The sequence below is a fragment of the Quercus robur genome, chromosome 2 (genome assembly GCF_932294415.1).
Source record: "Quercus robur chromosome 2, dhQueRobu3.1, whole genome shotgun sequence".
Taxonomy (NCBI): Eukaryota; Viridiplantae; Streptophyta; class Magnoliopsida; order Fagales; family Fagaceae; genus Quercus; species Quercus robur.
The window spans coordinates 68,151,138-68,285,386 of NC_065535.1; the positions used below are offsets into that span (position 1 = coordinate 68,151,138).

Consider the following 134,249-nt stretch of genomic DNA (forward strand, 5'->3'; position numbering starts at 1 on the left):
CAGAACCAAGGTCTTGCATGGTCTTCGGACTCAAACCTATGGGAAAACTAGTTACTTCAAAGAAGAACCTAAGTGCTAGACAGAACCAAGGTCTTGCATGGTCCTCGGACTCAAACCTATGGGGAAACTAGTTACTTCAAAAAAGAACCTAAGTGCTAGACATAACCGAGGTCTTGCATGGTCATTGGACCTCTTACTTTATGGAAACTAACACGCACCGGCAATTTTCTAAGCGTTTAAGCTAAATACAATCATGCCTTGGTCCTCGGACCAGACGCCTAAAGCAAGTCAAAGCTATAAACATGATTGTAAACGTTGAAAAGAACCTAAGTACCTGGTGATCCCCTCGGATTGTTTACTTTGAATTACATGTCCTTGGGCGGTTGCACTGTTCGCAATGAGGAGCATGCGGTTGTTTTCCAGATTAGTCCTATATGGTTAACTTATCTAACGTTAGCAATCGTGTGCCCGTCCGTTTTGACGAATTCGGGGTGACAACTCTTTACCATCAGCGACAACAATTCTAAATGCTATTCGAAGGAAAAGATACCAACACACCCATTCATAAGACAATTATTGAAGAAAAGGAAGGGTTCGCAAAATAAAATAAAGTCATCTTTTTATTAGATAAAGAAGAAGTACATTATACACAAAAGGGCTTAAACAAGCCTATTTCAAAAGCTAACTATAAGAAAGCAGTCCTCGGGAACGATAGGTCCTCAATCTTGTTCTAGCAGCAATCGAGCAAGTATGGATGGTATCGACGGTGGAAGAGAAGAAGAAGTCGAGATGCCAGATCCCCAATCTTGCTCCAGCAACAATCGAGCAAGTATGGATGGTACCGGCGATGGAAGAGAGGAAGAATCAGAAACGCCAAATCCACATACTTGCTCTAGCAACAATCGAGCAAGTATCGCTCTAGCAGCAATCAAGCAAGTATGGATGGCACCGGCGATGAGAAACCCAAATCCGCACACGCGTGACACACGGCACCGGATAGAATCCAAACTTTGTCGCACCAAAATCTGATGCAACCTACACCTGCTTCGGATTTTGGCTGAAGGAAGAGAAACCACTTTCTTGTCCAATCGAAGGGGAGAAAAATCTTTGGCCCCTGCCTCCCTTGCCTTAGCTGTGTCATTCTTAGACATGGCAAAACGGGTGGGTCGGGTCGGGTTCGGGTCGGGTCAATCGGGTCACGGGTCAAAAACGGGTCATTTTAAGCGGGATGAAATCGGGTTCGGGTCAATCGGGTTTCGGGTCAGGTCGGGTTGGGTCGGGTTGACCCGTATTTTTCACATGAAATTTTTTATTTTTTATTTTTTTTTATAAAGAAAACAATATGTATTTGCCATTTGGATAGTTATGCAATATATTACTTGATGTAAAATGCATTATTTTGAATTCACTACTTATATCAAGAATAAACTCAGTTAAACTTATTAATATTTATTCAATAATTTTAAAATTATACAAATCCTAACATTGCTATCTAAAACAAAACAACACAAAGATAAGTAAAACAAATATACAAGTTTTATTTTTACACAATATCAACATTCCAAAAAAAAAAAACAATTACAAATGACTTATTAGATAACTCATTTGATAAAGAATAAAAACATATAAGAAAGTTACAATTTTAAAAATTAATTTTATAATCTATTATCAATTGTGGTTGACACTCTATTTCAATTTGATTGCTTACTTATTTATACCTATTCTCTTTTATGAAGATCATATCATTGTTAAGCAGTACACACTCTAGGAAATATCATAATTTATTTTGAAAAGCCGTTTATTTTGAACATAAATTGTTAAAAAATAGATCTAAGCATTCATAATTTATGCTAATTTGATACTTTGGCTTTACTATTTTCACACTTGTGAATGTGTCTCACACATATCTACAATTTTAAATCTGTTTTTAACTTTACTGTAACCAGATTATCTTAGCATGTACTTTGCTATTTGATATCTAAAAATCTTTACTCATTACAGAATGCTCAACCATTTATTTTTCAATTAATTTGCATGCAGTTATGTAAATGTATCAATTGTTTCCTTAAAGCTCACAATAAACAATTAAACCAATATTGTCTTAATTTCACTATTTTTTTTACCAAAAAAAAAAAAGTTTTAAAAAAATAGTTCGGGTTCGGGTCGGGTCGGGTTGACCCGCACAAAACACGGGTCGGGTCACGGGTCAACCCGTTTTTACTTCGGGTCAAAAAAATCGGGTTCGGGTTGGGTATTTTTCGAGTCGGGTCGGGTCAGAAAATTCTGATATCCGGGTCAGAGATGTCCGTGGCTTTTGTAGAGGGCTTGACTCCTTCACCCTCGCCCTTATCCTTGACCATCTCACTCCCTAAATCTCAAACATTATCTTGGTGGGGCCCTTGGGAACGTTTGGAGAGTTAAGAGCCTGAAACTCCCGCAGAACTTAAGGGTCTACGAATAAAGAAGAACGACCTCCCCCCATGTGTCTTATATGGGAGGCAAAACTGGTGGCAATCAATTTGTCCAAATCTCCAGGAAAGAATTATAAGCGAGATAAATCTCGCTCAACTTCCAAAGCAGTCTTCAGCCGTTGGATTCACGTCACCACGTGAAGGGACTTTAATGAAAGCGCACCTCATGTACCGAAACGGCAGGAACGCGACTTGGATAAACTAAAAGAATGTCTCCCAACCAGGCATAGTGCAAAATGGGCGAGAAAGGACAATCATCACGTCAAGATCCTCCTTTCCTCCCATGGGGAAGAAAAGAAGAATCTCGAGGGGCTATTGTGAGGGGTAAAAGACCGGGAAGCCCATGTCAATATCTACATTGGGCCCAGGGGCCCAGTCCTAGGAAGAATCCCTCCTCGGCCATAGGAAGAACCCTCCTTGGCCATGGATATAGTCGAGGACAAAGGGAGCAACCCAATACTAGTAATGACACCTCGGGTCACTCCATGGAACGGGAAGAATACGAAAACAGAAAAGGACAACGGAGAAAATGGAAATGTCTACGGGAAGAGCTGTCATTATTGCATTCAGTGCCTTACACCTGACGCAGCCATGCTTCTTTGCCCTTACAACCACTCCATTGCTATCATTGCATTCAGTGTTTTGTACCTCACATGGCCATGCTTCTTTTTACCTTTACAACCACCCCCAATAACTTAGGGGAAAGGGCTGATGGGACAAGTATCAGCACTAGGAACCCAATTCATGGGGAAGGAAACTACTATAAAAGAGAGGGAAGGGAAGCAGAAAAGGGGGGTTGGAACCCCTACCACAGAGGAGGCACCAGAGAAAGCTTCTCGGACCGTGCTGAGGACCGACCCCCTTTGATAAACCCGGTTTATCTCAGCTTAGTCATGAAAAGCACCGTGTTAACTGTTGTCCATACACTAAAACTTAGCTCTTTGACCCACTCTATACAAATTCATTGTACTGAGCTCACTAGTCTAAGGTCCTATACATCTTGGGCTTGGGCAGAAAAACGTGACCCTACATAAATCTATCCCAAGAAACAGTATATATCTCCAATAATTTGATAATCTCTATCTATCTCAAAAAACAGTATATATCTCCATTAATTTGATAATTTCTACGTTGATAACATTTAATATATATATATATATATATCAAGATTCCTTATAGTTATCAACCACATTCTCTTTCTCTCTTTTAAAATTTTTTTTTAATTTTTTATATGTTATGTTATGTTGAATCAACTCTTTCTTCTTCTTCTTCTTTTTCATACTATTCATATGACCTTTTTTTAATTCCAATTTTTAAGGGTTAAAAACAAACACAATGATTAGATATCTTTAATTTCAATAAGATTTAAATGAATTATATTTCAAATGGAACTCTACCAATATATATAACCCTATATATCATTTTTGGAGTGAAGCTTATTTCAATATGTGAATGCCTAAATCCCATGACAATATAGGTATGCATTCTTTCTTCTTTTATTATTATTATTATTATTATTATTTTCATTTTGTTTATTTTCTTTAGTGTTATTATTGGTTTTTTTTTTTTTTTGTCTTCATGTGATTTTAATTAATGAATTCAAAACATTATCAAGTTTCTAAAGGCTCCTTCTTTGTTTTTGTATTTTGTTTTTATTAAATTGATTAGGTTTTGTGTATTGGTTTCCTTTTCTTTAAACTAATTTTCTTAGCTTTGATCTAATTTATATGCTTAGGGTTAGGGTCTTAGAATTAATGATTAAATATGGTTAGAATTAATAGATTAATTTTCACAAATTTTCTTATTTGATTTTTATGTTACATCAAATTATCAAGATATTCTACACGTGTATTCTTGAATTATCAACTTTAATTTTAATTTATAATATTATCAAAATTATATTAATTTTAGATTTATCAATTGTTTAGTACGTTTAAAAAAAAAAAAATTATCAATTTAAAATTCAATTTGGAATTATCAATTTAATTTAGTTTTAGGAAGAAATCTTACCCCTTATTTTAGTGAGATAATTATTTACACTTGATAATTTTTTTTTTTTTTTATCTTTATTGAATCTATTAAAATATATAATTATTTATATATTTATTTTATAAGTTTTTTCATAAAACCATGCAATGCACGGGTCTATAACTAGTTATTCCATGTTACATTACCTTTTTTTTTTTCTTCTTTTTTTTTTTAAAAAAATTAACAGTTATTTATATCACTTTTAAACATTACTAGCATCTGAGCACGCACATACTCACCTACAAATGCATAGTACTCATCACACTCCTAAGAAAAAAAAAAATCATTAAAGAAGGGTATACGTGTGTGGCTGGGAGTGAGATGGTGGGAAAGTGGATTGGTCCTAATAAATGGTAAGTCAGTGAGTTGTCTAGTCGCCTGACTTTGGGGTTTTTTAAATAATTTTTTTAATATTTTTGGAATAGATAAATAGTTAAAGTTAGACTATTATTTATAAAAATAAATATATGAAACCTTATTAGTAGATTATTCTTTTTTTTTTTTTTTTTGTAAATAATTACTGACTAGAAAAAAAAAGGTAGTATGCAAAAAAAGAAAAAAAATTATATTTTATATTTTCTTAAAATAAGTTATTAAAATTCAAAATTCATATAAAAATTATTTAAATATTTAAATTATATTAATTATGACATCATCAGTTAGACCATCGATCCGACCCCGGTCGAACTATAAAACCGGTAATCAATCAACTTTTCGGTTCTTTATCAATTCCAGTTTTTAAAACCATGATTATGATACTTAATTATAGCAATCATAAACAAATTCTCCCCAAAAAAAAAAAAAAACAATACCTTGAAGAAAAGTTACATACCTTTTAATGAAATAAAGCAAGATTTGTAGAACAATTTTTTTCACTTCAACTGTAGCACACTTCAACAGATGTATCACTCAAAGAATGTGTTTTTCTCTTTTAGTTTCCAGTGTGTTTCTCTCTTCTACTCAATTAAACCACACGCTCGCTGCTTTTATATAAAGAAACCTCATTTTGATTGGTTTAAATTAATTAAATTAGGGGTATTTTTGATAGTAAAAAAAAGTAATAACTAATTTTCTAAATCCTCTTAATATATACAAATAATACTAAACCAAAAAAACAAATAAATAAAAAATAACATTATTACACGCACAAATCACGTGTAATGAGTACAGTAGAACTATATTGGTATAGTTGGCACTTCTTCATTGTGAATAGATCATTTTCTTGGTGTGGGTGTATTGGTTATTTATTGCTCTATTTATGTTTATCCACACAAATCTTGTGGTTTGAATCTTGACTAAATAACTACCAGATCAAATCTTGATAATTCATTAAAACTGGGGTTTGGCTTACCTCTAATACTTTTTTAACTGGACATGTCATTTTGTTTTAAATATACAATAGCAAGTGGTTTGGGTTTTAATCTTCACATTTTATTTAGTTAGTAGGTGACGTGGCAGTCTCTCATTAAATTAAAATGAGATTCCAGTTAAAAAAGTATTGGAGGTAAGCCAAACCCTTAAAACCGTTAGTGAGCTGTAAGCATTTTTTGAAGTCACCTTTTGAAAATAAAGAAAGCGAATTTAGGAAAGACCCTAGAGCAAAAGTAGAGAAATTGCGTCAATGTTTATTAAATTTTTTTTTTCTAATTTAATATAAAACTTACTTTTTCTATTTTATTTACTTACTTTACAAAAAACACTACATTAGATTATTTATTTTAGTTCCTAAAAAAAAAAAGATTATCCATTTTACGTCACATCTGATTAAAAAATCATTTTTCTTAATTGTTTAATTTTCTTAACAGATAATCATTATTCATTGTCTTCCTTCATCAACAGAATCATAAAGAAGGAATAAAATAAATAAAGGCAAAATGAATAATGTCAGTGTAAATTTACACTATTACTATAGCAAATATATAAATTTATATAATTATACATTAACTGATGTGAGTCATTTTTAGATAAAACTATATAAATTTTACACATTTTTCTATTATAGACTCACTTATATGGGTGCTCTTAGAATTGTTACACCGCTCCTAGTATTCAGGTTGTGTTTGGTTCAACAGAAAATATTTTCTGGAAAATAAACTGTTTTCAAGTGTTTGGTTGCATTCCTAAAAATACCCTGGAAAATATTTTCTAGTGTTTGGTTGCATTCCTGAAAATACTATAGAAAATATATTTTATACAACTTTCTCACATTTTCTCATCTCCTAAACACATATATAATAAAAAACTGAGAAAATTTTTGATGAAAAAATCGAGATTAGAGGACCGGCGATGGCGAAGCCTAGCAGCCACTGGCCATTAGTGGCAATGGTTGGCCACCGAAGACCGAATATGTTAGTAGAAGGTGGTGGTTGAGTGGAAAATAGTGGGGGGTGGAGATTTGGTTGATAAGTTTTGGATGAGGCAAAAAATGGTTTTACAGGAAATGAAAGCGTAAACCATTTTCCACCATAATTTCCTTTATGGTCAACCAGAAAACAATTCTCAGTTAGCTAACATTTTTTGTCGCCCCAAACATCTGTAAATGTACAAAATATTTTCCAAAAATCAATTTCCTTCGAACCAAACATAGAGTTAGACAAGGGATACAACAATGCAAGTATCAAGTAAAGATCAAAATTGTCTCTTTAACCAACTAACTAATTGTACAACAGCCTGTGACTAATTAACACAGCATTCTTGGGTTTGTCAATTTGTCTTGCTCTTTGTTCCTGATTTATTTATAAATTCACATGCTTTGGATCTTCACTCATGTCCATCTTAATTGGGTTGAGCTGGACTTGTTGCAGACAGTTTGGGTTCATTACAAAATAACAAATTAATAAATGAACTTGACCAAAAATATAAGTCTACAAAATGTAATTAACCAAAAACTAATAGAGGAAAATATAAAATAACCTCCAAACCCTACATCCTAGAGTTTTGGACATTTTTTGCATTGCAAATTAGCGGTGGGAGTGGGAATAGACCTCACAAACTGCTCTAATGGGTGAGGGAAAAGAATTCTATCTTCACAAAGGTTTTTGCTCAAACCTAGCAATATCTCATCGCAATGGTAGACTTTACCTTGAAACTTTAATTAATTCCAACAAACTAATTAGTACATATTTATCATCATCACCATCAGAAATGATTGGCGAGTTTCATATGTTTACTATACATTGCACAACAAAAAATCACAACCTAGAAGAACAGCTCAAAGTAACAATCTTCCTCAAATCCTTTCTCAATAATTTTCAGCCGCACTCTTTGGTAAGGAGTTGACAAATGTTACACGCCTTATTTTCTTGTATGGTGCAACCTGCAATCAAGAGAAAAGTCCTAATTAACAAACCAAAAATTGACTATTTTATCAATTGGAGTTTTGTTTTAGTGATCATGAAGACACCTGTTTTGCAACAAAATCCATTATTTCTGCTTCATCAAGGTTGCTTTGAGGTTGTCTCACCACAAAAGCGATTGGCACCTGACAACTTCTTCATCTGGGTATCTACCAATTTATATGAAATTTTAATAATCGAATATAATACATGATGAGGATAAAAGGAGAGCCTCAGACTGACGGTGTTATGCTGTCTTCCATAAGTGAACAGACGGAGAGATAGCTGACGGTCATAGCGGACGGCCTCCGAGATTGACGGTTTCACTAGGTGACGCCTAAAAAGCTGAAGGAGATAAATTGAGGCTGACGGACCAAGCATAAAGTTGACTTGCTTCCCACGTTATAAGTTAAGAGTTGACTTGTTTCCCACGCTAGAGAATATTCAAAAGGACTCCTATAAGGAAAGGATCCCGGAAAATACGCCCAAAGGGACTCCTATAAGGAAAAGACTTCTACTCCAAGGAAAAGAGGGATGATCCTTGCTACTATAAAAACCTTAGCACCCTCGTGACCCAAGGTACGCATAATTTTACCCTCTCTAGCACTCTAGAACAGTGAGAATAGTTCTAACTTGACCTTCGGAGGGTATTTGCCCGGTACCATACCGGTACTCTCTGCTAGGTTATTCCTTTTCGTTGTGCAGGTGCCATTTGCGATCGTACGAGGAGCGTGTGACTCACTGGTGGTATTGTTTTCGGTATCATCAGTTGGCGCCGTCTGTGGGAACGCTTTAACACGTTCTCGCTTCCAAGACAAAAAGAGTTACATGGTACTCACCGCTCAATGGCGACCACCAACGACGTTCAACAAGAAGAAACCCCTACAACTGCGCTTGAAAGACAGGTGAGGACGCTCGCCGCCGCCGTGGAGCGCCTCACAAAACAAAACCACGACCTAGAGGAGCAACTGAGACAGAAAGATGCAGCTCCCAACAACCAAGGAGCAGATCAAGAAGGAACCAGCGCCGACAGGAGAAACCAGGAAGGACCTCAGGCCAGCAACGCCCCGAGCAAACCAGAATGACAGAACACGAGCATTCCCTCCCTCGCAGAAACCACTCCGCCACTTGTTCTCGCGGAGATGCAAGCCATGAAGGAACAAATGGAGGTTATGATGAATGCTCTCAAGGGACGAGTATCAAGCGACCTTGACGACCTTATCAACCGAACTGACTCGCCATTCACCGCCACCGTCAACTCCTACCCGTTACCAAGTAAATTCCGCATGCCACAGATAGACAGTTATGACGGGGTCAAGGACCCACTGGACCACCTGGAGACCTTCAAAACCCTAATGCACTTGCAAGGAGTAGCGGACGCCATCATGTGTAGGGCCTTCCCTACAACGCTGAAGGGCGCAGCAAGAATTTGGTTCAGTCGACTGGCACCAAACTCCATCAGCACCTTCAAAGAACTCAGCGCCCAGTTTACCGCACACTTTATTGGGGGCCATCGCTACAAGAGGTCTACGGCTTGCTTGATGAGTATGAAGCAGCGAGAAGACGAAACTTTAAGAGCCTACATCTCCCGCTTCAACAAAGAGGCACTCTCGATCGACGAAGCTGACAACAAGATACTTGTCGCGGCATTTACAAATGGCTTGAAGAAGGGCAAGTTTTTGTTCTCCCTATACAAAAACGACCCAAAAACCATGTCAGAAGTACTTTATCGCGCCACAAAGTATATGAACGCTGAAGATGCACTGTTAGCTCGGGAAGAGAGGCCTAGGAAAAGAGAACGGCAGGAAGACAATCGGCAGGACCAAAGCTGAAAGAAGGCAAGAACCGCAGACCGAAGAGACGAAAGTCGCCCTAAGCCCCTGGGAGGAAGGTTCACAACCTTCACCCCACTAACAGCCCCGATAGATCAAGTCCTTATGCAGATCAAGGACGAGGAGTCGCTGACATTCCCAGGAAAGCTAAAAAGTGACCCCAACAAACGCTCCCGAGATAAATACTGCCGGTTCCACCGCGACCACGGCCACGATACAGCTGATTGCTATGACCTCAAGCAGCAGATTGAAGCCCTTATCAGACAAGGAAAGCTGCAGAGATTCGTCAGCAAGGAGAGAGCGGATCCCCCCGCGCAAGACCAACACCCCCGACGGGATAATGAGCGACCGAGGCCCCCAATTGGGGATATAAGGATGATCGTAGGAGGAATGACCGCCGCAGGGTCGTCCAAGAAGGCCCGCAAGACCTATCTTCGGATGATACAAAATGTTCAACTGACGGGAGCCGTACCGAAGATAACAAGAAGAGAAGGTCCCGTAATCGGATTCTCGGAAGAAGACGCACGACGCCTTCACCATCCACATGACGACGCACTCGTCGTCAGCTTGCGTGTAGGGGATTACAATATGCACCGGGTGCTCGTCGATAATGGCAGTTCAGCAGATATCTTATACTACACCGCGTTCCAGCAGATGAGGATCGACAAGGGGCGACTGATCCCAACAAATGCCCCTCTTGTCGGCTTCGGCGGGAGCCGAGTATTCCCACTGGGCGCGGTCACCTTATCCGTAATTGTGGGTAATTACCCCCAACAGATAGCCAGGGACGTGACATTCTTGGTTGTTGATTGTTCATCGGCCTACAACGCTATCCTCGGGCGACCCACGCTCAACTCATGGAAGGCAGTAACCTCCACCTACCACCTGATGATTAAGTTCCCAACTGACTACGGGGTAGGGGAGCTGCGTGGGAGTCAGATGGCCGCGCGCGAATGTTACATAGCCATGATGGAAATGGAGGATCAGGTTCAGACTTTAAGTATAGAAGAACACCGGACGGTAACGGAGCCGGTTGAGAAGTTAGAAGAAATACCCCTTGACAGTTCCGATCCTGGCCGAACGACCAAAATTGGAACGCTCGCTAACCCCACAATCCGTCAGGAGCTCATAACCTTCCTTAGGCGCAATCGAGACGTATTCACATGGGGTCATGAAGATATGCCAGGAATAGATCCTTCAATCATGGTGCACAAGTTGAATGTGTCGCCCGCCTTTTCGCCCGTCAGACAAAAGAAGAGGGTGTTTGCCCCGGAGCGAGACCGAGCCATAGCAGAGGAAGTCAGAAAGCTACGGGAAGCAAGCTTCATCAGGGAAGTATACTATCCCGACTGGTTAGCAAATGTAGTAATGGTGAAGAAAGCGAGCGGGAAATGGCGGATGTGTGTAGACTTCACCGACCTTAACAAAGCCTGCCCCAAGGATAGCTACCCCCTCCCGAGGGTCGATGTCCTAGTAGACTCCACGGCCCGACACCAGTTGCTAAGCTTCATGGACGCTTTCTCGGGATACAACCAAATCCGAATGCACGAAGCCGACCAGGAGAAAACGTCGTTCGTAACCAGCCAAGGCCTATTCTGTTACAAGGTCATGCCCTTCGGCCTGAAGAACGCAGGCGCAACGTACCAAAGGCTCATGAACAAAATGTTCGCGCAACAGATTGGGAGGAATGTCCAGGTCTACGTGGACGACATGCTAGTTAAGAGCCGGAGGGAGGAAGATCATCTAGGAGATCTCAAAGAAACATTTGATACACTCCGCTCCTACAATATGAAGCTCAACCCAGGGAAATGCGCCTTTGGAGTGACGGCAGGAAAATTCTTAGGATTCATGGTGTCTCAAAGGGGAATCGAGGCGAACCCGGATAAGATCCGAGCCATTATGGAAATGGCACCGCCAAGAAATGTAAAAGAGGTACAGAGCCTAAATGGAAAAATAGCGGCACTAAACAGGTTTGTGTCGAGAGCAACGGACAAGTGTTTGCCCTTCTTCCAAACATTGAAAAAATCCTTCGAATGGACCAACGAATGCTAGCAAGCGTTCGAAGAGTTGAAGATTTACCTCTCCTCTCCACCGTTGTTGAGCCCGTCGCAGCCGGGAGAAGAGCTTTTTCTCTATCTGGCAGTCTCCCCCGCAGCCGTTAGCACAGCCCTGATCAGAGAAGAAGAAAGAGTGCAAAAACCCGTATACTACGCAAGCCGAGCGCTTCGCGGTGCCGAGGAAAGATACCCACCGATGGAAAAACTTGCCTTCGCATTAGTTACGGCAGCCCGAAAGCTCAAACCGTACTTCCAAGCTCATACGGTAAACGTCCTGACTGACAAGCCTTTACGGCGAGCAATGAGCAGCCCCGAGGCCGCGGGACGACTGGCATTATGGGCAATCGAGCTGAGCGAATTTGACATTCAGTATCGTCCGCGGACCGCCATCAAGGGACAGGTTGTCGCCGACTTTATAGCTGAGTTCACCCATGACGAGGACCAGGGGGCAGCAGAGTCCCCTCAATGGAGCATACATACGGACGGATCATCCAACAGGCAAGCCGCGGGGGCCGGCATTGTGTTGCTATCGCCTGAAGGAGACACCATTGAATGTATGGTCCGTCTAAACTTTCCCGCCACTAACAATGAATCAGAATATGAGGCTCTGATAGCAGGACTCGACCTCGCCAAAGCAGCAGGAGCCACAAGGGTAGTCATCTACTGCGATTCACAGGTCATCACCAACCAGATAAATGGAGACTACGAGTGCAAGAGCGAAAAGATGAAGAAGTACCTTGATGAAGTAAGGGCAAGAGTGGGCGACCTAGAAGCCAAAATCATCCAGATTCCCAGAGAAGAAAACGAGCGAGTAGACCGTCTCGCGAAGGCCGCCTCAGCGGAACGAATGATCGTCCCTGGTAATGTACTCTCCTTCGTACAGCTTTCCCCGCTGATAGATCTCAATGACATGCAGGAAATATGCTCCGACAGCAGCTGGACAGCGCCGTTAGTCTCGTACCTAAAAAACGGGATCTTACTAGACGAGAAGGAAGCCGCAAGAAAACTTAAAGTCCAGGCGGCGAGGTTCGTCTTGATAAAAGACGTCCTGTACAAAAGAGGTTTCTCCTGACCATATCTAAGATGCTTGGGTACGGAAGAGGCAGATTACGTTATGAGAGAAGTGCATGAAGGAATCTGCGGAAACTACTCAGGATCCAGATCATTGGTACACAAGCTTGTGCGAGTAGGTTACTATTGGCCCACCATGCAGAAGGACGCCGAAACCTACGTCAGGGCCTGTGACAAATGCCAAAGGTTCGGCAACATTATTAGACAACCGACCGAAGAGCTGACCCCGATGACGGCCCCGTGGCCGTTCGCACAATGGGGATTAGACATTATGGGACCATTCCCTACAACCGTACGACAGCTGAAATTCCTGGTAGTAGGCATCGACTATTTCACGAAATGGGTGGAAGCTGAAGCTTTGGCCACGATTACAGAGAAGAACATACGGAGCTTCGTCTGGAGGTGCATCATATGCAGGTTTGGCATTCCTAGGGTCTTTGTCTCGGACAACGGGAGGCAGTTCGACAACGACCATTTCCGGGATTTTTGCTCCCAGTTAGGAATAAAGAACCACTACTCCTCCCCCGCCCACCCTCAAGCTAATGGGCAGGTCGAAGTCACAAACCGATCCTTGCTCAAGATCATCAAGACTCGGCTCGAGGGGGCGAAGGGTATATGGCCTGAAGAATTGCCGAGTATACTATGGGCATACAGGACGACGGCAAGAACACCCACAGGAGAGACACCGTTCCGCCTGGCGTACAGAGGCGAAGCAGTCATCCCGGCCGAAGTCGGACTCGCAAGCTATAGGGTACACAACCATGATGAGAACAGAAACGATGAGGCTATGCGACTACAGCTCGACCTAGTGGATGAGATCAGGGCAGCAGCAGAACAAAGGCTCGCTAGGTACCAGAACCGCATGGCCAAATACTACAACTCTCGGGTTCGACACAGAGACTTCCAAGTTGGAGACCTTGTTCTTAGAAAGGTCATGGGCGCCGCTAGGGACCCCACCCAAGGGAAACTTGGCCCCAATTGGGAAGGTCCTTACCGAGTTTCGTCGTGGCAGAGAAAAGGTACCTACCACCTAGAAACGTTGGAGGGACAGAAACTACCACACCCATGGAACACCGAGCACCTACGAAAATACTACCAATAGGAACGGCAGCATGAAGACCAACCTCTTTTCTATTTCCAGCAAATTATAGTTTTACTCCTCAGATTTATCATTTACTTTAGTTTTTCTTTTTTTTTGCAACAATACTTTTTAGCCCAAGGGGCAGGATTTGGTTTAAATTACTTTTATTTAAATGCATGGCAATAAGAGGAGTTTTATTCAGAAATTGCTGAAGTGTACTTTTTCGACGGTCCACTAAATCCATAACACACGGACTAAAGAAGAAGCCAACGGACAAAAGAAGATGTCAAAAGACATCAAGGTTAAAAGAAAACAACGGTTCGAAAAGGCTAAAACTAAAAAGCCGACGGTCCAACAGATGAAACTATCATCTTGTGAACCAAGACTTAAAAACTGACGGACAAAAGAAGATGTCAGAAGACATCAAGGCTAATGGCCAAGAAAATAACGGTCCGAAAAGGCTAAAACTAAAAAGCCGACGGTCCAAAAGATGAAGCTATCATCTTGTGGACCAAGACTTAAAAACTGACGGACTAATGAATATGTCAAAAGACATCAAGGCTAATGACCAAAGAAAATAATGGTCCAGAAAAGCTAAAGCTAAAAAACCGACGATCATCAAATGGACCATGCCTAAGAAGCTAACGGACCAGCAGAGCAAGGCCAAGGCCAAGTGCATGACGGGCCGAAAAAAGCCAACGCTGTAGATCTGACGGTCCAATAAATGAAAATATTAAGGGACTTATAAAGTTGACGGTCAGATTGTTGACGGTTTGACCAAAGAATGAGGCTGCTTACAAGCGAGCTTCTCTAACCAACAAGCCTGTAAAGATGACGAACTAATCGAAAAAGGCTAAAAAGCAAAAAAGATAACGGTCTCGTTGAAAATTAAGCCAACCAAGTAATAAAAATATCAATATAAGTGTTCAAAATGACGGATAACAAGCACCATATAAAAAAAAAAAAAAATAAAAAGCCCAACAAACATAAGGGCACTTAAAAACATTGTTCAAAAATTACAATTAATAGCAAAGGTTAAAGGGCAGGAGCATCTTTGGAGACCCCGTCGGTTTTATCCTTGGCAACTTGATCTGAAGACTCGGCAGGGGTAGGGACGGCAGGCTGGGCTAAAACAACCCCAGCATCATTAAGCAAAAAATCCAAACTAAGGGGTTCGTCATCTTTGTCAGCAGCAGGAGTTATCGGCACGGAGGTATCCATGGTGATTCTAGACAAATCCAGCTCCGGATAAGCTGACGCTACCTGCTTCAGAAAATCATCAAAACCTGTGCCATAGTAGTCAGCACAGGAATCAATGAAGGACTGAGTTGTCTTAAATTTTTCGACTGCGTCAGTCCCAGCCGTCACCACTTGCGCACGCAAAGACGAAACCTCCTCCTCAAGTTTCTTCTGCTCGCCCTCTGCTTCTCCTAACTTCTCCTTCACGTCCTTCAGATCTGTGTTTAAGAGACGGACGGCCTCCTTGTATTGCGCCTGCTGATCCATCAGGGTGGAATTGTGCCTCCTCACCCGAGAGACGACGCCTTCTTTGGCCACGCATCGATCTTGAAGTGCTTTAACACGAACCAAGGCCTGAAGGAAACACAACCGTCAGCTATTAAGCAAGGTAAAGATCAGATTAATCAAAGTAGGAAGCATACCCGTGCAATATCAAAGAAGGCTGACGCCCCCAGGTCATCCGTCCCAAGCTGAGCACAGGGATCCAGATCCGTCTGTTTGATAAGAGACTCCAGCCCCTCGACAGCGTAATCCTTGTGAGTCAGCAAGCAACGGGGCCCCTCAATGACGGGACCAGAGGAAGTCATCACTCCTTTCCCAGCACCGTGACTAGACTTGGCGGGCGACTTCTGGGAAGGCACGTCCGTAGGAGTGACGGCCACCTTCTTAGAAGGAGGATCATCCTTTCCGTCAGACTTCCTCTTGATTGAGCCCTTCAAAGAGGAATGAGGAGTTGACGCTCCTTCTTTTCCCTTGGCTTTGTCTTCTTCCTTCTTACGGGCAGCAGCGGCCCTCACCCTTTGCTTCGCAGCCTCCATCTCTGCACAAGCAAGCTGACGGATAAGTAATAGCAGACGGAATAAAAAAGCCGACGGATTAAATAATGCATTTACTTACGTTTTCTTGAAAATTCTTCCAACTTCCGAGCTTCGACCGTCGGCTCAGGACCACCACAATACAAATGTAGAGTGTCTAGGGTTATCAAATCCCTACACCTACGTTGCTCAAGTGGTATGGTGAGTATCCGACGGATGAATTCCCTTTGTTCGTCAGACACCTCCGGACGAGCGATGGCTGAAACAAAAGGAAACAGACGGTGTTAAAAGAGACGGTGAAAGCTCCCTGGAAAATGGAAAGCAACGGTAAAAAGAAAGAGACGGGGGCAACCTGACTCCCTAATATAAGCCCATGTGTTATCAAAATAACCCCCGGGCAACGTGTCCCATTCATCCGGGCGGCACACCCAGTCCGTCCCCTTAACAAAGAAAAATCTGTTCTTCCAATTCCTATTCGAATCCGGCATATCAAACACTAATCTTAAGCTCTTTTCACGAGGTGCAAAGTGATATGTCCCCTTGGCGGATACTTTATGCTGAGGTCTGTAGCAGTAAAAGAACTCGTCAAGCGAAAGTTGACGGTTCCCCCCACTTAAGCGACCCCAAAGAACCTCAGCACCAATAAAGATCCTCCAGGCATTCGGAGAAATCTGGCTGACGGACAATCCTAAGAAATCCGCCAGCCGACGATGTAAAGCCGTCAGTGGAAGTCTAAGGCCAGCTGCGAACATGGCATCGTACATCCCCACATCAGCCGTCCTCCCTGTATAACACTTCTCATTCTTTTTAGGGAGACGGAGAGGAATGTGATCTGGGATTTGGAAAAGAATACGCAACTCAGAAAAAACTCTGTTGCTCATCTTTGGGAGAAATTTATTGACGGCCCACTCCTCTGGAAGGATGAAGGGACGATTACCTCCAGAACTCCCTGAAGTTCCTTCACTGGATTCTTCGTCACCCTCATCCTCACTACCGTCACTACCACCTCTATCTCCGTCGCTATCGATCTCCTCGTCACCTTTCTCCCAGTTACCGTCATCAACAACTTCCTCATCGATCCCCTCGACCTCAACCTCACTTAACACTTTTTCCCTAACTCCCTCGACACGGTCTTCTACGTCAACACTAAGGGATTGGGCTGACGTTTCCTTTCCTGACGACTCAGAAAAGCCGTCGGACTCTTGACCTGAGCCAAAAACTTCGTCGTAGCCCGCTCCGTCGCGGACTGACGACTGATCACTCGACACGTCACTTGACATCTGACTACCTACAAGTGACGGATACACCCTAAGTCCCTAGACTGACGTTCTTAAAAAAAAAAAAAAATTCTTTGGGCAAAAGTAAAAATAAAAAGAGAAGCAGAAAAGAAGGGAAGAGGAACTTACAAGTAAAATAGATCTTGAATAAGTGAAACAACCTTAAGAATGACGGTATTGATGAAAGTTGACGGGACGAATCGTTAGTAAGAGCGACGGTTTCTCTCCTGAAAGATCTGCGAGGTTGAAATGGCGAAATGAAACAATAAGGCGTGATATTTATATAGGGGGAAAGCGCACGAAATGCGAGGTGACGCCCGTGCCCAGAAACAAGGCCAACGACTGCGCGCCACGTGACCTTGCATTAAATAGCTCGCGGCTCAAGGAGTCATTCATAATTCTTTTTCAGAAGTAACTCCACATGCTGACGGTTTTAAGCGTCGAACATGTTGAGTAGGGGGCAACTGATGAGGATAAAAGGAGAGCCTCAGACTGACGGTGTTATGCTGTCTTCCATAAGTGAACAGACGGAGAGATAGCTGACGGTCATAGCGGACGGCCTCCGAGATTGACGGTTTCACTAGGTGACGCCCAAAAAGCTGAAGGAGATAAATTGAGGCTGACGGACCAAGCATAAAGTTGACTTGCTTCCCACGTTATAAGTTAAGAGTTGACTTGTTTCCCACGCTAGAGAATATTCAAAAGGACTCCTATAAGGAAAGGATCCCGGAAAATACGCCCAAAGGGACTCCTATAAGGAAAAGACTTCTACTCCAAGGAAAAGAGGGATGATCCTTGCTACTATAAAAACCTTAGCACCCTCGTGACCCAAGGTACGCATAATTTTACCCTCTCTAGCACTCTAGAGCAGTGAGAATAGTTCTAACTTGACCTTCGGAGGGTATTTGGCCGGTACCACACCGGTACTCTCTGCTAGGTTATTCCTTTTCGTTGTGCAGGTGCCATTTGCGATCGTACGAGGAGCGTGTGACTCACTGGTGGTATTGTTTTCGGCAAATTTGAAATTTCCACCATTTCGAGGATAAGAAATAATAATAATTCAAAAACTAAATTAAGTAATATATGAAAATTCGAACTAGCATATATTTAGTGTTATTAACTTATTATAATATAAACATAAGAAATAGATACAAAATAATTGTTTCTTAATGTACTTAAACTCAATAATCTACTAAAATAAAAACTCAACGTTGTTTTAAATTATAAAATCTCGTGTCGCTGAACAAGAGATTTAGGGTTTGAATCACATTTACACCAAAAACAAATTGGTGTCTTGACTTGATAATAAAGATTAATTATCAAACCCAACTTGTTAAAATTTTAGCGTATCTATCCCCCAAAAAATGCAACCAAAAAAAAACCAAAAAATTGAACCCCTTGTATTATTTTCTTTGTTTCTAGCATTTCATGAATTCAAATCCCATGTACGTTGTGTTCCACTTTATACTCCACTAATCACATTTTGTTATATAAATTTTTTTACTTTATATAAATACACAAAGTTTAAAATTGAAAAAAAGAAAATTTTAACATGATGTACCAAATTGATGGATTATAAAGTAAAATACAAAAGGTTGGACAAATAATTTGTATTAATACTTCATACAGTATCATAGCAATATCAATTAATGTTAACCTCTTCGCCATCCAAAAGCTTTTCTTAAAACAAAGCAAGAAGATTGAATCCATTTGAAAACTTTGGGGTGAGTTTTCGGAGGATTTTGTTTCACTTACCTCTAATCATGATTCATGACGTCCTTGCAATTGTTGCTAACGATGAAATCAGGTAAACAAACTATTTTTAATCAATAAAGAATTTAGTGTATTATAAAATTCAATCTTAACAAATATTGGGGCTCTTGTAAACCCATGAAAGTTCAAAGAATATTCCTCCTAGTCACTATCGCTATCTTTAAGTTTGCTAATGAGAAAAATGTTATTAACAAAGACTGCCAGAGAATTTAAGGTTTAACTCTAGATTGGGATTGATACCGCCCCGCCTCCCCCCCTCCCAAAAAAAAAAAAAAAACACAATCTCTAGATGTAGGTTATGAGGGCTTAACCATGTTAGAAACTTTGTCTTTTTTGTTTGTTTGTGGGTTTTCAAAATCCTAGGAAGTTAAAAAACTTACGGTATAACAGCAGCATCAACTATCTCCGGATGAGATTGAAGCACATGTTCCAGCTCTGCAGGAGCTACCTGCATAATGTATATGTACAAAGCAATTCATGAGCGCTGGTGAGGTTCTTTAAAGACATAACATATAGTATGAAGAAATGAAAAGAGAAATACCTGGTATCCCTTACATTTGATCAATTCATTAAGCCTATCTACAACATAAAGGAAACCTTCCTCATCAATATAGCAAAGATCACCTGTTCTCAACCACCCATCAGCTACTAAGGTGGCAGAAGTTGCTTCGGGATCACCAACATAACCTGCAATAATTCACAAAACGCCCATGACGCATTTACAGTCATTTTAGAAAGGATAAAGGCTACGGTTGATCAGAACAGCAATCAACTCTCATTTTAGGTTTTGGTATTCTCCAACCATTGCCACATTGAGCTATCAGCTATGGGAGGTGTAGCAATACTCACCTCGGAATTCTCCTATAACAGTTCACACAACTTAAATACAAATAAACAATAAAGAATAAACACTCCACAATGGAAAACACAAGCAGTGGATTTCTTTGACCATTCATGTTACAATTAAAGTTACAGATGCTACTATATAAAACTCTCTTGTTCCCGTGGTGACGCCCTTGGTGTTTCTCTCTCTTTCTACTTCTATTACTCTCCCTAGATAAATTTTTCTTCTTCTCCTCTAAAGCCCATCCCCCCACTCCACTGAACTTTCCTCTTCTTTATAAGCCTCACTCCTACTCCAACTTTTACAGCTGTTACACTACCAGCCTAGTCTTCAAAGATATTTTTCTTACTTTATTGGATTCTTCCCCTTCCTTATCCTTGAACTCTGCCTTTAGTGAGATATTTTTACTGTTCAGGCTATCTTACATGCATTTAATGCAGCATAGGTTAGGTGAGGGCTCCCAAATTGAGGTAGAGATAAAAATCTTCGATCTTCTTGCGTGTTCTGGAAGTTTCCCACAGTTCCTAGTGCCATTTGGTGGCAGCATGTGGATCATTTGTGCAACTGACTGAGCACATGGTTATCCTTCCATTCTCTTCACAGGAGTCACTATACCGTGGCATTCTCCTTCTCAGGCATAAGATTTAACTTCCTTTTTCTTACAGCCTATTCCCTTCTTGGACTTCCCCCTTACAGCCAAACCTAGCCCAAACTCATTCCTGTGGCCCATTTCATTTGTGGGCTTTAATTTGGACGGGGATCTTTCCACTCCCCACAGGAGGCAAACTAGTATAAATATTTATAAATTATTAAACAACAGGTTGTGCATTAAGTAACAATAAGTAACATTACATATATATATATATATATATATATATATTAGCCTCATCACACGCGCTTTGCGCGTGCGTTGAGGCTTTTTTTTTTGTTTAGTATCATAATTTTTCATTCATCTCAATTTAAAACATTTATTTCTTCGATCCAATTAAACCACACACATAGTGATTTTTATTTTGAACATAGAAAAGATATTCATTAAAATGAAGAAAAAAAAAATGTAGTACAAACAAATGTGAATAGAAAACAATTCAAACACCAACATAAATAAATCATTAAAAAAAAGGAGTACATTAAAAATCACCTTTTTTTTAATAATTCAAAAATAAAACTTGAGATGTTTTTCTCTTCCATTCAATTAAATTACACGCATAGTGATTTTTTTTTTTTTTTTTTTTAATATAGAAAAGACATTTGTAGGATTAAGGGCCCAAATTATATATTGGGCCTTAGGCTTGTCCGAGAGCAAGGATGGTTCGAGGAGGAACGAATGGTAAAGAACTGTTCAAGCTCAGGATTCAATGAGCAAGATACAAATGGGAAGGTTGCCCGAGGAGGATTATCTCTTCGGATACGATAAGTACAGCTCAAATATGTATTCCAATGATCAGAGTGACCTTCCATGAAACTCCAATGATAAGGACGTGCATCATGAACATACGAGAAGGAGGAGAACCCAAAAATATTTAAGGGAAAGTTGCTACCACCACATTAAATGCATTGCAGCTACTTTTTTGGTCGCATTTATGTGGAGAAGATCTCTGAACAATGTTGCCTTGGCTACCACAACTCACAGAAAGCCAAAAAGGGTGTCTGATGAAACAAGTACTCAAATAAAGGCTTATATGACCAACAAGTGTAGGATCAAGATAGTCCAAAGAGAACTATATAATGTAAGAGACCCTCCATGAGGAAGGGATCGGAAAAATAGAAAGAGAACATTGTAGCTATCAAAATTATACTTGTATTCAATCTAGTTGATTTATATAAAGACTTACCTCCTCGGACAGTGAATTGATTCAGATCAGTGCTTCTTGTTGTTGTTTGATCATCATTTAAATTCATACTAGCGTTGTCCATTTCATTAGGGCCTAGTTCTTTAACCCACTCTCTACAAATTTATTGTACTGGACTCACTGGGCCAAGATCCTATACATCTTAGGCTTGGGCTGCAAAACATGTCCTTACAATTGTCATCGTTTGTGGAAAGAACTTTTGCAACAGCGAGTGCAACGGTCATCTATGGTAGGATCAGGTCCCCATCAACAAGAATCCATGGGTTCCTAGGGACAAGATGACTTCCTTAACCTTGAACGTAAGTGAGATAAAAAAGGTAGCATACACACCACACATACTGGTAAAAGTCATTCTTGAGCTGGGAGTCATGTCTCTCAAGAGTAGAACAACTGAGCCATGCAAAGGGAAATTGACCATCTAAAGAAGGAATTATGTCATGCACGACGAAGATGAACTCCCTCTCGGTTTGACTCCTCCTCTGATGATGAGAAGGATGGTAGTTATCGACGTAGATCAAGGACTCCTCCTAGTGAGTCTTTTTCATATAAAGAGGAACACCATCGTGAGCATAGATACAAGAGCCCAACTCACAGAGGACTAGGAAATGATGCTATGAGCAAAGCGTTAAACCAAATTTCCAAGTCACCCTTCACGCGCAGGATTGAAGGAGCAACTCTTCCTCGGAGTTTCCATCAGCTAACATTCACCATCTACAATGGACGAACAGACCCGGTGGAGCATGTGAGCTATTTCAGTCAGAGAATGGCTGTTCATTCTAAGGAAGAAACCTTGATGTGCAAGGTGTTCTTATCCAGTCTGAGACCCGTTACGATGAGATGGTTCGACGGCCTAAGGACAGATTCCATAGATTCCTTCAAGGAGCTCACCTGGGCATTTGGCTCTTGTTTTATTACGTGTATCAGGGTCCCTCGGCTCATTGATTCCCTATTATCCTTATCCATACGAAAAGGGGAGACTTTGAAGACGTACTCAGACCGATACTAGGAAATGTTCAACAAGATTGATGGTGACTTTGATGACGTGGCCATCAACACCTTCAAAGCCGGCATCCCAGCCGAGCATGGTTTAAGGAAGTTTTTGATTAGCAAACCTGTCACCAGTGTGTGCCAACTCATAGGCCGGATTGTTAAGTACAAGAGGGTTAAGGAAGACCAGCAGCTGGGGGAAGGAAAAACTAAGGTAATCCCTCAAGAGAGGAGGGATTTCAAGTTGGACCAGTACAACAATAACAACCGGCCTTCGAGAGACTTTGCTGAGTAGTCAAGATTTGCTAATACTCAGGGGGTTAATGTGATGTTCCGAGAATCGGTGCATCAGGTTTTGGAGAAGATTAAAAATGAGCCATTCTTCAAATGACCAAACAAGATGGTTGGAAACCCCATGAGGTGCAACCAGAGCCTTTATTGCTAGTACTATCAGGACCAGGGACACACTACGAAGGACTGTAGAAATTTGTGGGACCATTTAGATCAACTGGTCCGAGTAGGAAAGTTGAAGTAGCTTTTGCACCATTCTAGTGGCCAAGCGGACCAAACAGGTTTGGATCCCCAGAGAGATGCTTCTTCAAGACTTCCTCTAAGAACGATCAATGTCATCTTTGCTGCTCTCGGGTGGACCGGTTCTTGTCCCTTAGTGGCTCGGCCGTTTGCCGAGAAGGATAATCTGGAGTCGAAGAGGGTTAGAAGGGATATTCAAACGGCAATAAGTTTTTCGAATGAGGATAAGATTGGGACCATACAGTCCCGTGACGATGCTCTGGTGGTCACGCTCAGGATTGGTAGGTATGATGTGAAGAGGATGATGGTAGACCAAGGTAGTGGTGCCGAAATTATGTACCCCGACTTATACAGGGGGCTGAATTTGAGACCCGAGGACTTGACGACCTACAATTCTCCTTTGGTAAGTTTTGATGGGAAGGTAGTCATTCTGAGGGGTATGATAAGACTACCTGTGCAAGCTGGTTTAGAAGTGGTGGAGGTAAATTTCATCATGGTGGATGCCTATTCCCCCTACACGGCCATTGTAGCCAGACCCTGGCTTCATGCTCTAGGAGGCCGTCTCTTCCATTTTACACCAGAAGGTGAAATATCCGTTGGGGGGTTGCATTGAAGAAATCGTGGGGAGTCAATCCACACCTAGGCAATGCCTAGTGGCTACCGTCTTAAATCAACTTGAAGCTGAGTCCTCGGCCTCTGCTGGAGGGGGCTCGTAGCAATCAAAGGCTTCGGCATTGCCTATAAATGGACCAGTCGAAGAGACAAAATGTGAAGTTTAGAAACGGTTATGGTTTGTGATGACCCGGAGAAGTTCTTTCTGATCGGAACTCAGCTGCCCCCCAGGAGAAGGAAAAGCTAGTAGAATTTCTCAGGAAAAATATTGACGTGTTTGCATGGAATGCTTACAAAGCACCGGGGGTGGACCCAAGCTTCATCTGCCATCATTTAAATGTTAACCCATCCATCACTCCCAAAAGGCAGTCACCTCGACGCCCCTCCAAGGAACATGCAGGTGCTGTCAGAGATGAGGTGATAAAGCTCAAGTAGGCAGGGGCTATCAAGGAAGTTTTCTACCCGAAATGGGTGGCCAATACAATGGTGGTGAAAAAGAAGAACGGGAAGTGGTGAGTATGTATGGACTTCACAGGTCTAAATAAGGCTTGCCCAAAAGATCGCTTCCCTATGCCTCGAATAGATCAGTTAGTGGATGCAACGGTGGGACACCCTCAGATGAGCTTCTTAGACGCCTTTCAAGGATACCATCAAATACCACTAGCCCTGGATGATCAGGAAAGGACAGCTTTTGTCACTCCCATTAGAAACTACCACTACAAAGTGATGCCTTTCGGTTTGAAGAACGTGGGGTCTACCTATTAAAGGATGATGACAAGAATATTTGAACCATAGTTGGGCAAGAGTATTGAGATATATATAGACGACATGGTGGTGAAGAGCAAGATGGTGTTTGAGCATGTGGGAGACCTCGGAAACACCTTTGAAATTCTGAGGAAACACAAGTTGTGCCTAAACGCTTCCAAGTGCTCATTTGGTGTGAAATAAGGCAAGTTCTTGGGTTACATGGTAACTCATAGAGAAATTGAGGTCAATCTTAATCAAATCAAAGCCATTAATAGTTTACAACCCCCTCAAAATCTCAAAGAGGTCCAAAAGCTTACCGGAATGACTGCTACCTTGAACCGGTTTATTTCTCAGTTAGCAGATAAGTGCAGACCTTTGTTTCTCTTGATGAATAAGTGAAAGGGATTTGAGTGGACCGAAGAGTGTACTTTGGCTTTCTAGCAACTTAAAGAATATCTATCTCGGCCACCAATCATGTCCAATCCAGAGATGGATGAGGTCCTATTTGCCTATATCGCTATAACCCCTCATGCTCTAAGTTTGGTGTTAATACGAGTTGACAGTGGCATATAACGACCAGTTTACCATGTGAGCAAGTCATTACACGAGGCCGAGGTTCGTTATCTACCATTGGAGAAAGCCATCTTGGTGGTGGTGCATGCTACACGAAAGCTTCCCCATTACTTCCAGGCACACACAATTGTTGTCTTAACTTAGCTTCCATTCAGGGCTATACTTTGAAGTGTTGATTACACGGGGAGGATTGCTAAATGGGGCACAGTTCTAAAGGTTTTTAACATCAAGTACATGCCTCGTACCTCTGTCAAGGGCCAAGTCCTCGTGGACCTGGTGGCCGAGTTCGCTGAACCCCCATTAGAAGAAGTAGCAGCGACACAGAACATGGATGGAAAATCAGTTGGCACAATCTCCCTGCAAGAACCTTTATTTTGGAAGGTATATGTTGATGGTACAACAAATTAAAGGGCTCCGGAGTGGGCCTAGTTCTGATTTCTCCTAAACAAATCACCATTGAAAAGTCACTAAGTCTGAACTTCTCGACTACAAACAATGAGGCTGAATATGAAGCTCTGCTGGAAGGAATGTCCATGGTTCAAAGAATGGGGGGAAAGGCATTAAAGATGTTCTCAGACTCAAAACTGGTTGTTGGCCAAGTGAAGAGCTAGTTAGAAGTAAGAGATGAGAGAATGCAAGGGTACTTAAGTCAAGTTAGGCATTTGCAATCAAATTTTGAATCATTCAGCCTGCTGCACATCCATAGAAGTGGAAACACGCATGCTAATTCCCTAGCCACGCTTGCAACCTCCTTGACGCAGAGCTTACCTCGGGTTATCCTTATAGAAGACTTGTGCAAACCCACAGAGGTAAAGGAAAATGTGGTCCATGTTCAACAAGTCAGAGTAGGGCCTAATTGGATGGATCTCATAGTACTATTCTTGAGAGAGAACATCTTGCTGGAGGATAAATTAGAAGCTGATAAAGTACGGAGAAAGGCACCTCGTTTCTGGCTTTCCGAGGACCAAAAATTGTACAAGCGCTCTTTTTCTGGGCCATATCTACTCTGCATTCATCCTGAAGCATCAGAGCTACTCTTTGAGGAATTACATGAAGGGATCTATGGAAGCCATACAGGAGGTAGATCTTTGTCTCACAAAGCCATCACTCAAGGCTATTGGTGGCCAAATATGCAGAAAAAAGTGCAAAAATATGTGAGGAAATGTGATCAATGCCAAAAATTTGCACCAAATATACATCAACTAGGAGTATTCCTTAACCCCTTATCCAACCCTTGGCCATTTGCTCAATAGGACTTAGACATCGTTGGCCCTTTCCCCAAGACAGTAGGAAACAAGAGGTATTTGCTGGTCGGCATGGACTACTTCACCGAATGGGTTGAAGCTAAGCCTTTGGCAAATATCAGAGATATGGATGCCAAGAAATTTGTTTGGGAAAATATTGTCACACGATTCGGGGTCCCTCGTACCCTTATCTCAGACAATGGCCTTCAATTCGACAACAAATCTTTCAGGTTAATATGTTGTGATCTTGGAATTACAAACAAATATTCCACTCCAGCTTATCTCCAAGGAAATAGACAAGCTGAGGTTATAAACAAGGTCATAGTGAACGGACTCAAGAAAAGGCTGGATAACGCGAAGGGAAAATGGGTAGAAGAGTTGTCACATGTCCTCTGGACGTATAGAACTACACCTCGCAGGTCAACAGGAGAAACCCCCTTTTTAAGGACTTATGAAGTCGAGACTGTCATCCCTTTAGAAACTGGCTTCCCAACATTAAGGATCAGTTCATTCAATCCAAGCAATAACAATGAGTTGCTAGAAAAGAGCTTAGACTTTATTGAAGAAAGAAGAGAAAGTGCAATGGTTCAATTGGCATACTACCAACACAAACTCAAGCAAAGTTATGATGCCAATGTAAAGATGAGACCATTAGTGCCTGATGACTTGGTGTTGAGAAAAATTCTGGGTACTGCGAAGAACCCAGCGTGGGGAAAGTTAGGGCCCAATTGGGAAGGACCATATCGCATCACCTCAGTGGCTGGTACAGGAGCATATTTTCTGGAAGACTTAGATAAGCATGTAATACCATGCCTTTGGAATGTAAACAACCTGAAAATGTATTATTATTAATGAAAGTTTCCTTTGTCAATATGTTCATTTGTTGTATAAAGGCAATGTACTTCCCTTTATTCATTTTTTCTAAGTATTAAACAAAACTTTAGTCATGCCTAGTTCTCATACCACATGCTTTGGTCAAATTAATACTTGTTGGCATCTTTATAAGTGATTAAACAGAACCTTAGTTATGTCTAATTCCTCGGACTAGATGCTTTGGGGAAATTAACATTTAATGACATCTTATATAAGTGATTAAACAGAACCTTAGTCATACTTGGCTCCTCGGACCAGATGCTTTGGAGAAATTAACACTTAATGACATCTTTATCCAAGTATTAGACAGAACCTTAGTCATGCCTGGCTCCTCAGACCACATGCTTTAGCCAAATTAATACTTGTTGACATCTTTATAAGTGATTAAACAGAACCTTAGTTATGTCTAGCTCCTCGGACCAGATATTTTGGGGAAATTAACACTTCATGACATCTTATATAAGTGTTTAAACAAAACCTTAGTCATGCCTGGCTCTTCGGACCAAATGTTTTGGGGAAATTAACACTTAATGACATCTTATATAAGTGTTTAAACAGAACCTTAGTCATGCGTGGCTCCTCAAACTAGATGCTTTGGGGAATTAACACTTAATGACATCTTTATCCAAGTATTAAACAAAACCTTAGTCATGCCTGGCTCCTCAGACCACATGCTTTGGCCAAATTAATACTTGTTGACATCTTTATAAGTGATTAAATAGAACCTTAGTCATGCCTGGCTCTTCGGACTAGATGCTTTGGGGAAATTAACACTCTATGACATCTTTATAAGTATTAAACAGAACCTAAGTCATGCCTGGCTCGTCAGACCACATGCTATGGCCAAATTAATACTTACTAGCATCTTTTCTAAGTGTTAAACAGAGCCTAAATTATGTCAGGATCCCAGGACCACATACTTCGGTAAAATTAACACTCAAAGACATCTATCTATTTGTTTTTTCTCAGTATTAAACAAAACATTAGTTAGGCCTGGTTCCCTAGACTATACGCTCTGGCTAAGCTAATACTTGCTAGCATCCTTCTAAGTGTCAAGGCATATCCAAGATTATAACCAACTCCTCAAATTGATGGCTCTGAGCAAGTTAAAGTCCTTAGTTGTTTATCTAAGCGTTGGGTAGAGTGAAGGATATCTGCGCCTCTTATTCTTTACAAAGTATATTACTTATCTTCATTAGATCTAGCTTTCATTACAGAAAGATCAATTCACAGTGCAGGTATGTGGTAAATTTCTCTATTGCTGTTACTTGGTTAAATTGATTAAATTGTTAGCAGTGCATTGTTATCAGTTTTTACTAAAGATAAAGCAACAACAGTTCAATGCTATTCATGATAGTAATACTCCTCAAAGCACATAAAGCAAAAGTGTAAGAGGTGAAGAGAAAAACATTCTCATTAAATGAAAAAGGGAATACATTATATACATTGACAAAATGTCATTAAAAAAAAAAAAACACTACTACAAAAGAAATTGCAAAGAAAATCCTAAGTGCTAACCCTTGGCCTTGGGAGCAGGAGGGTCTTCTTTCTGGCTCGGCTGGGAGGTAGGAGTATCCTTGGTCTTAGGATCAACTTCTTTGGTCTTGGCCTCTGCTTCCTTTATCTTTGCTGCAGCTTCCTTGTCCTTGGCAGTGTTCTTGGCTTCTGAGGAGGGTTTTTTCTTCTTGCCCTTACCTTTGTCTTTGTCCCCCTCAGCCCCCTAGCCTTGATCACCAGCTTGGCTGGATCCCTTCGAAGCTTCAGGGAGAGGGAGAGCAGCTTGGATAGTCAGAGGTTGCTCAAAAGTCTCTAGAGCAAGGGCAGAGGGAGAGGAGATGGCACCTGGGACTTCACGGATATCTGGGTGATAATATATGCTCCCAAGTTGCCTCCAAACAAAGTCTGCAGGGACAACTGCAACACTAAGGGCCCTATCCCATGTCGCATTGCAATAATCCCTATATACCTCTGAAAGCTCCTCAGCGAGCCTAATTTGCGTCTCCCGAGAAGATAAGACGCTTGCTTCTCAGCCTCGGCTGCTCATTGGCCAGTTGAGCTGCCTCATTGGCCTTCTGCAGCTCAACCTTAAAATCTATGACCAACTGCCTTTGGGTGGCTAGATCTATCTTGGTCAGATGCAGTTTTTGGTGCTGATCCTCAGCCTACCTTTCCACGATCTTTAGACTCGCCTCGACACTCAGGCGAACTTGGTCTGCCGCTTTCAGCTTCTCGAATAACTCAGCCTGTTCTTGTTTAAGGGCCCTCAAGAATTTTTCAACATCAGCACAGGAGAGGGCCTCAGCGTTAGCCTCATTACGGGCATCGCGAACCCACTCCTTAACCACAAAAACTAGCTAAGCAACCTGCCCAAAGACAACGGAAAAATCACATGAGTAAAAAAGTAAAGAAAGAACAAAAATACAATTTAATGTTTAACTTCAAGAATATGATAGATTGCTCACCATGGCGAGGTCCCTCTTCAGGGACAGAAAGAGGTCATTTTGCTTGAAGCGCCTGTAAGCCTCCATGTCCCTGAGGAGCAAAAGAGGCTGCTCTAGGACTTCAGTAATATATCCTGCACGCCCCTTTTGGAAGTCTCTAATTGAGGCGTTCCAAGAGATGGCAGTCCCATCCACCTCTATCCGAGAAGACTAGGTGCATTGCGGCATGCGCACATCAGCAACTGTTTTGCTCCTCCCGGCTGTCCACAGAGTTGGGCCTCTTGTCCCGGGCTTCTTTGGCCACCTTCTGTTGTTTTGTCCCCTTTTGAGGGCCCACCTCCCCTTCTTCAAGGTCCTAGATCAGCCTTTTCTTCATCAAATCAGGAATGGCTTTTAATCCGAGGTCGGTGGGGAGCAAAGGAGGAAGAGGGGGAAGAGTAGGAGGAACTTGGGATTTGGGGACTTCTTGTAAAGTTGTCCCCTTGTTCCTTGCAACCATAAGGTCTCTCAGGCTTCTGTTCCCCTGGTTCAGTGCCATCTCGTCCTCTTCTTCTTCAGAGGTGTTGTCTAGACGGGTAACTACCAGTGTAGGGAGGTGAACACTCAAGTGCCTATTAGCCTCCTCCTCAGCGACCAAAATGTTAACTAAGGGAGCCTCTTGAATCTCCCCTTCTTCAAAATGGAATTTGTCTATCTCCTTCTCGAGTGATAGACGAGAAGATATGACCTCCTCCCTTGACGCTGCTGTTGCCTCAAGCAAAACCTGTTGAAGTGGTAGCACAACAGGTGGAAGGTCTCTCCGAGCCAAAAATCTCAGCTTAGAAATGTCTATACGATTCAATCTGGGGTCACCCGCCCTTATTGCCTGGCCTACGTCTTGAAATATGCGAGACAGGGGCTTGTATTCTAAAATCAAATGAGCGGCCCGTAGCTGTCTGTCATCGCTTATGAATATCTAAGATCTCAGCACTTTGTTGAGACCCGGTATGTTGACAAAACTGAGTCTCGGAGTGACGTGGTTTTTATCTACAAAAACATCCGAGGAGGAGACTTTGGTTAGATCAATAAAAACTCTTATCCGAGAAGGTGAAATGTTAAAAAAAAAATTAGAAGTAAAAACTAAAAAGGCTAAAGTCCTTACTAAGGGACCTAATCCTAGGGTACCCCACCTAGTTTTCCTGCCTGAACTGGGCAGTGAAGACCGTCGTGCCACTCCTAGGAGGCGACTAGATAATCATCCTTCAAGCCCTTGTTGGACTTAAGAAGGCAGGATATCAATCTAATGACATCGGACCGGGATTTGAGGTAATATCCTATGCTGGCAAGGGAATGGCACTTGTACATGTGAACATTGTCATGTCATTTGAGCCCTAAGTTCATCTAATCGTTCAAGGAATCTACACTCCCTAGGACTCTAAACAGATTGGGAGCGCACTGATGGGGATACAACCTATGATTGAGCAGGTAGTCTTTGGTTATCCTACCCATGGGAAGTGTCATTCCTCCCTCTATAAATGCGATCACTGGAATGACAACTTCACCCTCCTCTCTATCTGTAAGTATTCAGTCTGGGGGACAATATTGTAAGCCCACTCCCTGTGGGATATGGTATTTGGCCCTAAAACCCTCCATATCGACCGGAGAGTCCACTAAGTGCTTGAACCTACCCATCTAAGCAAACGTAGATGACACGGAGAAAGTTTTCTAAGAAGGAAGAAGGTCGAGGAGAAAAAGAAAGTTTGAAGAAATAGATACTTATGAAAACAAGTGAGTGAATCAAATCCTGAACCCTTAGAAAAATCTTTTAGGAGTTTCTTAAGGAAAAAAGTTAAGAAACTTAGGAGTGTAGAGAGTTTAGTGAGTTGGAGTGCTTGAAATCTTTGGAGAACTTGAAAATTCGTAAGGTAAAGGGAAAATGACTTCCCTCAAGGCTTTATATAGAGGGTGAAAATGAGTGAGAGTTATTCCATTCAAAATTTCAAGAAAAAGATCAACTGTTGGATCTGAGGAACAAAGCGCTGCCTAGAGCAAGTAATGGCGCCTCGCATACTTCGAAGCATCAGTGGCAATTATGGGGCGCATAAAACAGCACTCCTACACGTGTAAATCAAAGGATCAAGTAGAATTAGCTCTTAAAAATTCAAAACCCCAATTTTCTCCTCAGATGAGAGGAAAAAATTGGAGTTTTGAGGGACTATTGTAGGATTAAAGGCCCAAATTATAGATTGGGCCTTGGGCTTGTCCGAGAGCATGGATAGTCCAAGGAGGAACGAATGATAAAGAACTGTTCAAACTCAAGATTCAATGAGCAAGATATAAATGGGAAGGTTGTTCGAGGAGAAATATCTCCTCGGATATGATAAGTACAACTCAAATATGTATTCCAATGATCAAAGTGACCTTCCATGAAGCTCCAATGATAGGGACGTGCATCATGAACATACGAGAAGGAGGGGAACCCAAAAATATCCAAGGGAAAGCTGCTATCACCGCATTGAATGCACTGCAGTTACTTTTCTGGCCGCATTTATGTGGAGAAGACCTCTGAACAGTGTTACATTGGCTACCACAACTCACAGAAAGCTAAAGAGGGTGTCTGATGAGACAGGTACTCAAATAAGGGCTTAGATGACTAACAAGTGTAGGATCAAAATGGTCCAAAGGAAACTATATAATGTAAGAGACCCTCCATGAGGAAGGGATCGGAAAAATAGAAAGAGAACACTGTAGCTATCAAAATTATACTTGTATTCAGTCTCATTGATTTATATAAAGAAGTTACTTTGGGCGGATGTATTGGCAACTTGTATGAAATTGAGTTTGCAATTTGTATGTTGAAAAATGTAAACACTCTTGAGCGAATTCTTTTCAATCCCTTTCACAGGGTATACAAAGGAGGTGGGCAATAGGTGGAAGTCGATGGAGAACCTTCTTGGTTTTGATTGAATGGGAAAGAGTTTGTAAATTGCTTAAAGATAAAATCCCTACAAAAAGAAAAATTTTCCTTTTATGATGACTTTTGCCTGGATTTATTCTACACAACTCATTTGACTGACTTCAATTTCTTAGCATTGTAAAGTATAGATTTATGTTGATTTCCTATATTAAAAGTTACTACAAACTTGTGGCACTATGGTTTAGTTAAATCATGACCATATTTTTATATTGCTGCATCATTTGTTTATTTACAATTATATATATTGTCAAAGACGATCAATCACAATAAGGGCAAGTGTATTAATAATCTCTGATCAATAAGCTTAGTCTAAAAATTTTCAGCTAGTATGCATTAGTGAAAGAGATCAATATGCTACTATCAAATAAACTATACTTGCTTATAATAAAAATAAAAATAAAAATTACAAACTATACTTGCTCTTATTAAAAAAAATAAATAAATAAAAACAAACAAACAAACAAACTATACTTTAGTAGGACCTTACATCACTTTCCATGTAGACCCTTTTCTTTTTTTTTGGGAAGCACTTGCAATTGGAGCTAACTATTCTTATGACACTTGCTAACTATTCAGGTGTCATCAAAATTTCAATAGAGGATGACCGATTTGGAAATCATGACTTCAAGAAGTCATAATTTTAGTTGCTTTTTAGGGCGTGTAAAATTTTGTAAAACAACTTGTGTGCAATAAGTTTAACTCTTTTTGCATTGTTGCATTTATGTATACTAATTCTTCTTTGTAATAGTAAATTTTTGGAAGCTACTTCTACTTTTACACATTATTGCTGGTTATCTGGTTTGTGATATTTTTTATAAGTACATTTATATGTTGTGGTTTTTTTATATTTACATTTGACCGTAAGAAGTATAGTCATCATTTCCTCCACACACACAAAAAAAGTATACAAAATTATGCTATAGGCAATTGATATAGTTATTGATTTTATCCTCCAGATTTATGTCAAAATTTTAATTTAGAATGATGTGTCCTTTTATTTTTTTTTTTTTTTTTTTTTTTTTCAATAATTTAGAATGATGTCCTCCACACATAAAAAAAGTATAGTCTCGCGGTCTTGCCTCCTTTTTTATCTCGGCGTCTTGACTTCTTGGCTCCTCTTCTTGTCTCCTTGGTAAACTCTCTTTCTCTCTACACTATTTTTTATATATGAATCTCTCTCTCTCTCTCTCATTGTTTGTTGAAGGTTCTTGACATCTTGTTCTTTGGTTCTTTGCCTTCAAATTTTCAATCAGTCCACTGGTAACTTCTATCTTCAATTATTCTTTCAAATATTAGTAATTAATTAATTAATTATAGAGCGTTATACATTGAAATATTTGTTACAAGCTAAGTTAGGGTTGTAAATAAACCAAGCCAATCATGAACAACTCGGGCTCGACTTGATAAAAAGCTCGTTCATATTTTTTTGTTTATAAATAAGCCAATCTTAAGCCTTACTTTTAGGCTCGTTTAATAAACAAATTTAGCCACAGCCAAAACATTTGTTCACGAACAAGCTCGTGAGCTATAAAGCTCGGTACAAAACAATTCAAGTATAGACTCATTTATAAGTTTATATATGTTAGCTAAATATACTCATTACACATATCTTTATAATGACATCGCTAATATGGGACCACTATATATCCATTACCTTAATTTTTTTCCTTCCCTCTAAATTGACCAAGAACCACTTTAGACTTTAGTTACATTTAAAAATTAATTAATTAATTAAGTGGACCACATATGATCCTTACCCATCAATTATATAATATAAAGTTATGAAACATGCTAGTATTTTCCCATTAATAATAGTTACAAACAAGTATTTTTCTAATTTTTCACCATCTAACGTGAATGTAAAAGTTGTATTTTAAACAATTGTTGAAGCTGTATACAAGGAAGGATGAATTAATCAATTTAATTATGTAAATTTTTAATTTGAATAATGACTAATCATAAGTAGGACTAGACGTATGATAAAATGAGTATACTATTTTTTTTTCTTAATTTTAGATATTTAAGTATTTGATAATGTAATTTTCTTAGATCTCAAGCTCAAAAGCTTGACCTGAGCTTGAGTTTGAACTTGATATTAAGCGTCAAGCCAAGCTTAAACTTTTTGGCTTTCTCTCGAGCTCAAGCTCAAACATGATATTTAGGCTTGTCACAAGCTTGAGCTAAGTTTGAGCTTTTGACTTTTCTTAACGAACCAAGCTTGAATATGCACTACTCAACAAAACTCTGCTCGTTTACTGTCCTAAGCTGAGTTTACACAGCATTATAGTTTACATTGAAATGTTTGTGACAAGCTATGTGCCTGTGTTCATAGTTGACGGATTTATTTGTATAAATTGGTATTGTTTGTGATTTTGTGTATGTTGTGTTGATGGATTTATTTGTTGATAAAATGGTTACTGTTAGTTTGAAATTGTTAAGTGGAATGGAGTCTGCCTATGTACCATCTAATGAACATACTTCTACAACCGGGTCTAATACTAATAATTAATATGTGAGGGCAAAATGTGACCCAGCATGGGATCATGTAACTTACATAAATTCTTTAAAAAAATGTTATTATTAATTTATATAATTTAAAAAAAAATATTAATTAAACTATTTATGACATCATCGACTCGACCATGGGTTCAATCCCAATCAAATCATAAAACTAATAACTAGTTTCTTTTTTTTATTCTTTTAACTGTATTGGTTTTTAAAATCATGGTTTGAACTTTGTTAAATGGTTGAATATGAATTAGGTAACTGCTAGTGGAATACGCATATCAACAACATCCACCTGCCTCTCAAAAAAAAAAACAACACCCACCTAACTCACGCAACCCTTTGTGCCAAATGACACGTGACCCTTCCAACTCTAATGACATTTTTCATAACAAGATTGGAGTAGTGAATTTTACTCCAATGCCCATATGTGCTATAAATTGAAGGACATATAGCTCATTTAAGGGCTATGGAAAATAACGAGGTAAGCACATGACCGATTTTAATTGGTCGACCATGATACGGTGATGTCGTATTGGATCCCACAGTTATAATGGACTCGCCCTTTGCTCATGTCTTTTTCATGTCTCCGATTGCCATGCTTAGTTTTATCCACCACAATCCGCATAATCATTCCCCATTCTCGTTAGCCATCCATGGTTTCGACACACCTCTCCAGACCGAGGCAGTGCATTAGGCTTCGTGTGCAAACCCAAATACTGCCAAAAAAGCTGGGGTCGGTGAAAATCTCTTTTTGCCGAAAGGTAGACTGGATCTTCATCCGTCAATGGACTTACGCCACGACAGGTATTGGTGAGGAACATTCCGTCAATCTACCGTAATACGTTTACTCCTGCAAAAACATCTGTAGACACTATATTTGAGATATGCTCTTACCATTATTCTTAATTAGATGTGCAGGAGCTCTCAAATTGTAATCATATCTCTCAAATTTCTTAAGCACTTTCTTAATATAATGTGATTAGGACAGTAAATGAACCAAACCGTTCATAAAAAGCTTGGGTTTGACTCAATAAAAAGTTAAACTTGAGCATTAATTTTAAGGTTGTTTAATAAATAAGCCAAGCCCAAGTAAAAAACAAATTTTTTCTTAAACAAGTCCGTGTATAATAGGGTTTGATAAATTTATTTATTTATTTTTTTAAAGTTGAGTTAGGCTATTTTATGAGCTTGGTATTAAGCTTGATATGGGATAAATAAACTCTTATCTTACTAAGACTTAATTAATCAAGAGTTGGGACATGTCAAAACCTAATGGACTTGATAATATATTTGTATTTAATTGATCTTGAGCTCAGAAGTTTGATATTAAGCTTGATATTGAGCTTGAGTTTGACTCAACTAATGAATCAAGCCAAACCAACCCAAGCCCAAACTTTTGGAATTTTTGACGAACTCAAACTCAAACATAATTTGTAAGCTTGGTTTGAGCTCAAGCCAAGTTTGAACAAAAAATACTCAACAAAGCTTAGCTCCTTTACAACCCTAATGGCTTGCTAAGATGAAGGGGGGGAAGAGAGGAGAGTAGAGTGAATGATAGGGAATGGTTTAATGAACCTTGCTTTGATTACTTTTAACAAGGGAGGGGGAGGGGTTTGAAGTGATTTGGAAGGGTATCTTACGCCTCATTTTTAATTTCCTCAAATTGGAGAGATTTGGAGGAGTGGGGTTGAAGGGATTAAAATAAATAAATGTCAATTTATATGAAATCCTCCTCCCTTCTCCTCTCCTTAATTTTTAAAACATCCAAACAAAAAATGAGAAATATATATTTCACTCCCCCCTACTCAATTAATTCTTAAAACATCCAAAGAAGATGAAGAGGTAACCATTCTCCTCCATACTCATTCACTCTCATTTCCTTCTCCTCCTCTCTCCCTTCAAACTTCCAAATATAGTGTAAATGTGATAATGTGATTGAGACTGTTAAGGACATATTTTATGTAATTGGCTAATCTTTTGACAAAATGCACTTTACTTGTAATTGGGCAGATCTATGATGAGTTTAGTACTTCAAGAAACATGTTGTTCAAGCCAAGTATTAAAGCCATGAGGATTGGACCAAGAAACAAGTAAAGAAAAGTTATTTATTAAAGCTCGACAGATACCTCGACAGAAACATTATCTATCAAGATTTAAGAATGAAGCTCGACGAAAGTTGAATCTGTCGAGATCTACGAAATCAGAATTTCCAGATCTGATTTTCGGCTCATGCTGACATGTATATGTAGGGTTTCTTTTCTTACAACCCTAGACATATATAAGACTTATTTTGAAGGCCATTATACATAGAGAACACATGCAGAAAGTTACCTAGTGCCTTATTCTCTTTGCAAGAAGTTACTGCGTCTTTTGCGACTTAATGTTTTGTAACTAAGTGCTTCTTGATCTTCATTGTGCAAGAAGTGAAGAACTTTGTAGCGAACAACATCTTCTTCAAGTTGTTGGGAGTTAGTCACGTACTGAGATTCGTGCAAAGGAGTTAGTTACGTATTGGGATCCATGCATCATTGGTAGCGTTCATATATTGAAGAGTTTAGAGGTTTAGCAACGGTAAAAGGTTTCTGCTGTAAGTTCATCTACGCGGATTGTAGAATCTAGGGACAAAAGTTTTGTACTAGATCTGAAACTTCTCTTTACTACAGTAAATTGCTTTTCGGGAAGGTTTCCCCACAGGTTTTTTACTGTGAAACTAGTTTGTTTTATTGGTTTTCCTGAGTCATCATATCTTGTCTTATTTACTTTTCTGCTGTGCATGATATTGACATAATATTACTGTTTGTTTGTTTTAACAAGATTTATTCATAATAAATCTAATTAACAACTTGGGTTTAAAATTTGTTAATTCTATTAACCGGGGTCCCAACAAAGACAAAATAATTTCATTTGGTATTCTAATAATCTCCATTACTAGCATCACATTAACAACACTTAAATCTTTACTAGTTAACATCCTTTTGGTAGATTTAATGATATCATTATTACTACCCATAATAAGCATATCACTGGATTTAGATCCTCTAGATTTCTTAGGGTACTCTATCACATAGATTTCCTTAAATCTTAACCATTCTTTAATGATTTAATGGTCTAGATTACCATGTCAACATTCCACTAACAATGCTCTTAATTGTTTTGTTTGCAACATTATTTTTTTGTTTTAAGAGTACTATTAGTGGAATGCTAACATGGTAAAATCTAGACCATTAAATCATAAAAGAGTAGTTAGAATTTAAGGAAATCTATTAGTAGAGTATCCTAAGAAATCTAGAGGATTTGAATCCTATATCACTACATAGTACATAGAGACATAAAATTACATAACCATTTATGACATCCTTGAAATACGCACACTTATTTCATTCATTAATTTTAAACCCATTTGACATTATCATATTGTCAAATTTCTCATACTATTATTTTGCAACTTGTTTTAATCCATACAAAGATATATATATGTCGACGCCCAGCCTCGAAAACGAAGAACTGTCTTCGGGCCTTCATTCAACCACCCACTGTGGCGATACTCCCGAGCGCGCGGGGGTCTCGTTGGAGACCCCCTCTCTCTCGGAAATGGTGTTGTGTGGTGTGTTCGTGTGTAGTGTGTGGCGTGGTTTGCGCGGGACTTTGGGTGCTCTCTCTTTCTCTCTCGATGGAGGAAGGTAGGTCTACCTTTGGCGTTATGGCAAGAATCTAGGCCAAATTTTAAGGGATTACCAAAGGTAAGTGGAGTTGCCACCAATCATTGGGTTTTTCTAAGGTGTAATTGGTCACCTGTTTTCTAGTTGATTTTATTACCAATCATAGGTTAAGAAAAATAGTATTTTTTCTAATTTAATGTGGATGGCAAAAAATCTTGATTCTTAAGTCCAGGAGTTTGGTTACGTGTAGGGAAGGTGTTAGGCACCCCATAATGCATGTCCAAGGACAGTCCTTTGTTTTGATAAAACCTTAATTTTTAGAGATTGGTAGTAAAAACATGATTTCGGCACTGGCTTTCGGGGCTTTGCATGCATCAGGGCTTTGAGGTTTGGCTTTTAAATGGGCGTGGTCTCAATCTATGCTTTCCTTAGGCATTCGAGTATAGTACTAGATTTCCACAGTGAAAATCCGACGACATGTCACCTTACTTTCACGGCGAAAATTAGGCACCGTTTGCCTTAGGTGACACGGACTATGACAATCACACCAGTAGAGGCGAGTAGGTATATATATACATACATACATCATACACAATGCAAGCACACAGAGTAAGAAAGTAAATGCCTACCTCCCTAGAGCATGGCCTAAAATATAAGTGTAGGAAAATAAATAGGGGTCACCAAACTCTAGAGACGAGGACGAATGGTACGTGGCATGATATACCTAATACAACCCATCTAAGAGAGAAAGGGAGGAAGAAGGAAGGGGTTTTAAAGAGTAAAAAACCAAAAGGGAAAGGCTAGACTCCTAAATCTACTGAACATTGCCGCTTGGCATATATCCAAATGCTTGCACCTGACCCCTTTTGCTTACGCTTTGGAAACCGTGCCCTAGCTTCATGCATCCTTGCTCCATGTGTATACATGCAAAGGCAAAGACAAGAAACCAACAAACAAGCAGTGGAGAGAAAAAGATACAAAGGGCATATGAAAGAGGCATAAAGCGAATAAGCAAGATAGGCATGACAAGCAAACAAGCAAGAAAGTAAACAAAAGGTGGTGTCTACAAAGGACAAATGTAGGTATGGATCGGATGTTCATAGCTTCATTGTTTTGAAGCATGGAGGACACATTGGCAAGCAAGACTCATGCATCGACATGTAAACAGGCGTGTAAAGGTGTGTAAAAAGCCAGCAGGTGGCACAAACAAGCATGGCAAGCATAACATCGCACAGAGTGGAAAAGGGAAGGGTATGCACGGAGCAACCTGGCATTCGGAGACGCTTTCCAAATGGTCACATCCAAACAAGGCCTCATGGGAGTCAAGTGTAACCACACAACCACAAACCCGCTAAGGGCGTCAAGCGTGGTAAAGCCTAGAAAAAGAGAGGCTAAGATGAGCATAAAGCATAGCAAGCAAGCGTAGACAGGCAAATAAGAATGATCCAAACCCTTTGATGTGGGCCAAGGTGTATAGATAGTGACAAAGACCATAGGGTCTAGATCGGGTCCAAACCGATAGGCCAAAACACAAGAAAGAAAGACAAAGTGACAAAAGTGCTACAATAGCACATGGCATGACAAACATAGCCTAGGTCTAGGCACACAAACATGGCATGGAGCGTACAAACACATGAAAGATAGCATAAAACATGTAAAAAATGTAGATCCAAGCACATAGGCATGTGAAAACATAGATCTAGACTTGGAAGAACATGAATCCAAGCATATAAGCATGTGAAGACAAGGATCTAACCATATATCATGGGAAAAAAATACATAAAACACATAGATCCAAGCAAGGCATAGCCAACAACATCATACAAACATGTGAACATGTAACCCTAACATCAACCTAGAACAAAAAGTGGCACAAGACATAGGAAAACATGGCATAAAACCAAAAGCATGTAGATCTAAACAAATAAGCATGTAAGGATGTAGATCTAAGCATGAAACATGGCAAAAAGCATAAAAGCAAAGAGATTTAAGCTAGAAATAAAAATAAAGCAAGAAACATGCTAGAGAGAGCAATAAATCATGTTACTAAGGCAAAAGAGCAAAATAAATGTTAGGAAAAGATTTAGAAGGTTAGGGGTGTGGGTAGTAGCTAGAAAGCTATATCCACACCCCTAAACCCCAAATCCAAGATATAGAACCAAGGAGAAAAAAATTGGGTATAAGAACAATACCTTGTGTTTTTGGTGAAGAGAGAAGAATCAAGAAGTTTTGATATGTTTTTTGGGTTTTTTTTTTTTTTTTTTTTGTGTTTGAGAGAGGGGAAAAATGTGTAGAAATACCAGGCAGAAAGCAAAAACCTGAAGAAAAAAAATGATCCCCCTCGATCTGAAGGGTGCTTAGGGCTTTTTATAGCGGCTGCACGAATTTCGAGGTGGCGGCCCTTGTAGGGCCACCACCTTCAAAATTTCTCGGATGGGTTTGATCTTCCTGTTTCTGAAAAGGGATGGATCTTGAAAATCCAATGGTCAGATCAAAAGTTATGGCTCTTGAAAGTTAGTTGTGCATCGATTGTGTGTTATCCCAGTTTTTGTGATATCTCAACCGTTCTAACTCTGATTTTGACCCATGAACAATTGTTGGAATGAAAATTTGATAATGGCGTTGGTTTCAACTCATTCTAATAGCCGAATCAAAATTAGGGTTTTTAGGCCCACCCGAGATCAACTTCAAGTCAAACTTGGTCGAAATTGTTAAAAATCTCCGAGAAGCTCGGGTTTGATGTAAAACTATGAAATGTTTTTTTGTGAGAGTTTTGACCTCGTTTGACCTTCGGTCAAACCTAGGGTTGACTAGGGGCATTTTGGTCATTTTAGCTAAAAGAGGCACTTCGGGTGCTCTAATGCCCAAACGGGTTGCGTCACATCATTCTGTATGTTCTCGCAGCCCCATGGAGAGAAAATAATATTTTGGAATTTTTCGGAGTTCGGCACACAAATCAAAGGCGGACAAAATACGGTATCAACAATATATATATATATATATATATATATAACAATTAAAAAAAAAAAAAAACCTGTACACTTTTTTCCTTGTCCAGGAATAATAAAACCCTCTTGTTGTTCTACATAAATTTACTCATTCAATTCACCATGCAGGAATATAGTCTTATGATCCATTTGATGTATATTGGATATCTATATATATTAATAGCCAAAATTGAGAGAAAATTCAATTAAATTCTACAATTGAAGTCTAAGTTTGCACCATATGTCTTAAATTATTTATTTTTAGAGAGAGTTTTATTTCTTAATTTTGGAGTCAAATGTGGGATCACATCATAAATATCCATCCAAGTGAGTTATTGTGTACAAAAACCAAAGAATTTAGAATCAATGAACATAAAAAAATTAAAAATTAAAAAAATGGACAATTTACATTTTCTACCTAATAATATAAGATTTTTTAAAAAGTTAAAAAAAGAAAAAAAAAGAATGACTATCAATAATATTTAAATTATATATATGTAAGAATTATACTATACATCTTAATTTATATGTTTTAAGTATATCCATACATATGCATGGGGTTACAATCTAGTAATATATAATATCAAAGCAATCCATACATTCCTTTTGTTTGTAACCCTTTCCAATTAGCCTCGCTTTATACTTGTTAACTCATAAGTTTTCAATTTCCTTTTAAATATTCATTTATATCCTAAGTTTTCAATTAGGTATAACTGTATAAGATCCACTAATTCCCATATCTGATTTAGTAAAATAAATTCAATTTCACTATTGACAACCTGTTTCTAGAAGGTTTACAAGTGTAGACATTATTTCCTTGAAGTTTTGAGGTTCATCGAATATTGAAATTTTCTTCAGTGATGTGGCAAACTTAGTCTTAATGGAATGAAGTCTGGGTTGAACATTTATCTTCTCTTTATTCCCTACTCCATCCCAGGTTGTGAATGATAATGATGATGATGATGACCACGACAACGAAAATGACAATAATAATGATGATGTAAATTAGATTAAAGTAGAATTTCTATCTTGTATTCAAGTATATATATATATATATATATATATATATAGTAATGACATAAATGACATTATCTACTACTGAAAATGATTCGTTAGACATTATGGTAGATGCACTAGGGATTGAGATCCGTTACAATAACTAGGGTTATTGCACCATGCAATACCTTTCAATAATTCAAATCAAAAGTTAAAAAGTTAGCTTTTGATATCTATCATTGGATCCAGAAAAGTTAAAAATTTTAAAAAGGTAGAAATGTTCTGTGAGAGATTGAATATTGTAAACATGCAAGTCAAGGACCCTAGGCCCATGATGGAAAACGAAACAAATTTCTCCTGGCTTGGTTTTGGTGCTCCCTTTCTTTTCTATCATTCTTAGGGTACAATGATATATTTGGCTTTAAATCTATATGAGGATTATGTGACAAAACTTTTTTAAGTATTATTTTGATTAGACAATGTTGTCAATTTGTTAACAGGTGATTTTGTTTAAATTTTTATACGTATGAATAAACTTTCAATCATTGTTAGTCCACTTCTATCCTCTATTTAAATGTCAATGATGAATGATATGTTAAAATTCAAACCACTCATTTTAAAGTGGAATGATAGGATTTCAATATTTTTACCTTAAATAAACTCAAGAACTCTAAGGTATCTTTCTTCTTCTTGATACGCTACTATGAGTGCAGTATGCCAAATTGCAATACGACAAACCTAACGACAATCTGCGCATATCCTACAACATACTGTTGCCACATGGATGTAAATTATTTGTATATATATATATTTTTTTTGGTGAAAGCCGATATCATTAAACTAAGGAATAACACAAGGTTCAAGACATATCCTGTTCAAGTACATTTCATTGAGGTCACCCTCAAAAACATCTAGAACGTCCACAGGCAGACTACCATAATATTGAAAATCATTGTTCATCCTAAAACTCATCCTAGCTAAACCATTAGCACACCAAACCCCATGATAGTCTGGCTCCATCCCTGAGTCCAGCATCCACTGACGGCAGGTGATAACCTCTCAATATCTTAATGCTATATATATATATATATATATATATATATTAGAATTTATCTTCAAACTTGAATTGCAACAATCTAAATTGAGAAATCATCATCATCATCATCATCATCATCATCAGATATGATGAGTGAGTATCTTGTTTGTCTTAATGTATATTGACCCAACAAGAAATCATAACCTAGAAGAAGAGTTGACAGTAACAATCTTCCTCAAATCCTTTCTCAATAATTTTCCAGTTGCACTCTTGGGTAAGGAATTGACAAACGTTACACGTCTTATTTTCTTGTACGGTGAAACCTACAATCAAGGGGAAAAGCAGATGTTCATTTTGACAAACAAAATATTGACTATTTTATCAATTCAAATTTTATGTTATAAAGATTACTATAGCTCAGAGAACTTGAAGGCACCTGTTTTGCGACAAAATCTATTATCTCTGCTTCTCCAAGGGAGCTTTGAGGCTGTCTTACCACAAAAGCTATTGGGACCTGACCAGCTTCTTCATCAGGGTATCTGCCAATTTATTGTATGAATTTTTAATTATCAAATAAGATGCACAATTTTGACAATCGTCAATAGGAACTTATAGCTAATGCCACATTAGTTCTACAAACAAGCAAAACATAGCTCTTATATATGGCATGCTGTAACATTAAAGATTGAAAAATGCTACTCTATCATTCCAAGGGCAAGGGGACATCCATAAACCATGAGTAAGTTATATTAACTTACGGTATAACAGCAGCATCAACTATCTCCGGGTGGGACTGAAGCAAATGTTCTAGCTCTGCAGGGGCTACCTGCAGAAAGTATATATATACCAATGCATGAGCTCCTAGTTGTGTTCTTTAAAGAATAACACATGCTTCTTATAAAAAGAAAAATAAGAATGCAAATGATAAGTGACATCATATATACCTGATATCCCTTGTATTTGATCAATTCTTTAAGCCTATCTACAACAAATAGGAAACCTTCCTCATCAATATAACAAAGATCACCTGTTCTCAACCAACCGTCTGCTACTAAAGTTGCAGAAGTTGCCTCTGGATCACTAATATAACCTGCAGTAATCACAAATTAAACTCGCATATATGGCACATGTAAATTTACAGTAGTTACAAAAAATGCTGATCGGAAAAGCTATGCTATATCAACTCTCATGTTGGGATGTATATGAAATCCTCTGATAATCATTGCCTCGTCAGCTATCTGAGGCAAACTAGGAATTATATACAACAAGCTGAGATTGCATTGGATTTGTTTTCATTTCAAAAGTAAATATGTTTGAAAATTACTTTCATCTTTTGTAGTGTAAATTTTTGGAAGGTAATTCCCTTTATATCATTAACATTAATCCTAAAAAGACATGATAATTATGAGTAATGCGGCGAACTGTGATTAGTGAATGGTGATTATGCAGTACAAAGTGCCAAAGTCACAAAATGTTTTATTTATAATTTTTTTTTTTTTTTCTTTACCTTTCATAATCGTGGGTCCTCTAATCCAGAGCTCCCCTTGCTTGCACGGAGGCAAAGCATGCCCTGTGTCCGGGTCTACAATTTTGGCTTCAAAACCTACTGAAAGTCTCCCTGTTGATCCCCAATGAACACTCTCCTCTTGACCCACTGTTCGCCACGCTGACCCCGTTGATTCAGTTAGCCCATAACCCTGCATCCATCATTTATTTATTTATTTTTGAAATCTCCTATTTATTTTTCCATTAGAAGTGATTAAAATCAAGCAAAAACTTATTTTACGCAGTCACATTGTAATTGATAATTGAAAATGGGATTTAAAGTCACGTTTTTTAACTCATATTTTGTTTGCGTCGGAATTAACATTTTCTAGAAGGTAAATCATTTTTCAAAAATGTATTTTCTAAAATACTATATCACTTTCCTATATTTGATAACAAACTTTAAAAATTATCTCTTAACTTTTCTTTTTTTTTATTTAGTTTCTCACAAGATAGCTAAATTTTTTTTTTTTTTTATTTAGTTTGGCGTGAAATATAGCTGTTTAAAAAAAAAATTGAAAATACAACTCTATCTCAACCAGATTAGATGAGAGAAGTGTTGAGTATATATTTGTAAAATATCTTACCAAGTTTTTATGGATAAAAATATTTTATAACTTTTCAATTGGAAAACATTTTGAAAATATTTTAAACATACGGGGTAAAACAAACACTGAACTTAAAAGAAAGCTACAATTAAAAACGACCTGTCGTTCCAAAAGTAGCACCTGTAAAAGGAAAATTTTTGCCCACATAAAAAACCTTACTTTGACTTGGAGACAAACTCACATAACTGTACAAAGACAACTCTTGGAAACTTCGCCATGAAAGCGGAAACGACGTCCTTCGCAATTGGAGCCCCACCGCACGCAACCCCTTCCAACGAGCTCAAATCGTAGTCGTCCGTTACATCAGTCTTGGCCATGGCCACCACCACCGGTGGGGCCATCGCCACGTGGGTCACCCTAAACTCTTCCACCACCCTCATCATCTTCCTCAAATCGAACCTCTCCATTAGCACCACCCCCTCGTTCAAAGCCACCGACTTCAAGCTGTAGGAAAACCCGAACACGTGAAAATACGGCACCGTATAGAGCAACACCGCAGGCGACTTCCTCTCCATCCGGTGCGCGTAGGCACCGGACACAGTCGCCATCAGGTTCCGGTGAGTCAGCATCACTCCTTTGACTCTCCCGGTGGTCCCGGACGAGTACAATATCGCCGCCAAATCGGACTGGCTCACTTCGACGCGGTCGATCGTTTGTACCGGACTCGTCATCATTGAGTCGAACTCGGGCGAGTCGAGGACAATGGTTTTGAAATGGAGAGAAATGTTTGAAAGTTTGTGAGCGCTTGATGACGTGGCAAATGCAATCACTGGGTTGCATAGTTGGATTAGGCTTGAAATCTCAGACTCGGTGCTGAGTGGGTTAGCCGGGGAGATGACTATCCCAAGAGAGAGCAGCGAGAAATAGAGGATCGGAACCTGGACGAGGTTTTGAGAGAGAACGAAAGCGGTGTCGCCTTTGGAGAGTCCGATGGCGGAGTGAAGATAGGAGGCTAGAGTTTGGGTTTTGCGAGTGAACTCGGAGTATGAAACTCGCTGACCCGTGGAGGAGTCGACGAGAGCGAGTGAGTCAGGCCATGGCGAGTTAGCTCGGAGCGAGTAAGCGTAATCAGAAGCTGATAGAGGAATATGTTGTGGTGGAAGATCGATTGGGGGTCTGAGGCTGTGGAAAGTGTCTGTTTCTGAGTTGAAACCGCTGTTTGGATCCATCTGAATTCCAAATTGGGTGAGCCAGTGAAAAGAACGAGGTTTGTGGTGCTGAAGAGTGAAGAGTCGAACCTAGGACTACGAGTTGTAGTAGTGGACGTAGTTGAGATCCAAATCCTATTACAAAGATACCAGAATCCTATTTATTGGCAATATCTTACAGAAATATGTTACATTCAGAACATAATAAGCTACTACAAAGGACGGTAGGGGCTGGATCAATTTTGACAAATGTCTAAGGGAGTAGGGGTCTTGACTGACAAAGATTAGAATTGGTTGACAAATGTCAATCTCCATAAGGGGCCTGACTGCATGGTTATCCTTATACAGGAAAAATTATTAGAACCTAGGGACTGCTGACTTGGTCCTCTTAAATCTTACCAACCAATAGACACATGATAGTCGTTAAAAAAAAAAAATGAGTCAGCTTTCATTCACCACACTTGCAAAGAACTTAACTTTGGGTTAAAATGCAAAACCAAACCCACAGGAAAAAATCAAACCCATTCATCTTTCTTTTTCTCCATCTCTCCATTTCGCTATTTCCCCACTCTCTTCTCAGTTGAAAATTAAAATCCCGAAGTCTAGGCCATGGCATAGTCAACAAAGGCTCTCAGAACTAAGACGCCACAAGCTCCAAGACGGCCGGTTTTGGTATCAGATTCGGTGGGGACCCAAGGATTTCGATGGTGGGGAGATGGAACCCATGCCCACGTCAATCTCTGCATTGATTGTGATGATGAGATAAAGGTGAAGAGCGATTTTTTTTTTTTTTTTTTTCCATCATGGTTTTATTTTAAGAGCAAGTCAGCGGCAAACTTGTTGGAACTTGGGAGAGGAGATTTTTGCATTTGAGTGTTGCTGTTGCATGTTGCTGGGTTTCTTGATTTGAAAGTTGTTTTCATTATTTATTTGTTTTTATGGGAAACGTTGTTGTCATTTGTATAAGGGAATGTGAATAAAACATCAGAATCATTATCCCAAAAATTATCAAGGAGGTCTGAATTACTCTAACTAATTCAAATACTTGCTTTGTGTTCATTCTAAAGGCATACACCAAAGATAAGGATACGGTTTTGTACATACCACTAACTTTGATTGATTTTCTTTTTCTTTTTTCCAAATTAACAATATTGAAGAAATAGCAAAGATTGATGTTCGAAAGTTTGAATCAAGATTGTATCAGTTATATTCAGTTGTGGGTTTGCTGCTGGCTTTGAAGAATTGGTTTTGATGCAAATACCGAAATAGAGTTAGGGAGAAAAAGAAAGAGGCAGATTGCAGATAAGATAATGGGTTTGATTGAAATTTGTAATTTTGCCGATATGTTTAGTTTGCTTTTTAACCCAAACCTAGGTTTGTGTAGATAATGGAAGCTGACTCATCTTTTTTTTTAACAGCTGTCATGTTTCTATTTGTTGGTAGGTTCTAATAATTTCTCCTTATCCAGCTATGCTTCTGCCAAGGAGTAAAGAAGTCTGACTGCGGAAGACAACGATGACACGTTTGTAGACGTTTTTGGGACTTTTTTTTTTTTTTTTTAAGTGTTAGAGATGTTTAATCCTATCCATCTCTTTCTTGAAACCATTCTTCATCAATATCAGCATTTGGATCATGGTTATGATAATAAGGATCACCATATCTTAGATGAAAAACATATTTTTCTTATCTCCTAAAAACATATATAATAAAAAAAAATTAGAAAATTTTAGATGAAAAAAACAAGATTAGAGGATCAGCGATGGCGGAGCCTAGCAGCCATTGGCCATTGGCCGTGGTGGTTGGCCACCGAAAATCGAAAATGTTAGTAGAAGGTGGTGGTTGAGTGGCAAATAGTGAGGGGTAGAGATTCAGTTAATAGGTTTGGGATGAGGCGGAAAATTGTTTTACAAAAAATGAAAGCGCCAACCATTTTTTGCCCTAATTTCCTTTAGGGTCAACCGGAAAACAATTTTCAATTAGCTAACATTTTCTGTCGCACCAAGTATCTGAAAATATAAAAAATATTTTCCGGAATCATTTTCCTTCAAACCAAACACAGAGTTAGACAAGGGATACAACAATGCAAGTATCAAGTAAAGATCAAAATTGTCTCTATAACCAACTAACTAATTGTACAACAACCTGTGACTAATTTGAACGTTTTTAGACCCCTTAAAACCACAATCAGATTAACCTAGGTAATTAGCCAAGTTGTTACTTAGTCAAATTAACAAATCTAGGTTAACACAAATATATCATATCAATGTATAATAGCGGAAAATAAAAAAAACACAATGATATGATAACTCAGGAAAACCAAACCGGTAAAAAACTTGGGAAAGATTTAACTTAGCTATCCTCAAGGTAAAAAACAAATCCACTAGAAAGAATCGAAGTTTTACAATAGTGACTTAGATCACTAACATCCTATTGCTACCCACCAGTAGAAACTTACTGACACGACCACGTGCAAGCTCCGAGACCACGGACTCCTTCTTTCTTTGGCCTTTGCAAAACACAAACACCCACCTTTGTGACTTTGAGATCCCACTCAAAGGTTTAGCAACACAAACTCTCCTGTTTGTGACTCCAAGACCACCCTTGAAGGTTTAGATCATCAGCACCTTTGATGACTAGAGAAGACAGCAACTTCTACAATACTGGATCTTGAGATTTTTCAAGGAATAACACCGGTAGAAGATATAAGAGAGTTTTTTAAGAACAAAACCCTAAATACAAAAGAGGCACACTCTTCTCTCCGAAAATCCTTATAAAAACGTGCTTAGAGTTTCCTTTATATACTGGAAGAAGTAGATCTGAAACCCTAATCTTTAATAGGCTTGAACTGCTGTTTGGGCTTAATTAAAATTCCACAGATACGACTTTCGACTGATTGAGCCTATCTTTCGATCGATCGAACCAGACAGATTATGAAATCTTCTTCATGCAGCTTGTATGTTCTTGAATCTTGACTTGAATTACCTTGAGCATTGTCTAATAATACCTATAGACTCTAAGATCTATATCTAGACAAGTTTGTGTTCACGATTTGCCAATTGTTCTAAACTTTTAGAACCTAACAAACTCTCCCTTTGGCAATTCGTGACAAAACTTTCATACAAAATGAAATGCTCAAATACAAGAACAACCCAATACAATAAAATGCCCAATTACATCACAAATTCCAATCTAAGACTTCCTAACCAAGAAATTGCTAATAAGAGGTAGAAGGTCTTGATCAGAATGTACCTATCTTTCCTGAAATACTCAACAAACACATCACTGCATGTGTGGAAAGAAAGACATAAACAATAATATGAAACAGAATATAAAAAACAAAAGTAAATTCTAACTCTCCCCCTAAGTTAGATACATTAAAAAGTTTTTATATTCTCCCCCTTTCAAAAACAAGTAGGATTCTGACATTTCATTTATTTCTCCCCCTTTTTGTCACATATTGACAAAGACAACTCAAACAAAGAATAGAGTGACAGTAAACAAGAGAGAAAAAAGAAATCCAAGGGAACATAAAACAGATTAGCTCTATAAAAAACTAGAGACAACTCCCCCTATGAAGAGCAACAACTCCCCCTAAGAACAACAAAAGTTTAAAAACAAAAGTTTAAAAAAAAAAGCTTCACGCCCTATAAAAATAGGAAAAACAAAACAAGTTTTGGAAAAAACAGTTTTAGGGAGAATTTAGGAGGTGGGGAAAAGAAAAACACACAAACCTAACTTAAAAAAAATGTTGAGGATACACATGAAGAAAAATATTCTCTCTTTCAATAAATACAAACTTGACACTATGTGACCCATAAACAATTGCATAAGTAGAGAAAATATTTGCACATTGATTATCCATCATATCTCTTAAGAAAAAATATTTTTTGCAGTTCACACATAAAAAACATATACTAAAAAGTACATAACTCAAAAAATTAATCAATCAATTTTTAAATCAAGTTGAGTACCCAATTTAGCAAAGTGTTTGTATGTTATGTGTGAAAACAATGAGAAATATGACTGCAAAATTGTAAGATGGATACATAAAACAATGCAAGGCATATAAATCCTAAACATAAATGATGCATGAAAAAAAAAATTTGGTCAAATACTTAAAAATCGATCGAAAAATTGGAAAAATCAATTTTTTGAAAAACAGAGCAATTTATTGCAGAAACTCCTCAAAGCACAATATTTCATGAATGAAATGCATGAGTATGAGATTAAAAGTTTTTCAAAAACACTTGAATTCAACCCAGATCTTCCAAAAACAAAATTTTCAACTAATTTGTCTCCAAAACTCAAACATTAAAGACATTTTGCATCAAAATCAAGGAACTTTAATCTTGGATAGCCACAACAAAATCACACACAATATAATGTATCAAGTTTAGCAAAGAGTAACTTGTGTAGTGTGTGCAACTAGTAAAAACTTGAGATACATGTAAGGTGATATGTAAATAGAAATTAACCATAATTTCCACAAAATTCATCACATTGAATTTGAAAGAGACTATCACCAAAAGAGTTACATCATATAACTCCCACATCTCCTAGAAAACAAGCTTGCAATCATGTAAGTTTCTTGATTTGCCTCATAATAAACACACCAATTTTATTTGAGCAGAAACTTATTAAAATAGTTAGGATAATGTACACACCAATTTTAGCAATTATTTGATTTAGTTTTAAGTCCAATAATGTACACACCAATTTTAGCATTTAAAACGAGGCCATACCTTATGATCTTTTTGTGCATGTGCTACACTTTCTCGAGCACAAAATCTTACGATATGCACTAAGGTGTTCATGATTGGCGAGTAAACAGTGGTGAGATGATTATTTATGCCTTTCTCAAAAGGTTCAAGTCCGACAGTCAAAGACATGTGACTTCAAAATAAAGACAAAGTGATCAAAAACTATAAACATCTCCCACACAACATGCACTACAAAGCTCAAACTAGTAAAGTGCAATAAAAGAAGCTCATCCAAGCTAAAAAAGGTACATAAACATGTTATGTAAAGATAATATGATCAATCCTTGATTATAAATCCAAGATGTAAAATACAAAACACAAAAGTCTTTTTAGTTTTTAAAATATTTATGACCAAAAACAAAAAGCACATATTATGCTAAATGAACAATGCAGATGTAATGCATGATAGTGCTTAACTTAAGCTATAGAGGGTACACAAACAAGAAATATCAATTTCTTAATTAACCCATGAGTACATGTACAAACTAGTACATACACAAAATCAGAAAAAACTTAACAATTATATAACACATACTATTCAAGTTTCTCCACAATGTCAAGCATGTTCTAAATCAAGAGAGAGATATCATAATTCGTGTAATCCTCAAGAAAAATAAAATTAGACACAAAATAAAATATTTTTGTCTTTTTGTCAATTTTCAATGTTTTTGGATTTTTTTTTTTTAAAAAAAACTTAAAAAACAAAACAACCAAAAACAAAAACAAAACATGTCCACAAACAATTGAAAGAATTAAATTAGGGACAAGTAAACAACACTTACCTTAAAGAATATTTTCTCACCCATATAGCACGAGTCTTCGGCTTTGTAGGTGAAAATCTATGTGAAACAGAGTGTATTTGAGGGATTACACCAATCTTCTGAGAAAAACTGAAATCCTGCAAATTCCTTTCACAAGTCAACAAGCTTAAATTTTTCAAAATAATATGAAACAATTTATATGGACTTATGGCAGGAGAAATATCATCACATATCCTAGATTGAAACACTAAATGCTTAAATTTCAATTTATAACAATTATGACGAATGTCACCGGAGACACCACAAAAGTGACAAACAAGAACAATTTTAGGAACATCAGTATTCCTAATAGCAAATCTAGTCTCAGATTTTGGTTTTTGCCTCAACAAAGAACAATTTGATCTAATATGACCAACAACACCACAAAGGTGATAGATAGGCACAAAAACAGATTTATTATGCTCTCTAATAGTAGGTTTAGACTTAGGTTTAGAAACTTCAGTATCTACATCAGAACTTTTACCATTGTCTAACCTAGCAAAATAAGTCTTTTCTTTATTATTCCTCTTAAAATGAGGGATATAAACTTTTTCAGTTTTAGGCTTAAGAGAAATAGAAACACTTCTGTTATTAACAGCAGGCTTGGTACTAGTCAAATTTTCAATTTTAGCTTTAGATTCAACTAACTCTTGTTCCAAGCTTTTCATCTTCTCATCTTGAAAGGAAATTTGATTTCTCAAAAATTCATTCTTTTTATTAGATTCATTTAATCTAACAACCAATTTCTCTTTTTCAAGATTAGCCAATTTTAAATCTTCCTTGAATTTCTTAGCAATTTTCATAGATTTCAATAATTCCTTACGAAGAGTTTCACAGACATCAATAAAATCAACAGAAGCATGAGCAGAAACATGATCAGAAAGACACTTCAAATTATCCATGACAATAAGGGTCAAGGATCAGCTCTTAGATCAAAAGATTTAAAACAAAAGAGCAACCCGCTCTGATACCACTTGAACGTTTTTAGATCCCTTAAAACCACAATCAGATTAACCTAGGTAATTAACCAAGTTGTTACTTAGTCAAATTAATAAATCTAGGTTAACACAAATATATCATATCAATGTATAGTAGCGGAAAATAAAAAAACACAACGATATGATAACTTAAAAAAACCAAACTGGTAAAAAACTTGGGGAGGATTTAACTTAGCTATCCTCAATGTAAAAAACAAATCCACTAGAAAGAATCGAAGTTTAATAATAGCGACTTAGACCACTAACATCCTATTGCTATCCACCAGTAGAAACTTACTGACACGACCACGTGCAAGTTCCGAGACCATGGACTTCTTTTTTCTTTGGCCTTTGCAAAGCACAAACACCCACGTTTGTGACTTTGAGATCCCACTCAAAGGTTTAGCAACATAAACTCTCATGTTTCTAACTCCAAGACCACCCTTGAAGGTTTAGATCATTAGCACCTTTGATGACTAGAGAAGGCAACAACATCTACAATACTAGATCTTGAGATTCTTCAAGGAATAACATCAGTAGAAGATATAAGAGAGCTTTTTTTTTTAAAAAAAAAACCCTAAATACAAAAGAGGCACACTCTTCTCTTTGAAAAACCTTATAAAAACGTGCTTAGAGTTTCCTTTATATACTGGGAGAAGTAGATCTGAAACCCTAATCCTTAATAAGCTTGAACTGCTGTTTGGGCTTAATTAAAATTCCGCAGATATGACTTTCAATTGATCGAGCCTGTCTTTCAATCGATCAAACCAGACAGATTATGAAATCTTCTTTCTGCAGTTTGTATGTTTTTGAATCTTGACTTGAATCACCTTAAGCATTGTCTAATAATACCTATAGACTCTAAAATCTATATCTTGACAAGTTTGTGTTCACGATTTGCCAATTGTTCTAAACTTTTAGAACCTAACATAATTAACACAGCATTCTTGGGTTTGTCAATTTGTCTTGCTCTTTGTTCCTGATTTATTTATAAATTCACATGCTTTGGATCTTCACTCATGTCCATCTTAATTGGGTTGAGCTGGACTTGTTGCTGACGGTTTGGGTTCATTACAAAATAACAAATTAATAAATGAATTGGACCAAAAACACAAGTCTATAAAATGTAATTAACCAAAAACTAATAGAGGAAAGTACAAAAAAACCTCCAAACTCTACATCCTAGAGTTTTGGACATTTTTTGCATTGCAAATTAGCGGTGGGAGTGGGAATAGACCTCACAAACTGCTCTAATGGGTGAGGGAAAAGAATTCTATCTTCACAAAGGTTTTTGCTCAAACCTAGCAATATCTCATCGCAATGGTAGACTTTACTTTGAAACTTTAATTAATTCCAACAAACTAATAAGTACATATTTATCATCATCACCATCAGACATGATTGGTGAGTTTCATATGTTTACTATACATTGCACAACAAAAAATCACAACCTAGAAGAAGAGCTCAAAGTAACAATCTTCCTCAAATCCTTTCTCAATAATTTTCCAGCCGCACTCTTTGGTAAGGAGTTGACAAATGTTACACGCCTTATTTTCTTGTATGGTGCAACCTGCAATCAAGAGAAAAGTCCTAATTAACAAACCAAAAATTGATTATTTTATCAATTGGAGTTTTGTTTTAGTGATCATGAAGACACCTGTTTTGCAACAAAATCCATTATTTCTGCTTCATCAAGGTTGCTTTGAGGTTGTCTCACCACAAAAGCGATTGGCACCTGACCAACTTCTTCATCTGGGTATCTACCAATTTATATGAAATTTTAATAATCGAATATGATACACAAGATTAACAATAAAAAATTTTATAATGATGTCAGGGATGGAACCAAAATTTCAACTTTGGGGAGACCAAAGTATGAATCAAATTTGAAATTTCCACCATTTCGAAGATAAGAAATAATAATAATTCAAAACTAAATTAAGTAATATATGAAAATTCAAACTAGCATATATTTAGTGTTATTAACTTATTATAATATATATTTACTCAAAAAAAAAAACTTATTATAATATACTAAAATAATCTACTTGTTAAAAACTCAACGTTGTTTTAAATTATAAAATCTCTTGTCACTGAACAAGAGATTTAGGGTTCGAATCACATATATACCAAAAACAAATCGGTGTCTTGATTTGATAATAAAGAATAATTACCAAAACCCAACTTGTTAAAACTTTATCGTATCTATCCCCCAAAAAATGCAACAAAAAAAAAACAAAAAATTGAACCCCTTGTATTATTTTCTTTGTTTCTAGCATTTCATGAATTCAAATCCCCTTTACGTTGTGTTTCATTTTATACTCCATTAATCACATTTTGTTACATAAATTTTTTAACTTTATACATGTAAGAGCGGATTTTGGGGCCCAGGCCCAGTAAGCAGGCGATTCTGGCCCAAAAGACCCTCAACAATGAATTTGTAGAGAGTGGGTCAAAGAACTAGGTCTAGACAGAATAAACGTAATTGTTAGTAAGCCATGCAACCATTTGAACGTGGGGATGTTTTATTAAGTTTCCTGGGATAACAGTTCATGGAACAATAACTTAGGCTTTGTTTACAGAACTTCTCTCTTTTTCTCTCTCTTTTTCTTCCCTTTTCCTTACTTTTTGCTCTCCCCCTTCCGATCCCCTGATCATGGGGGTTTTCTTCTCTTATATAGAATCATTCGAATGATAATGACCCTACACTTGTTGATCATCTGGGCCTCTACTTGAGTGCCTGTCCCATAGGACATCATCCTCCTTTTCTGTGAGTTGCACTGGCCAAGATAATACTGTTCTCCTGTCCTCTCCACATTAATGCGGCTGGAAAAGTAGCTTCCTTGCATTTAATGCGGCAGTTGTGGTTGCCCTCCTGAGCGTCCAGCATTTCCCTTCGATTTGGGACGATTTCCCACTATGTGAAGGGTGTGTGTTGGACTCCCATTTGATGCGTCCGAGGAGACACTCCTTCTCGGACGCCTCTAAAACAGGCCCGGCCCGGCCCAACAGGGTTGGACTGGAAGTCCTCTGGCCATGTCCTCACTTCCTGTTATGGCTGGGCCCCGTATGGGTGCCAAGGCCCACTGTTGACTGATGAACTTTACCCCCACAATAGCCCCTCAAAATTCCAGCTCTTTCTTCTTGATTCGAGGAGGAAAGGCAGGATTTTGATACCTACTGGATAGTTCGCTGCGGATTCCCGCTTCACCCGTGCGGGGGTGTGCCCTCACGTGCCTCATTAATGCTGCAGGCATTTAATGACCCGGGGGGGATTAATTGCAGCTTTTGGAGCTTCACGCTCTTTCAATCCAACGGCTGGAGATCAGATCAACAGTGGACATTATTTTATTTACTCTAGGCGGGAGCATGTCTGTCCAACTGCCTCTGAGTATATAAGGTTTTAAAGGCGTCCGTTTCTTACTTTTGACGAACGCTCCAGTATTCAGAACGTCTCAGCGCCTTCTCCTTCAGCACGCTCTTACCTTCGCCGTCACTCTCTTGAAGATTCCGTCGAGTTCCTTACCCGTAAGTGCGCGCAATTTACCTTCTCCTTCTTTGTTACTCTTCTTTAGGCAAACTCCCTTCGTGTTGTCTAGGATTAGGGGGAATGGGTAGGCTTGAAAAAATGGTAGACTCTCCGTCCGGTATGGCGGGCTTCAGGGCGAAGTATCGCATTCCTCCGGAGGTAGGCCTAGAGTATTGCCACCTAGAGGAAATTTTGTTCAAGAGGAGGACAGGGGAGGTCGCAATTCCAATGATAGCCTTCGTGGAAGGAGGAATGACGATTCCAATGGGGAGAATAACTAGGGACTACCTACATGGTCATAGATTGGCCCCCCATCAGTGTACTGCTAACCTGTTCCGTATCCTGGGGTGTGCCGACATCTTAAACGACCAGATGAACCTCGGCCTTTCATGGCACGACATGGTTCATCTCTATGAATGCCATAAACTCGGCGACTCATACTACCTAAAGTCCAGGACTGACGAAGTGAGGTTGATATCTTGCCTTCCCAAGTCCAGCAAAGGCTTGAAGGACGACCATCTGATCGTCTCCGGACCATGGCATGACGGCATTCACTGTCCGACTAGGGCGGGAACGCCAGGTGGGGTGTCACAGAACTAGTTTCTATGGGGAGGACCTTAGTTTTGAGCTCCCCTCCCCCCCCCCCCCTTTTTTCTTTCTTTCTTTTCTTTTTTTTTTTTTTTTTCTTAAAGTTGTTGGTTTGGTTGCATGCCTCTTCAGACTAACGTAAACCCTTTAACGGCCTTTGCAGACAAGGAGCGAACATCCCCTCGGCTGAGCTTGGTCAACGTCCTGGCTCTAAATTACCTCTTGAGATCTGAGATCTTCGTAAGTGAGGACGGACAATTACGGTCGGCTCCTTTGATTTTGGACTACATTCCCCTCACTCGATCCTTGGTAGACCCCGGCCAAGCTATAAGGGCCGGCAGTCCAAGATTGGCACATATTGACGTATCCATACCAGGGTTCCTTGCTTCAACAGACTTACTTCCTATTCAGCTGCCTCCCCAACGCGCCTTTCCCGCAGTGGTTATCCCGGAGGAGGAGGCTAGTTCTTCGCATTCATCCTTAGAGGAACAAATAGACCAGTTTCAATTTACTGAGGAAGGAGAGGCGTCAGCCAGGGTAGTAGAGCTCTCGGACTCCGACGCCGATTTATACCGTGCCTCCGCGGCTCCTGATACTGGTTTAGTCATCGCACAAGTTGATATCAGCGAAGAAACTGAAGAAGAAGGAATGGATTTGAAGCCGAGGACTGGCCTCAGGGGCCTTCTATCTAACAGGAGCAAGGGGCAGTCCTCTAAGGATGTCTCGAAGGAACAAACTGCCACTGAGGCTCCTGCTCCTCCTCTCCCTCCCCCCTCGTCGGACGCGGCGCTGCAACCTATGCCTAACTTAAGGCGAAAAAGGCAGGTAGAAGAAACGAAGGAGGGAGATATTGGCCGTGAGAAGGCCAGGCCTCAGAAGAAGGGCAAGGAGACGAAAGAGCCCCGAGAGAAGAGGACTAGGTCCACTGACACCCGAGACGAGGCTGCCATTCGTAGGGAACAACGAACATGGTTGCCGCGTATCGAATTAGACGGCGCCCCGATCCCCTGGGATGCGACCCTATGGGAATCCCAACGAGAGCAGGCATCATTCTTGGCCGAGGCCCTACAGCAGCCTCTTCTCTTGCCTCGTGATATGGAGGGGCTCAGAAAGACTCGTCAGCCAGAACTTTTCATGTCATTGAAGAGGGACATGGCCATGGTAAGTGGAATCTTCTATCTCGTCTCTATATTGTGTACCCTACTATCGTCATGTTTTAATAGGGTTTTTATTTACTTCCGGGCGCAGGTCATTCAACAAATTTTTGTTGCGGAGGAATGGGCCAAAAAGGCTCGCGAGGACTTGCATAGGGAGGCTCAGTCCCGCTATGCCGCTGAGAAGGCCGCTGGCGATCTCAAACAGGATTTTGATCCTCAGAATAATGAAATAAAGGAGGTGAAGAAGGCTCATGCGAGCGCGGAAGCCGGCCTCAAGAATGCAGAAAAGTAAGCTGACGATCTGCGCGTAAAGCTCCGCCAATCTGAGGAGAAACTTACGGCGGAGCAGCAAGCGGTTTCAACGCTCAAGGCTGAGCTTGCTAGAACCAAAGAGGAGGCCCGCTTGGCCAGGGAAGCTGCCGAGAAGGCTGTGGCTGCCTCATATGAACGTGGAGCCCATGATACTAAGGTTAGGCTGACTGAGGAGGTTGCCACCGTCTGCAGGGAATACATCACCACGGCCTGGGGTGTAGCCATGGATCGGGCAGCTGTCCCAGCATATTCTGATCTCAGGAAGGCTGAGAACATCTTTTTCCCGGAGGATATACGCAAGATCCCTGACGAGGTTGCCCCCGAAGAGCCTCTTCCAACAGACTCCTCTATTCCCGAGGTTGGGGGCACGGAGCAGGCTGCGCAGGACAAGTTACCCGAGGACAGCCTTCGTATAAGCGAGATCGTTGCTCAGGCCAAGGAAGTTGCCTCAGGGAACCAAGCAGCAGATGATCAGCCCGCTCCTGCTCAGGGCTCTTAGGACAGTAGTATAGTATTTCATTTGTCTTCTTTTTTGTATTTTGCTTTGTTTCGCCTCGTTAGTGTTTGTAATCAGAACCGCTTTGGATTTTAATGATAAAGGTTATTTTCCTTCAAATATTATTGTCATGAATGCATATCTGTTCTGTCACTTACTGTTGAAGGTTAAGTATAAACGAATGAATACATGAAAATAATGATAGTTCATAATTAGACAAAATGGCTGCGAAGTTAATTAATTAAAATTTTTTTTCGAGTCTGTGGCCGAGGAGCCATGCAAGACATGAGTTCTGTTGAATAATTAGTGAGAATCGTATCACGGTTAATTTCCCCCAAGTTTGTGGCCGAGGGGCCACGCAGGACTTGGGTTCTGTTTAACATTTAGTGAGAATCCTTTCGCGGTTAATTTCCCCCAAGTCTGTGGCCGAGGAGCCATGCAGGACTTGGGTTCTGTTTAACACTTAGTGAGAATAGTTTCGCGGTTAATTTCCCCCAAGTCTGTGGCCGAGGAGCCGTGCAGGACTTGGGTTCTGTTTAACACTTAGTGAGAATCGCTTCGCGGTTAATTTCCCCCAAGTCTGTGGCCGAGGAGCCATGCAGGACTTGGGTTCTGTTTAACACTTAATGAGAATAGTATCGCGGTTAATTTCCCCCAAGTCTGTGGCCGAGGAGTCATGTAGGACTTGGGTTCTGTTTAACACTTAGTGAGAATCGCTTCGCGGTTAATTTCCCCCAAATCTGTGGCCGAAGAGCCATGCAGGACTTGGGTTCTGTTTAACACTTAATGAGAATAGTATCGCGGTTAATTTCCCCCAAGTCTGTGGCCGAGAAGCCATGTAGGACTTGGGTTCTGTTTAACACTTAGTGAGAATCGCTTCGCGATTAATTTCCCCCAAGTCTGTGGCCGAGGGGCCACGCAGGACTTGGGTTCTGTTTAACACTTAGTGAGAATCCTTTCGCGGTTAATTTCCCCCAAGTCTGTGGCCGAGGAGCCATGTAGGACTTGGGTTCTGTTTAACACTTAGTGAGAATCGCTTCGCGGTTAATTTCTCCCAAGTCTGTGGCCGAGGAGCCATGCAGGACTTGGGTTCTGTTTAACACTTAGTGAGAATCGCTTCGCGGTTAATTTCCCCCAAGTCTGTGGCCGAGGAGCCGTGTAGGATTTGGGTTCTGTTATCGCGGTTAATTTCCCCCAAGTCTGTGGCCGAGGAGCCATGCAGTACTTGGGTTCTGTTTAACACTTAGTGAGAATCGCTTCGCGGTTAATTTCCCCCAAGTCTGTGGCCGAGGAGCCATGCAGGACTTGGGTTCTGTTTAACACTTAATGAGAATAGTATCGCGGTTAATTTCCCCCAAGTCTGTGGCCGAGGAGCCATGCAGGACTTGGGTTATGTTTAACACTTAGTGAGAATCGCTTCGCGGTTAATTTCCCCCAAGTCTGTGGCCGAGGAGCCATGCAGGACTTGGGTTCTGTTTAACACTTAGTGAGAATCGCTTCGCGGTTAATTTCCCCCAAGTCTGTGGCCGAGGAGCCATGCAGGACTTGGGTTCTGTTTAACACTTAGTGAGAATAGTATCACGGTTAATTTCCCCCAAGTCTGTGGCCGAGGAGCCATGCAGGACTTGGGTTCTGTTTAACACTTAATGAGAATAGTATCGCGGTTAATTTCCCCCAAGTTTGTGGCCGAGGAGCCATGCAGGACTTGGGTTCTGTTTAACACTTACGTAAGTAGCTGCACAGCAATACGGCATTTAGAAATTATATCTTTCATTAATAACAGTACCTTTTCAGGTTGTTTACATTCCAAGGGCGTGGCATTACACGTTCATCCAAGTCTTCCAAAAAGTAGGCTCCTATGCCGGCTACAGAAGTGATACGGTACGGTCCCTCCCAATTTGGTCCGAGCTTTCCCCATGCAGGGTTCCTCGCAGTGCCTAAGACCTTCCTCAGTACTAGATCCCCAGGCGCTAATGGTCTGGACTTCACCTTGGCGTCGTAACCTTGCTTGAGCTTTTGCTGATAGTTAGCTAGGTGGACCATCGCGCCCTCTCTTCTTTCGTCGATGAGGTCCAAGCTCTTTTCCAGAAGTTTGTTATTGGTAGCGGGATAGAAGGTGGTGGTCCTCTGGGTTGGGAAGTTCACTTCCAGTGGAATGACAACCTCGGCCCCATAGGTCATTGAAAAAGGGGTTTCCCCTGTGGACTTACGAGGCGTGGTGCGGTATGTCCACAAGACATGGGCTAACTCCTCTACCCATCTTCCTTTCGCGTCATCTAGTCTCTTTTTCAGCCCGTTCATTATTGTTTTATTGACGGCTTCCGCTTGTCCATTACTCTGGGGGTAAGCTGGCGTGGAGTACCGGTTAACTATACCTAGCTCACTGCAGTACCTTCTGAAGGCTTTGCTGTCAAACTGGAGCCCGTTGTCCGACACTAGGGTGTGCGGGGTGCCAAACCTGGTAACTATATTTTTCCAGAGAAACTTCTTGACATCGACGTCCCTAATGTTTGCCAGCGCCTTAGCCTCCACCCATTTTGTGAAGTAGTCAGTGCCAACGAGAAGAAATTTTATGTTCCCTGTTGCCTTGGGAAATGGGCCAAGTATATCTAGGCCCCATTGCGCAAATGGCCAGGGACTGGACAATGGGTTTAGCTCTCCTCCAGGCTGGTGTATGCTCGGAGCGAATCTCTGGCATTGGTCGCACTTCTTCACATAATCCAGGGCTTCCTTATGTATGCTCGGCCACCAATAACCCAGAGTTAAGGCTCTGTGAGACAAAGACCTACCCCCCGTGTGACTTCCGCAAATTCCTTCGTGTAACTCTTCCAGGATGAGTTCTGCAGCCTCTGGGTGCACACACAGCAAATACGGCCCTGAGAACGAGCGTCTGTAAAGCTTGGAGTCCTCCGACAACCAGAATCGAGTAGCTTTTCTCCTGATTTTGCCAGCCTCAACCTTATCATCTAGCAAGGTGTCATGCTTTAAGTACAGAACGATAGGGTCCATCCAGCTCGGTCCTGCCCTGATGTTATGTATTCCAATCCCATTGGCCTTCTCTGTTAGTGGACGGAGGATCTCTTCTACCAGAATGACTCGAGGTAGGGGTTGAGCCGAGGAGGTAGCCAATGTCGCGAGAGAATCAGCATGAGTGTTCCCACTTCTGGGTACGTGCGTCAAGCGGAAGTGATGAAATTGGGTCTGCAGGTGCTTAACCCGAACGAGATAATCTTGCATTCTTTCATCCTTCTCCTCCATGTCTCCATTTACCTGCCCCACAATAAGTCTTGAATCCGAGAACATGTCTACGGATTTCCCCCCCCATTTTCCGAATCATTCCCATTCCCTCCAATAACGCCTCATATTCGGCTTCGTTATTCGTGGCTGAAAAACCGAGTCTCAATGACTTCTCTATGGTTATCCCTTCAGGTGAGAGCAGGACAAGTCCTAACCCTGAGCCCCTTTGGTTCGATGCGCCATCAATGTATGCCTTCCACCAAGTGAGTCCACGCGGGGAATCTGTGCTGCTCACCCGCTTATAAGCCCCCAGTAAGACCGACACTTCCTTTCCTTCTGCTGTAGGCTCCGCAAATTCTGCCACTAGGTCAGCGAGGACCTGGCCCTTTACAGCGGTGCGAGGCATGTATCTAATGTCAAAGGTGCCCAAAATCGTTCCCCATTTTGCAATTCTACTTGTGTAATCGGCGCTGCGCAGGATGGACTTTAAGGGGAGTTGAGTTAACACCACAACAGTGTGTGCTTGAAAGTAGTGGGGCAGCTTTCTTGTGGCCTGTACGATGGCCAAGATAGCCTTTTCGAGGGGAAGGTAACGGGTTTCTGCCTCCTGCAGGGATTTGCTAACGTAATAGACTGGTCGCTGTTTGCCGTTGTCTTCTCGGATTAGCACCAAGCTTACTGCATGCGGGGCCACTGCTATGTAGGCAAACAAAACCTCGTCGGCCTCGGGGCTGGACATAATCGGCGGTTGGGCGAGGTATTCCTTTAGCTGTTGGAAAGCCATAGCGCATTCCTCATTCCACTCAAATCCTTTCCACTTATGTAATAGGAGAAAAAATGGCTTGCATCTATCTGCTGAGCGCGAGATGAAACGGTTTAAAGCTGTTATCATACCAGTAAGCTTCTGGACTTCTTTAGGGTTCCGAGGAGGCTGCAAGTTATGGATGGCTCTTATTTGGTCGGGGTTAGCCTCAATGCCTCTGTGAGTCACCATATAGCCCAAGAATTTTCCAAATCCCACTCCAAATGAACATTTGGTTGCGTTCAGCCGTAGTTTATACTTTCTTAGTATTTGAAAAACGTTGCCGAGGTCATCAATATGGTTGGGAGCCAACTTAATTTTAACCACCATGTCATCTATGTACACTTCAATGTTTTTACCCATCTGCTGTTCAAACATCTTAGTCATCATCCTTTGATAGGTTGACCCAGCATTTTTTAGGCCGAAGGGCATCACTTTATAATGATAATTCCCAACTGGGGTGACAAAAGCAGTCTTCTCCTGGTCTTTGGCGGCCAAGGGTATCTAGTGGTAGCCTTGAAAAGCGTCTAGAAAACTCATTCTAGGATGTCCGATAGTCGAATCTACCAACCGGTCTATCCGGGGCATAGGGAAGGGATCCTTTGGGCATGCCTTGTTTAGGTCGGTGAAGTCTACGCAGACCCGCCATTTCCCGCTCTTCTTCCTTACCACTACCGTGTTGGCTAACCACTCGGGATAGAAGACCTCTTTGATAGCCCCTGCTTTCTTCAATCTTGTGACCTCTTCTCTCACGGTGTCGGTATGTTCTTTCGACGGTCGTCGAGGAGCCTGCCTCTTAGGTGTTATAGCCGGGTTCACATTAAGGCGATGGCAGATGAAATCTGGGTCGACCCCGGGGGCCTCATAGGGGTCCCAAGCAAACACATCTATATTCTGTCGGAGGAAAGCAGTTAATGCTGACTTCTCTTGGGGTGGCAATTCCGAACCAATTTGAAAAAACCTCTCAGGGTCAGATCCGACAAGTACTTTCTCCAACTCCTCACAATTCACCTCCATGGCTGGTCTTCCACTGCCCGCAGCTGGGACCGTAGTCATTAATTGCTATAAGCCGTTCTCGGCCGAAGTGGAAGTTATGCAATTCTGCTGTCGCAAGATTGCCGACACCATGCATTGCCTAGCTACTCCCTGATTCCCTATTATCTCTTTGATCTGACCTCCTGACAGATATTTCACCTTTTGGTGCAAGGTTGACGACACAGCCCCTAGTGCATGAAGCCATGGCCGGGCCACGATGGCTGTGTAAGAGGAGTATGCATCTACGACAATGAAGCTCACTTCTACCACATCTGAGTCTGTTTGCACAGGTAGCCTAATCATGCCTCTCGGGATGACGACCTTTCCTTCAAAGCTAACCAAGGGGGAATCGTATGGTGACAGGTCTTCCTGCTTCAAGTTCAGTCCCTTATACAAATCAGGGTACATTATCTCCACCGCGCTGCCTTAATCAACTAACACCCTTTTCACGTCATAACCTCCTATTCTGAGCGTAACGACTAAGGCATCATCGTGGGGTTGGATAGTTCCTTGTTTGTCTTCCTCTGTGAACCCGATTAATGGCGTGGCGCTCTTTCTAGCTCTCTTGGATTCCCTGTCGTCTGGCTTAGTCGGGAAATTGCTCACTGACATTACCCTGACGAAGACAGAGCCTGTCCTTCCAGGTGCGGTGAGAATGACATTAATTGTGCCAATGGGTGGCCTCAACGTACTTTGTCTGGTTTCATTGCTTGATGGTTCTTGCCATCCTTCAGGGCGATGCAACAGATGTCTCAGCTTCCCTTCTCGGACAAGCCGATCTAAATAGTTCTTCAGGTTCCTGCAATCATCAGTAGTGTGACCTGGCTCCTGATGGTACGCGCAATACAGGTTCTGATTACGCTTCAAAGGGTCGCCAGCCATCTTGTTCGGCCACTGAAAGAAAGGCTCATACTTCACCTTCTCTAGGATTTTGTGAAGAGGTTCTCGGAACACAGCATGGACTGCCTGAGCCCCAGTAGATCCGGACTGCTCTATATAGTCCCTTCTCGGTCTGTTACTGTTGTTAAATCGTTCCGACCTGAAGTATCTCCTCTCTTGAGGGACGACCTTCGCTTTACCTTTTCCCATCTGCTAATCCTCCTCGACCCTTTTGTACTTGTCAATTCTGTCCATGAGTTGGCGCACGCTGGTGACTGGCTTTCCAGTGAGGGACTTTCTTAAGCCATGTTCTGTCGGTAAGCCCCTTTTGAACGTACTGATGGCGACGTTATCATATTTCCCTTCAATCTCGTTATACATTTCCCAGTATCTATCCGAGTAGGCCTTCAGCGTCTCTCCTTCCCGCATGGACAAGGATAGGAGGGAATCGAGGGGCCGAGGGACTCTAGTGCTGGTGATGAAACGGGAACCAAAAGCTTGCGTCAGCTGTTTAAAGGAATCTATGGAATTCGGCTGGCGGGAATCGAACCATCTCATCACCATGGGTCCCAAGCTAGATGGGAATATCCTACACATTAACGCCTCATCCCTGGTGTGGACGGCCATCCTTTGATTGAATTGGCTCACATGCTCCACTGGGTCGGTCCGACCATTGTATATTACAAACGTTGGTTAATGGAACCGCCGAGGAAGCACTGCCCTCTCTATTCTACGTGTAAACGGCGACTGGGAGATGCGATCCAGGACCTTACTCATGGCATCGTTGGCCAGGCCTTGGTAAGATGGGCTTTTGCGGCTGCGTTTACGAGGCCTCTCTTCCTCATAGGAAAAGGTCTCGCTCGGAGGGGTTCTTGATCTTCGCCGATATTCGTTATCCTCGTCACTGCTAGAGCCCGAGCCGGGTGAAGGACGTTTCTGCTGTGCTCGGCGCAGCTTTTTCTTCAAATCATCAATCTCTTTTCGTAAAGCCTTTCGATCATTTTGCTCATGGGATGCATGATCCTTCCCCTTTGAACGGCTTTTACTTGTGTAAGAGGTGTTCACACTTCCCTCTCATTGGTTATCTTGATCGTTCCCTCGTTCGACATTTAAAAAATTGTCCTGCCGTTGAGAATCTGCACGTTCGGTTTGGCGCGGGCCTGATCCTTCCATTTCTTACTGTTCACTTGTCGAGACACAAATTCTCCCCACAGACGGCGCCAATTGTAAGAGCGGATTTTAGGGCCCAGGCCCAGTAAGCAGACGATTCTGGCCCAAAAGACCCTCAACAATGAATTTGTAGAGAGTGGGTCAAAGAACTAGGTCTAGACAGAATAAACGTAATTGTTAGTAAGTCATGCAACCATTTGAACGTAGGGATGTTTTATTAAGTTTCCTGGGATAACAGTTCATGGAACAATAACTTAGGCTTTGTTTACAGAACTTCTCTCTTTTTCTCTCTCTTTTTCTTCCCTTTTCCTTACTTTTTGCTCTCCCCCTTCCGATCCCCTGATCATGGGGGTTTTCTTCTCTTATATAGCATCCTTCAAATGATAATGACCCTACACTTGTTGATCATCTGGGCCTCTACTTGAGTGCCTGTCCCATAGGACATCATCCTCCTTTTCTATGAGTTGCACTGGCCAAGATAATACTGTTCTCCTGTCCTCTCCACATTAATGCGGCTGGAAAAGTAGCTTCCTTGCATTTAATGCGGCAGTTGTGGTTGCCCCCCTGAGCGTCCAGCATTTCCCTTCGATTTGGGACGATTTCCCACTATGTGAAGGGGGTGTGTGTTAGACTCCCATTTGATGCGTTCGAGGAGACACTCCTCCTCGAACGCCTCTTAAACAGGCCCGGTCCGGCCCAACAGGGTTGGGCTGGAAGTCCTCTGGCCATGTCCTCACTTCCTGTTATGGCTGGACCCCGCATGGGTGCCAAGGCCCACTGTTGACTGATGAACTTTACCCCCACAATACAAATACACAAAGTTGAAAATTGGAAAAAAAAAAAAAAAATTTAACATGGTGTACCATAATTGATGGATTAGAAAGTAGAATACAAAAGGTTGGACAAATAATTTGTATTAATACTTCATACAGTATCATAGCAATATCAATTAATGTTAACCTCTTCGCCATCCAAAAGCTTTTCTTAAAACAAAGCAAAAGGATTGAATCCATTTGAAAACTTTGGGATGAGTTTTCGGAGGATTTTGTTTCACTTACCTCTAATGACGTCCTTGCAATTGTTGCTAACGATGAAATCAGGTAAACAAACAATTTTTAATAGATAAGTAATCAATAAAGAAGTGACTGAAGTCTCTTTAAAAAATGAATTTAGTGTATTATAAAATTCAGTCTTAACAAATATTTGGGCTCTTGTAGACCCAAGAAAGTTTAAAGAATATTCCTCCTATAGTCACTATCGCTATCTTTAAGTTTGCTAATGAGAAAAATGTTATTAACAAAGACTGCCAGAGAGTTTAAGGTTTAACTCTAGATTGGGATTGATACCGCCCCCCCTCCCCCCCTCCCCAAAAAAAAAAAACACAATCTATAGATGTAGGTTATGAGGGCTTAACCATGTTAGAAACTTTGTCTTCTTTGTTTGTTTGTGGTTTTTCAAAATCCTCGGAAGTTAAAAAACTTACGGTATAACAGCAGCATCAACTATCTCCGGATGAGATTGAAGCACATGTTCCAGCTCTGCAGGAGCTACCTGCATAATGTATATATACAAAGCAATTCATGAGCCCTGGTGAGGTTCTTTAAAGACATAACATATAGTATGAAGAAATGAAAAGAGAAATACCTGGTATCCCTTACATTTAATCAATTCTTTAAGCCTATCTACAACATAAAGGAAACCTTCCTCATCAATATAGCAAAGATCACCTGTTCTCAACCACCCATCAGCTACTAAGGTGGCAGAAGTTGCTTCGGGATCACCAACATAACCTGCAATAATTGCCCATAACGCATTTACAGTCATTTTAGAAAGGATAAAGGCTACGGTTGATCAGAACAGCAATCAACTCTCATTTTAGGTTTTGGTATTCTCCAACCATTGCGACATTGAGCTATCAGCTATGGGAGGTGTAGGGACACAGAATTTGTCCCCCGAGGTACTCACCTCAGAATTCTCCTATAACAGTTCACACAACTTAAATACAAATAAATAACAAGGAATAAACACTCCATAATGAGAAACACAAGCAATGGATTTCTTTGACCATTCGTATTACAATTACAGTTACAGGCACTACTATAAGAAACTTTCTTGTTCCCATGGTGACGCCCTTGGTGTTTCTCTCTCGTTCTACTTCTATTACTCTCCCTAGATAGATTTTTCTTCTTCTCCGCTAAAGCCCATCCCCCCACTCCACTGAACTTTCCTCTTCTTTATAAGCCTCACTCCTGCTCCTACTTTTACAGCTGTTACACTAATGGCTAGTCTTCAGAGATATTTTTCTTACTTTATTGGTATCTTCCCCTTCCTTATCCTTGAACTCTACCTTCAGTGAGATATTTTTATTGTTCAGGTTCGCTTACATGCATTTAATGCGACAGAGGTTAGGTGAGTGCTCCTAAATTGAGGTAGAGATAAAAATCTTCAATCTTCTTGCGTGTTCTAGAAGTTTCCCGTGGTTCCTAGCGCCATTTGGTGGCAACATGCAGATCATCCGTGCAACTAACTAAGCACACGATTATCCTTCTATTCTCTTCACGAGAGTCACTATACTGCGGCATTCCCCTTCTCAAGCGTGAGGTTTAACTTCCTTTTTCTTACAACCTATTCCCTTCTTGGACTTCCCCCTTGTAGCCAAACCTGGCCCAGTCTCATTCCCGTGGCCCATTTCATTTGTGGGCTTTAATCTGGATAGGGATCTTTCCACTCCCCACAAGAGGCAAACTATTATAAATATTTATAAATTATTAAACAAGAGGTTGTGCATTAAGTAACATTACATATATATACTAGCCTCATCACACGCGCTTTACGCGTGCGGTGAGGCTTTTTTTTTTATTTAGTGTCATAATTTTTCATCCATCTCAATTTAAAACATATCTCTCTTCTATCCAATTAAACCACACGCATAGTGATTTTTATTTTGAACATAGAAAAGACATTCATTAAAATGAAAAAAAAAAAAAAAAAAAGAAGAAGAAGAAGAAGGCAGTACGAACAGATTTGAAGAGAAAACATTTCAAACACCAACATAAATAAATCATTAAAAAGAAAAAATGGAGTACATTAAAAATCACTTTTTTTAATAATTCAAAAAATAAAATTTGAGACATTTTTCTTTTCTATCCAATTAAACCACATGCATAGTAATTTTTATTTTGAACATAGAAAATACATTCATTAAAAAAAAAAAAAAAAAAAAAAAAAAAAAAAAAAAGAAGGCAGTACAAACAAATGTGAATAGAAAACAATTCAAACACCAACTTAAATAAATAAATCATTAAAAAGAAAAAAAGGAAGTACCTTAAAAATCACCTTTTTTTTAATAATTCAAAAATAAAACTTGAGACGTTTCTCTCTGTCATCCAATTAAACTACACGCATAATGATTTTTATTTTGAACATAAAAAAGACATTCATTAAAATGAAAAAAATAAAATAAAATTAGCAGTACAAACAAATGTGAAGAGAAAACAATTCAAACACCAACATAAATAAATCATTAAAAAAACAAATAAAAAAAAAGGAGGGAGAAAATCACCTTTTTTTTAATAATTCAAAAAGAAGAAGAAGAGATTTGAAAAAATAAAAAAAATTATAAAAAAAAAGTGGGATTAGTATTTAGAAGAAAGGAAACCGGAAGAGAGAGAGAGAGAAAGAAACATTTAAGTCTTGATAAAGAGGAAAAAAAGAGAAGAAAAAAAAAATGAAAACATTGGGCTTAGTGGTCCTATTTTATAGCCAAAAAAAAAAAAAAAAAAAAACGTGTCTTTATTTTTTATATATAATTTTTATTTTGAGAATCTAATTTATAAGTGGATAAAACAAATTGAAAATTAACAAGAAAGTGACTATTTTTTAGGCAATATTATAATAGGAGTTAGATTTGTATTTTTACCAAATTGTCATTTAATTTTGTTTTTACTTAAACATAAGAATGTAAGAGTATTTTTGAACCCAAAAAAAAAAGATCTCAAACAGGAGAAGCCCTTAATAATATAGATATCCTGCAATAAACTCAAAAATACTTTAATTCTCTCACATTGTGGACATTCTCGCAATTTCAAATGTGAATATGTATTTAAAATAGATAATATAAATGAGTGTAAAAGAACATTTAGCCCTTTTCAAAAATCATCAACTTCATTTCTATAAGAGCACTCACAGCAGTGGTGTTATATTGCTATAATGCTATAATTTAGCTCCATTGATACTAAAATTACGCTCCAGCAGTGGAGCTATATCCATATTTTTTAGCTCCACATGAACAGTACACATCTATAAATAGATGTGTACTGTTCATCTAAGCTAAACAAAAATAATATTATTTAATTCTTACCGGGATTAAAATATACCGTTCCCTTTTATTTTATTAATTTTTTTTTTCTTTCATCTCTTTCTCACTTTGTGCCTCTCTCTCTCACTCTTCTGAATTCTCTTCCTCTCCCCAGAACTCCCTCAAGCTCTCATCCTCTCTGTCACTGTGCAATCTCGCCGTTCCAACCAGCCGTTCTCAAGCTTTCATCCTCTTTCTCACTCCGGCCCGACCAGCTATCCTCAAGCTCTCATCTTCTTTCTCACTTCGGCCCGACCAGCCGTCCCGACCAGCTCTCAAAACTCACCGTCACTCTCCTCTCTCACCATCACTCTCTCAAGATCCCTCATTCCCCGCCGCCGGCCCAACCCAGCCGTCCCAAGCCGCCGATCTCAAACCCAAGCCGCCAATCGCAAACCCACGCCGCCGATCGCCTATTATAGAGATTTGGGTTTTTTTTTTCTTCTACTGTGGACTGCTGGTGTTGAACTTGGAGATTTGGGTTTTCCATTTTTTTTTTCTTCTGCTGTGGACTGCTGGTGTTGTACTTGGAGATTTGGGTTTTTTTTTTTTTTTTTTTTTTTTTTTTTTTTTTTTTTTCTGGTGGTGGTGGTGGTGGTGGTGGTGGTTGTGGTTGTGGCGGTGGCTGAGGAAAAAGATTTGAGATTTGGGTTTATTTATTTATTCATCTTTTTCCTGCTGTGGATTGGTGGTGGTGGTGGTGGTGGTGGTGGTTGTGGTTGTGGTTGTGGTTGGCTGTGGTAGGTACTGTGAATGGTTTTTTTTGGTAGTAGAATATATTATTTTATTATAGTGGTTATAATATTTTATTGTGAAGTTTATATTATTTTATTGTGTTAAAAACTAAAATAGATTCACTGCTACAGTGTATGTATGCATATGTATAGGTAAAATAGATAAAGTAAATTTTAGTGGAGCTAAATAGCTAAATATTTAGCTCCACTGCTATGGATGCTCTAAAGACAGGATAACAACCCGAGGATTCCCTTTTTATTCAATTAATTTATTTTATTTAGCTTTTACCTTTCATAATCGCAGGTCCTTTAATCCAAAGCTCTCCTTGCTTGCCCGGAGGCAAAGCATCACTTGTGTCTGGGTTCACAATCTTAGCTTCAAAACCTGCTGAAAGCTTCCCTGCTGCTCCCCAATGAACACTCTCCTCGGCACCCCATGTTCTGAACACTCCTCCTGTTGATTCAGTAAGCCCATAACCCTGCAACATGAATTCACTAATTTTTCTTCTCATATTAAAAAAATAAATCACACAATTGTTTAGTTTTTTATTACTTTTTAATAATTTGAGATGTAGCAAACTGTTCTAGAAACACAGTTTATTTCATAATTTTTTTTTGCCACAATTCTAACCTATAAAATATGAGTATTGTGTAAAATTTGGTGGGACTCAGTTTTTTTTTAAGAAAATTATGAGATTTAGATAATATTGATGATGTGTACATGTGCTGAAATTGAGTTTTGACGTTCATGGAATCCAGTACAATATACATACCTGCAGAAGGGCAACTCTCGGAAACCTTGCCAAGAAAGCGGAGATAACGTCCTTCCCAAGCGGAGCGCCGCCGCACACAACCTCTTCCAACGAATTCAGATCACAACCGCCCGTTACATCATCATTCTTAGCCATAGCAACCAGTAACGGTGGAGCCAGCGCCAAGTGGGTCACCCTAAATTCCTCCATCGCTCTCACCATCTTCCTCAAATCAAGCCTCTCCATCACAACCGCGCACTCGCTCAAAGCCACCGACTTCAAAATAAACGAATACCCGTACATGTGAAAGTATGGCACGGTACAGAGGAGCACCGCAGGCGATTTTCTCTCCGTCGTCCGGTTCGCGTAAACTCCGGCCACATTCGCCATTAGGTTCCGGTGACTCACCATCACTCCTTTGACTGTTCCGGTGGTCCCCGACGAGTAAAATATCGCCGCCAAATCGGACTGCCTCACTTCGACGTGGTCCAGCTTTTGTATCGGAGGACTACTCGTGGTCATTGAGTCGAACTCGGGCGAGTCGAGAAGAATGGTTTTGAAACGGAGAGTGGTAATATTTGAAAGCTTGTGAGCAGAGGATGAAGTGGAAAACGCGATCACTGGGTTGCATAGTTGGATTAAGCGGGAAATCTCTGAGTCGGTGTTGAGTGGATTAGCCGGAGAGATTACTACACCAAGAGAGAGCAGCGAGAAGCAGAGGATCGGAACCTGAACGAGATTTTGAGAGAGAACGAAGGCGGTGTCGCCTTTGGAGAGTCCGATAACTGATCGGAGATAAGAGGCTAGGCTTTGGGTTTTGCTAATGAACTCGGAGAAGGAGACGCGTTGACCCGTGGAGGAGTTGATGAAAGCGAGTGAGTCAAGGTGCTGCCGTGGCGAGTTGAGTAGTCGAAGTGAGAAAGCGTATTCAGCTGCTGACATAGGAATGTGTTGTGGAGGAAGATGAATTGAGGGTCTGAGGCTGTGGAAAGTCTTTGTTTCTCTATTGAAACCGCTCTTTGAATTGATGAGATGATGAGGCTTCGCTGCTTGGTCCATGTGAAAGATCTAGGAGTTCTTGTGTGTAGGTATTGATCTTAGTCTTGTAATGAAAATATGGAAATGGAGAGAAGGATAATGTAGAGCATGTGATTGATGATGATTAATGTCACCTATGTCTTCCATTTGAGAGGCAAACGGATATAGATTCTTGGCCCATATGAGCAGGCATTTCTACTTTTCTTTTCTTTTCAAATAGTTCGCCTCATTAATATTTGTTTGTTCTCTACTTATTTTATTAAAACTGAAATTTTTTTATAGAAAATATTATAAATAAAAGAATAAGTTAATTAAAATAATCAAGTGAGATTCATAAATAGTATTAAAAAATATAATTAGACCTATAAATAATAGTAAAAATAAACTGATGGTAAAATAAGTTGGTAAATTTCATTCATGCCAAACGGACACTTATTGTATATGTAACACGATTTATTTTTTTTCATTAATTTGATAATTACAATAAAAAAAAAATTCAAAGTAAAATGTTTTCGTTAAAACAACAAGAAGTGTTATTTAAGTTACAAAACTCTATATGATATATATATATATTTTTTTTCATTTCCAATGAAATTGAAAAATTAATTTTAAAATTACCATTTTATTTCTTAAATATGAACATGTACGTATAAGATATATAATCTTAATTTTTTGTAGGACTTAAATTTTACACATACGGAGAGGAGACTAAAATGTTGTGTTCGGTAATTCTACTTTCCACGTAGCTTTGGAAATTCTATTAGGAGAATATATTCTTCTTCTCTATTTCTTTTATTGCAATTGTGAGGATATATTTTAGTGGAATGCATTCTAGTATGATGCATTATGACAAAATGTTTAGTTCTTAAAAATAATGTTTGCTATTATGCTAACATTTTTACTAGTTAAAAGTAATTATGTAAAATAAAATTTGGTTATGTCATTGAAAAATGTATTTTATATTATGAACTTAATAATTTGTTTAAAGATATAATATAACATAACACAAAAATAGCCTTGTTCCAAACAAATGTCTAATACAATTATCACCTTTACTTAAATACAATGACCGATAATAAATCAATCCCTCATTTCCTCAACAACAAAAAAATCTCATTCTCAACAAAATTAATATATATCCACAAAAGACCCAAATCCTAAAAATCAACGTTGTTCATCTGAAACTATACACAAACAATCAATCCTTCGAATTAAAAAAAGAAAAGAAAGAGAGAAAAAAATAAAAAATAAAAACAATTTCTCTATAATTTTGCATAGAAATATTATACACAAAATATTTTGTACACAACCTGAAATTTTCACAAAAATATGCGAACAGTTTTTGTGGGGCCCGACGATTTGTGACCCTGGCCCGTTTTTACATTGGGGCCCAAGGCCCGATCCGAGGAAAGGCATAGCCGAAGAGGAAGGCCCGATCCGAGGAAGGGTATAGCCGAGGAGGGGTAATATAAGCCTAAATAGTCTTGAGACGACGCCGAGGATGATTCTGTCCTCGGCAAATCCAAGGTCCCCCTGGAAGAAAGGGCAAAAACGGTATAGGAACAGTTTGGAAAAAATTTAAAATATCTATGTCAATAAAGAAGGAGACGCTGGATAGAATAATTGCTAAGGACAAAGGGAAAGCTGCCATTACTGCCATTCAACGCTCTACACCTGACAGAGCCATGCTCTTCAGCTTTTACAACCACCCCCAACCACTTTGGGTATGGGCTGATGGGACAAGTATCAGTCCTGAAAAGTCGAACCTACACGTGGATGATGGATAAGGGATACAAGCTAATATAAAAGGGGAAGCAAGCAATCCGGAGGAGTGGCTGGGAAAAATGGCCAAGAACGAGAGCCTCCCAGCCCGCCTCCAGGAGAAAGACTCCTCGAGCGAACACGGTTTAATTCTATATGAATAACACGACAAACCATCATCCGGTGACCAAGGCCTAGCTTTTCAAACTCACGCTCTACAAATGATATTGTTTGGACCTTTTTACGTGCGAACCCAGTATCGTTTTGGGTCGTTACAAATCGAGTCCTTACAATTGGCGCCGTCCGTGGGAAAGGCTTGTGTCTTGGCACAGGTGGTGGGCTGAGACAACCCCTCACGTCATTCCCAACATCCGGATGTAGTGTTCTAGCGTAAAGTTCCACTAGGGGCTACGTTTCTTCGCTAGGGGCTTGGCCGAGAAGCTAATCCCCCTAAACCAAGGTCCCGCGCCATAGCCGAGGGGTTAATTTCCCCCAACTACTACTTAAAAAATCAAGTTTTGGACAGAACCAAGGTATTGCATGGTCCTCAGACTCAAACCTATGGGGAAACCAACTACTTGAGAAATCAAATTTTGGACAGAACCAAGGTATTGCATGGTCCTCGGATTCAAACCTATGGGAAAACCAACTACTTAGAAATCGAGTTTTGGACAGAACCAAGGTATTGCATGGTCCTCGGACTCAAACCTATGGGGAAACCAACCACTTACAAATCAAGTTTTGGACAGAACCAAGGTATTGCATGGTCCTCGGACTCAAACCTATGGGGAAACCAACTACTTAGAAAATCAAGTTTTTGACAGAACCAAGGTATTGCATGGTCCTCGGACTCAAACCTATGGGGAAACCAACTACTTAGAAATCGAGTTTTGGACAGAACCAAGGTATTGCATGGTCCTCGGACTCAAACCTATAGGGAAACCAACTACTTAGAAATCGAGTTTTGGACAGAACCAATGTATTGCATGGTCCTCGGACTCAAACCTATGGGGAAACCAACCACTTACAAATCAAGTTTTGGACAGAACTAAGGTATTGCATGGTCCTCGGACTCAAACCTATGAGGAAACCAACTATTTAGAAAATCAAGTTTTGGACAGAACCAAGGTATTGCATGGTCCTCGGACTCAAACCTATGGGGAAACCAACTACTTAAAAATCGAGTTTTGGACAGAACCAAGGTATTGCATGGTCCTCAGACTCAAACCTATGGGGAAACCAACTACTTAAAAATCGAGTTTTGGACAGAACCAAGGTATTGCATGGTCCTCGGACTCAAACCTATGGGGAAACCAACTACTTAGAAATCGAGTTTTGGACAGAACCAAGGTATTGCATGGTCCTCGGACTCAAACCTATGGGGAAACCAACTACTTATTAATCAAGTTTTGGACAGAACCAAGGTATTGCATGGTCCTCGGACTCAAACCTATGGAGAAACCAACTACTTATGAATCAAGTTTTGGATGGCGAAACGCCTTAATTCTCAGCGACCTACAGGGGCTGTTCATTTTTGGTTGTTTATCCTCGGATGATTACTTCCTACACGGCACCGAGCATTTGGCCATCATCTCGTTCAAGTTTGGGGTACACAACCCATTTTCAGGTCGGTCTTACTGTACACGATAGCTCCAATTAGTTCATAATAACATCTTTTTTCTTGATAAGGGATTTCGGCCTTAAGTATTGTTTTCTTAGGTCGACGTTATTATGCCAGACAGCTCTAATAAGCTCATCACAATATCTTTTTCTTTTTTTCTTAGTGAGGGTTTCTACCCTAAGTATTATTTGTTCAAATCAGCATTATTATGCCGGATAGTTTCAATAAGCACAGAGCAAGGCATATGGTAGTACGGCTATTTACGGCATAACCATTTCAAATAGAAGAGGTAGAATATGTGAAATAAAGCAATGATGACTTTTATTAATATAAAGAGGTATTACAGCGTACAATGAAGGGCTTAAACAAGCCTATATAGGAAACGAATTACAAAAACAACAAAACAAACGAACAGCCAGAAGTCTTTTTAAGCTCTGCTCCGAAGTCTTTCCAAATTCTGCTCCAGTAGCACCCATATTGAGAGGATGACCTCCTTGGGTGGAGGAAGAGAAGCAGAGGAAGAAGGAAAAGCACCAAGATGGATCTAATGATGGGGAAGAAGAAGAAGGGGAGGCAAAAGGAGGCACCAATGAAGGAAGAGAGGAAGAAGCAGGGATACTATGTCCCTGCGTCAGTCCTGACTCCTAACACGCTGGTGCCATGTTAGCTATGCTCATAAGAGAGCGGCTGGTACTGATAATGGGTGACCCCAGCTCAGTCGCACCAAAAGTTGGACGCGACGAGCCCCTGCTTCGGATTTTGGCTGAAGGGAGGATGAGAGGTATCTTGAGTCTCTGCCATCCCTGTCCTGACTGAGCCATCTTAAGCTTCGGAGGGACAGAACGCTTCTGAGAAGGATGTGATCTTTTCATCCCCACTTTTACTTCAAATGTGTCACACTATAATCTGTGGCTATGCTGATAAGGAAGACTTAGAGCACAGCTTGGGGGTTGAGGTTTCAGGAAGGTTAAAGAGTCTTTACACGAGGGGAATACCCTCTCGCTTGGCTTCTTATATGGAAGCTGAATTCAGTGGCATTTATTCCGTTCATATCTCCAAGAAGATCAGTAAGTCAGGTATCGTTTGTTCAACTCCCCAATGTCATTTGTAACTGTCAGATTTGATTGGCCTCGTAAAGGAAATTTATTAAAGACGCGCCTCGTACATTGAAACGACGGGAGCGCATCGTGTGTAAACCTAGAAGAATGTCTCTTGACCCGGCGCATTTCCTAAGCAGATGAAGAGACGCCAACATTAATGAAGGGTAGAGCTAAACGAACCGTAATAAAGGCTTGACATCGTCAAAACCCTCCTCTCCAACCAAGAGGTCGGACAGTAGGATTTTGAGGGGCTATTGTGGGGCCCGACGATTTGTGACCCTGGCCCGTTTTTACATTGGGGCCCAAGGCCCGATCCGAGGAAAGGCATAGCCGAAGAGGAAGGCCCGATCCGAGGAAGGGTATAGCCGAGGAGGGGTAATATAAGCCTAAATAGTCTTGAGACGCCGCCGAGGATGATTCTGTCCTCGGCAAATCCAAGGTCCCCCTGGAAGAAAGGGCAAAAACGGTATAGGAACAGTTTGGAAAAAATCTAAAATATCTATGTCAATAAAGAAGGAGACGCTGGATAGAATAACGGCTAAGGACAAAGGGAAAGCTGCCATTACTGCCATTCAACGCTCTACATCTGACAGAGCCATGCTCTTCAGCTTTTACAACCACCCCCAACCACTTTGGGTATGGGCTGATGGGACAAGTATCAGTCCTGAAAAGTCGAACCTACACGTGGACGATGGATAAAGGATACAAGCTAATATAAAAGGGGAAGCAAGCAATCCGGAGGAGTGGCTGGGAAAAATGGCCAAGAACGAGAGCCTCCCAGCCCGCCTCCAAGAGAAAGACTCCTCGAGTGAACACGATTTAATTCTATATGAATATCACGACAAACCATCATCCGGTGACCAAGGCCTAGCCTTTCAAACCCACGCTCTACAAATGATATTATTTGGGCCTTTTTACGTGCGAACCCAGTATCGTTTTGGGTCGTTACAAATCGAGTCCTTACAATTTTATTCACAACCTACAATTTCCACAATTTTAATCTATCATGTGGAAACGTGATGCATGAAACATTTGGAATTATGTGATGAATATGCTATTATAACGTAAATCTATAGTCTATACATCAACTTTATAATAAATTATACAGTAATCCACTTAGATCTAATCCCAAAAAAACAAGTGTTATCATAAAAAATAGTTAACCAAAAGTTTGAGCATGTACACTCCTCAAAAGTTTAAGTGACAAATCCAAAATCAATATTGCATGCAAGTTATACATTTTGACCAAGTATATCTAATATCTTGATTGTGAGATATTATTATTAACCTTTTTATCTTTTTGATGATAGGGGAAGACTATTATGAACATGATCGTCCAATCTAAGGTTTATAAAATGAACTCATATGATCAAAACCTTAATTATTGTTTATGATTATTGTTTATTATATGTTTGGATGATGATTGCATGACATGACCATGGTCATCATATTTTAGGAGACTGGTTAATTGGGCGAGGTGAGTATCTAACCTAGCCCTTCCCACTCCGTAACTTAACCTCAGATCTCAAATCAATGATTCATAGACTAAGTCTTATTTTGTGTAATATTTATTTTTTATAATGTAATTAGGAATCAATTAAAGTCCTGTATTTTCTTAGATTGTATCCAAGACCAAGGTAATACATTTCTTTTATTTTCTATCAAATGTAATCACAAAATTATTTAATCAATAAAATAGTATATTTATTTTATTGCATGTTACTATATTGTTAGTTGAACCTCCATTTTGGGATTTTTTTTTTTTTTTTTTTTTTTTTTAGATGGTTAGAATAGAGAAATGAGAAAGTTTGAATTAAAAAAAAAAATACAAAAACCTACTTATCAAATATTGTAGAGTACGTTTGAGATTAACTTATTTAACATTTTATTGAAAGTATATTAAAGTATACTTCTACTTTGAAAAAAATGATTTTTAAAAAATATTACATAAAAACTAATAGTTAAAAACGAGCAAAAGAGGTATACCTAAATAAACATGTAGTATTGGTAAGATGAATGTGGGACCTTTTCTGGTGAGTTTTTACTACGGTGCTCTTGAATTTGGCTAAAAAAAAGAACGGTTTGAAAAGATGATGCCAATGCTCTTAGTCTTAGAGCATTTCTGCATATCCATTTTTGCAAGCTTTAGCCTAATTTTCAAGCAAAAGATAATTTTTTTTGCTATTTTAACTTTCTATTTTTAAATACATCATACATCCTACTCTTCATTTTCTTATTCTTTAAATTTAAATATTCCTCGTAATTTCTTTTAAGTGGTACAAATATAGTCAAAAAATACTTAAAACATTCGATGATTATAATGGAAAATGGTCCATAATGTCCATAAATCTCTTTGACGGCAGCAATAAAAATTGTTGTTCAAATTTTTTTCCCATAAAATACGTATTTTAGTAGTTGTAAATAACATCTTTAGTGAATTATGTGAATTGTACCTTCAATTAAAAAAAACACAGTTATTTTCATACATTTGAAAACCATATGGGAAACGTGTGTTATTTACTAAGGGAAAATTATGTTGCACACGTGTGCATTTACACACCGCCAAAATATAATTGAAAACGTGATTTTAAATCATGATTTCAATCGTTTTGAGCTGTGTGTAAATGCACACAATGTCTTTTTTTTTTTTTTTTTTTTTTTTTTTTTTTTTTTTTTTTGGTGTAAAAGGAATTCATTCAACAAAACTAAGAGGAAAACAAAGACACAAGACACATCTTGTTCAGATACAAACCATGGAAATCAAAATCTAAAAGCTGCACTAAGTCCTCAGGCGGACAAGCAAAATTAACAAAATCAGAGGCTTGAGTTCCTCTCGTAAGAGCAAGGGCATCAGCGCATCTATTGACTTCGCAATAACAATGCCTAAAGAAGATCTGAGGAATCTGAGATACTAGTAGCCTACAGTCATCCATGAGAGAAGAAACAAAAACATTAGTGTAGCTCGGGTTTGCAAGAGCATCAATAATAGCTTTGGCATCTAACTCCACTTCCACGGCAGCAAAGTTGTGGCTAATACACACATTGAGTCCATCATGAAGAGCCCATAGCTCCGCAATGAAGCTGGTGGTCTTTCCAATCTTGCGAGCAAAACCGATAATCCATTTTCCTTCCTCATCTCAGATAAGGCCCCCTCCCCCTGCTAGACCCGGATTACCAAGAGATGAACCATCTGTATTTAGTTTAACCCATCCGCTAGCAGGCTTGCTCCAACAAATAGGTTTGCAAATTTTTGTGACAGCATCCTTAAATGGACTAGCATAGAATTGGTATTCTAACGCTCTACGAGAAATGTCCTTGGCTAAGCAAGGGTTCGGCCTTTGCCCTTTAAACACCACATGGTTCCTTTGCTTCCAAATAAGCCATATGGCAAAAAGAAAGACAATACTCCAAGACATGGCATGCCAACCAACTCTCTGCTGTTTTGTGCCATTCATCTCCAGCCAGTCCTGCAAATTGCTGTTGAAGAAGGGGCTGTTACTCTGACTCTCACCCAGCTGGTACCAAACCTACTTAACCACTCCACAATCGCGAAGGGCATGCAAAATGGATTCACTAGAAGTATGACAAAGGGGGTATTGCGTATTAACCAGCATACCCCTTCAATTAAGGCATTCCCTCACCCCAATACTCTTATGACAGCAAAACCACACAAAAGATTGGATTCTTGGCAGCATCCTAACCTTCCATATCCATTTACCCTTGAATGAATCAACATTACCTTTATTTGTGGCTATCTTGTAAGCTGATCCAAGATTAAAAAGGCCATGCTCAGACTCCTTCCAAGTTAATTTATCCTCTCCACGGGATGCCAATGCGAACGGCATAGCTTGAAGCTCCTGCTTGACAGAATCAAGAAATTCAAAGGAAGTTAAAGACCAATTCCACCCGAAAGTGGACACCACATCTTTTACCCTCAATGAAGCACTCTGCCTGGACAGAGGACCACAGAGAGTTTGCCTTAAAGCTCCAAGATTAGACCAATTGTCAGCCCAAAAGCTGAAACTACTATTTCTACCACACGTCCACCTCACTCCCTTTTGAAATGTCTTAGCCCCTTTTTTCATTGTTGCCTAAACCCTTGAGCATGGTAGCCTATCTCTATTACTAGAACTCAATCTCCGAGGGTTGCAGTATTTTCCTTTAAGAACTTTGGCCCATAGAGACTCCCTTTCTGTTTGAAACCGCCAGTTAAGCTTAGATAGGAATGCCAGATTCCTACCCTTAGCTGCTTGAATTCCCAAACCCCCCTTATTCTTCGGCCTTGTGATTTTGTCCCAACCAACCCAATGCATTTTCTTTACCAAGTCCGTTGAACCCCATAGGAAATTCCTATTAACTCAATCGATGCCTTCAATAACTTTATTAGGCAAATGGTTACATTGCATCACATAGTTAGGAATGGTAGAAGAAACATGTTTCACAAGGACAGATCGACCCACCAACGACAAAAGATTTGCCTTCCAACCCACCAACTTTTGCTTAACTCGATCAAGCACAAAATTAAAATCTTACGAAGAGGGACCAAGATACTTGATGGGAATCCCGACGTACTTAGCAAGATTAGTAGTGGATTGAAAGCCCAGTATGTCACAAGCTCAACTCTACTGTCCCTATCCACGTTCGGGGAGAAATAGACCCTATACTTTGCTCCGCTTACAGTTTGACCCGATTGGCTACAAAAATGATCTAGTACCTCTTTTATGGCAACACAATTCTCTTAGTCAGCTTTGGCAAACAAAACCAAGTCGTTCGCAAAGAAAAGATGCGAGAAGGCTAAACCATTCCTATTAGCCCTCACTGGTTGCCATTTGCTAGCACTACATTTCTCTTCGATGAGTTAGCCAAGGTAGTCCAAACAGAGTATAAAAATATAAGGGGAAAGAGGATCCCCTTGTCTAAGACCTCTCGAAGGCATAATCTGATCCAAAGCTCCCCCATTCACCACAATGGAAGTGGAAACAGTCAACACACAGCTCATCATCAACTTAATGAGATTATGAGGGAGATTTACTCTGAACAACATTTCCCTAATGAACCCCCATTCAAGCTCATCATACGCTTTTTCCAAGTCTATCTTAACCACCATAAAACCAATCCTCCCCTTCTTCCTACTGATCATGTGAATCAATTTTTGAACAATGATGGCATTATCCGTACCTCTTCTCCCAGGGACAAAGGTAGCTTGGAAAGAAGATATGAGCTTCTCAAGAAAAGGCCTCAATCGGCCAACCAAAATCTTAAAGACAATCTTATACACAATATTACACAAACTAATAGGGCGGTAATTACTAAGGGTTTCCAGACCAGGAATTTTAGGAATGAGAGTGATGTAGGTCTTGTTTAACTCCTCATAAACAACCATATCAGTAAAGATCTTTCTAACTTCTTCCACCACAGACTTGCCTACAATAAGCCAAAACCGTTGTAAAAACCCAGCATGAAGGCCATCCGGCCCTGGGGCTTTGAAGGCCTTAAGAGACCATAACCCCGCCTTAATCTCCTCATTAAACCCCCCCCCTCCCCTCAAGACTATCACGCTCCTCATTCGTGAGCCGAGCTTGCCAAGACGAGCCAGCTGAAAAAAACAGAGCAAAAGAGCTATGGGAAGTAGTAAAGAGCTGAGAGAAGCCATTCCGGATTACCTCCTTCACTTCTCTTTCATCATGCACCCACTCCCCAATATTGGACATAATAGCTATAATGGAATTTCTTTTCCTCCTAACCAGAGTTGAGATGTGGTAAAAAGAAGTATTTCTATCTCCCAACAGCATTCAATTAACCCTAGACTTGAGCGCCCATAATTCTTCCTCTTGGCTGAGCACACCACATAAATCCACCTGGAGCTTCCTTTCAAATTCCACAAGAGAAACTGAGGGGCAGTCAGCTAAAGCCTTCTGAATCCCTCCTAATCTAGCCATTATTCTCTTCTTTTTCTCAAAAATATTGCCAAAGTGCCCCCTATTCCAATCCGAAGCATCACTGGAGAACTTACTGATGGCGTCCTAGAGGCAACCCGCCCTTGCCCAAGCTTTTTGAACCACTTGAGGAAAGGAAGGATCTGACAACCAGAAGCTTTGGAATTTGAAGAGCCTATTCTGCCTTGCCCAACTCGTAGGATTAGTTTCCAATAAAATCGGATTGTGATTAGAGTGGCATCTAGTTAAATGAGTCACTCGAGCTTCAGGGTAAAGAGTGCACTAGTCAGTGTTGACAAAGAACCTGTCAATTCTTTCTTGGATGAGAACATGGGCATCCTTCTGGTTAGTCCATGTGAATTTAGAACCCGAAAACCCCAGATCAACCATATTGCATTTATCTAAGCATTCTTTTAGCAGAAGTGACCTACTGATGCTCACCTCTCTGCCACCCAACTTATCAGAGCTCATAAGAGACTCATTGAAGTCCCCTGCAATCACCCAAGGCATACTATGCAATTCCACAGTGTGTGTCAGATTATTCCAAAGAATTGACCTCTCAGCAAATCTAGAACTAGCATATATTGCTGAAAAAAGTCAAGTAAGATTAGAAGCTCGTACCTTAATAGTAACGTGAATTTCCTGTTCAGTCTTGGCCATAGGGGTAACTTCTGCCTTATCAGCAATTCACATAAGCCATAAACCCCCAGTAAGACCAACTGTATCCACATGGATCGCTCCATTAAACGACAACCGATCTGTAATATCCTTAGCTCTCTCCCCTCCCAGATGGGTTTCCATTACCATAAACACAGCTGAATCATGCACACGCACCAGCTCCCTCACATGATTCTGAAAGTTGAGTTTCAAAGCGCCTCTACAATTCCAAATTATTATATTCATCACGTGGAAATTATTAGGATTGAGGCCTACAACAACAAAAGGTTGAAGTCTCACCCCCTCCTTCAAACTCCATCCCCTCTACTTCAGCAATACCATCAATTTGCCTTACCCCGTGTGCTGACACACCAGCACTGTCTTGATGCAATTTCTGTTGCTCTCGGCCTCCAACATCGCCAAATTCACTTCACAAAACACCACTCTTGATAAAATCAGAGGAATTGCCTGCCATGCAATTGTTCTCTGTATCTCCGGCGTTAGGATCCTTCCCCAGAGTGGGTCCGTCACTGGCAGGAACCCCATCGCGACACTCTCCGTCGCGAGTGGGAGGAGGAATTTCCAAGCACTTCTCACCATGGCCCGAGTTACAACAGTGGCCACCTCTAGCATAACTATGATCACCTAACTCGTACCTAGCTGATGTCGTGAACAAAAAGCTTGAATCACTTCGTTCACAGGTCCCATTGCTGAGCTTGGAGACGGTGGCAATAGGAATAGACTTTGGGGAACTTCTAGACTCATCAGCAACACTAACTGAGGTAATATGAGCCCTACTTCATGCTAAGTCTTTTTTACCTTTGACCGACCCACTCTAGGCTTATGTTGTGGTACTTCCAACATCTAAAGAGCCCACATGAGTCGCACCCGAGAGGAAATCAGAGCCTAAAGGCGAGCCCAACGTGGTTAATGACTTTTTAGGAACCTGGGCTTGGGATTTTGGTTAGGGCTCATTCGGCGTGCTTCTATTATCCCTCACGTAATTGCCTCTCGGTCCCACATGTAAATAAGCATTCCCATTGCTGACTCTAAGATAGCCCGTTCCACTACCTTCCTATTGGTTCCTAGCGCTTCTATTACCTTGTCATCTTCTAGTGACCACTACCCACGGACCATATGTGTCCTTTTGCTTAGTATCCCGAGCTGCCTCCCCTTGAATGGGTTCCACCGAATCACATGCCACGCGTGAATTGCTGACCTGGACCTCCTCTCGTACCTCGACATCCTTGTCCACCTTAGACAGACTGCGAAGAACATGAGGGCAAGCATCTCTCTGGTGACCAATCCAGCTACATGAAAAGCAAAGCCCATTAACGCCTTCATAATTAACAGGTTGTTGGAGGCCCCCAATAAGGATGCTTGTCACCAACTGTTTATCAATATCCACCTGTACACAAAGCCTAGCAAACCGGCCCCTTGCTTCGGCCGCGGTATGAGTGTCAATCCTTAGTATCTTGCCTATGGTGTTCCCTATCTGTTTTAGTACTTCCATTTCATAATATTCAATGGGCAATTCGTTTAAACTGATCCACACCGCAATGGAAGAGACGTACGTCATAGAAGGCTTAAAATTTGGCTCCCAGGGTATTATCAAGAGGAAATGCTCGCCAATGAACCACGGAACATTCCTAAGTACCTTGGCATGGTCTTCTTTGCAGCTGAAGCATGTAAGGAAGAACTATTTCCCTAAATCAATAACATCCAACCTACCCGAAGGCTTCCAGAGAGCATTAAGTTTGGCCTGAATGTAGGTGAACCCCAAAGACCTCCCATAAACTTTAACAATGAGTGATGATGCCCAAACCGCTCTAATGCGATGTTTCACATCTTTAGAGAGTTTAACTACAGCCAAACCTTCCCTAAGCTCCTCCATCTCCTCATCAGATTCAATATCAGCTTCCATATTCTCATCAAAAGCAAACACATGGTTGTATGCCCCTGGTATTTCCCCCAACAATTTGGCTCTAAACGACGAGCTCTCCCCAAGGACAGGAACCTCGCTACCCCCCTGACTGTGAGAGTTGCCTTCACAGCTTGCCGTGAACTCGGCATGGCGAACATCCTTTACCTTCTTATTGCTACGTTCGAGCTCCGCTTCCTCTTCTCTGGAGAGAGCCCGAGTTTTCATACAGAACATGTTGTTCTACTTTCCTTGTAATTCGATTAACTACCTAATTTTGAATTCCATGCACACAATGTCTTAGTACTATGCTATAATTTCTCATAAAACTTTGAATTCCAACAATCTAAATTGAGTAATGATCATTTGATATGATGGGTGAGTTTCTTGTTATTTATTGTACATTGCCCCAACAAGAAATCATAACCGAGAAGAAGAGTTATCAGAAACAATCTTCCTCAAATCCTTTCTCAATAATTTTCCAGCTGCACTCTTGGGTAAGGAATTCACAAACGTTACACGTCTTATTTTCTTATATGGCGCAACCTGTTATCAAGAGAAAAAGAAGATGGTTCATTTTGACAAACAAAATATTGAGCATTTTATCAATTCAACTTTTATGTTAATTACTACAGCTTAGAGAACTTGTAGTACCTGTTTGGCGACAAAATCAATTATTTCTTCTTCGCTGAGGGAGCATCGAGGTTGTCTTACCACAAAAGCTATTGGCACTTGACCAGCTTCTTCATCAGGGTATCTGCCAATTTATTTTATGAATTTTTAATAATCAAATAAGATGCAAAATTTTAACAATAGTTATGGTGAGTTTGGATGACATAATTTGGGCATTTGGATTTGAATTTGGATTTAGGTGATTAAAAACCAAATAACTTTGTTTGGGAAGTTTAAAAAATGTCAAGGATTTGGATTTGAAATAACTCTTAAAATCAATGGATTTGAAATCCCTTGATTTCAAGTTTTTTAATTTAAAATCCAAATCTAAGTTTCCAAACGCAACCTAAGAACTTATAGTTGATGCCACATTAGTTCTACAACAAGAAAAATATAGCACTTATATATGGCATTATATATGTTACATTAAGGATTGAAAAATGGTACTATATGATTCAAAGGGCAAGGGAACATCCATAAGGCCTTCAGGCCTTGTAATGAATGAACCCTTGACCAAAAGTGACTTTTAAACCATGAGGAATTTATTTGAACTTACGGTATAACAGCAGCATCAACTATCTCCGGGTGAGACTGAAGCAAATGTTCCAGCTCTGCAGGGGCTACCTGCAAAATGTATATACCAATGCATGAGCTCCTAGTTGTGTTCTTTAAAGAAATAACATATGCCTATTATAAAAAGAAAAATAAGAATATGCATACCTGATATCCCTTGTATTTGATCAATTCTTTAAACCTATCTACAACAAATAGGAAACCTTCCTCATCAATATAACAAAGATCACCTGTTCTCAACCAACCACCTGCTACTGAAGTTGCAGAAGTTGCTTCCGGATCACCAATATAACCTGCAGTAACATCACAGAACTCACATGGTGCGTGCGTGTGAGAATTACTATTAACAAAAAGTCTGATCACAAAAGCTATGCTAGAATTAATACAGATTGCCACATCGAGCTATCTGAGGCAAACTAACCATGCGAAGAATTAAATACAAGAGATTGCATTATATTTTTCTTCATTTCAAAAGTAAATAATTTTGAAAATACTTTCATATATTGTAGTGTAATTTATTGGAAGGTATTTTCCTTAATCATTAACTTTGAAAGATAGGACAGCCATGAGTAGTGCAGCAAACTGTGATTAGTGAATGATGATAAGTGATAACACAGCACAAGGGTCAAAGTCACGGAACTATTTAGAAAAACAGAGTTGCTTATTGTGTCCATTTCTTTACCCGTCATACCTGTGGTCAGTGAATGGTGATAAACTGATAATGCAGCAGAACGCAAGGGTCAAAGTCAAGGATTCTTTTTATAATTTGCTTTTATTTATCAGTTTCTTTACCTTTCATAATAGAGGGTCCTCTAATCCAGAGCTCCCCTTGCTTGCCCGGTGGCAAAGCATCACCTGTGTCCGGGTTTATAATTTTAGCTTCAAAACCACCTGAGAGTTTTCCTGTTGCTCCCCAGTGAAAAGTCTCCTCTTGACCCACCGTTCGGCACACTGGCCCCGTTGATTCAGTTAGCCCATAACCCTGCATCCATCACAGCTTTTCTTTTTCATTAGTATTTTTTATATAAATAATTCAAATAATTTTTAAAAAAAAAAAAGAATTTGAGTTCTAAAAGTATTTGTTTGAAATATTAGAAGATTAAATATTAATCTTTAAAAGAAAGTTACATTTTGAAAAATAACTCGTTTACTTCAAATCAGTTAATTTAACTTGTAAAATTTTTCGTCACCAAATAAGAGATTGACCGCATACCCTAAAAATCAATTAAGTATTTTAGTACGAGGATAAATCGCAATCACCGAAACTCTCTCAAAAAATAATTCTCTTAAAAAAAAAAATACAAATAAACTTATGAATAGCTATGCTTAAAAAGGCAGTGCTCCGTTGAATTAGAGGCAGACATAAATAGTAACATATAAATTCTGCGGATATAGTAAAATTTAGACCATTAAATCATTATAAAATGGCTAAGAGCTTAAGAATTAAGGAAATCCAGGATCGGAATCTTATACACCTACCTGTACAAAGACAACTCTTGGAAACTTGGCCAAGAAATCGGAGATAACATCCTTTGCAATCGGAGCCGCACCGCACGCAACTCCTTCCAACGAGCTCAAGTCGTAGCCTTTCGTTACATCAGTCTTGGCCATGGCCAACACCACCGGTGGGGCCATCGCCAAGTGGGTCACTCTAAACTCCTCCACCGCCTTCAACATCTTCGTCAGATCAAACCTCTCCATTAGCACCACCACCTCGCTCAAAGCCACCGACTTCAAGCTGTAGAAAAACCCGAACACGTGAAAGTACGGCATCGTATAGAGGAACACCGCAGGCGATTCCCTCTCAGTCCGGCATGCGTAGGGACCGGCGACACTCGCTATCAGGTTCCGGTGAGTCAGCATCACTCCTTTGACTCTTCCGGTAGTCCCCGACGAGTACAATATCGCCGCCAAATCGGACTGGCTCACTTCGACGGGCTCGATCATTCGTACCGGACTCGTCATCATTGAGTCAAACTCGGGCGAGTCGAGGACAATGGTTTTGAAACGGAGAGAAATGTTTGAAAGTTTGTGAGCGGTTGATGAAGTGGCAAACGCGATTACTGGGTTGCATAGTTGGATTAGGCTAGAAATCTCAGACTCGGTGCTGAGTGGGTTAGCCGGAGAGATGACTATCCCAAGAGATAAGAGCGAGAAGTAGAGGATCGGAACCTGGACGAGGTTTTGGGAGAGAACGAAAGCGGTGTGGCCTTTGGAGAGTCCGAGGACGGAGTGAAGGTAGGAGGCTAGAGTTTTGGTTTTGCGAGTGAACTCGGAGTAGGAGACGCGTTGACCAGTGGGGGAGTTGATGAGAGCGAGTGAATCAAGCCATGGCGAGTTAACTCGGAGCGAGAAAGCGTATTCAGAAACTGAAATGGGAAGGTGTTGTGGTGGAAGAGGGATTGGAGGTCTGAGGCTGTGGAAAGTGTTTGTTTCTGAGTTGAAACCACTTTCTGGATCGATGGGAGGCTTCTTTTGGTTCATTTGAAATTTTGGCAGTGATTACTGATAAAAGAATTTAGAACAGCCTTAGGAGTTGTAGAATACGCGTAGTTAATTGAGATCTGAGCTGGGGGTATCGAAAGGAGCAAAGTGGGTAAGAGAGAAACAATATCGCCAATTAAGTATGTGATATGACTGCAGGTCATGTCACCTAGCTGACTAGAGCTCTTGCATCCGAGCTCCAAACAAACAAACAAAGGTGGAAAATAACTTTCTATGGAATCGTGCCTGTCTTTAGGGTCTGTTTGGATAGAACTTATTTTGCTGAAATTGAAAACTAAAAACTGAAAACACTGTAGCAAAATAATTTTTAAATGTGTAAATAGTATCGTGGGACCCAATTTTAATGAAAAAGTTGCTGAAAATTGATGTCTGTGGGACCCATGAACAGTACACATATGCACTGTTCATTGCTGACTTAGTCAACATCTACGACTGAAGCAAAAAAAAAAAAAAAAAAAAGGACAAAACGCAGACTTAAAACGCAAACGCCACTTCAGTGCTATCCAAACTGCACCTTATTCTTCTATTTTTCTAGATTGATTCTAGTGCCAGAACCACGTGGCGAGTCATGGTCAATGTTGTGGCCAGCATCAGAATTTTTTGTTTTTCTAGTTTTAGCCAGTTGGACTTATTTCTTTCTAGTAAGAGCATTCAGGTTCAGATTAGTGCAGTATTTTGTTTTTTAGGTTATTTGACTTTTATTTATTTTTTTATTTTACAAAATATCTAGTATTAATAGTTTTATTTTAGCTTTTAACATAATAAAATAATATATTTATTACATTAAAGAATTTATTTATTTATAATTTTTTCTTTATTTTTTACTATCTTCATCACTATCTTCACGCACCACCTCCATTACCAGTGTGAAACTCAGCACCCAACAACCCTAAATCAGCACCCCTAAATTAGCACAAACTCGGCGGAAACCCAACACACAAACACAAATCTAGCACAAACTCAGCGACGATAGGGCTTGGGTAACAAATCCGCAATGGGGCTTGGGAGATGGGGTCTCGGCGGGATGGGTCTGTGGGTTGGTGAGATGAGTTTGGGTAGATGGGTTCGTGGGTTGGCAAGATGGATCAACGAGCTAGTTGGCATCGGCGAAGCAGAGAGGAGATGAGGGAGGCGCTAGAGAGAAAAAAAAATGAGAAGGAAAAAAAGAAGAAAGGAGAGAAGCAGGAGAGAGAGGAAGAAAGAAAAAGAGAAAATATTTTTTTAATGATAGATTGTAGCAAGAAGCTAAAAAATTTTAGCTATGGCACCACCATTGCATCATTCTTTTCAAGTATTGCTATTTTTAGCACCACCAATATGAATGCTCTAATGCACATAAAAAAAATATGCAATTTTGTGCACAACTCGCCTTGAGGTAAGTTATGAATGGTGAAAGTGTGGCTCCACATGATCCACCATCACATATTCACTAATCACAACTCGCCAAGTGATAAGTTATAGCACAAAATTGTACATTTTTATGTGTTCATAGTATTACTCATTTCATTTGTACCCCTCTTTTTTTGGTAGTTATAGTACTCACATAAATCCTAACAACTAGATTTTACTTGTTTTAATTTGAACCATCTATATAATTTTAATAGAATATCAGTTACCAGTCGATCAAGTTAACATATAAAAAAAAAACAAAAAAAAAACGCTCGATTCTTTTCTCTCTCGCAAGTCACATCTCAAGCGGGTTCTTCACTCTGGCCACCTCTTCATCGGTCATGTTCTTGGCTAAATCACTAAATCTATTTTTACATTAATCTTCTTTATGCATTGCGATTTACTCACAAATGAAGGTAAGGATCAAAATAAAACCCTAATTTCAAATGATCAATGTTGACATCATATCATTGCTCTCTAGTGGGTTTTAAAAAGATATGTCAAATATTTGATTTAAAGTTTAATCACAATAAAGAGGTGCATATCATTCAAAGGTATATGTTTGATATATTAAATTTTGAAGATGTGGGTATTTAATGATACAGTTTTTTTTTCTTTTTTCTTTTTATACAAGATATAATTCCTACTTTAGTCTAATCTAACTGTATATGTGTGTAAAGCTCCCTCTTGAAAATTTGAACTCCAGCCCTTACCCTCCGCACCCCAAAAGCACTTATACTTGTGAAGTGACCACCACATTAAGGGTGCGCAACGGTATTTAATGATACAGTTTCAGTTTTCTATATGTTGTTTTATTTTATTTTTAATTTCTTTTTTATGGCCCGTGATATGGATGGCTGCTTTTAAGGGATTGGTAAGACATTTCAATTTGTTTTCTATTAATTGAAGTTTAGGCTATGTAAGTGTGTGTATTGTCAATCTAGATTTTATTTATTTGCATAGGTTTGATGTAATGCGATTCACTTGTGGTGATTTTATTAAGGCTAATTTGATTTTGTTATTGTTTTTCAATCATAGTGTCTTGTTTCCATTGTTATTCTCTTTCTTTTAGTGATGGGTCATCTAGTCTTGGCAATCCTATATCCAATTTGGATTTTAGTGTGCGTTTGGCCACATTTATTTTTGTCAACTTATTTTACTATTCAGCTTATTTTTGCTAATATTCATGAGCCTCACTACATTTTTTGATACTATTCATGGGTCTCATAGTACTATTCTAACTAACTTTTACCTTTATCTACGGTACTTTCAACAAAAAGTTTTCAGTTTTAGCAAAATAAGCGAATCTCAAATAGACCCTTAATCTAGTAATACTACTTATTGATCACAAGAAGTTGGATTTTTTTCCCCTGTGTTGGGTAGCTTAATTAGTGGAGCTGATTTGGCAATAAGTTCTCTTTTCCTCTTGCTTTCATTAACCTTTCCAGCAATCATTTGAATTATAGGGAAGAACTTTTCCTCAAATATGTAAATTTGTGTTTCCCTTATTGTTGGCTAGTTGATTCCTGTATTTTGTGTATTTCAGGCTGAATTTTGCAAGTTTGAACTGATTACTCAAAAAAAAAAAATGATTCCAGCACCGCTTATCATGTTGCTGCAAAGTTGGTTTTTCTAGTTCAATTTGGTTCTCTCAAGCACAAATTTGTATGTATACTTTCTTTCCCTTATTGTTGGTTCGCTTGGTAATTATGAGACTAAAAATTTGAAAGTCATTTTGTGAAAGAAATGGCATGTTTGTATTATGTGTATTTCAAGCTGCATTTGCATGGTTTAAACTAATTACAACATTACTTGGCATGTTCATACTGTTCCCTTTTTCTACTGCCTTTTACTTGCACTTATCACAACTTGTTTGGACTTGAAATCATCAATCTTGTCATTTTGGATTTCAACCTTTTTGCTCTTTTGATTTAATATTCTAATCCTTAAAATTGAAGGATAATGTTTTTGCTAGTGTGATTTTATTTAGTTCATTGGCCTGCTATGCATTTCTTGGCTTAGGTTTCCGAAAGAAGCAGATAAATTTAAATTTTCTTCTTCATTTGAGTGGTGGAATTTAAGTATTAGATCAAGGAATTTTTGAAAGTCATAAGCCACTCATTATGCTTGAATAGTTTATTTATTTATTACATTAAACAATTTATTTATTTATTATTTTTTCTCTATTCTTTATTGTCTTCATCACTATCTTCAGGCACCACCTCCACTGCAAGTGTGAAACTCAGCACCCAGCAACCCTAAATCAGCACCCCTAAATTAGCACAAACTTAGCACACAAACACAAACCCAACACAAACTCGGCGGAAACCCAACACACAAACACAAATCTAGCACAAACTCAGCGACGATGGGGCTTGGGTAACAAATCCGCAATGGGGCTTAGGAGATGGGGTCTCGACGAGATGGGTCTGGGGAGATGGGGTCTCGGTGGGATGGGTTTGTGGGTCGGTGAGATGAGTTTGGGTAGATGGGTTCGTGGGTTGGCGAGATGGATCAACGAGCTAGTTGGCATCAGCAAAGCAGAGAGGAGATGAGGGAGGCGCTAGAGAGAAAAAAAAATGAGAAGGAAAAAAAGAAGAAAGGAGAGAAGCAAGAGAGAGAGGAAGAAAGAAAAAGAGAAAATATTTTTTTAATGATAGAAGAGAGAAAAGTTTAATTTTTTTTTTTTTTTTTAGCTTCTTGCTACAATGCACAACCATAAATGGCTGTGCATTGTAGCAAGAAGCTAAAAAATTTTAGCTATGGCACCACCATTGCATCATGCTTTTCAAGTATTACTATTTTTAGCACCACCAATGTAAATGCTCTAATGCACATAAAAAAAATATGCAATTTTGTGCACAACTCGCCTTGTGGTAAGTTATGAATGGTGAAAGTGTGGCTCCACATGATCCACCATCACATATTCACCAATCACAACTCGCCAAGTGATAAGTTATAGCACAAAATTGTACATTTTTATTTTATGTGTTCATTGTATTACTCATTTCATTTGTACCCCTCTTTTTTTGGTAGTTACAGTACTCACATAAATCCTAACAACTAGATTTTACTTGTTTTAATTTGAACCATCTATATAATTTTAATAGAATATTAGTTACCAGTTGATCAGGTTAACATATAAAACCAAAAAAAAAACGCTCGATTCTTTTCTCTCTCGCAAGTCACATCTCAAGCAGATTCTTCACTCTGGCCACCTCTTCATCGGTCATGTTCTTGGCTAAATCACTAAATCTATTTTTACATTAATCTTCTTTATGCATTGCGATTTACTCACAAATGAAGGTAAGGATCAAAATAAAACCCTAATTTCAAATGATCAATGTTGACATCATATCATTGCTCTCTAGTGGGTTTTAAAAAGATATGTCAAATATTTGATTTAAAGTTTAATCACAATAAAGAGGTGCATATCATCCAAAGGTATATGTTTGATATATTAAATTTTGAAGATGTGGGTATTTAATGATACAGTTTCTTTTTTTTTCTTTTTTCTTTTTATACAAGATATAATTTCTACTCTAGCCTAATCTAAGTGTATATGTGTGTGAAACTCCCTCCTGAAGATCTGAACTCCGGCCCTTGTCCTCCGTACCCCACAAGCACTTATACTTATGAAGTGACCACCACACCAAAGGTGTGCAGTGGTATTTAATGATACATTTTTAGTTTTCTATATGTTGTTTTATTTTATTTTTAATTTCTTTTTTATGGCCGGTGATATGGATGGCTGCTTTTAAGGGATTGGTAAGACATTTCAATTTGTTTTCTATTAATTGAAGTTTAGGCTATGTAAGTGTGTGTATTGTCAATCTAGATTTTATTTATTTGCATAGGTTTGATGTAATGTGATTCACTTGTGGTGATTTTATTAAGGCTAATTTGATTTTGTTATTGTTTTTCAATCATAGTGTCTTGTTTCCATTGTTATTCTCTTTCTTTTAGTGATGGGTCATCTAGTCTTGGCAATCCTATATCCAATTTGGATTTTAGTGTGCGTTTGGCAACACTTATTTTTGTCAACTTATTTTACTATTCAGCTTATTTTTGCTAATATTCATGAGCCTCGCTGCACTTTTTGATACTATTCATGGGTTTCATAGTACTATTCTAACTAACTTTTACCTTTATCTACGGTACTTTCAACAAAAAGTTTTCAATTTCAGCAAAATAAGCGGATCTCAAATAGACCCTTAATCTAGTAATACTACTTATTGTTCACAAGAAGTTGGATTTTTTTTCCCTGTGTTGGGTAGCTTAATTAGTGGAGCTGATTTGGCAATAAGTTCTCTTTTCCTCTTGCTTTCATTAACCTTTCCAGCAATCATTTGAATTATAGGGAAGAACTTTTTCTCAAATATGTGAATTTGTGTTTCCCTTATTGTTGGCTAGCTGATTCTTGTATTTTGTGTATTTCAGGCTGAATTTTGCAAGTCTGAACTGATTACTCAAAAAAAAAAAAAAATGATTCCAGCACCGCTCATCATGTTGCTGCAAAGTTGGTTTTTCTAGTTCAATTTGGTTCTCTCGAGCACAAATTTGTATGTATACTTTCTTTCCCTTATTGTTGGTTCGCTTGGTAATTATGAGACTAAAAATTTGAAAGTCATTTTGTGAAGGAAACGGCATGTTTGTATTGTGTGTATTTCAAGCTGCATTTGCATGGTTTAAACTAATTACAGCATTACTTGGCATGTTCATACTGTTCCCTTTTTCTACTGTCTTTTACTTGCATTTATCACAACTTGTTAGGACTTGAAATCATCAATCTTTTCATTCTGTATTTCAACCTTTTTGCTCTTTTGATTTAATATTCTAATCCTTAAAATTGAAGGATAATGTTTTTGCTAGTGTGATTTTATTTAGTTTGTCGGCCTGCTATGCATTTCTTGGCTTAGGTTTCCGAAAGAAGCAGATAAATTTAAATTTTCTTCTTCATTTGAGTGGTGGAATTTAAGTATTAGATCAAGGAATTTTTGAAAGTCATAGGCCACTCAGTATGCTTGAATAGTTTTTTTTTTCCAAGTCATTTCATCTTTAATTGAAAACAATAAATCACCATTCTAATCCTTTTGTTGGAGTGCAGCTGATCCTTGTGTAGTTAACCTCTGCTCTGTTATTCATTTCCTCCTACTCTGTTTTAATGAGAATTCTAACCACCAAGATGCTCCTTTCACCAATTTGTTGTTCACTAGTTATGGTTGTAGGACCATTGTGGTGGGTTTCTCAATGATCATGGATTATGGTTGATTATGTTTGTCCTAATACTTTGTAGTGCTAATAATATTTAATGTGCCTAGAGCTCTACTATTGCTTCAAATATTTCATGGTCTCAAAATTAAAATTTTCACATTATATATTGTTAGCTAAATCAAGACCAAGTAGGCCTCTATAATTTGTATTGCCAATTTGGGAAGTTGTAACCAAGAGAACATGAAATAGAATAAGGTGGAGCCCATAAGAACATGAACATGTGCAGTCTGAAGAACTGTGGATGAATGCTATCTTTTAAGAACAATTCCTTTATTATTGTTGATGGGGATCAACTAAGTATATCCTGCCCTTGGTTGTTGTCCACATATTGATCACACCCAAGGAAAACCACAAGAATGACAGAATGCATGAACAAGACCATTAAGAATAATGGGATCTGCCAAAAAGAACTTGTTCATTGATGACCATGTTATAGACGACTATACTCATGGACGATCAAATTGTACTTGGTAAATTCTACCAGAAATTCTCCAAAGGTTCTACATAAGCAAAACATGACACGTTGCTTGGTACGTGGAAGGAATTCCATACACTTCATTCCACATATCCCATTTTCTTCATAACCACCAACATCACCCACGATGGTGATAGATCCCAAACAAGTAGACCCATGTCAAAGTCTTTATAAAAGGAGTAGGTCCCATCTACCAAAAAGTAAGTTCCAACCATTCACTATTTTCCATTCTTGTGTTCTAGAGAGAAAACCGACTTAACCGTCGGAGGGTTTTTGGCCGAGTCACACTGGTCACCTTTGATAGTTCTTTCTTTTCTTTTCAGGATTCATAGCCATCACCATAGTCCGAAGCAATCCAACCTACTAATTTTCAAGTATCATCAATTGTTATATGCTTGGGAAAGTGGGAAAATGACTCACACCTGGGATAGAATAGAATATCATGATTCCTTACCACTACCAGGGTCCAAGGTGAAATGATTCGGACGTTTGTTGAAAGATATATTTTCAAGACCCTTTGGTTCAAAGATTAAAAGAATATCTAATGAACTTCTCTCTTTTTATTTCTAATGAACATAATTGGTATGTATTTCTAATGAACTTTTCCTTGTAGTTCTAATTTTTCTAAAACAAATTTATGAGATCATGTGTATTACAAGTTGTACCTTGACATTCAATTGGAATTGTAAGATTTGTATTCTCCAAAATAACTAGAGTTGTAAAGAAAGATGGTAGAAAAGACTTGGGAGAAATGCAACCAATGTACTCCATGTGATGGTTATACGTTCAAATGGCCAAAGTTTACTGGCCTAAGCATCAACATGGGAGAAATGCCAATCAATTGAGCAAGGACAACAATCCTTTGAGATGGTTATACTTTCAAAAGTACAAAGTGTACTCAAAATTGTATCTTGCTTGGCTAAGTGTTTAATGTTAATGATGTAAAGATTATGCATTGATAGTTTAGTGTTCATTGTTTATGAGAGGTGCAAGGATATGCAATAGCTTTCATGTATGTAATGAATATTTCTATGTAATATAGTAATTTTTTAATTGAAAATAAATTCAAATCTACTTATGAATGGAAGGATTTGCAATGTGAATCTTGTTTATGATAATTTGTCCACAAAGTACTGCTTATGAAAACAATGGAGAGAGAAGGGTTTGAGGTGACTAACATGAAGAGAGAGGTGAGAGGTGAAGGGCTCTACGTTAGGGAGAGAGGTGGGAGGTGAAGGCTCTGCATTTGAGCTATGAGAAAATGAAAGAGGGAGAGAGGCAAATCATGTTCTCGAAAAGAAAAGAGTTAGGTTTTTTTTTTAAATAAAACTTAAATAAATAACTAAATAATATTGGTGATGTGGAAATTTGTTGAGGTTCCAAAGCTTATGTTGCAAAATATGAGGAAGTCAACCAATGGCTTCTTTGTTTACTGCATGTATGTATTAAAAATGTTACTAAAATTAAAATGCAAAAGATTTTTAAAAAATAATTTTGAGTGCTAGTTTGTTCTTTTGAATTTTGTGTAAACAACACATATTTTGGATACTTTATCATTTCTCTTGATATAGAACTTTTTAGCAGCTAAGAACTTAAAAAAAAAAATTTAATTTGAGATTTTAAATGTTGTGAATAAACTCATGCATTTGGGTTCTCTCTTTCTGTTGATATAGAACATTTTAGCTATCAATAGTTGGCAAGACATTTTTTTAGTTGGCTATAATGATAGATTTTTAGTCAACATCTTGTCAATTGGATTTCGTTCATTTTTTAGGTTTTACGGTCATTCGGTCATTTTTTGGGTTCTAAAGGTATTTTGATTATTTTTTTAGATTCTAAGGGTGTATTGATCATTTTTAAGGTTTAAAGGGTATTCCAATAATTGTTGAGGGTTTCGAGGGTATTTTGGTTATTTTTAAGTTTTATGAGGTATTTTGGTCATTTATAGGTTTTTTTTTTTAATTTTTTTTAAAGGATTTAGGGTCATTTCAGTCATTTTTAAGGTTTATGGGTATTTCAGTAAATTTTTTAGGTCTAAGGTGCATTACAGTCATTTTTTAGGTTCTAAGGGCATTACAGTCACTTTTTTAGTCATTTTTTAGGTTTTATTGTTATTTGTGTCAATTTTTTTTAATTTCTAAGGGTATTTTGATTATTTTTTAGGTTTAGAAGGTATTTTAATCATTTTTTAGGTTTTAAGGTCATTTTTTTAGGTTTTAAAGATATCCCAGTAATTTTTGAGAGTTTTGGGGTTATTTTATTCATTTTTAAGTGTTAGGATGCGTTTTGGTAATTTTATTATATTTAAGGGTATTTCAAAAATTTTAGAGATTTTAGGAGTAATTTTGTTATATATATTCATCGATTATTAGGTAATTTGGTGGGGTTAGGTTGGGTTGGCTATGCCCATATGTGATGTTGATACTACTTAATGTGATGATAGAATTGTCAAATGTGAGTAAAAAATAAAAGAACTGTTGAATGTGACAAAAGTACGGTTATATGTGATGTTGGTACTACCCAATGTGACAATAGAATTGTCCAATATGAGAAAAAATAAGGGTACAACCGAATGTAGCAAAAATACAATCATATGTGATGTCGATACTACAAAATTTGATAATAGAACCATTAAATATGAGGAAAAAAAAAAGGAACCATTAAATGTGACAAAAGTATGGCCACATGTGATGTTGATGCTGCCCAATATGACGATAGAACTGTCAAATGTGAGAAAACAATAAGGGTACAACCGAATGTAACAAAAGTACAGTGATATGTGATGTTGGTACTGCCTAATATGACATTGGAACCATCAAATATGAAAAAAAAAAAAAAAAAAAAAAAAAAAAAAGGAACTATCGAATGTGACAAAAGCACGGCCACATATAATGTTGGTACTGCGCAATGTGGCAATAGAACTGTCAAATGTGGAAAAAAAAAATTAATGTACTACTAAATGTGAGAAAAGTGCGATCAAATGTGATAATGGTACTGCCTAATGTGACAATGGAACCATCAAATGTGAGAAGAAAATAAGAGAACCATCAAATGTGACAAAAGTACAGTCACATGTGATGTTGGTATGTATTGCCTAATGTGACATTGGAATCATCAAATGTGAGAGGAAAAAAAAAAAAAAAAAAAAAAAAGGAACCATCGAATGTAACAAAAGTACGGTCACATGTGATGTTGATACTACACAATGTGACGATAGAACTGTCAAATGTGGAAAAAAAATTTAAAATACCACCGAATGTGAAAAAAGTACGGTCAAATTTGTTATTAATATTGCCTAATGTGATAATGGAACCATCAAATGCAAGAAAAAAAAAAAAAGGGGAACCATCGAATATGATAAAAGTACAATCACATGTGATATTATTACTGCCTAATGTGACATTAGAACCATCAAATGTAAAAAATAAAAAATAAAAAAAAAGGAACCATCAAATGTAACAAAAGTACAGTCACATGTGATGTTGATACTATACAATGTGACGATGGAATTATCAAATATGAAGAAAAAAAATTAAAGTACCATCGAATGTGAGAAAAGTATAGTTAAATGTGATATTAGTACTACCTACTATGATAATGGAACTATCAAATGTTAGAAGAAAAAAAATTGGAACTATACGGGAAATGGTCCCAAGCCCATTGAGCCTGGGGCCTAGGCCTTATGGTACGGCACATGACGCCATTCCCATCGGACCTTTGGTTTTGGGCCGAACACACTATAAGGCCCAAGCTGAGCCCAAGTACCATAATGAGTCCATCTTGTCTTAAACGTATCAGAGGCAAGCCCTTACCGATCAATTTTAACTTGATCAAGAAGGTGCTTGCTCAGGACAGCCTTTGTTCTCGACAGCCTAATATTGCCTTGGGGAATATAACTGTCGAACAATCTATTGGAGGTAAGAACCAGTTCTGATGCCATTACCACCGTTCCTAACAGAGCATATTCTCATCTGAAATAATCAAATTGGACCCCACCCACACGAATGAGATCAAAAAGTAATCATCATGCCCCCACCCACCTCATGCTATAAATAAGAGAATGGAATGAGAAGAGAGGGAGGTGGAAGAGGAAGGAGGGAAAAAGAGATAGAGAGAGCCAGCAATACCAAGGGGTAGAGCAACACAGAGGGGAAAGTGAGGGTGTTAGCTGGGGCTAAGGGGTGTCATAGTGTCACTTGGAGTGGAGCTGCCTTTAGTAGGAAACACTAGACCCACTCTATAAGTAATTTGTGAGCCCAATCCTTTAAGCAGAGGTTGGGTACGTACAGTAATCATCAAATGTGAAAAAAGTACGGTCACATGTGATGTTGGTACTACACAATGTGACTATAGAACTATCAAATGTGATAAAAAAAAATTAAAGTACCACTGAATGTAAGAAAAGTATGGTCAATTGTGATATTGACACTGCCTAATGTGATAATAAAACCATCAAATGTGAGAAAAAATAAGGGAACCACCGAATGTGACAAAAGTCAGTGGCGGCGCCACGTGCAGCTCAGGATGTTCCTAAGAACACCCTGACCTGAAGAAAAAAAATTATATATAATAGTTAAAAAAATTTTATTTGTTTACTCTTAAAAAAAATTAGGAACACCCTCAAATTAAAAAATAAAGAATAAAAAATAAAAAGCCCAAAAAAATTTGAACTAAAATTTGAAAAAAAAAAAATGTAATAGAGCAAGCGGCAAGGCTTGTGCTCAACATGGACAATCAAAAAAGAAAAATTACGTTGAGCATAAGCCCATGGATTCTAAAAAAAAAAACAACGGACGGCATGAGCACAAGCCCACGGATTCTCAAAAAAAAACAATAGACGGCAAGCCTAACATCAAGCCCACGACAAGCCCAACAAATTACAGAAGTAGCAAACCCACAGATTCTAAAAAAAAAAAAAAAAAAAAAAAAAAAAGCCCAATACAAAGCAAATCACTAAATCATAAACCTCAAATCACTAAATCAAAAATCCCTAAATCAGAAATCACTAAAGCAAACCTAAAGACAAAAACGTCAACAGAGCAATGCCTTGCGCCTCAGGCTCAAGCTAACAGAGGAAGATCGGTCACATCACTCGCTCGTCATCGGAGATCGGTCCAGTCTAGAGCACATCGCCGCATCGGAGATCAGTCACGTTGCTCGTAGCTTGCTTGTCGTTGTCGCTCGCCTCTAATCAGAGATCGCTCATGACTGCCTCAGCCTCAGCCTTCAGGCCTCCTTGCTCCAGAGCTCCCTAACCCTTAAGATATTTCATTTACTAAATTCTCTCTCTTTTTCTCTCTGACTCTTTCTCAGTCTCTCACTCTCTCTCGCGTTATCTGAAATCACTGAAATGAAATGAATATGAATGAGTCTCTCTCTCTTTATTCTTTAATACTAACTTTATGTTTTTGTCTTTATCTGATTCTTTTGATTCTTGAACTGTGATTGGCTGAAACTTTAACTTTATTAATATTTTGCCTATTTTTTTACTTTTCTTTTTGGCTTTATCTTATCCGTTGGTGTTGGTGTGTGTTGGTGTTGGTAAGATATTAATTGTCTTTTAGTGTAATGTGTATTGTGATTTGTAATTGTGAAATTTTCTGATTGGCAGCTGGCTCTTGTAGTCTTGTGATTGGGGGCATCAGGCAACTGGCTTGTGCTTGTTTGTTGAGTGGGTGGGGGTAGATGGGCACATGAGGCCGGGTAAACAATCATTAAAGTAGTGCAATGTGCTGCACATGAGATGTGTAATGTGCACATGGCTGGCTCTTTTAGTGTAATGTGCATATGGGGCTAAATAATATAACAAATTAAAGCAGTATAATTAATGATAATCAAATTAAAGCAGTATAATTAATGACAAACAAATTACAGCAATATAATTTATTGTTAGGCTAAACAACAATAATTAAAACAATATAATTAATCAATACATAATAAAAAACAAACAAATTAAATTATGTTAGGCTAAATAACAATTAATAATTTTATAATTAATGAAACAACAATATAACAAATTATAATTTATAAAAGACAAACAAATTAATGAAATAACTAAACAATAATAATTAATAATTTTATTAATATTTCAAATGAACTTATAGTTTATTGTTTATTCTTATGCTAGAATTATGGACAAATATTTGATAAGAAAACCACGTACCCAATATTCATCTCTTGTGCAAGATTCATCTTCATCTTCTAAGTGAATTTGTGTTGACTTTAACTTAGAAAATCTTCCCTTAGATTCTAGGCTACAAGAAAAGATATCATCTTATTATCCTAATAATCATGATGAAATAAAAAGATATTATTTACAAAAAGGCCCTTGTCAATCTGTTTTCCAACACCATGATGATTACCCTCTATCATATTTTTCTGGAAAGTCTCGTTGATTTAGATCCGAATGGTATGTAAACAGAAAGTGGTTAGAATATAGTATAGACAAGGATGCAGTATTTTGTTTTTATTGCTACATATTTAGGCAAGATGTTGGTAAGCAAGGAAGAGGTGATACTTTTTTAACGAAGGGATTTAAATTTTGGAATCAGCTTATGAAGTTAAATTCCTATGTTGAAGGAGTTAATAGTACTCATAACTAAGCTGTCAAGAAGAGTGAAGATCTACTGAAGGAAAAGCAACATATTCAAAGTGTTTTGGTTAAGCAATCAAATCAAGATAAAATTGAATATCAAGTTCAATTAAATGCAATAGTTGATTGCATAAGATTCCTTTTATTCTGGGGATTAGCCTTTCGTGGTCACGATGAATCTTAAGGTTCAAGTGATAAAGGAAATTTTCTTGAGTTTCTACAATTTTTGGGGGATCACAATGAATCTATCAATGAAGTGTTGCAAAAAATTCTGAAAAATTGCAAACTTACCCACCATGATATTCAAAAAGACATTGTGAATGCAATTGCACGTGAAACATCCAAGACCATTATCAAGGATCTTAACAATGGGTTCTTTTCAATATTAGTTAATGAGTCACATGATATCTCAATGAAAGAACAAACGGCCTTCGTTCTTCATTATGTGAACAAAAAAAGAATTATTATAAAGCGGTTCCTTGGTATTGTACATGTAGCAAGTATCACCGCTTTGTCATTCAAATATGTTATTAAATGTTTACTTTGTAAAAATAATTTGAGTTTATCGAAACTACGTGGGCAAGGTTATGACAGGGCTAGTAATATGCAAAGTGATATTAATGGTCTCAAAACTTTAATTTTGAAAGAGAATAAGTCAGCGTTTTATGTCTATTGTTTTGCTCATCAACTTCAATTGCACTTGTTGCTGTTGCTAAAAATCACATTAACATTGCTGAATTTTTTTATGTGATTAGTAATTTAATAACTGTTGTTGGAGGCTCTTGTAAGAAATGAGATGCTCTTTGAGATGCACAATTTGCCAAAATTAAAGAAGATTTAGAGAATGGTGTACGTAGAAGTGGGCAAGGTTTGAATCAAGAGACAAATCTTAAACGTCTTGCTGATACACGTTGGGGATCATATTGTGGGACTATTCTCAACTTGATTTTGATTTTCTCTGCTATTGTTGATGTACTTGAAATTATTGAAGAAGATGGTCTCTCCTACCAAAAAGTTGAAGCTCGATCTATTATAAGGTCAATTCTATCTTTGAATTTGTCTTTGCTCTACACTTGATGAAAAACATTTTAGGGATCATAAATGAGTTGTCAATAGCATTGCAAAATAAAAAATAAAAAAAATAATCAAGATATAGTAAATGCTATGGATCTTGTTAAAGTGTCTAACCAACGATTGCAAGTGATGAGAGATGATGAATGAATATCTTTATTGACTGAAGTTTTTACATTTTGTACCACACATGATATTCTTATCTTGAACATGGATGAAATATTTGTAGTTTGTGGGAGGCCGCAATGCAACACCCAACAAAATACAAATTTACATCATTATCGTGTTGAATTATTCTACACTGTCATAGATATGCAACTTCAAGAGCTTAACAACCGTTTTTCAGAGGCGAATACTGATTTACTACTTTGTATGACTTACTTGAATCCAAGTGATTCATTTGTGGCTTTTAATAAGGAAAATTTGATACGTCTAATAAAGTTCTATCCATTTGATTTTCATGGGATAGATATCTTGGCACTTGACTCTCAATTTCAGAATTACATTTTTGATATGCGCAGCAATGACTTGTTTTTAGAGTTTCAAGGAGTTAGTGAACTTACTAAAAAGTTAGTGAACACAGGAAAGTATGAGACTTATCCATTAATCTATTTGCTTGTGAAGTTAGTTTTGACTCTTCCTGTTGTTACTGCAACAATAGAAAGAAGTTTTTTAGAAATGAAATATATAAAGAATGAACTGCGCAATTGAATGGGAGATCAGTGGATGAATGATTTTTTGATTGTGTATATTGAAAGAGATGTAACTTATAGCATTGATAATGAGACTATCATGTAACGATTTCAAAATATGAAAACTCGTAGAAGGCAATTGTAAATTTTATATATTTGTGTGTTTTTTTATTGTTATTGTTGTCAATATATGAATTTCTCTTTTTATTAGATTGTGTAATTTATGCTTCTTAAAAAACACCTTAGAAAAAATTCTTGGAGTCGCCACTGACAAAAGTACAATTACATGTAATGTTGGTACTGCCGAATGTGACAATGGAACTGTCAAATGTGAGAAAAAAAATAAAAGTGCCGCCAAATGTGAGAAAAGTACCGTCAAATGTGATGTTGGTGTTGCCTAATGTGACAATGGAAGCATCAAATGTAAGTAAAAATAAGGGAACCATCGAATATGATTAAAGTACAGTTACATGTGATGTTGGTATTGCACAATGTGAGAATAGTACCATTAAATGTGATATTTTTGTAACCTAATATAACAAGTTGCCTACTAGTGGATATCATACCCCTTTTTATAAGAGGCTATGGTAGAATTACCTGATGCAAGCTTAAGCTTATTTAAGTTTTTAACTTCTTTTTGGTACTATTCATAAGTCCTATTGTACTATTCAGTTAATTTTTAATTCTTTTTTTTTCTTACACTTTCAACAAACAGTTTTCAATTTCAACCAAATAAACTGTTCCTACATTGTCACACTCTCACGTTCGATATTTTTAATTAATATTTTCAAATTTATTTTTATACTTTAAATATTAACATTCATTTCCTTTCCAAAATAATAATAATAACAATAATATGTTACGACTTTTTTTAAAAAGTTTTTTAAAATGTGTACACTTCTTTCAGATTAATTATAGATATTTATGAAAAATAATAAATATAAATGAGTGTAAGACAATATTTTTTCTTACATATAATATATTATATGTATAAATGAGTGTAAGACAATATTTTTAAAAAAGATATTTTTCTTACATATAAATGAGTGTAAGACAATATTTTTTCTTACATATATTATATGTATAAAGAGAATTCATATTTGTTTAATTAAACTATAAAGTAAATTGCAATTTTTTTCTTTTTATTTATTTTAAATAATTTTTTTCATTTTGTTTATATATTATATTGGATAAACATCATGGCACACTCCTTAATACATATACTTTTACACACAATTAAAATAAATAAATAAAAAGTTATGACTTGATGTTCTGCTGGTTCTCAAACAAAACGAAAAAAGCCATGCTTTGCTGGTTGTTTTGTTTTTAAAAAATGTGTCTTAAAAAACAACTCATAAATTGAACTTGCACATGTGAAATTTGTGAACAATTTAAAAAATATATATATGTTCATGCTAACTTAAAATAAGGAAAACAAAAACATAGGGAATGCATGATTTTTGATTTCTCACCGATGGAAGTGTCATAATTAGCCATGTTTCCAAGAGACAACTACTACACGCATTCTCCTGATTAATACATGTTAATGTTTGACTATATGTGAACCAAAATGAACTCGTCTTTAGAAAAAAAAAAAAAAAAAAAAAAAAAAAAAAAAAAAAAAAAAAAAAAAAAAAAAAAAAAAAAAAAAAAAAGAGTTCCACAAGTTTCTGCTCAAAACATGAAGTTTCATTAAAGGGACACATCACCTTAGCCTGAATAAGTGTATCTCATATTTCCAAAAAAGCAAATGTAAGAAAATGATATTTTGCGAGTAATTTTATGTCAAACTATTTTTTAATATTTTTATATATTGTTGATGTGTTATATTCTTAATAGTTTTTATCTAAATTCACTATTGACATTATTTTTTTACTTATCAGTAATAACTCATCACATAGCATTCTGTTAAAAGTTTATTTCGACAATGTATGCATGTATTCTAATGCTTTTTTTTTTTTTTTTTTTTATAAGAAAGACTTTTCATTTATTCAGGAGTCAACAAAGAACATATATCATGCACACATGCATGCACAATTTGGCTTGGACATTCCTCAAGCCAAGCACTAAAGTCCTCAACATTTGCAGCATGCTGAGCTAGTAAATGGGCAGGGACATTTCCTTGCCTTCTAGTGTGAGTAAAATCAAAAGTCCTGAAACTTTGAACTTGATGAAGAATTCCAGCAACAATGTTTTGAACCGAAGATGGTGGCTCACTCAAACCCTAGACCGAGTTACAGGTGTTCAAGGAGTCACTCTTAAAGATCACGTCCCTAACCCCAATGTCGCTTGCAAACTAAATTCCTTCCTCCAGTGCCTTAGCTTCTGTCTCCAGTGCACCAAGCGACAAGGCCATGTTCTTGCTTAGGGCAGCAACCACCTCTCCCAAACTGTCATGGATCACCACACCAATTCCTACCTGCTTTCTTTTGGAGAACACGACACCATTTACATTCACTTTATAACAACCCGAGCTTGGAGGAAGCCACTTGACCACCTCATAAGTACTCACTCTAGTGGCTTGTGGACCCTCATTCGCAATTTGGAATTCCTCCAAAAGTAATAGGGAGCTTTTAGTGATCACCCTTCCTGTTCTGCCCTTGCCTCCACGTTTTACCTCGTTTCTATTTTTCCATATCCCCTAGCATATGGCAATTGTGTGTTCCAACAATCCTGGGCATTGTTCCTTCCTTTTTTGTAGATGCCATACAACATCTATAAAGTCCCATGAGGGCCTGATCTCAAAGGGTAATGCCAACTTGCTTGATTCCCAAACTTCTTTGGCCTGGTCACAAAACCAGAAAATATGGCATATAGACTCTGAGTGCTTCCCACAGGCTTCACACACATTATCGTTGGTGATATTCCTCCTTTTTAAGTTCTCCTTGGTGGCCAAGATATTCTTTCAAGCCTTCCACGCAAAGTGTTTAAGCTTGTTTGGTGTGTTCATTTCTCAGACACATCTCTAAATACCTCTCAGTATTGTCTGATCAGAGGACTCCTCTCTTCTTTGACTCCACTCTCCTTTCGCCCCACAATCCTTCTTGGGCCATTTTATAAGCACTCTGCACTGAGAATTTACCATTTTTGGTTTCCACCCATACTAGTCTATCCCGAGCCTTGTTTGCACTAAGGGGAATGCTTAGAATTTCATCCACATCCTGTGGCATAAAAATCTAGCAAATTAGATCAGCCCTCCATTCCATCCTTCCTCCATCAATTAGGTCTCGTACCTAAGTTACCTCAGGGCCAAAACTTTCCGAAGTCACCACCTTGTATGTACTTGGGTTTTGAAGCCATTTGTCTTTCCAAACTTGGATTTGCTCCCCATCCCCCACTTGCCATCTCAGTCCTCGTTTGACCAAGTCTTGAGCTGCCATGAGGCTTCTCCATGCATATGAAGGTTGATAACCAATATTTGCCTTTATAAAATCACACCTCGGAAAGTACTTAGCTTTGTCAACTCGGTAGAATAGAGATGAGGAGTTGGTTTGGAGTCTCCATCCCTACTTGGCCAGAAATGCCAGGTTGAAAGTCTTCAAATCTCGAAAGCCCATCCCTCCTTTCTCATTTGATAAACACATCTTGTCCCAACTCATCCACACCATTTTCTTTTTTTCTTTCACTTGACCCCACCAAAACTATCTAACCATCCCGGTTAGCTCCTCACACAAAGAGTTGGGTAGCTTAAAACAAGACATTGTATAGGATGGAACAACTTGAGCAATGACCTTTATCAAAACCTCCTTCCCTACATTGGAGAGTAGTTTTTCTTTCCATCCTACTAATTTATTTGCAACTCGCTATTTCAAGTGTGCGAAAGTATTTTGCTTTGACTTACCTATTAGGGATGGCAGACCAAGATTGGATTCATGGGATCTGATTACTTGTGCACCAAACATTGCTTTTATTGTCTCCTTCGTACCATTGTTCGTGTTATGGTTGAAGAAAAGAGAGGTTTTGTTCTTGTTCAGTTGTTGACCAGAAGACAACTCATATACCTGTAACACCTTTTGTATTTCAACAGTTTCTCTAGTTGTGGCTCTTCCTAAAATGAAGCTATCATCAGCAAAAAATAAATGTGAGATCTTTAGGCCCTTAGTTGAGGCAGCAACTCCCCTTAAAGCTTTGTTCTGGATTGCCTGGTGCAACAATGTTGATAGACCCTCAGCACAAATAAGAAATATATATGGTGATAATGGATCCCCTTGGCGAAGCCCACGTGTTGGAACAATCTGACCCCAAGGATGCCCATTAATTCGTACTGCATATGTCACTAAGGAAACACATCTCATGAACAACCTAGTCCAATCTTCATGTAATCCCAGTTTAGCCATGATTAGCTTCAGGCATCCCAATCATAAACCTTGCTTATATCTAGCTTCAGAGCCATCTCCCCACATTTTCCTTTTTTCTTCCGGTTAATGTGATTCATTATTTTATGTGCCACTAACACATTATCAATGATGAGCCTCTCTGATACAAATGCACTCTGATTCTCACATATTATGTCCTGAAAGACCATCTTTAGCCGGTTTGCCACAATCTTGGATGCAAGCTTGTAAGCCACATTACATAAATTGATCGGTCTATAATCTGTCACATGTTCTGGATTCTTTGTTTTGGGGATAAGTACAATATGGGTCTCATGAAATTTTGGAGGAGCTATATCATGATTAAGAAAATCCAAGACAGTTTTTATAACAATGGGATTCACAATAGGCCAGAAATGTTGATAAAAAAGAGAGGGCATACCGTCAGGTCCAGGTGCTTTCGTCAAGTGCATATGCTTCAATGCTTTTTCCACCTCATGAGCTCGAAATTCTTGCAAAAGAGTGGAGTTCATTCTGTCTGTTACTTTGGTGTGTATTATTGGAAGGAGTTCATCACTAACAGTTGGTTGAGATGATGTAAATAGCTGTTCAAAGTACTCCACAAAGGTGCTGCCAATCATTGCTTCATCTTCTTGCCATTCCTCATTCAAGCCCCTAATCTTGCTAATGGAATTATGCTCAGTGGCAGTGCCACGTTCAGGTCAGGGTGGTCTCAGGACCACCTTGAACTGAAAAAAAAAATTATATATAATAATTTAAATTTTTTTATTTGTTTACCCTTTAAAAAAAATTAAGAACACCCTCATTTTTTTTATGCCAATAAAATTAAATTTTGGTGGATTATTTGTTCTACTTTCAAGCAAAAAAAAAAAGCCCAAAAAAAATTTTTGAACTAAAATTTGAAGGAAAAAAAATTGTAATAGAGCAAGCCCACACAAGGAAAAAAAGCCCAACATTAATCCTAAACAACAGACTGTAAAGCAAACCCAACCTAAAGAAAAAAACAACAAATGGTAAAGCAAACCCAAGGATTCTAAAAAAAAAACAAACAAAAAAAACAAAACCCAATATGCGTCCACCGATTCATCAAATGGCAAAGCAAAAACTGAAATCAGAAACCTAACCTAAAGAAAAAAAACCTCATCAACGACAATGACCAACAGACCAAGCACATCAGCGTAACGACGCCTCCGCCTCAAACTCGAGCAACAGAGCACATCGGTCATCACATCGGGCCTCAAACTCAAGCTCTAAAGCACATCAGGCATCGAAGATCAGAGATCGGTCCGATTGGTTCGGAGATCGGTCATGCTTGGCCTCGATTCCTTCCTCACCTCGACGTGCTACTCGACGGTGCTACCCCTCAGGCCTCCCAACTCCCTCAAGGTATTTCATCTTTACATTTTACTTCTTTCTCTTTTTCTCTCTTACATCTTTGGGTTAATGGGTTTGCTGTGGTCTGAGACTCTTTGTCTCTCTCTCTCTCTCTCTTTATCTGAATACTGAAATGAGACTCTCTCTCTGTCTCTCTCTCTCTTTCTCTTTATCTGAATACTGAAATGAGACTCTCTCTCTCTCTCTCTCTCTCTCTCTTTCTCTTTGAACTGTAATTAGCTTTACAGCTTTACTTTATAACGTTATTTGCCCTTGTTTTGACTTTATCTGTTGGTGAGTTACTGAGTTTGTCTTTTAGTGTATTGTGAATTTATTTGATTGGCTCTTGTGACTGGGGCTATAGGGCTTGTCTGTTGAATGGGGGGTGGATGGGGTCATGGGGCCGGGGTGGGATATTTGAATTGGGGAAGTAAAGGCATGCAAAGGAAATTAGCCTAACTTACCAATAAAAGACAAAATTAAATTATGTTAGGACTTAGGCACTAGGCACGCAGTGGGTTGAGCTGTGGATAATGCACATGGGGTGCGTGCTAGTACATAGTGGGGTGCGTGCTAGTAGTTAGTAAAGAAAAATAATGAAGCAACTAAAGAACATTATTAACCAATATATTATAAAAAACAAACAAATTAAATTATGTTAGGTTAAACAACAATTAATAATTTTATAATTGATGAAACAACAATACAACAAATTATAATTTATAAAAGACAAACAAATTAATGGAACAACTAAACAACAATAATTAATAATTTTATTAATATTTCAAATAAACTTATAATTTATTTTTTATTCTTTTGCTAGAATTATGGACAAATATTTGATAAGAAAACCACGTACTGAAGATTTATCTCTTGTACAAAATTCATCTTCATCTTCTAAGCGAATTCGTGTTGACTTTAATTTAGAAATTCTTCCTTCAGATCCTGGACTACGAGAAAAGATATCATCTTATCATCCTAAAAATCATGATGAAATAAGAAGATATTATTTACAAAAAGGCCATTGTCAACCTATTTTCCAAAACCATGATTACCCTCTAACAGATTTTTCTAGACAGCCTCATTGATTTAGATCCGAATGGTATGTAAATAGAAAGTGGTTCGAATATAATATAGACAAAAATGCAGTATTTTGTTTATATTGCTATCCATTTGGGCAAGATGTTGGTAAGTAAGGAGAATGTGAGACTTTTGTAATGAAGGGATTCAAACTTTGGAATAAGAAAGAGAAGTTAAATTCCCATGTTGGAGGAGTTAATAGTGCTCACAACCAAGATGTCAAGAAGAGTGAAGATCTAATAAAGGAAAAGCAACACATTCAAAGTGTTTTGGTTAAATAATCAAATCAAGATAAAATTGAATATCGGGTTCAATTAAATGCAATAGTTGATTGCATAAGATTCCTTTTATGCCGAGGATTAACTTTTCGTGGTCACGATGAATCTCAAGGTTCAAGTGATAAAAGAAATTTCCTTGAACTTCTACAATTTTTAGGAGATCACAATGAATCTATCAATGAAGTGTTGCAAAAAGCTCCAAAAAATTGCAAGCTTACCCACCATGATATTCAAAAAGACATTGTGAATGCAATTGCACGTGAAACATCCAAAGCAATCATCAAGGATCTTGACAATGAGTTTTTTTCAATATTAGTTGATAAGTCACATGATATCTCAGTGAAAGAGCAAATGGCCCTCGTTCTTCATTATGTAAACAAAAAAGGAATTATTATAGAGTGGTTCCTTGGTATTGTTCATGTAGCCAGTACCACCACTTTGTCACTCAAATATTCTATTGAATATTTATTTTGTGAACATAATTTGAGTTTATTGAAACTATGTAGGTAAGGTTATGACGGGGCTAGTAATATGCAAGGTGATATCAATGGTCTTAAAACTTTAATTTTGAAAGACAATAAGTCGGCATTTTATATTCATTGTTTTGTTCATCAACTTCAATTGACACTTGTTGTCGTTGTTAAAAATCATATTAACATTACTAAATTTTTTTATATAATTAGTAATTTAGTAACTGTTGTTGAAGGCTCTTGTAAGAGACGAGATGCTCTTCAAGATACACAAATTGCCAAAATTAAAGAAGAATTAGAGAATGGTGTACGTAGAAGTGGGCAAGGTTTAAATAAAGAAACAAATCTTAAATGTCCTGGTGATACACATAGGGGATCATATTATGGGACTATTCTCAACTTGATTTTGATATTTTCTGCTGTTATTGATGTACTTAAGATTATTGAAGAAGATGGCCTCTCTGACCAAAAAGTTGAAACTCAATCTATTATGAGGTCAATTTTATCTTTTGAATTTGTCTTTGCTCTACATTTGATGAAAAACATTTTAGGTATCACAAATGAATTGTCAATAGCATTGCAAAAAAAAAAAAAAAAAAAAAAAATCAAGATATAGTAAATGCTATGGATCTTATTAAAGAGTCTAAACAACGATTACAAGTGATGAGAGATGATGAATGTATATCTTTATTGACTGAAGTGTCTTCATTTTGTATCACACATGATATTCCTATCTTGAACATAGATGAAATATTTGTAGTTAGTGGGAGGTCGCGACACAACACCCAACAAAATACAAATTTACATCATTATTGTGTTAAGTTATTCTACACAGTCATAGGTTTGGAACTTCAAGAATCAAGAGCTTAACAACCGTTTTTTAGAGGCGAATACCGATTTGCTACTTTGTATGGCTTGCTTGAATCCAAGTATTCATTTGTGGCTTTTGATAAGGAAAAGTTGATACGTCTAGCAAAGTTCTATCCATCTGATTTTCTTGGGACAAATATCTTGGCACTTGACTCTCAACTTTAGAATTACATTTTTGATATGCGTAGCAATAACTTGTTTTTAGAGCTTCAAAGAGTTAGTGAACTTGTTGAAAAGTTAGTGAACACAGGAAAACATGAGACTTATTCATTAGTTTATTTGCTTGTGAAGTTAGTTTTGATCATTCTTGTCGCTACTGCAACAATAGAAAGAAGTTTTTCAACAATGAAATATATAAAGAATGAACTGTGCAATTGAATGGGAGATCAATAGATAAATGATTGCTTGATTGTGTATATTGAAAGAGATGTAGTTTATAGTATTGAAAATATGAAAATTCGTAGAAGACAACTGTAAATTTTATGTATTTGCGTTTTTTTTTTTTATTGTTGTTGTTGTCAATATATGGATTTCTCTTTTTATTAGATTGTGTAATTTATACTTCTTAAGAAACACCCTGAAAAAAATTCTTGAAGCCACCACTGATTGCGCTGATGTCTATTAAAGGCTTTAGTGTGAAAGAAAGAAGTATTACGGTCTCCTGCCTTCAACCAACAATTTTGATTGTTGATGGCACGTCCTATTCTACTGATAACATCCTGTTCAGCTTTAATTTTACTTCATGAGTTTCATCCATATTTACGTCTCCACTATTCCTCCCTTCCAACCATTGAAGTTTCTTTTGGAGTATGGCTATTCTCCTACTTACATGCCCAAACGTGCTCTTGTTACATGAGGATAGAGAAGTCCTGCACTCATCCAAGCATTGAGTAGACGGATGCTCAGAAATGCAATTCAATAGAAAACGTTTTCCTTGATCAACTAAAAAACAAAGTCTAACAGAGCAGAAAATGTTTTAAGGTTTTCAAATGCCAAAAACATTTTGGGAATGCTACCATTCAACAAACAACCATAAAAAATTGTTCAAAGGTCAAATTATCTCCTTTTGCCTCTCCATCCTTTCTCCTCATAGGCTAACGGTTGATCGTTGTTGACTTACATTGACGACCATTTAATTTTTTTTCCCAAAAACTTCTTTTTGCTTAAATAAATTGTTTTTCCACATAAATTTTTGCGTAGACACAAAATATGAGGTATATTTCCCAATTAAGACTCCCAAATGGTCAAAAGAATTTTTTTTTTTTTTTTTTTTTTAAGTGTTTGCGTGCTGGGGTATGTTTTTCAATTGAAAATGCTTCCTTGATTTTGAACTTATTTTCAGGGTCTCAATCAAACACATACAAGATGACATTATTTGCAAGAAAAAGTTTGGTTCCAAAGTTATCTTACTCCAAATCATTATGTGATTACTAAAAATATGATAAAATTTCTATATATATCATCCACTTTATGAAGATTGATCTTTCTCATACAGCCAGAACACCAATTAATTTTAGCATAAGCAAAATTCAAACTCCAAAATTCTTGTTTGATAAGAAAAGACTTTTTTTTTTTTTTTTTTTTGATGGGGATAAGAAAAGACTTGTTTATAATACAAACAGACAATTTTATAAAAGTCCACCAAATGACTTTGGAAAATATAGCTCCAAGGTAAACTTTGTAAGTTTAATTTAAAATAGTGGTATTTCACAAAATATTTTTTTAAAATAGCATTATTTATAGACAAATTTTTTGGGGAGAAATTAGAAAACAAATTTGACAGTAATGCTGACTTTTTATCAGGATCATTTTCTGCATCTGTAGGTCCCAAGATATTTTTGTTTTTCTTCAGTTCTTATCCGCTTTCACAAAATCCCAAATGAAAAAAATGCCATTCCTCTTACTTATTATCTGCAACCAATATTAATCCCAAAATAGAGAAGAAGAAGAAGAAGAAAATAAAAAACCAAAAACCAAAAAATCCAAAAATCAAAAGTCAATAGTTTCAGTTTTCACTTCATAGTTAGCACACTCTTCCTCTCCTCTCCTTCATTCCTAAACCCAGTACTGTGTATATTCCTGATTCTTCGAACTCAAACCCTAAACCTAATGGAAGTTACTTCAATACACGGCAATCGCATTTTGTCTCCGCTTCGTTCTTCAATACACGGCAATCGTCCTCTCTCAGTCCTCTCTAGGGTTTCATTCTCAGCTCGGAGGAACCCTAGCCTCGCATCCAACTACCACTCGATTCGCCGGAGGAATCCATGCTCTGCGTCGAGCTCCGACACCTTGGTGGCCGGAAAAGATGGGAAGCCAAAGAATCGGGAAGTTGAGAGCAAGAAAGGGGAGGAGGAAGGTGAAGACTTGAAATCTTGGATGCACGAGAATGGCCTCCCGCCTTGCAAGGTTTTGCTCAAGGAAAGGCCCTCCCACGATGAGAAGCACAGTCCCATACATTACGTAGCTGCTAGTGAAGATCTTCAGGTCTGGAATTTGTGGCTCTTTCTTTAATGGGTTTGGTTTGGTTTTCTGATATTGTTGTTGCTATTGCAGGTGGGTGATGTTGCATTCTCTGTTCCGAATTCGCTGGTCGTGACGCTTGAGAGAGTTTTGGGGAACGAGACCATTGGTAAGGTGCAATTTTTTGTTATGAGAGCATTTGTTCTTCTTCTTCTTCTTCTTGTTTCCAATCTTGGATTTTAACTGATTGTTGGAGCTAGAGCCTATTGAGCTAGGGACCTTATAGACTTGAAAGATGAAGAATGTGAGTTAAAATTGGAATCCTGGTTTGATGGTTATGACTTAGAAATAGTTGAGGTTGTGTATGCATTGTTGGTATAGACGAATTAATGAATTGAAGTTTATCAGGAACAATGTGCATTGTTGTTATTTATAGTAAAGTGCATGGTTTTATGCTCTTTTAGACATGGCAGAGTTACATTTCTGTGTATATATTAGTCAAAATGCTATGCAATTTAGAAGCAGTATTTAAAGCACCTATGCATGATGATGTAAAATGGGTCTCTATGTGTGACAAGGCCTTAACAATCAATCTCAAACCACATCTACTCATAGTATTGGTTCCTCACTGTGGGGCCAAATCATACTCAAAAGGAGAGTTTGATCCTGGCTCAGAAGGAACGCTAGCTATATGCTTAACACATGCAAGTTGAACGTCGTTTTCGGGGAGCTGGGCAGAAGGAAAGTAGGCTCCTAGCTAAAGGTAGCTTGTCTTGCCCAGGAGGTGAGAACAGTTGAGAACAAAGTGATACGGCTGACTGGTATGGCTGGTCATGCTGCCAGGACTAGCTATGGATCTTCAATATACTAGTCAAGGTTGGCCGCCACATGTACTCTTTTATGCTATTCTATTATATTTGAAGTCATCCTCATTGTTACTTCCTTAATTGACACGATCTTTTTTTGCTACTTCTATTACTATTATTTTTGGTGTTCCTCTACCTTTTACTCTCCTCAACTTGAATCGATTCAATTTTTGTTATTGGTGTTTCAATCTTTTACTATCCCTCATCTATCAATAGGGTCAACCTGTAAATTTAAGTGAATTTCTTCATTTTGTATCCTATCTTTTCTAGTATAATCACTTCTTAACATTCTCCTTTAAGCTACACCTTCTTGTGAATATATTGTTTTTTAACAACCCAACATTTAGTACCATAGATCATAGCTAGTCTTATAGCAGCCTGATAAAAACTTAATAGGTATTCACACAATACTCTTGATGTGTTTCATTTCATCCACCCTACTCTTATCTTATGATTCACATCCTCTTCGATCTCTCAATCTTATGAATTATTGATCCAAGATATTGACTCTATGGTATATCTTGGCCATCAAGTCTTACACCCCTTTATCTTTATTTCTACTTTTTTTAAACTTAGATTAGTCCTACTTAACCAAAAGCCTTTAGATTATAAGTTCTCACCAAATTTCTATCTTGACATTGATTCCATGTCTAATTTCATCAACTATAACCATATCATCTGCAACAAGTATATACCAAGAGAGTCAAGAGACTTCCTCTTGAATCAATTTAGTGGAGCTCATCAATTTAGGCACTTCCTCTTGATTCAAGATGTTGTCAGCACTACTAAAAAAGAAAAAAAAAATTGTTATGAGATGAATGGTTATGTATGAATGGCGTTTGATGTAGGTAGGTTTGCTGCATGTGACTCAGGATAGACCTCTGAATCTTTGGTTTCAGAGTTGTATGATAAATATTAATGTCCTTGTGTATTGAGGTAAATAGGCTATATGCGGGGTGAAGATGGGAATAGCATGCTGGGTCGATCTTCAGAATCTTATGGGAGTGAGGATTGCAGAAGGATTTGCTTCCTGTCCATGAAATCTAATTTGTGGATGGAGGCAGGGAAGCTGCTTTATTCAGAAGAATAGAAGTTTTCATACTGATGTGTCCATGCATCTGTTCCTCTCGAGCCAAAGGGGTGTGGATGTGCCATGGTTAATCATGGTGTTCACATTCTTTTTTAGCATCTTGCATAAATGATGACTTCATTCATCAATTTAACTTGTACCAGCTACTTGATCCTTCATGCAGCGGAATTATTAACTACGAATAAATTGTCGGAATTGGCATGCTTGGCATTGTATCTGATGTATGAGAAGAAGCAAGGGAAGAAGTCTTTCTGGTACCCATACATTAGAGAGCTTGATCGTCAACGAGGGAGAGGACAGCTTGCAGTGGAATCTCCCCTTCTATGGTCAGAAGCTGAACTGGCCTACCTAACAGGCAGCCCCATGAAGGTACTTTATGCCCTTCATTTAGCCTTTGATGAAAGATGCTACGCTTCAGTTAAGTTGGCAGAATGCTTAATGGTTAATAAAGCTTAGTGTGTTCTGGTTGTGATGAATTAGGCTGAAGTTATTGGAAGGGCTGCAGGAATTAAAAGGGAGTACAATGAACTTGACACCGTCTGGTTTATGGCTGGGTCTCTGTTTCAGGTTATATTCTTCTATCCATATTTATTGGGCACTAGAAAACAACGCTTGGTCTAGAGATCGTGTCAAGATGTGACTTCATTTTGATAAACTTTATTTGCATTTTTCAGCAATACCCATATGATATTCCTACTGAGGCCTTTTCATTTGAGATATTCAAGCAAGCATTCGTTGCTGTTCAGTCTTGTGTTGTGCATTTGCAGGTAGGTTTCAACCTTTTGGGGTTATTTTTGTCACTATTATGAAAGCCCTACAGATCTAGCCACTCATGGAACCCCTTTACTTATGAAGAATAGGCTGCTATTGCAGCCTTTCATCCCCCTTGAGAGTATTTAGATTTATAATTTATTTCCTTCAAATCTAGAAAGTCAGTTTGGCTCGGCGATTTGCTTTGGTTCCTCTTGGACCACCATTGCTGGCTTACAGAAGCAACTGCAAGGCAATGTTAACTGCTGTTGATGGTGCTGTTCAGCTAGTGGTCGATCGTCCATACAAGGCTGGGGAGTCCATTGTTGTTTGGTATGATTTTTTATCACTTAATATCATGTTACTGGCCACAAATACAAATTGCTCTTTTCCTCTATAGTGTCTCCTTTAAAAATTTAATGTATCATTTGCAGGTGTGGACCACAGCCTAACTCAAAATTGCTTTTGAACTACGGTTTTGTTGATGAAGATAATTCTTATGATCGTTTGATAGTTGAGGTAAAATCTGGATATTTGCTGTTTGTAGTTTCTATATTATTCTTCAACTCTGTTGATTATGTTATATGCTGTATGTTCCAGGCTGCTTTAAATACTGAGGATCCTCAATACCAGGAGAAAAGAATGGTTGCTCAAAGAAATGGAAAACTATCAGTTCAAGTTTTTCATGTATGGACAAAAAAAAAAAAATTATTTGGATATTTTTTCTTCTTTTATTGTTATTATTATTATTATTTTTTTTGTGGGGGGGGGGGGGGGGGGGTAGTGAAGGCTAATGTTTGGGAATTTCCCATGAGTAATTCAATGTGGTCCTTCTGCAGGTGTATGTGGGAAAGGAAAAAGAAGCTGTTGCAGATATGCTTCCTTATCTGCGTTTGGGTTATGTTTCAGATCCTTCTGAAATGCAATCTGTCATTTCTTCTCAAGGTCCTATTTGCCCGGTAAGTTTGTCTTATCGAATGCATGCTTAGGATGTGAATTCAATGTTTTTCATGTGGTGGATTTGAGGTATAATGCATGTATTGTCATGTAACTTTGAGGGCCATTTGCCAGTGCTGTTCCTGCCAATTTATATTGAGCTTTTTGTGTGTGTGCATGTGTGTGGGGTTGAGTGGGATAAATAAATGATTTTATTGCAAAAAAGCTATCTTGTGAATAATAAAAAGCACAAGATAGCCTAAAGAATTGCAACCTAAAATTTACAAGCAAAAGAAAGCAATTCAGTGAACTATGTTATAATACCACTGTCACTGAGACCAGACAGTTGACCATTTACAAAGTAATCTAAGAAAATAAATATTCAACTGTGTTTCTGGGACTCTGCTTCCTCAAAAGTGCGGTAATTCCACTCCTTCCACAAAACCCACATCAGACACTAGGGAGCTAATTTCTACACAGCAGAGGAACATTTACCAAACCAATTACGCCAACCAGCCAGGAGATCAAACACTTTACGTGGCATCACCCAGCTAATGCCAAAAAGATCAAACCAATTTATATGCATTTTAAGATTGATGATTCATGTCTAGCTGTGTTTCAATGAGCCAGAAATGTCCTCTGCTTGTTCCTTATCTTTTCTATGTTTTTTAATGAGTACATAGGACAATAATATGGTATTTTGTGCTTCTGAATCCTCAGAGTCATGTGATTATTGGTGCGCTATTATTTAGTAACTGAGAATAGATCTTATTGTTTAATGTATTCTTATGGTGATAATTTTTTGAATGTTGTAGGTGAGCCCTTGTATGGAACGAGCAGTGTTGGACCAACTCGCTGATTACTTTAAGAAACGGCTTGCTGCCTACCCTACTACATTAGGCGAGGATGAGTCTTTGGTAATCTTGGCTTCTCCAAATTTGTAACTGAATGTTGATTAGACCTAGTTTATTTCTTCCAAAACTTTTGTTGATATTTTGTCTATTACATTAGTTGGCAGACAGTACTCTTAACCCGAAGAAGCGAGTTGCTACTCAGCTTATTAAGTTGGAAAAGAAAATGCTTCATGCATGCCTGCAGGCAACAGTTGATTTGATAAACCAGTTACCAGATGACACTGTATCTCCATGCCCAGCTCCTTATGCCCCTTTATTGAAATAAAAGGCATCTCTCTCTCTCACTCCCTCTGCATGTCTGTTGCCTCTATCTTGTTCATCACGCTTGTGTTGATATGTATATTATTGTTTTACAGAAATTGAATATCCTTTGTATACTTGCAAACTTTGGGAACTTCTTTGCAGTACATGGGTATATCAGTTCAAAAGGGAGTTCATAATCCAGGTCAGTTGACTAAAATTTCATGAGTCTGATAGGCAGTGAAGCCAAGTTAATATGTAGCATTTATCTGTGTTTAGGACACAAGATCTAACAAAATCACCTTAAAACATAAACAAAATTCTACTGTTGAACCCCTTAATCATGAAGTACAAGGTTGATTGTACTCTATTCCATACAATTTATTGAATTTAAGAATTTGGAAAATTAATTATGTGACTCCTGGAAATTGTATTAGAATAGAACAAACAATGAATTTTTTGGAGTGAACTGAAGGTTCTCTTAGAAGATGCAAACTAGTAAGATTTGCCCCTTCATCAGTCAGTTCTTATGCCTTAATGGATTTTCCTTTCTTAATTTGCAGGTATGTATAAGAAGCTGTGTTCCGTGTAGTGCAACCAATGACTGCAAATTAAATGGTCACCTACTGTAGTAGCTATTCAAGAGAGTGAATCATGCATCTTCAGGAGAGTGCATGTTTTATTGGTCCCTTGACATATTATTCAACAACCTTCCCTCGTTCTCACAACTTCGTTCCTCAAAAGGTGTAACCATGTCTTTCTTTCCTCAAAAGTTGTAACTATATCGACAAATGCCCATGGGATTGCCTCTTGGTGAAGGAGTGGAAAAGAAAAATAGAATACATTCACTTTAGGGATGCATAGATATTTTTAGGTATGTCTTTGTAAATGCAGACTGAATTCCAATGACCAATCTAATTCAATTATTTTTCTGTAATTTGTGCAATTCAGTACCTTTTTTTTTTTAATGGATGCAGCGGAAGCTGTGCACACAGCATTTTTTAATTGAATGGATGAAAGGTGAACACAGCATTTTTTAATTAAATGGATGAAACGCTAATTAGACTGGCCTAAAGAAACTGCCAAGTTGCCAACTAGCAGTAAAAACTAAAAAGAAAGCCATTCTATACATACAACGGGAAAACAGATATTTGAACATTGGATATCTTAATTGAATTTTAAAAAAATCATGTGACAACGGCACTAAAATGCAGATGCAGAGCCAAAGCCGAACAGGAAGTTTGCAGTTTCACTAAATACTATTGTTTGAATTAAGTTATGCGTAAATAATCAAAGTTTGCGTTTTCACTAAATAATATTGTTTGAATCAAGTTATGCATAAACAATTATCTGGCTTGGCTACAGGTAAGGCAAAATTGTGAAGTCAAAATATAATCATGGTTTCAATATGACCTGGATCTATAAAGATTAAAAGTACTCTGGCTAAAAAAGATGGGAAAACTATAATAAGCTTAAAAGTGGTTTGATGAGACAAAAGTAATCACAAACTTAATTTAGTTCTCCACATATCTCCAATGACCTTCCTCGGCTGTGGATTGTCTGGCCCTCTGTCCCGCTGTCCAGATGTAAAATACAACCATCCATCCCAGAAACCAGCTAATGCAGTTTTCACACGGAAAGGAAGCTTTCCAATCACTGACCATGTCTGTTTTTGGTAAAAATAAAAAATAAAAAATAAAAAAGATAAATCCTCAAATGTTCAACAGTGAGTTACCATTAGAAATAAGGTGTTCCAACAAATGCAAATATGCAATTAGAATGTCATACACAATAGTTAGACAAACCACAACTGTTCTGTATTTTTTTCCTTTGACATGAAACTGTTGTGGTTTTTCATGTTTAGAGGACAGCAATTTGTAACCATGAACCCAAGATCTGGTTCTTGTCAGGAGTTGTAGTGGCATGTTTACAGAAAATGTTATAGAATAAGTGAAAACCACGGTTCCTGACAATTCTTCACAATCACCAACCATCTTATGTGACTGGTGATGTAAAGAAAGACAAATCCATTGTTTGGATATATGCATTCTTGTAAGTGTAGTCCATGTTTAAGAAGAGAAGTTCATGATATCATACATCACAATAAAGGATAGAATAAGAAGCGACTACATGTATGAGAAGCTACCAAGTGAGAACAAGAGGAAAAGTAGGACAAGATGGTTCTAACGAGTGAAACAAAGACCAATAACTGCAACAGTAGGAAATGGTTCAATTACTAAAGGTCCCATAAGAACAAGAATATGGCCATAAAGGACTTGGGTGGGAAGTATGTGAACAAATATGACGATTTTAACATAAGTATCTAGATAATCTTAACGGCAACAAAGGCTTCATGTAACTGATTGCTGACCCCAAATTTTATTATAAGTTTTACTTCACCAAATAATTTTCTTACCTATGAATTACTAATTACCCGAGTAGTTCTCTCTCAAGAAAAAAAAAAAATTACCCGAGTAGTTCATTTCATTGAACTGGATATATTTTATTTATCAAGGAGGCTCCAAAAGAGATAGATTCTATAGAATGATGCATATATCAATATTTGGAGTCTTCTAATGATGGGACTAGATCATACCTGTGAGTCTAAATGAAATTGGAACACTTCCCCAACCAGGATCATTCTTTTGTTCACTGGATGCTTTTCTGTTGTACCTCCAGTGATGATAATTGAATTGTTGACAATCACCCAAGCGCACTCTATATGGGAGTTGGGTTTGGGCATAGGTGGCAACACTTTCCATTTCATTTCATCATCCAGCATATAAACATCACCGTAAACTACCTGAGTCAGTGAAGAATATAATAATAATATAAAAATCAAGACAAAAATAAACAAGAAATAGATTAGTCTATGGAAAGTTCTTTAAATTAGTGCATGTCAGAGATTATGCAAACAAATGCCATATTTTCTGTTCATTATGCTAAAATACTACAGCTAACCAATTTATCCATGTGTAGTATGTAAATGGCATGCATCATGAACATTACAACCTACTACTGATAACCAAACCAAGCACAATAGTACCTCATGCCTGCGGGAGCACTTAAAAATTGGGGACCCAGGTTTAGCCATAAAATCACCCTCTTGACCACCAATAATAAAAAGTTTATCATTGGCCACAACACAAGCCCTGTTACAAAATTGAAGAAAAAATTAGATCCAAAAAAAAAAAAAAAAAAAAAATCTCACACCTTTTTAGTCAGCAAAGTATACCATGCAACTTCCAAAATGGTGTGTCCCATGAATACCCACATGTACTACGTCTAAAGCTTCTTTTTGTTTTCTAACTCACCCCTTTAATAAATTATTGTTACCTTAAAAAGAAAAGGAAAAAAAAAAAGGCATTCTTCCCTAACGTGCAACTTGAATGATATGAACGTTTTAGATGTCCTAACAGAATTCCAATAGAATTACATAAACCCAGGAAATCAACAAACCTATGTGGTCCCCCACGTGGAATGGGTACTTCAGTCCGCCATTGTTTCTCCAACACTTTGCCATCCTTTACTGCAATACTCCACTGCTCCAACCCAGGTGTGTGGCGATTCTCCTTGCTGCCACCCATCACATGTAGTCTGCCTCTCCATAATTGAGTCGCTGGAGAATACCTGAAAATTCCACCTGTTAAACCCCTTTTCAGTTAAGGTCTTAACCAAATGACTTGATTTACATGCATTCAGGCACCATAGAACTCTGCTAGCATCTCAATAGATTGCCAGTTTCAAGCTGAGACTGAAGAGAATTGTTTAGTAATATTGGTCAGTGTGTAATTCTTCAAACTACAAATCCATTATTTAAGGTTATGCTAGTCCTGGTATGTCACTCTTCTCACCAACTACTATTAGGCAGACTAGGGCATTATAAAGTTATTCCAATAAGCTAATTGCAATTTCTGCTGCTACCATGATTGCAATCACATGCTAGCACATCCAGAAGCTAGTCCAGGAACTGCTTTTCCCCCCACTACAAATGTTGCAGAACTTGTTAAGGCATAAGGAAGCTAAAATTGGAAAACAATGTGAGATAATCCAGATTTTTGGATTTTTAAGCATTATGACTTATGAGAGTGTGATATAAAGTTGCAACAAAAAATTTGCAATATCTTTCACAGATTTGGTAAGAAAATAGGGAACTTTTGACAACAGGGTGATAAAGCGAGGAAATCCAACATGCCAAGATTAAGCACAGTTAAAACTTGCGTGGTATTTGCATGAATGTTCAGAAGGGAGTGATGAATATAGGATAAAATTTCAAGTGAAATACTTTCCAACACAGTGCAACAAGTGTGCATCTTACTAAACTCATAGGGTTCATGAACAGTCTAATTTGTCTAGGTTAATCCTATCTATTGCATACAAAACTATTTATAATTCAAAGTAACAAGAATGGACCAGCAACATAGTCTTACAGCAAAAAAACGGATTATGTCTCTGGAAACTCTTATACATATACATGATCACATGTAACAGAGACACACAAACATGAGCATTTATTATTTTTCACTCATGGTTACCTACAGCATATACAAGAAAGCTACATAATCAGAAGACAGAGTCGAAACTTAGCATGTGAAAATTTATTTTTAGATCATAGCAACAAACAAGTGAATTTCACACGAAACAAGAACAAAATTGCATTTCCAGAAGGAAATATAGCACAGTTAACACATATCCTAATCAGTTCACCTACCTTGGGGCCGGTAATGGTGGCATGGACCTCCATTTCTTTGTCTCAGTGTCCAGCACAAATGTATGAGAAGTAGGCCCTCTGCATTGGGGGCCATACTGTCCTGAGACTACATATATGTATCTTCCATCAGTTACCACTCCTAAATGTGAATGCCCCATCTCTTTGGGCATATCAAACCTCCCTCCCCATGTATTGCTAGTGAAATTGTATATGTCAACATGAGAGTGCACCTACAAGACATAAACATAGGCATAAGCAAAGATCATCAATATCAATGATTTGAAATTGTCTTAAATATATTCCAATATCTGACTGAGTTACATTTTATATATTCTGGTGATGCCTCAATAAGGGTCAAAGAAGTACAATCCTAGTCCAAAAACAAAAGGGTTCAACCTGTCAATGATGTCCTATTGAAGCATAACTAGCATTGAACTTGAATATTGAACAATCAAAATATTCAGATATTGATAGATTCTCACATAGTCAAGTGTGCGATATCCTGCAAACACATATAAAAGATTTTTAATCTGTACGGATGCTCCATCAAGACGAGGTACTGGTGCTGGTGGCATCTCCTCCCATTGTAATTCAGGTGCAGGTAAATCAGCAAAAGTTGCGGATAAAAATCTCTCAGGTGTGCGTTCTTTTCTACCTTTAACATCTTCTCTCTACAAAATATAAGACCATTCAGAATTCAATTGTACCAAACCACATTATAGTAAATAAGGGAATCCACCAAGGGGGTGAATGATCAGAACGAGACAAGTATCCTAACAGAGTCAAACAAGTTCGGATTTTGATAAGCAAGCCTAACAAGTTAAGATAGGATAAGCTTTTCAATTTCTAAAATCCAAAAACAATTTACAAATACTCAATACAACAACAACAAATCCTTAGTACCAAAACTACGAAGTCTGCTATGGATCCTCAACAAACTAATCAGAATGTTTCACATGTATTCCTCTCTGCCATTCTATCATATTCAAAATCAATGTTCTTCATCACCTCCTTAATTAACGTGTCAATTTTTACTACTACTACTACTACTAGTGACTAGTGAGTAGTGATAGTTTAGGTCTTCTTCTCCCTCTTTTTGTTCCCTCCACTTGAATCTAATCACTCTTCCTCGCTAGCACATTCTATTTTATTTTGCTCCGTTTTCTCAATGATCAAAGGAATAATAAAGAAAAAGAAAATTGAGCTTGTGCTAAACAAAATGGTTTGTAACCATGCCTCATGAAGTTACAGTGACTACAATTGAAGCCCACCAAATAAAAAATAAAACAAAATACATGTGAGTATAGGATCAAATGGAATCCCCCAAAAAACAAGCATACTAGATTGAATAAATATCCGTTTGTAAAAGTTTCTTTCTTTTTTTTTCTTTAAATCATATGAGTGGAAACAAAACAACAAAAATCCAAAAAAATTCATTTCCATATCCTTTTCTCGGTTTTCCCGGCTACCCCATTAGATCAAAAGTAAATGAAAATGTAACATCGAATGGAAACTCAAATTGGGTATCCGAGAAATGGCACATTTGGTTAAAGTGCTTACCTTGTCATCTGTTTTGGCAGTGGCATTTGGTACAGCTATAATCCCAGATTTCTCAAGTGCCCAGTTCGATGCAACAGACAAGTAAGCAGAACCAGCAGACGAGTAAGACGAAGTCCAAAGAAAATCTGCAATGAGGGCCGCTCCTAAAAGACCTGCACAAGATGTTAGAAACACTAACTTTGTGGAAGAGGAATGGTACTTATGATTAAACCTGGCCATTTTTCATAAAAATCCCATAAAACCAAGCAACCCATTTATATATAGGGAAAGAGAAAAGAGGGTGTCTGAATAAGGAGAAGAAGAAGAACACAAGTTTGAGGAACAAAAAGAGTTGGGCGCCAATTGTTTTGTGCCTTTTGTTTCACTTTTGCATGTGCCATGTTTTTCGGTTTCCTTCGGTGGTTAAAATTACTGCGGCACTCTGGCTTTTTTTTTTTAATGGTTTTTGCTTTTTAGTTTAGTTTTTTCCAATGAATTTATTTCTTTATCTGCTGGATTCACGCGGTGTTTTTTTTTTTAAAGGGAAAATCGAGGGGAAAAAGATATAACATTTCTAAAAATTGACCATTAAAATTTGGGATGAGTTTAATTTTGTACCCTAAAATTTGGAAAATTATTAAATACTCTCGGAGTATCATAAATGTGTATTCCCTCCTCTCACATGAATGGTGGGTCTCACCATTAATTTAATTAGTAGAACCCACCATTCATGTGAGAGGAGGGAGTACACATTTATAATACTCCGGGAGTATACAATAATTTCTCCTAAAATTTAAAATTTTGATTTAGTCCTCCGGTATTGCCTATTGTTTTGATTGAGAGCTCTTTCTTACATGCCCATGTTGAGTTGTCCACTAAATATCAAATAAACTCAAAACAACATAATTAAAATTCACTCGAAATTACGACATTTTGAATCCACTAAATCCACATCTAAAATCAGGCGCTATTTAAAGAGTACACATTATTAATTACAAATAATTCAATTACCTAAAAAAAAGAAAAACAAAGTTTGAAGAATGACCAAGTCGGGTAAGCCCAATGCCAATCCCCTTCACATCGATAATCCATGGCCTCCGCAATTCTAAAGTGAAAATGTTTGTTTATGTAATTTTCAATTTTTTAGAGATTTTATTTTAATTCTTCAACTTTTAAGTTATTTAATTGATACAGAGTAACAAAAATGACATTGATGAAGTATAAATTCATCAGTCGTAATGAACTTGTCCAGATGGAGTCAGATATTTGTCTGCGTCGTCGTAAAAGTAGCAATCTCTCACGATGGTCATCGGTGTGGTGTCTGCCACAACGTCTCCGATGCCAAAGTCAGTACAAGGAAGTTCTCAAATTATAAAACAATGTAATGGGATAACAACAAGTATTTCTAATTGTGTTTTTGTACCTTGTGTTGGTGCTTGTGGGGGCCTTATATATGCTTCTACAGCCTCTAGCCGTTGTGGCAGTTATGTGGCCTTAATACCTCTCTTGGTAACACCTTGTGCTCAATAATGCGGATTTCAATAGACTTCCAACGGTCCATACAGCTGTCTTTGTAACTGCCCGAGGTATTATTGCCTGTATTGAATGGCTTTGCTATCTTCGTTAATGATGTGGACATTTGATATGTTCATCTTGAGGGATAGCCTTGTTGGTAGCGGTGATAACGTCCATATAAGTTTAGTTCGTCAGTCCCATCAGCTGCCCCCGAGTTCTATGGTCGTCGTGACGTGTCATGATGATCAAAGAAGATGAAAGGTCTATAGGTTGTATATGACTCTTGGGATTTTGTTCCACATTAACTGCATAATGGTGGGGCCACACGTGTCGTGGCCACATGGCACATTCTGACTTGTGGAGTTAATGCTCCAATTGTATGATCCTTGGGTTTCCCGCTGAATTTCAGCTTTTTGAGTCTTGGTTTTTAAACTTCTCCTCATTTTTCCCTTTCACTTTTTTCAAACTTCCAATCATTACTCTGAGTATTTTCTTCACCAGTCTTTCTCTGTAATACTTCTCTGGTTTTTCTCTATGGTTCCCCTCCAAATTGGTGCTTGGCAGGATTTTCTACATTTCCTTTCGAGGTATGTTTCTCTCCTCACTTTTTGTTTCTTTTCTTTTTTCGGCGTAGACATACACTATGGTGAATTTCTGATTTTCCTTTCCTTTTCTCTTGTGTTTGTTTTTGGGTCTTAAGGCTTTTAGGATTTTTTCCTTTGTTTTCCGATTCTTCCATGGTTAGTAGCTATGTGGTTAGGGTAGCTTGTCCTTCAATTTTCTTTCTTTTTGCGCATTTAGGAGGGTCTTTGGGGGGTTTTCCCTCATCTTGAGAAATTTGTTTTTGAGGGTAATAGTCTGAGCGTCGCATTGGCTGATTTGCTGCCTTTGCTTCGTCAATCCATTGACTGGTTCGAGGGTTTGGTGAGAGAATGAAGGATTATGTCTGAGGTGAGGTCGAGCGAATTAGAGATTGGGTTGTCCTCTAATGATGGTCCTGTGGAGGCTGGGGGCGATACTGAAGTTTCCGCTCCTCGAGAGGTTAGGGCTTTTTATGCCTTTGAAGAGGTGTATGGCTTAGATGCCAACACGCTTTCTAGATTTAAGGATAGGATCCAATTTCTGAACAGGGTTAGGGTTCGTCTACCCAATGAAGAGGAACGGGCCTGCCACTTTTTCCCTAGGGAGGTATGCTTCTACAAGGCTGCCTTCCTGTGTGGTCTTAGGCTCCCCATCCATCCATTTATCATGGAGCTGTTAAGCCATTTCGGCATTGCTCCTAGGCAACTTATGCCAAATTCGTGGAGGATAGTAGTCAGCCTAATGGGAATATGGTTGGCTGCTACGGACGGTGACATGATCAGAGTGGACGAGCTCGTCTACCTATATAGTCTAAAGGTGTCTAAGGAGCACGTGTATCATGAGCTGGTGCCGTGGGAGAGGAGAATTAGGATTGTCCGGGACCTGCCTTCATCCTTCAGATATTGGAAGTCCCGGTTCTTCTTTGTGTCTGGGGATGATTGGGAGACGCCCTTTAATGAACTTTGGGGTGATCTCCCAAGGCTGCTCCGTCGGTGGGGTACCCCGACTTTAGGTGTGTCTTTATTTCTCCATGTCCTTAATTTTTGTTGTGTTTATTTATCGTCACTAACTCTCCTGCTCATTGTCTTATGCAGTTAAGAGACGGCCTAAGCTCAAAAGCAGGTACGCGGGTCGTGTTGAGAAGGCGATTGAGCACCCGAAGACGATTGAGGACTAGGACGATTTGGTGGATCCGGACTCTCACCTTCTATTGTCTAGGCCCGGAATCGTTTACCTACGTCTTGCGAAACATTGATATTGAGGAGAAAAAGAGTAAATGTTAGCCTCGTAATTGTTGACCCCTTTTTATAATCACTTGCTCACAAGTTGTTGTTTTTTCAAGAATGACGATGAAGTTCAACCATAGTATGTATACCCGAATGAGGGCCAAAAAGAACGAGCCCTTATCCAATCTTGGGGCTAAAAATGTAAAGGTGACGGACAAAGATGCCTCCGTCACACCTGCAACTCCGGTTACTCCTGGTGTTGAGACGACGAGGATGGCCTCCCCAACCACCTCAATTGAAGAAATCCCTCCTTAATGGAAGAGGCAGCGGACTGGTGACAAGGAAAAGGAGAAGGCCAACTCTCGTTAGTCCAACGTCTGAGACGATGCTGGGGTCGCAATGGCTAGGGCTCAGGAGATTTTTACTGCAGACAAGATGAAGATATTCTCGAGATCGTCTCCCAGTGGGCTTGTGGGTCGTCATCTCCACAAGCTCGTCCAGGTAATGTCCTCGTGCAAGTTCCATTTGCCCTTCTTCTTTTTTTTCTTGAAATCTTATTCTCCCCTCTTTTTTTTTTTCTTTTTTTTTTAGGTGCTGGGGGAGAGCCTCCATCTTTCCTCTGAGTATCTTGCTCAGGAAGCTAAGGTTGAGTTTACACTGTCTCGGGTGGCGGTCTTGGAGACGGAGAATTCGAAATTGAAGAAAGAGTTGATAACTGTCATCGGTGAAGCTAACCTTACCAAGGAAAGGGCCAAGACTCTCAGTGATGACCTCAGGGCTGAACGGTAGTTGACTGTGGAAAAGGACGAGCAACTCCTGGTTACCAAGGAGAAGATCAAAACTATAGCTGTTAAAGCTGTCGAAGGTTTCCAGCAGACTGAAGAGTACAATACTATGCTCTTCAGCTAGTACTTCAAAGGGTTCGAGCTTTTGAGAAGATACTTCATCAAGCACCCTTCTGGAGTAGATTTGGGAAACCTGGACCTCGAGGAGATGGCTGCTGACGAGGCTTCCAACTCTTCTGCCCCTGATGGTGATGCCCCCGGGAGTGCTCTTCCCCCTCCAACTGGTGATGATACAACTACCAACGCCTGACCCTGTTACTTGTAAAGAAATTCTTTTTTTTTTTTTTTTTTATGGGTGCCCGTGATGTTTTGGGCCTTTTGTAAGTCTAACTCCATAAATTTTTTTTTTCTTTTTAATTTGTTTTGAGAACAATATCTTTAGCCTAGTGTTTATGGGCCTTTGGTTTGGATATAAAGACAATGGCAATTGCCCACTGTTTTTGGGCTTGAATTAAGTTAGCAATTGCATACTTACTTGTTTGCAATTTTTGTTCCTGTAGTTTCCCTTTTGCGTCAATGCTTTGTACTTAGCAAAGAATTTTTAGTTGTGACCCTTTCTCTTCTTCGTCAACAGTTTTTAGTTGCGACCCTTCAACAGATGCTCTCTCTTGAGCATGTTTGTTACAAGGTTCTTGTCTCTTTATGACTTACACCCATTTAAGGGATCTTGTCATTTTTTGGATTCGTCAGTAAGTTACATCTGTCAAGGCGGAATCTTGTTACTTTGTCATTTTTATGACTTACACCCATTTAAGGGATCTTGTAATTTTTTGGATTCGTCAGTAACTTACATCCATCAAGGCGGAATCTTGTTACTTTGCCATTTTTATGACTTACACCCATTTAAGGGATCTTGTCATTTTTTGGATTCATTAGTAATTTACATCCGTCAATGCGGAATCTTGTTACTTTGCCATTTTTATGACTTACACCCATTTAAGGGATCTTGTCATTTTTATGACTTTGTCAGTAACTTACATCCGTCAAGACGAAATCTTGTTACTTAACCTTTTTTTTTTTTTTTTTTTTGTGATTTTCACCTACTTGCATTAAAATATTGGCTGAATAGTCCTTTTTATTGCTTTCAAGAATGAATACAATTGTTTGTTACATCTATTGGTGGTACTTCAAGTGCTCAATGTTCCATAGTCGTGGAAGCCTCTGCCCGTTTATGGTTTCCAGGTGGTAGCTACCTTGCTTGGAATAATTGACAACCCGATAAGGTCATTCCCATGCGAGGCCGAGTTTTCCTTGGGCGGAGTCTCTGGTCGCTGGAATGAACTTATGCAGGACGAGATCTCCTATGTCGAGTCGTTTGAGCTTTACCCTTTTGTTGTAATACTCGGCCATCTTCTGTTAGTACTTCTTCATCTTGTTGGAGGCTTTCTCTCTCACTTTGTCTAAGCAATCTAGGTTGACTCGTAGCTGGTCATCATTATTTTCCTCATGGAACATTTCTCGCCTGGTGTTGGCTATTCCCATCTCGACTGGGATTATTGCCTCGGTACCATAGGTGAGTCTGAAGGGGGTTTCTCCTATTGGGGTTCTTGCCGTGGTCTTGTAGGCCCATAAGACGCTGGGAAATTCTTCCAACCAGGCACCTTTTGCATCGTCTAACTTGGCCTTGATTATCTTGAGTAGTGTCCGATTCGTTACCTCCATCTGTCCGTTTACCTGTAGATGTCTCAAGGATGAGAACTGATTCTTGATTCCTGGGCCTAAACAGAAGTCCCTGAAGCTTTGGCTGTCGAACTGCCGCTCATTATCTGATATGATCGTCCGTGGAATCCCGAACCTGCAAATTATGTTCTTCCACATGAAGTTCTGAATCCTGGCTTTAGTGATGGTTGCTAGTGCCTCTGCTTCGACCCACTTTTTGAAATAATCAATGGCGACTAGTAGGAATTTTACCTGTCCTTTACCTTGAGACAATGGGCCGACGATGTCGATTCTCCATTGTGCAAAGGGCCAGGGGGAGGATATCGTTGTCAGTATTTCCACTGGAAGGCGTTGGACATTCCCAAACCTTTGGCACTTGTCACACTTCTTAACGAGCTCCCTTGCATCTATCTGCATTGTAGGCCAGAAATAACCTGTTCTGATAACTTTACTTACCAGCGATCTGGGGCTTGCATGGTCTTCTCAAACTTCTTCATGGATCTCCTCTAAAATATATT

The 134,249-nt window shown here is 38.5% G+C and overlaps 6 protein-coding genes across 16 annotated transcripts; 1 reads left to right on the top strand and 5 right to left on the bottom strand.

Moving 5' to 3' along the window:
* Positions 1-7,665: 7,665 nt before the first annotated feature.
* LOC126714675 (4-coumarate--CoA ligase-like 9) lies at positions 7,666-73,866 on the bottom strand. Of its 10 annotated transcripts, none has more exons than XM_050414931.1 (6): positions 72,734-73,866; positions 72,250-72,439; positions 68,514-68,659; positions 68,353-68,420; positions 55,322-55,424; positions 7,666-7,815 (listed from the first exon to the last, which is right to left on the bottom strand). In XM_050414931.1, the coding sequence occupies exons 1-6, from the start codon at positions 73,769-73,771 to the stop codon at positions 7,741-7,743; spliced, it is 1,620 nt and encodes a 539-aa protein (XP_050270888.1). In that variant the 5' UTR covers positions 73,772-73,866; the 3' UTR covers positions 7,666-7,740. The 10 variants fall into 10 exon arrangements, 6 of the variants coding, with proteins under 6 accessions (XP_050270888.1, XP_050270891.1, XP_050270892.1 ...); XR_007651658.1 differs by lacking the exons at positions 55,322-55,424; positions 68,353-68,420 and adding exons at positions 7,903-8,004; positions 19,360-19,427 and having other exon boundaries at positions 7,727-7,815; XR_007651657.1 differs by lacking the exon at positions 55,322-55,424 and adding an exon at positions 7,903-8,004 and having other exon boundaries at positions 7,727-7,815.
* LOC126714679 (4-coumarate--CoA ligase-like 9) lies at positions 43,649-47,376 on the bottom strand. The gene is made up of 6 exons (XM_050414938.1): positions 46,153-47,376; positions 45,334-45,523; positions 44,771-44,916; positions 44,585-44,652; positions 44,263-44,365; positions 43,649-44,149 (listed from the first exon to the last, which is right to left on the bottom strand). The coding sequence occupies exons 1-6, from the start codon at positions 47,146-47,148 to the stop codon at positions 44,024-44,026; spliced, it is 1,629 nt and encodes a 542-aa protein (XP_050270895.1). The 5' UTR covers positions 47,149-47,376; the 3' UTR covers positions 43,649-44,023.
* Positions 73,867-87,046: 13,180 nt separating the features above from the next.
* LOC126714676 (4-coumarate--CoA ligase-like 9) lies at positions 87,047-90,698 on the bottom strand. Its single transcript, XM_050414936.1, has 6 exons — positions 89,471-90,698; positions 88,784-88,973; positions 88,139-88,284; positions 87,975-88,042; positions 87,401-87,503; positions 87,047-87,292 (listed from the first exon to the last, which is right to left on the bottom strand). The coding sequence occupies exons 1-6, from the start codon at positions 90,473-90,475 to the stop codon at positions 87,167-87,169; spliced, it is 1,638 nt and encodes a 545-aa protein (XP_050270893.1). The 5' UTR covers positions 90,476-90,698; the 3' UTR covers positions 87,047-87,166.
* Positions 90,699-108,285: 17,587 nt separating this feature from the next.
* Positions 108,286-110,326, bottom strand: LOC126702296 (uncharacterized). Its single transcript, XM_050400967.1, has 6 exons — positions 109,831-110,326; positions 109,640-109,740; positions 109,232-109,495; positions 109,094-109,150; positions 108,700-108,774; positions 108,286-108,630 (listed from the first exon to the last, which is right to left on the bottom strand). The coding sequence occupies exons 1-6, from the start codon at positions 110,324-110,326 to the stop codon at positions 108,286-108,288; spliced, it is 1,338 nt and encodes a 445-aa protein (XP_050256924.1).
* Positions 110,327-116,258: 5,932 nt separating this feature from the next.
* Positions 116,259-122,591, top strand: LOC126714680 (uncharacterized). 2 transcript variants are annotated; one of them, XM_050414939.1, is made up of 13 exons: positions 116,259-116,882; positions 116,952-117,027; positions 118,978-119,183; positions 119,295-119,381; positions 119,489-119,581; positions 119,743-119,897; positions 119,999-120,083; positions 120,165-120,251; positions 120,404-120,523; positions 121,316-121,417; positions 121,512-121,682; positions 121,820-121,859; positions 122,218-122,591. In XM_050414939.1, exons 1-11 carry the CDS (start codon positions 116,505-116,507, stop codon positions 121,677-121,679), a joined length of 1,557 nt encoding a protein of 518 aa, XP_050270896.1. In that variant the 5' UTR covers positions 116,259-116,504; the 3' UTR covers positions 121,680-121,682; positions 121,820-121,859; positions 122,218-122,591. The 2 variants fall into 2 exon arrangements, 1 of the variants encoding a protein (XP_050270896.1); XR_007651662.1 differs by having other exon boundaries at positions 116,261-116,882; positions 121,771-121,859.
* A 439-nt stretch (positions 122,592-123,030) lies between these two features.
* On the bottom strand, positions 123,031-128,281 carry LOC126714681 (kelch repeat-containing protein At3g27220-like). Its single transcript, XM_050414941.1, has 7 exons — positions 127,926-128,281; positions 126,848-127,036; positions 126,366-126,595; positions 125,114-125,284; positions 124,701-124,806; positions 124,251-124,457; positions 123,031-123,320 (listed from the first exon to the last, which is right to left on the bottom strand). The coding sequence occupies exons 1-7, from the start codon at positions 128,142-128,144 to the stop codon at positions 123,156-123,158; spliced, it is 1,287 nt and encodes a 428-aa protein (XP_050270898.1). The 5' UTR covers positions 128,145-128,281; the 3' UTR covers positions 123,031-123,155.
* Positions 128,282-134,249: the final 5,968 nt, after the last annotated feature.

Bases quoted from the DNA above. Each gene is read 5' to 3' on its own strand.
- LOC126714679 (XM_050414938.1), bottom strand. From the start codon at position 47,148: ATGGATCCAAACAGCGGTTTCAACTCAGAAACAGACACTTTCCACAGC. The intron at 44,366-44,584 runs GTAAGTTAATAT...ATAAATTGGCAG, and splicing joins GTTGATGCTGCTGTTATACC to ATACCCTGATGAAGAAGCTG. The intron at 44,150-44,262 runs GTGCCTTCAAGT...CCTTGATTGTAG, and splicing joins TAGATTTTGTCGCAAAACAG to GTTTCACCGTACAAGAAAAT.
- LOC126714675 (XM_050414930.1), bottom strand. From the start codon at position 73,771: ATGGACCAAGCAGCGAAGCCTCATCATCTCATCAATTCAAAGAGCGGT. The intron at 72,440-72,733 runs GTATGTATATTG...TTCATGTTGCAG, and splicing joins CGAGAGTTGCCCTTCTGCAG to GGTTATGGGCTTACTGAATC. The intron at 55,235-55,321 runs GTGTCTTCATGA...TCTTGATTGCAG, and splicing joins TGGATTTTGTTGCAAAACAG to GTTGCACCATACAAGAAAAT.
- LOC126714676 (XM_050414936.1), bottom strand. From the start codon at position 90,475: ATGAACCAAAAGAAGCCTCCCATCGATCCAGAAAGTGGTTTCAACTCA. The intron at 88,285-88,783 runs GTAAAGAAACTG...ATGTTACTGCAG, and splicing joins AGGACCCTCTATTATGAAAG to GTTATATTGGTGATCCGGAA. The intron at 88,043-88,138 runs GTATGCATATTC...TACATTTTGCAG, and splicing joins TCAAATACAAGGGATATCAG to GTAGCCCCTGCAGAGCTGGA.
- LOC126702296 (XM_050400967.1), bottom strand. From the start codon at position 110,326: ATGGCTAAACTGGGATTACATGAAGATTGGACTAGGTTGTTCATGAGA. The intron at 109,496-109,639 runs GTTAGATAGTTT...CTGGCCAAGTAG, and splicing joins GTGAGGAGCTAACCGGGATG to GGATGGAGACTCCAAACCAA. The intron at 108,631-108,699 runs GTATGGCATCTA...GCCATATGCTAG, and splicing joins CATGGGACTTTATAGATGTT to GGGATATGGAAAAATAGAAA.
- LOC126714680 (XM_050414939.1), top strand. From the start codon at position 116,505: ATGGAAGTTACTTCAATACACGGCAATCGCATTTTGTCTCCGCTTCGT. The intron at 116,883-116,951 runs GTCTGGAATTTG...TTGCTATTGCAG, and splicing joins CTGCTAGTGAAGATCTTCAG to GTGGGTGATGTTGCATTCTC. The intron at 119,898-119,998 runs GTATGATTTTTT...TATCATTTGCAG, and splicing joins GGGGAGTCCATTGTTGTTTG to GTGTGGACCACAGCCTAACT.
- LOC126714681 (XM_050414941.1), bottom strand. From the start codon at position 128,144: ATGGCCAGGTTTAATCATAAGTACCATTCCTCTTCCACAAAGTTAGTG. The intron at 127,037-127,925 runs GTAAGCACTTTA...TATATTTTGTAG, and splicing joins CTGCCAAAACAGATGACAAG to AGAGAAGATGTTAAAGGTAG. The intron at 125,285-126,365 runs GTAGGTGAACTG...TGGAATTTTCAG, and splicing joins CCACCATTACCGGCCCCAAG to GTATTCTCCAGCGACTCAAT.